This window comes from Phyllobates terribilis, unplaced genomic scaffold (genome assembly GCF_046119375.1).
Source record: "Phyllobates terribilis strain yellow unplaced genomic scaffold, ASM4611937v1 Scaffold_1__5_contigs__length_1240528914, whole genome shotgun sequence".
Taxonomy (NCBI): Eukaryota; Metazoa; Chordata; class Amphibia; order Anura; family Dendrobatidae; genus Phyllobates; species Phyllobates terribilis.
In genome coordinates this window covers 498,155,259-498,299,437 of record NW_027362761.1, presented here as the reverse complement: position 1 = coordinate 498,299,437, position 144,179 = coordinate 498,155,259, and the positions used below count along the sequence as shown (strand labels likewise).

The 144,179-nt window shown below is 46.2% G+C and overlaps 1 protein-coding gene across 1 annotated transcript; it reads right to left on the bottom strand.

Annotated features, from left to right (window-relative positions):
- Positions 1-49,555: 49,555 nt before the first annotated feature.
- JMY (junction mediating and regulatory protein, p53 cofactor) lies at positions 49,556-115,220 on the bottom strand. The gene is made up of 11 exons (XM_073680180.1): positions 114,162-115,220; positions 91,153-91,326; positions 76,425-76,575; positions 73,892-74,061; positions 69,138-69,303; positions 67,299-67,486; positions 65,260-65,346; positions 58,019-58,114; positions 54,796-55,342; positions 52,525-52,835; positions 49,556-52,116 (listed from the first exon to the last, which is right to left on the bottom strand). The coding sequence occupies exons 1-10, from the start codon at positions 114,795-114,797 to the stop codon at positions 52,528-52,530; spliced, it is 2,523 nt and encodes an 840-aa protein (XP_073536281.1). The 5' UTR covers positions 114,798-115,220; the 3' UTR covers positions 49,556-52,116; positions 52,525-52,527.
- Between the last annotated feature and the right edge of the window lie 28,959 nt (positions 115,221-144,179).

Below are 144,179 nucleotides of genomic sequence, written 5' to 3'. Positions count from 1 at the left end.
GTAATGGTCCATTCACCAATTTGAAACTGAAGAGTACTAAAATGCCACCCCCACAGAGTGATTTGAGCCCTATTGATGTATTTTTGAACATGGTGACTAAAGACTTAAGGGACCTGGAAAATGATTCCAGACGCTTCAGACACAATTTCACTCGTTGTGAGATGCAGGCATTGAGGTCACTAGAAAATGATGAACATATCACCATAAAACCTTCAGATAAAGGGGGTAACGTGGTGATCATGGATACCAGTCAGTACTATTTGATGTGCAGTGTTATACTAAATGTTAAGGAGTGTTATAGCACATTAAAGGCGGATCCCACGAAGAGATTCTCTCAAGATTTGGAGGAACTGGCAAATGAGGCTATGAGGGATGGTACCCTAAATAAACAGGAGAGAGACTTTATCTGTCCAACCTATCCAGTTATGTCCACCTTCTATAGTCTCCCAAAGGTACATAAGGGCCTGAATCCACTGAAAGGACGACCCATAATATCAGGAATCAACAACCTAACCCAAAATTTGGGAATATATTTGGAGAAGGTACTTAAACCCTTCGTTTTAAGCTTGAACTCATTTGTCGGTGACACCAATGACCTGCTTCGCAAACTAGAAGGTTTGACAGTTGACAAAGATGTGACTCTAGCTAGCATTGATGTCGAGTCACTATATTCCTCAATTCCCCATGATAGGGGTCTGGAGGCGATACGTTTTTTTCTCATGGGGAGAGGCAAACAATTTGAGCGACATAATCACTTTGTGATGAAGGCCCTTCAGTTTTGCTTGACAAAAAATGTATTTCTCTTCGGTGGGAAGTACTTCCACCAGCTCAGGGGTACCGCGATGGGGAGCCCTTGTGCCCCATCGTATGCCAATTTATACCTGGGCTGGTGGGAGGAAACCGTGGTGTTTGGAGACATCCCCATTGAAGGTGGTGAAAACATTTTGCTATGGGTTCGATATATCGACGACGTCCTAGTTCTGTGGAAAGGGGACAAAACATCCTTTGGAAACCTCGTAGAAAGGCTTAATCATAATAACCTTAACTTACATTTCACTTTTGAGTTCGGCCCCCATGAGTTGCCCTTCCTTGACATTTTGATACGGATAGGAAAGGATGGGGAGATAGAGACTAGTACATACAGGAAAACAACTGCCTCGAATTCTCTCCTTAGGTGGGAAAGCAACCATCCAGCCCCCCTTAAGAGGGGCATACCGAAGGGGCAATTCATGAGGATCCGGAGGAACTGTTCGGACGATGCCATTTTTAGAGCCCAGGCCACCGATCTTTGTCAAAGATTTCATGAGAGGGGCTATCCCAAGAAGGTGATAGCTGAGGCTTATGGGGGGGTTTTGGCCAGGGACCGCTCCTCCTTTTTACACCCATCCCCAATTTCGGATAAGGACAACACTTTCTGCAGACTCATCACTACTTTCACTAATCAGTCACATACAGTCCGTAGGATACTACAAAAACATTGGCCGATTTTACTAATGGACGAGGATATTGGTAATATGGTCGACTCAAGACCTATGATTACATATAAAAAGGGCAGATCCCTTAGGGACAGATTGGTCCACAGCCACTATATGGGCCATATGGGGAACAAAAGGCTGAAAAGTTCCATAACTGGCTGTTTTAGATGCAGTGGATGCGTATCATGTAAAGTCATCACGCAAGGGAAAGACTTTATAAGTAACGTCACCGGAAAAACATTTGTTGTCAAACATTTTATTAACTGCAGATCTAAAGGAATTATCTATATGGCTAAATGTGTCTGCGGAATGGAATATGTGGGGAAGACAAGGAGAGAATTGAGAAGAAGAGTAGGAGAGCACCAAAGAGATATTGCCCTGAAAAGAGATACCCCCCTGGCAAAACACGTGAATAACGCACACCCAAACAGTAGGGACATAATACGTTACATGGGAATTGACAAAGTTACGGCCCCACCAAGAGGGGGCGACTGGGACAAACTGATCCTGCAAAGAGAGACGAAGTGGATCTTTAGAATGCGGACAATGGCTCCCTACGGCCTTAATGAGCAGCTGTCCTACAGGTCGTTCCTATAAATGTAGGGTGAATTAGGGAGAGGAGTGTAGGGACAGCCGTCGAGGAGTGGGGGCGCCATTTGCGCAGGTTCATAGGGTGCCAACCTCCACTGCCAGGTAGAGATATTACTCTAGGTGCTGAATAGGGCTATTTATAGGTCCCCTGGCCCCCCACATGCATCTCTCTCTCTCCCCCCCCCCCTTTTTTGTTTTGGTGAGGTGCGGTCCCTCTCCATTCTCCCCTCATGCTCCTTCGCATCCCTTCAACACCCCTTCCCCCCCCCTTTTATATCTCTGTTCTTGTTTTTTGTCACTTATCCATTTTCCTTTATATTTGTATTAGCACAATTTTCTATTTTGGGTTTAAAGTGCGCTTTTTGGGGCTGGGCCGTAGCTTCACTGTGCGATTCTGGACCTATGAAGCATCTCCAGCTTTATAACCACTGGGATAGAATGGACGCGTGTTATATATACCGCGGTACATATGGTATGTTGCCAGGATGAGTGCCAGCTATCACATGTTCTGGACACTCACCCTGGCTTGGGGTATTCATGGATGAGACTTCTCTATGGTGCCATCCAAAGCAGGATGTCAACTGGCGACCCTGCGTGCCCCATAGTCGTCGCTCCGTTATGTGCGATTTTCCCTTGTCTATGACGCGCACACCGGAAGTGACGCTTGCGTGTCACGGCCGGCATCTGCGTTCCACATACCGGATGTCAGGTGACCGGAACCGGAAATGACACGATCACGAACAGAGCGCGATCAGGATTCAAAAGAGGATCTACTAGAGTGTGAAGTAGCGCTGTCTGGTGAATGAGCTGCACGACTTTGGGCAGCATGCATACCGCATGTCCTCTTCCCTTTTCCCCTGATGAATAGCTAAGGCTAAGAAACGCGTCGGGAGCGGCATCTGGGGAGCGGTATTTGGTTGGTGACCTCATGATATTTCGGTTCACCTCCACCACATGGAGCCCCCTCTGAAATCTGAGAGCATGGACAGTCATCAAAATTGGTGAGGATGTTCCATTTCCATATATAACTAAGTCAAATGGTCATCATTGGTAGGGTGAGTGTTTTCATGTTTCCATATCTCAGGGCGAGTGTTTTCATGTTCCCATATATTGGGGCACAATAAGTTGATAGTGTACTGTGGGCTCCATTATTTTCCTATTGCCATTTCTTCCTTGGTCTGTGTTAGAGATACAGTATGCTTTTATGACATATATTTATATCTCTGGAAGTAACAATATATGGAAGTTCTTTTGGCTATTGTATATCACAGACAGTCTAACTGTGTGTTTTTAGGTCCTTGCATTTTGCACATATTTTATCTAATGGTAATAAATGTTAAGTTTTAAGTTCCTATAGCACTACACCTGCTGGCATCTAATGTCACAGCTGGAAGTATTTTTTCGGCCCTTGGAAATCACATGCTCACTGCCTTTCGCAGTGACTCGGCCTGGTGGAACGCTTTTATTAGAAGAAGGACTGTAAAACAGCTCTATGTGGTCTACTGGGTATTAAAGCTGTGGCCATTCGTTCACCTATCACAGTTTCGTGTCTTACTTGTTGGTTCAGTTACACCAATCAGGTCATCCATAGGTTTCAATGCCGAATAAAAACAGTCTGTGTAGTGTCTGTGTGTAGAGTTTGTGTAGTGTATCTAGTAATTATGGTAGTGTAAAGGGGGCTTAACGACCGCGGTCGCAGAGGTCAGGACCATGATGCGGCAGCTCACCCCAGAAGAAGTACCGCACAGAAGAACCGGACACCGGAGTCCGAGGCTGTGGGGCACTGAAGGCCCAGCCGCAGAAACCGGAGGGCAGGAGATTGCGGGTCTCCTGGTCCCATCAGACTCCCGGAGGCTCAGCAGCACCGCAGGGTCCAGCACCGCCACGAGGGAGCGACGCACTAGCAAGGCACGAGCTGCCTGCCATACGAGTGAGCACAGAAACGTTGCACTCAGGGACGAGGGCCACCGCACAGCTACAAGTAGCAGGGCCAAAGAGTTTAGTGGAAAGGGAAGGCCTCCAACTTCACCTGGCAGGGAGGATTCTTTACTTGCTTCCAGGCTGCCCGGACTTCCACTTCTAGCCAGTACCCTAGTCCCGGCTTGTCTAAACAGCACCAGTAAAGACCCTGGGACTGCACTTCCTTGTCTCTGTGTTTCTTGCTGCGCCATCAACCCCTGCACTACAACGCCCAGCACAACCTGCAACATCATCTACACTGACCTGGAGCTAGCTCTTCCTGCAGTAACATCAGCTCCAGAGGACTGCTCCGCAGTGGCGGCTCCCTTTAGCCGCATTCTACAGGTGGCGTCACGAACTCTATAAAAACTCTATAAATCCCCTATACATAACCCCTTTTATTGACCGCCCTGGGTCACGCACCGGGTCACCGCCACTGTGACATTTTTCCAGCATCCACCGGCCCGGCACCGGGTACCCCACGGCCCAGGGGGTGCGTCAACTTGGCGTTACGAGCAGGATATGTAACCCACCCATTATCACCGGGTATTGTGCGCCTAGAGACTGTGTTTAAATACTGAATGTGGCGCCCGCCCCAGAAGAACGGGCGCCATTATGTGCGAGCCAAACAACAACAAGAGATCACCTCCCACCGTGGGCCGGGTCCCAGAATGGCGCCAAAAGCGCGGCCCACCCACTGCAACTGTGGCCATAACCCTGGACCTGTCCATCGGTCTGGAGGAGACGCCCCCAGGTGTGACCGACAGCAAGCAGACATGGGACCGCCCCAGAAAGGGGAGAGGGAAGAATAAAACTGAGAGACGGGGTGTGGTCTGGGCCCATCTAGACAGATCACACCCAACAGGGAAGGAGGCTAGACCGGTATCCCTGCCAGCGACCTGCTACAACAGGAGGCGCCCCTCACCCTGGAGGGGTTAGTTGCTAGGCTGTCCTGGGAGGATTCAGAGTTCCTCTACGCCGGGATGGAGGACCTGAACCGGAGGATGGAGAGGGCCCAGCAAGATGCTATTACAAGCTGGAAGAAGGAAATGGTGGAAAGGTTGGCGAGCCGGCAGCAAACACCGCTACCAAGTACAGGCAGCGCCCCAGCCTTGGCGGATCCGGACCAGTGCCAGGAGGCAGAGTGCAGCGCAAGAGTGGGAGCAGGTAAGAGGAGTCTCCCTGTCCCGGGCGCTAGAGCCGCTGACCTGCTCCTGGGCCCCCTGGTGGAACCGCCGGTCCCGGGCGCTACTGACACCGGCCCGCTCCTAACACTCCAAGGCCCTCTGCCCCCGGGCGCGGAAGACCCGGACCCACTCCGGACCCTCCTCCCAGGACATCTGTCCCCGGGCGCGCCCACCCTAGACGTCCTTCAGGCCCTGGAACCGTCACCTCCGGGCACCAGCAACACCAGCCCGCTCCTGGGCCCCTTTCAGGAACCTCCTCCGACACTCGAATGGGTTTGCAGACACCATCCCTGGGATTGGTCCGCGGAGGTGGAGGACCAGCGGCTCCCACTCCTGCCAGCACCCCTGCCCCCTGCCATCTCCGGAGGTGAGGAGGATCAATTTGAGTGGGATAACCCTGGGGGAGACCTCATGGGGTTTCCCCAAGAAACAAGAGCGGAGGCAGCCCACAGAAAAGAGCACTGCAGGAGGGAGCTGGAGCAGCTCGAGAGGGAGCGACACATCCGGCGGGTGCGTTGGGAGAAGCTGGAGGCCCGCAACATGGAGGAGAAGGCCCGGGCCCACAAAGACAAGAGAGCAGCGTACGGTCCCCGTGCCGAAGGGACCGTAGTGAAGTTCAACCTGGAGGGAGGTTGGGGCTTCACCTGGGACCCGCAGTCTGAGACAGATCTTTTTGTGAACCGGTAGGACGTGGAGTCCCACCTAAAAGAAGGTCACCCGGACCGGAATCTGTACCCGGGTGATTACGTCACCTACACCAAACACAGAGGCGAGAGGGGCTGGTATGCCCTGAATGTCAACCGGGTGGGGAAAGGGAGCAGTTCCTCACCATACAGCGCTGAAGACCCGGCTGGGCCAGCCTACAGTGGACAAGAGCTTCCCCGGAGGGAGCACCACTACTAAGTATAGTAGATGGAACTTTGATATGTCTATAGTTGCCCGGAAGGGTATAGAGACACTGCAAGTTTAGAAAAGGAAAAGTTAAAAAAAAAAAAATGTGTTCCCATAATTACCTGGTAAGGGTACCAAAGACTGACAGGCTGAGGACTGTGAGCAGCCAAGAACTGATCTTGTAAATAGTTGCACTTCCTAAAGTGCCCCTTATTGGTTTTATAAATATACAATGAATGACCTCAGAACAAAAACTCGTTTGGCGTGGCCGAAGACATGGTCCAACGACCGGATCACCTATGCCCTGCAGCCACGCCCAGGGCCTACGTTGAGGGTTTTTGGACGGGTCCCTCATACTCCAGTTTGCTAGTTTGCACCTTATTAAATAAGATGGACACCTGGTTGCAGATCATGCTGTAACCTGTTAAGGAACAGTTTATATGAAAAATGTTTTATCTGAAAAAAAAAAATGTTTTATATGACAAATGTTGATTATATATGAAGAGAGTTTTATTGGAAAGAGAAGTCTTATAATGCTTTTGATATAGTGACCAGTAAGGTTCAAGAAAAAGTGCCTCCCATAAAGGGAAGAAAATATGTTATGTTTATGATCTTATACAGTATGTGATGCATCTAAAATTTTGCATGTCTTTAAAATTGTTTTTACTCTGTTCCAGCCCACGGACGTGCTGTGTTTTACCAGGGGGGTATATGGCGCCCCTGAGGGTTTGGTCGCCACAGATGTGTTGCATCTCAGCCAGAGATGTGGCATCTCACTCTCAGGTAAGGAAGGAGTAACACCTGCATCCAACACACCACTCCAGGCCAGCAGGAGGGGCAAGATGTCTCTGGTGCTTGCTGAGTCCTTCCCTTGGCTGGAGTGGGGGGAACCCAGAGAGGGGGGGACCATGTAGTAGGTGTGGGTGAGGAAGTAGCTTAGGGGAGCACATGAGAGGAAGGTATAAAATGGGAAGCCATCTTAGAAAGACAGTTCAGTCAGGATCAGTCAGAGGAGGAGAAGTGGAGGAGCAGAGGCTCTGCAGGAGCTCTGCTCCAGAGGCAGGCCTAGCCAGTGAGGCCCAAGTCTAAAGAGAAGAAGAGAGGAGAGGGAGCAGGAGAAAGGCTCGAGGACCAGAAAGGACCCCAGGGGTACAGGTCATGCAGAAGGCCACCCATAAGCCTGCATCTGCCAGGCGGTGGAGGGGTCAGGCCACCAAAAGGGAACCGGTCCCTCAACTAGCAGAAGACTGCACGTCTCAACTAGAAACAGGAGGCTGCAGTACTTTAAGTCCTGTAGCTACAAGTCCACGCCAGTCTCACCGAGAAGGTAGGCACATAGGACCCAGGGGACGGAACAGACGTCGCCCGCCAAGGCCCGTGGGTACCGGATTGGAGCTACTAGGTGTGAGGTGCAGGGAAAAGGCCAGAGAGAGGACACAGAAGGGGGTCCTGCTAAGTACTCCGGAGCTACCTGGGGGTAGACCGAGCCCCTCCCTGAGTAAACACAGTACGACGAGGGCAGTTACATGGATCCCTGTAATCTGGACTGCAACAACTGTGAGTAAAGACCTTGGGACTGCACTTCCTTGTCTCTGAGTTTCTTGCTGCGCCATCAACCCCTGCACTACAACGCCCAGCTTAACCTTCAACACCCACACTGCCCTGGAGCTAGCTCTTCCTGTGGAGAGCCACACCATCCCTGCTGCAGTAACATCAGCTTCAGAGGACTGCTCCGCAGCGGCGTCTCCCTTAAGCCGCATTCCACAGCTGGTGTCACAAATTCTTTATAAACTATAATCCCCTGTAAATATAACCCCCTTTTATTGACCACCCTGGATCACGGACCGGGTCACCACCACTGTGACATTCCCCCAGCATCTACCGGCCCGGCACCGGGTACCCCACAGCCCAGTGGGCGAGTCAGGATGGGGAGCATACATGCCAGGATGGGGCCCAGGATAAGGGCCATATATACCAGGATGGGGGATATATTTACCAGGATTAGGCCCATGATAAGGGACATATATACTAGGATGGGGGATATATATGCCAGGATGGGGCACAGGATACGGCGCATATATAACAGTATGGGGCCAGGAAGGAGAACATATATACCAGGATGGAGGACATACAGTTGAAACCAGGAGTTTACATACACTATATAAAAAGACACATATGCATGTTTTTCTCAATATCTGATATAAAATCAGAATAAATCTTTCCCGTTTTAGGTCAATTAGGATTACCATAATTTTTAATAGTTGCCAAATGCCAGAATAATGAGAGAGAATGTGTTAAGGCATTTTTATTACTTACTGCAAAGTCAAAAGTTTATATACATTTCATTAGTATTTGGTACCATTGCCCTTAAACTGAATGACTTGGGTCAAACATTTGGGATATCCTTCCACAAGCTTCTCACAATAGTTGGTAGGAATTTGGGCCCATTCCTCCTGACAAAACTGGTGTAACTGATCCAGGTTTGTAGGTCGCCTTTCTCGCACCTGCCTTTTCAGCTTTGCCCATAAATTTTCAATAGGATTGAGATCAGGGCTTTGTGATGGCCACTCCAAAACATTGACTTTGTTATCCTTAAACCACTTTGTTACCATTTTGGCAGTATGCTTCGGGTCATTGTGCATTTGGAAGACCCATTTCCGCCCAAGCTTTAACTTCCCGGCTGATGTCTTGAGATGTTGCTTCAGCATTGCCACATAATCTTTTTTCATGATGCAATCTATTTTGTGAAGTGCACCAGTCCCTCCTGTAGCAAAACAACCCCACAACATGATGCTGCAACCCCCGTGTTTCACAGTTGGAATGGTGTTCTTAGGCTTCCAAGCTTCTCCCTTTTTCCTCCAAAGGTAACGATGGTCATTATCCCAAAAGTTCAAGTTTAGTTTCATCAGACCACAGGACATGTCTCCAAAAATTAAGGTCTGTGTTCCTTTGTGCATTTGCAAACCTTAATCTGGGTTCTTATGTTTCTTTTGGAGTAATGGCTTCTTCCTGGCAGAGTGGCTTTTCAGGCCATGTTGAAACAGTACTCGTTTCACTGTGGATATTGACACAATCTTACCAGCTTCCGTCATCATCTTCACAAGGTCTTTTGCTTTTATCCTTGGATTGATATTGTGGCGCCCCTGCGGGTTCAGTCGCCACAGAGGTACTGCCTCTCACCCAGGGGTGTGGTACCCAACTCTCAGGTAAGGAGAGAGTACTGCCCGGGACCCACCCACCTGCATCCAACACCACACCATTCCAGACCAGAAGGGGGGCAAGATGCATGTGTACAATGCTGAGCCCAGTCCCTGGTTGGAAGGGGGGGAACCATTAGAGGGGGAACCATGTAGTGGGCGTGGGTGGAGGAAGTAGTTCAGGGGAGCACCGTCAGGAAGAGTATAAGAAGAGGGGGAACCATCTAGAAGGAGTTGAGTTCAGTCAGAGCGAGTCCTGCTCAGGAGAGCAGTGGAGGAGGTCAAGGCTTCTGGCTCCAGTGCTTGGAGCTGGAGATGGAAGAAGAAAGGAGAGCGGGCCCAGTCTGAGAGGCCCAGGAGAGAGAGTGAGAGAGGATGGGAGCAGAGAGAAGGCTCCAGAGACAGAGTGGATCCCAGGGGCACAGGGAGTGCAGGAAGCAACCCGTGCGCCCGAATCTACACGGACGTGGAGGGATCGGGCTGCAGAGGGGACCAGCCCCTAAACTAGTGGAGAACAACCAGGCTTAGCTAGATAACCGGAGGCTACTGTACTTTCAAGGTGCAGCTGCCCACTACTACAATTACATCGCCGACAAGGTGGCCGCATAGGGTCCAGGGGACTGCACGTCGCCCGACAAGATCCGAGGCTACTGGCTTAGGACACTGATTGTGAGGTGCAGGGCAGGAGGGTGAGAGCCAGCTCAGGAAGACGACCGAGGAAGGAACATAGAACGGGGTCCCGTTTAAGTACTCCTGAAATACTTGAGAGCTGCTGAACCCCTTCCTTGGTGAACGCAGGACGACGTGGGTGGTTATAATCTGGCAGTTGTAACCAGGAGCAGCGTGATAACTGTGAGTAAAACCTTGAAGATTGCACTCCACTGTGTCCTAGAATTATTGCTGCGCCATCACCAGCCCTGCATTACACAGCATCAGCAACATCTACCTCATAAAACCCCTATATCCTGCCCTGGAGCTAAGCTCTGCCTGTGGAGAGCTGAACCAACTCTGCTGCGTCACCATCAGCTCCAGAGGATCTTCACCGCAGCGGCGGCCCCATATAGCCGCATACCAGAGGTGGCGTCACAATCATTATCTTTAAAAACTTTATTTCCCTTTACTTTCCCTTTAATTGACCACCGTGGGTCACTGCCACCGTGACATCCCCCAGCACTGACCGGCCCGGCCACAGAGTACCCCACGGACCAGGGGGCGCGTCAATATACACATGTCGAACCAAAGCACATTCATCTCTGGGACACAGAACCCGTCTCCTTCCTGAGTGGTATGATGGCTGGACATTCCCGTCTTGTTTGTACTTGCGTATAATTGTTTGTACAGATGAACGAGGCACATTCAGGTATCTTGAAATTGTACCCAAGGATGAGGCAGACTTGTGCAAGTCCACAATTCTATTCCTGATATCTTGGTTGATTCCTTTAGACTTTTCCATGATGCTACACAAAGAAGCAGTGTGTTTCAGGTGTGCATTAAAATACATTGACAGGTGTGTCTCTAATTAACTCAGATGTTGCCAAAAAAGCTTCCAAACACATTACATCATCATATGGGCAGTACAGAATTGTTTAGAGGCATATTAATCTTAGTGTATGTAAACTTTTGACTTTGCAGTAAGTAATAAAAATGCCTTAAAACATTCTCTCTCTCTCATTATTCTGGCATTTGGCAAATATTAAAAAATATGGTAATCCTAACTGACCTAACACAGGAAAGGTTTATTCTGCTTTCATGTCAGATATTGAGAAAAACATGCACATGTGTCTTTTTATATAGTGTATGTAAACTTCTGGTTTCAACTGTACATGTGTGTAACATTCCTGGCGGCGTGCTTGCATGGTGCACCACCTCCCACCATGCAAGACCGCAATCTTACCTGTCAGTCCATGCTGCACTCTTTGTTTCAGTTCCTGCTGTGTCCATGTCTCTTGTCTGATTGCTTAGGGCGTCGGCGCGGCTTTCTGCTTATAGCTACCGTGTGCACAGTCCTAATGCGTCCCCAGCCTATTGCTGTGAGTCACTGGATACTTAAACCAGTAGGAGGTGCCTGGGCAACACTTTCACTCAGTTTGTCTTTTTCAACTGAGGTGCCAGGTCCTGTCCTAACTCTAGTCTGTCCGCCACCCTGGGGGCTGAGTACCCAGGGCCTTTTCCTGTACCTGTGACTTCTAGTCTGTTTCCGCCACCCTGAGGGCCGAGTACCCAGGGCCGCTACCTGTATCTCTGACTTCTAGTCTGTTTCTGCCACCCTGGGGGCTGAGTTCCCAGGCTCGTTCCTGTATCTTGTTCCCGGTTCAGTTCCTGTCTGAACAGTGTCCTAGCTCGTTACTTGTTTCTCTCTATGTCCATACCTTCCCCTTGCCTGCAGTGTCTGAACCTGCACCTAACTGCAACTCGTTGTCTCTGTACTTCTGTTTGTGAGTTTTGTGTCCACTCGCTACTTCATTGTATGTACCTTGTGTGTATCTGGTTCTGCTTGTCCCCTTTCATTGCCTCCATATCTACCTCCTGTGTTCTAACCATTTTCCTGTATTTTCCAGTCTGTTCCATGTGAACAGAGCCCTGTCCTGTCTGCCTTCATCTTCTGCTCTGTTCTGCTCTACTTGTTCACCGCTCCGGCGGTTCCGCTCTGCTCCGCTTGTTTACCGCACCTGTGGTTCTGTTCTGCTCTCTTGTTCTCCGCATCTGCGGGTTTTGCTCTGCTTTGCTTGTATACCGCATCTGCGGGTTTTGCTCTGCTTTACTTGTTCACCGCATCTGTGGTTTCGCTCTGCTTTGCTTGTTTACCGCATCTGCAGGTTTTGCTCTGCTTTGCTTGTCTACCGCATCTGCGGGTTTAGCTCTGCTTTGCTTGTTCACCGCATCTGTGGGTTTTGCTCTGCTTTGCTTGTTCACCGCATCTGTGGGTTTTGCTCTGCTTTACTTGTCTACCGCATCTGCAGTTTTGCTCTGCTTTGCTTGTTCACCGCATCTGCGGTTTTGCTCTGCTTTACTTGTTCACCGCATCTGTGGGTTTTGCTCTGCTTTGCTTGTCTTCCACATCTGCGGTTTTGCTCTGCTTTGCTTGTTCACCGCATCTGCGGGTTTTGCTCCGCTCTGCTTGTTTACCGCACCTGCAGCTTCGTCCCTGAATCCCAGTCTGTACTGGTCCCTATCCTGCCTGCGTTTCTATCTGCCAGTACCCGCCTCTCTGCATGTCAGCCGTGCCTGCCTGTGCCCACCTGTCTGCACGCTAGCCGTGCCTGCCAGTGCCCACCTGTCTGCATACCAGCTGTGCCTGTCAATATCCACCCGTCTGCATACCAGCCGTGTTTGCCAGTACTCACCTGTCTACATGCCAGTCTAACCTGCCTGTTCCTGCATTCCCCGGTGTGGGTCAACAGCTGTGACCGGGGTCTGACCTGGAGTAGCACCTGGTCCCTCTGCTCGGTTCCTCCCTGGTTCACGGAGTCGACTGAGCCACCGTGCGACCTTGGTCGGATCGGGTTGATACTTAGTTACGCCCCTCCAGGCACTCCTCGGTTCATGGTACAGTGGGATCACTAATCACGCTCACGCCAGTCAGTCCGTGCGCGAGAGTAACAATGTGTAGTTATTATGTGTAGCGTATGTAGTGTGTGCAGGGTTTATGTGTAGTATACGTAGTAATTATGTACAGTGTATAAAGGGTATGTGTTTCTGTGTGTAGTGAGTGATAAATAGAAGAGAAGTCTGGAGTCTGATTTGTTTTCTTCTTTTGGGTATGATCCAAAGCCTGAATTAATATACTCCTCTGGTCCATTTTATGGACCAGAATAATGCATGCAATCTAAAGGTAGTCCCAAGTCCCGCCCTCAATGCAGACAGGCACATGAAACCGGGTGCATCCACAATCTGTGGATGCGATTGCTCTATTTCCCCATATGGCCACCCGAACCAAAACTTACTGCACTTCCACAGTGAGATGGCGTTTCAATGGAGCAGCTGCCAAGCACGTGTCCTGCATTTGGCTGTTTGTCCCATAGACTTTGACTAGAGAGGAACCATGAATGCTGGACAGAAGCACATTTCAGGCTCTTCCTTGCTGCAGTTGTGTATTTAGGGACAGGACTCTCAATCTAAGGCCACAGCCCCACTATCAGTATTCGGTCATTATTTTTTCTCAGAAGTGGGAGCCAAAACCAGGAGTGGGTGATAAGTGCACTTGTTTCTATCATCCACTGTCACGGGTGTGTCAGAGGTGACAGACAGTCGCCCTGCAGTGGTTTTCAGGAGATCTCCATGTTTGGCAATGCAGACAGCTGCCTAGATAGGAGGCTGTGTTTAGGACCCAGCGACTACCTCCCTTTAGTCTGGGTGTATATATACCTGGTGTGTCTAGGTGGGCATCGCCGGTTATACTCATTTCTACTTGGAACTTGACTGAAGCAGCATCACGTCCTCTCTGGAGTCTTGAGGCCGTGTGCCCTGTTGGAGTTCTTCTAAAGCTAAGTTATTATTCCCCTGTGTTGTCTTCCCCTTTTGTCTTTAGAGTGCTAGCGGAAGTTGACTAGTGCTCATTTCCTTCCACCCCCAGCTATAGCCTTACACCATGGATCGTAGGGCGAGGCACGTGATCGGCGACTGCTGCGGAGGCTGTATAGGGACGTTAGGGGGAGACAGAGTGACGCTAGTCCAGATTAGGAGGTCATCTCTTCCGCTAGTGTCTGGGCTCCCTTTCCTTTTCCCCTCTCTGTTGCACTCACACCTGGCGTGACTCTCTGTGTTGCACTCACACCTGGCGTGACATTATAACCGGCCGAGCACGTTTTAGAAAAAAAAAAAAAACGACACAAGATTGACATTTTTTTTTCTTTGTGTGTTTTTGGGCGTGCACCTTTTTTTCCTTACACCCTTTAGTATGGGATCAGTTGCAGAACTCACAGAGCAGTTCCGCTGTCTCTGGAGGTGAATGACCTCCGCTGTGAGGTTCAGCAGCAGTATCACCCTTTACAGGCCGCCAATGTAGGGGTTTCTGCTGGTAGACCTCTCCAGTCTGAACCCAAGGTTGCCCTCCCAGACAAGTTTTCAGGAGGTAGGGACAAGTTTTTTGTGTTTAAGGAGGCATGCAAATTGTATTTCAAACTTCGTCCCTACTCCTCCAGTAATGAGGAGCAACGAGTTGGTATTGTGATCTCTCTACGGCAGGGCGATCCTCAGTCATGGGCGTTTTCATACCGCAGGACTCAGTTTGTCTCCAGTCTGTGGAGGTTTTTTTTTTGAGCTATTGCCCTCATCTATGATGACCCTGACTGAGTCTTGGCTGAGTCTAAGCTACGTCACCTTCAGCAGGAGATTCGGTCAGTGGAAACGTACAGTTTGGAATTCCATAGATGGGCAACAGATTCCAAATGGAATGACTCAGCCCTTAAAATTCAATTTTGTGAGGGGCTTACTGAAAGGTTGAAAGATGCCTTGGCAGTATATGATACCCCTCAGTCCTTGGAGGCTGCCATGTCTTTGGCCATACGTTTGGATAGGTGCCTTCGGGATAGACGGGTGCAACCTTCTTCTCCATGGCAGACAGCTGCCTAGATAGGAAGCAGTGTTTATGACCCAGGGACTACCTCCCTTTAGTCCTGGTGTGTCTAGGTGGGCGTCGCCGGTTATACTCATTTCTATTTGGAACTTGGCTGAAGCAGCATCACATCCTCTCTGGAGTCTTGAGGCAGTGTGTCATGTTGGAGTTTTTCTAAAGCTAAGTTATTATTCCCCTGTGTTGTCTTCCCCTTCTGTCTATAGAGTGCTAGCAGAGGTTGACTAGTGTTCATCTCCTTCCATCCACAGCTATAGCCTTACGCCAGGGATATTAGGGCGAGGCACGTGATCGGCAACAGCTGCGGAGGCTGTATAGGGACGTTAGAGGAAGACAGGGTGACGCTAGTCCAGATTAGGAGGTCACCTCTTCCCCTTTTCCGTAGTGTCTGGTCTCCCTTTCCCCTCTGTGTTGCACTCACACCTGACGTGACACCCACTCCTGGTTTTGGTTCCCACTCCTGAGAAAAAATACTGACCGAATACTGATAGTGGGGCCGTGGCCTTATAGTCAGTGAGGCCCCATTGATCAGACATTTATAACCTATGCAGTAGAGAACCAATTTTTTATTGTATCCCTAAGGCTATGTTCCTACGATGAATATTTGGTGAGTTTTTGATGTTGAAGATTTTCTGCACCTATTAAGTAAATTAAGTTACTTGCGTATTCTTTGTAGCATTTTTAATGCTGCGTTTTTTTTGGCCTTTTGGTTTGTCGTGTTTTAAATAAAGCTGCTCTGTTTTGATACTTCCTGGTATTTGACTTTCACAAAACTTTATTGATACAGTTATATGTGGATTACATGCATTTTTAGCACATGTGCGTTTTTTACCTGTGGATTTTCTGTATTTAATGCAATTCTATGGGGAGAATCTATAATATAATCGGCCAAGCGTCCCTCTGTCTGAAGCCTCTATAGACTGCGCATGCGCGACGTGCAGTCTGGCTCCAGACAGAAGAATGCATGGAACCGTTACAGGTAAGAGGAGTGTATGGTGCCGGGGATGGCGGTATGAGTAGACACTGAACGCATACCGCAATCTCCGGAGCCATACTTACATACTTACCTGACCGGGAGGAGCGTTGCCGCGGCGCCTCTCTTCTGGCCGGAGACCGGGGGCGGAGTGAAGGCGTCGGAATCTCCGCATGCTCATAGCGCTATCCGGCGCCATTTTACTGAAGACACATTTACAGTGTGTTTTCAGCAAAATGGCACCGGACAGCGCGGTGCTCCAGCGCCACACTCCTCCCCCGGCCTCCAGCAGAACAGGACACAGCAGCGCTGGAGCACAGGGAAGAAAGGTGAGTATAAGTGTTTATTTTTTGCATGTCTGCAGCGTGAAATGGATGAGGGGTGCCATACATACCAGGTTTGGGGGTTGAGGGGTCCACACATACCAGGATTGGGGGATGAGGGGTCCACGCATACCAGAATTGGGGGATGAGGGTGCCACACATACCAGGATTGGGGGGACGAGGGGACCATGCATACCAGGATTGGGGGTGAGGGGACCATGTATACCAGGATTGGGGGATGAGGGGACCATGCATACCAGGATTGGGGGATGAGGGGTACCATGCATACCAGGATTGGGGGATGAGGGGTACCATGCATACCAGGATTCGATGATGAGGGGTACCATGCATACCAGGATTGGGGGATGAGGGGTACCATGCATACCAGGATTGGAGGATGAGGAGTGCCATGCATACCAGGATAGGGATGAGGGGTGCCATACATAACAGGATTGGGGATGAGAAAGTCATGCATACCAGGATGAGGGGTTGGGTACCATACATACCAGGATTGGGGGATGGGGGGTGCCATGCATACCAGGATTGGGGGATGAGGGGTGCCATACATACCAGGATTGGGATGAGGGGTGCCATGTATATCAAATTTGGGATGAGCGGTGCCATGCATACCAGGATGAGAGATGGGGTGCCATGTATACCAGGATTGGGATGAGGGGTGTCATGTATACCAGATTTGAAATGAGGGGTGCCATGCATACCAGGATTGGGGATGGGGGTGCCATGCATACCAGGATTGGGGATGGTGGGGTGCCATGCATACCAGGGGTGAGGGGTACCATGCATACCAGGATTGGGGGATGAGGGGTACCATGCATACCAGGATTGGGGGATGAGGGGTACCATGCATACCAGGATAGGGATCTGGGGGGCCATGCATACCAGGATTCGGATAAGGGGCCATGCATACCAGGATAGGGATGAGGGGTACCATATATACCAAGATAGGGATGAGGGGTACCATGCATACCAGGATTGAGGGTGAGGGGTGGCATGAGTACCAGGATTGGGGGTGAGGGGTGCCATGCGTACCAGTATTGAGGGTGAGGGGTGCCATACATACCAGGTTTGGGGGGGTGAGGGGTCCACACATACAAGGATTGGGGGATGAGGGGTCCACGCATACCAGAATTGGGGGATGAGGGTGCCACACATACCAGGATTGGGGGATGAGGGGGCCACACATACTAGGATTGGGGGATGAGGGGGCCACACATACCAGGATTGGGGGATGAGGGGTACCATGCATACCAGGATTGAGGAATGAGGGGGTCACACATACTAGGTTTGGGGGGTGAGGGGGCCACACATACCAGGATTGGAGGATGAGGGGTGCCACACATACCAGGATTGGGGGGATGAGGGGACCATGCATACCAGGATTGGGGGTGAGGGGACCATGTATACCAGGATTGGGGGATGAGGGGACCATGCATACCAGGATTGGGGGATGAGGGGTACCATGCATACCAGGATTGGGGGATGAGGGGTACCATGCATACCAGGATTCGGGGATGAGGGGTACCATGCATACCAGGATTCGGGGATGAGGGGTACCATGCATACCAGGATTGGGGGATGAGGGGTACCATGCATACCAGGATTGGGGGATGAGGAGTGCCATGCATACCAGGATAGGGATGAGGGGGGGCCATACATAACAGGATTGGGGGATGGGGGGTGCCATGCATACCAGGGTTGGGGGATGAGGGGTGCCATACATACCAGGATTGGGATGAGGGGTGCCATGTATATCAAATTTAGGATGAGGGGTGCCATGCATACCAGGATGAGAGATGGGGTGCCATGCATACCAGGATTGGGATGAGGGGTGCCATGTATACCAGATTTGAAATGAGGGGTACCATGCATACCAGGATTGGGGATGGGAGTGCCATGCATACCAGGATTGGGGGTGGTGGGGTGCCATGCATACCAGGGGTGAGGGGTACCATGCATACCAGGATTGGGGGATGAGGGGTACCATGCATACCAGGATTGGGGGATGAAGGGTACCATGCAATCCAGGATAGGGATCTGGGGGGGCCATGCATACAAGAATTCAGATGAGGGGCCATGCATACCAGCATAGGGATGAGGGGTACCATATATACCAGGATAGGGATGAGGGGTACCATGCATACCAGGATTGAGGGTGAGGGGTTGCATGAGTACCAGGATTGGGGGTGAGGGGTGCCATGCGTACCAGTATTGAGGGTGAGGAGTGCCATGCGTACCAGGATTGAGGGTGAGGGGTGCCATGCGTACCAGGATTGAGGGTGAGGGGTGCCATGCATACTAAAATTGGAGGTGAGGGGTGCCATGCATACCAGGATAGTGATGAGGCGTGCCATGCATACCAGGATAGGGATGAGGCGTGCCATACATACCTGGATAGTGATGAGGCGTGCCATGCATACCAGGATAGGGATGAGGGCAGCACATAACAGGATGGGGGAACAGGATTGGGGAGCACAAATACCAGGATGGGGGCAGCACAAATACCAGGATGGGAGACCATATACCAATAAAACTGCTCGCCACCCGGGCGTAGAACGGGCTCAATAGCTAGTAATCATATAAAACTGTGCGTACCTGCAAGAGAAATTGACATGTTGTAGATAATAAAAACACCGCAGGTCATTTTACGCTGAGTAAAAAAAAAAACACAGTGGACGTGAGATTTCTATTAATCCATCCACTTTGCTGGAACTGTAAGGCTCTGTGTTTTTTGAGCAATGAAAATAGTCTGAAACACCATAAACTCATTGTGGTTTGCTTAAAGGGGTTTTCCCACGAACAAAAGTTGATTTTAACCCTAGAACGCATGACCATAAAAATCTACTTTTTCACATACCTGGGGCCTTTTAGTCCCGTGTGCAAATAACATGGAATAACTCAAACAAAAATGACAAACAACTATATACCTGAGGAATACCTAGAGTTTCAAAATTCTAACTAAAGTAATCTTGCAGAAAATAGAAAACAATTAACAGGGCGGGCCTGCGAGGCCCCAGGTATGCGTTCTAGGGTTAATCAATAGTAATAATAAGTTTCACAATTGGATGTGTTTAAATAAAATGTTCATGTGCTGAGATAATCTTATAAATGTGCCCCTGTTGTATAATGGCTGTGTCTGACCCTGTACAGAAATCGGTTTGATCATACCACATCTCCTGGGCAGGGGGGGGGGAGCAAAAGAGTATACAGACAGGACAGCACGGGATCACAGCTTAGAGGTGTTTTTGAGAGGTAAAAAAATTTCCCTGCCTGTTTTTAAACAATGTTTTACTTCAAAGAAAGAATCAGCTGTGATCCCATGCTGTCATGTCTGTATACTCTTTTGCTCCCCCCCCCTGCCCAGGAGATGTGGTATGATCAGACCATGTTCCTGCACGGCCAGACACAGCCATTGATTAAAATTAACTTTTGTTTGTGGGAAAACCCCTTTAACCTTAAATGTTTATTTCCACAATCAGGGACGGACTGGGACTGAAATTCAGCCCTGGCATTTAAAAGCACACAGGTCCATGGTGTCCTTGCCCCTGATGGGGATATCTATTACTAGTATTAGCCTGCCTGTAAGTAATCAAGATGTTCTTCAATACCGATATTTCTAATAATACCGCTACATAAGACTGAATAATAATAATACCCCAATAATAATATTGCAGTATAACAAATGCAAATAAACTATAACCAAATATTACAAACATATACAGTAGTGATAATACCACCATACTGATCAACAAAGGGGTTGTCCAGGCTTGAGGTCAAAGTCTATGTGACGTCAGACTTCTGAATCCTCACAGCGCGGACTGTCAGGATTCTTCAGTGCTGGCATTTTGAGTGGGCCGTCATGTGACCGCAAGTATGTGATTTCTACATCTCCGGTCACATTCCAACTAGACATGCTGGGCCTTGCTGAATTGACTTGTATTGAACGAGGCTGCGCATGTCTAGTCAGCATGTGACTGCATGTATGCAAATTGCATACTTCTAGTCATAGGGTCACCCACTCCCGATGCCGAGGAATTCCCACAGCATGCTATGTGCAGCACTGTGAAGATTCACAAGTCTGCAGTCACATAGAATGACTGCAGACTTAAACATCAAACCTTGAAAAAACATTTTAACCAAAACCACTGTACTAAGACTGATTTTATCACCATACAGTGACTATATAATGGTAATATCAGTTTTACCCCAGTGTTAAACAAAATTTCACATGGTTTTAATCATTTATTTACAAATAAAAAACACTGTTATACTCACAAAACGCACATTCCGCAGAAGCTATTGTCACCTGTAAAAAAACAAAAATAAAAAACAACCATATCCCTCACCTGTCCACCGTGATGACATAATTCAGTGTCTCACGACAATCCGGGTCACTTCTAGTGCAGTCACACCAGCAATCACTGATGTGACTGCTCTAGAGGACAGCACTCTGTACACTGACACGAGTGTAATTATAATCATTCCTGTCAGTGTATAGCACAGTGCTACTGGGAGTGAGGTCACCGGAGTTCAATCAGCTGATGATCAACTCCGGCGCCCTCACTTACTGCAGCAGTGTTGCGTGAGAAAATTCTCACACAGCTCCGGTGCCGCGAGGTCAATGAAGTTCTCAGCTGATCATCAGCGCTCCTGTCAGTGCATTGCTCGCTGCCGGGTGATCGGATCGCCATGTGACACTCGTGCTGACAGCAGTAAGCGAGTATAAAGTGTTTTTTTATTTTAATATCGATTTATGTTGACCTTTTTTTTTTACACTGCACACAAACGCCGGCAGAGGAGACTACTTCTCCCCTCAGCTGCGGCCGTAGGATGATGGGAGGAGTAGTTTCCCACGTGCAATTCTTTGTGCGTTTTTGCCTCGTTTTTGACTGATTGACTTGAATTGACTTGAATTGTGTCAGTCAAATATGCAGCAAACATCCACAGCAAATCTGCAAATATTTTTACACGTGCGTCTTTGGTGCGGATTTGTCTGACTCAATTGAAGTCAATGGGTAAAAAATGCTGCAAAAACACTCAAAGAATTAACATGCTGCAGATTTAAACGCAATGACAATCCTGACAGGAAGATCATGTGCACAGCACTTCAGGATTGTCATTGCATTAGCTAGCACACGGATTACCTAGCGTTTTTGGCCCATTTGTGCACGGAAAAAACGCTGCGAAAACGCACAGTGTGCACATAGCCTAATAATTACCCTGCACCTCATTTAATAATAATCCCCTAATAATAATCAATGAGTGGAACAGGCTACCATGAGAGGTGGTGAGTTCTCCTTCAATGGAAGTCTTTAAACAGAGGTTGGATAGACATCTGTTTGATATGGGTTAGTGAATCCTGCATTGAGCAGGGGGTTGGACCAGATGACCTTGGAGGTTCCTTCCAGCTCTACCATTCTATAATTGTATGACCCCTGTAAGGTTGCAGCTGGACCAGTTGTAGACAGGAGGTATGTGTCCCCGAGTTGCCAAGCTTTGGTGATGTAGGACCCGGAGAAGCAGGCTCCAGCACACATAGTGCTGAGAGGTAGTTAATGGACCCGGATTAAAGGGCCGGGTTTTACAAGCAGCCGAAAGAGCTGGGGAGATCAGCTGCTCACTTACCTCAAGTCCATGTCTTGGAAGCCTTGATTTAAGACAGCTGTGCCGGTCTCAATGTGGCTGTGTGTTGTGAAAGGTGAGCAAACCTTGCATGTGCTGCTCAGACTCTGCTGGAGGCAGAGAAAAGCACTTAATTTAAATGACTGAGGCCGTGCTGCATGGACTTGTTATTTTGAGTTTTGTTCTGTTATACCTTTTTGTGCCAGAAAGAGGCTGTTATGTTTTGCTTTCCTGGCTGGTTTATGGACATTTAATAAACCACCAGTTTTGTTTTGGAACCTGCGGACTGTATTCCTGTGTGAACCTGCGTCTACCCGAGAGCTGATCCTTCACACCCCTTATAATAATGACCCTGTACCTCCTTATAATAAAACACCCCCTGTGTTTTCTTACAATAATAATACCTCCTTGCTTCCCCTATAATGATAACAATCCCCTATTGTGGCTCCTTTATAATAATAACCCTCAGTGCCTCTTTATTGTAATAATGCTCCGGAGCAGAGGCGTAGATAGAAATAACAGGCGCCCAGCAAAAGTCCTATCACGTCACAGATGCCACAGAACCCAGAAGGGTGCATGGATGGACTTCTCCACAAGAGGCCCTCACACATTCACACACCTCCACCCTACCACCTCAGACCAGCAGAGGGAGCCCGTTAGGGATATATATAGGGAGGGTGGAGCCAGGCAGCTCAGTTGGAGTAGAAGTTGTTGTTGTTCAGACAGAGTCAGAGTGCAGTGTTTAGTCTGAGAGAGAGCGCGCTGACGCTCAGAGAGCAGCGAAGAGGCAGCACGCTGGCTGCTGTGCTTAAGCGAGCCAAGGCCTACAGCACGTGTGAGGGCCCTGAGTGTGGCCAAAGGCGAGAGGAGAAGGAAGAAGTAGCGAGGGGGCAGAGGAGCATACCAGGCTCACCCTGAGATATATACCGGACACCAGGTCCGCGCCTACAGGGACCTTTCATACCCAGTAGGGACCACCGGAACCCCTGGAGGACTACTGGTCCCAGGTTTTCCAAATGCTGACTACAGTACCAGGGATAGGAGCTCTTATTTCTTGCATGTGTACCATCTTAGACCTCAGTTCACATTGCTTGTTTTTTTTTTACCCTTCATACCCAGTAGGGACCACCGGAACACCTGGAGGACTACAGGTCCCAGGTTTGCCAAACGCTGACTACAGTACCAGGGATAGGAGTCACGGAGGCCCCAGCATCCAGGGAGAGTGATCTCCAAGAAAAAGCCCTACCACCAGGTCAGCAGGTGCAAGGGAGAGAGAGACAGTAACCAAGCTAGGCCTAGTTCCAGGCAGGACAGAAGCTTACCGAGTAAAGCCACAGATCAGGAGGCCCTATACCCGCTCACTGGGGAGAGTCCAGAAGTGCGACCTTCGTCCGGTGTACCCTCGACCGTGCCTCCATCATCACCAGTAAAGGTACTGAAGCTTACCCCCGTGTGAGTGTTCGTCTTTCCGCCGGGTCCACCCTTCCATCTCTCATCGGCATCCACCATCTACCCCTATACTGCCCTGGAGCTAGAACTACGTGTGGAGAGCCACACCATCCCTGCTGCCATAACACCAGCTTCAGAGGACTGCTCCGCAGCGGCGGCACCCTTTAGCCGCAATCCACAGGTGGCGTCACAAATACTTTCCCAAATCCCCTATAAACTATTCCCCCTTTTACAGACCGCCCTGGGTCACGGACCGGGGCAAGCCACCGTGATATCCCCCATACCGGCATCCCTAGGCCCGGCTGCCGAGTACCCCACGGCCCTGGGGGCGCGTCAAACTTGGCGTCACGAACAGGATTCTGTGCCCATTGCCACCGGGTACTGTGTGCCTTAAAAGACTGCAATACTCACTGTGGTGAAGGTTTCCCGCCATTCCCGAGATTTCCCGCCATTGTCCGCCATCTTCCTGTCGCCGCGCGGGAAGAAGAGGGGCGTAACCGCGGGAACCCGAGAGGCGTAACCGCTGGAAGCGCGCTAAGCCTAGGACACGCCTCGCCCTGACGTCGAACCAGAAAGCGTCAGGTCCTGGAAGGAGCCCAGAGGGCGCTCTGACATCAGCCGCGAGCAACGCAAGGTCCTGAAAGAAGACCATCGCCCTCGGAGCTGCGGCCTACCTGATAAGAAAGTGAAGAAAGTAGGCTCCGGTTCACTAGGGGGGCGCAACCATGGCCGACGACCAGCAAGCCGCCGGAGCACCGGTTAACGCTCCAGATGCCCAACCTGCGCCCGGTGCTGCACAGGCCGGAGCGGCCGCTCCACCAGCAGGGGTCGTGACCCCGTTGATACCCATGGCCCTGCCATATATCCCTGGAGCGAAATTGCTTCCCCAGCATAATGGCAAACCAGACACCCTGTCTGGATTCAAGAGGAAAATATGCGGTGTGCTAGACATGTATTCTCTGACTGGTAAACAGAGAGCTACTGTTGTGCTGGGACAATTGACTGGTGCCGCAGAGCGGGAAGTTGAAACCTGGCCAGCCGCAGACCAGGAATCAGTATCCATCATCTTTAAGAGACTGCAAACTATGTTTGAAAATCGCACTGAGACAGATCTCCGGATGAGGTTCTACCACTGTGTCCAGAAACCTGAGGACTGTGTCCGGGACTACGCCTGGCGCTTACAAGAAGCCCTGCGGGCCCTAAAACAGGTTGGTCCAGCCAGCATACAAAGTGAAAATAAAATGCTGACGGAACAGTTCATCCGGGGGTTGAGGTCCCAGGAGGAGAGCAGAACTGTACGGTGGTGGGCCTTAGACCATCCAGACGCCACCTTTGACACCCTTAAGGACATGGCTATAAAGGGGCTGCAGCCCCTGGAAACAACAGATACTGCTATCCAGCGTTACCAGGGTGGGGCCACCCCAGTGCCCGCAGCACCCACTGCTCCTTCATTAACGGCGGAAACAAAGATGCAAACAGTGCCTCCTAGCGAGCTGGACAGCCTACGCTCTGAAGTGCGCCAGTTAAGTAAAACCCTGGCCACTGTCCTGAGCACCCTGCAGCTACAGGAGGAGCCCGAGCCGGAAGGAAGCATACTACTCACCGACAGCCCTGAGGATGTCCCCTGGATGAGAAGAAGAAGGAGGACAACGCCACCCCGTAGGAGGACAACGCCACCCCGTAGGAGGACAACTCCACCCCTTGGGAGGACCAACGACCAACGTCACCCTCCAGGAGAATTCATCTGCTACCGCTGCCAGAAGGCAGGCCACACAGCGCGGAAGTGTCCTTTAAACGAGCAAACCCTGGGGCCGAGGGCCGACACCCAGGAGTAAATCAAGCAGGCCCATCAAGCTGGTACCATCGGTTCGTGGGAGGAAGACCTTTCCTGTCCATTGTGCTGAATGGCATCGCGACACCTGCCCTGCTGGACACTGGATCACAGGTAACCATCATACCTGATGTCCTCTACAAAAGGTACTGGTGCGTAGATGAACTCCAGCCGCCAGCCCCGAACCTCTCCGTGTATGCCTCTAACGGGTTAAGGATGTGACAGTGAAGGTGGGGAGAGCGTAACTAAAGGACCAAGGGCTGATTGTAGTGGAGTCTAATCCTGGTGATACAGACTTGTATATGATACTCGGTACAAATATTGTCGGTAACTGTTTGGGAGAAGTGTTTTTGCTCCAACAGATTGCCGACACCGCCAAACCATGGCAGAGGAAGGTGCTCCAGAGAGAGATACGAGCCCTCCTGTACTAGCAACAGGTAAAGCTAACAGGTGGTGAAATTGGTAATGTATGGGTGACAGACCCGATACCCATTGGGATTCCCCCGATGAGTGAAATGCTGATTTGGTGTAGGGCAGCAATAGGTCTCAAAGGACAGAACTACCAGGTGGTAGTGGAGCCCATTAGCTCAGAGCACAGACCTACACTCTTAACTGCTAGAGGGGTAGTTGATGTACGCAATGGGAGGGTACCCAAACGTCTCCTAAATTATGGGGAGGATGAAGTTAAATTACCAAGATACGCCACTGTTGCCAGGTTGTATACTGTGAATGATGAGGCCGTACACACAGTGGAATCCTTGACCCCATCAGACACAGTGGAGGACAATGACTCCGAAGCTCAGTTGGAGGATTGGTGTCAACAGCTCCATGTTGGGACTGACACCACTCCTGTCCATCAAAAACAAGGTGTATACAGGGTGGTCCAGGAATACGAACAGGTATTCAGCAAACACCCACTTGATTTTGGGAGGATTAAAGGGGTACAACACCATATACCCACAGGCGACCATCCATCCATCAAAGAACGTTACAGGCCAATCCCACCAGCACACTACCAGAAAGCGAAGGAAATGTTGCACGACATGAAGGAAGCAGGGGTAATAAGAGATAGCTGTAGACCCTGGGCAGCTCCCCTGGTCCTGGTCAGGAAAAAGGATGGAAGCATGAGGATGTGTGTAGATTACAGACAGGTAAATCGCATAACACATAAAGATGCATACCCTTTGCCCCGTATAGAGGAATCCCTGGCTGCACTAAAGTCTGCAAATTACTTCTCTACTCTTGACCTCACTAGTGGGTACTGGCAAGTAGCAGTTGCTGAGGAGGACCGGGAGAAGACGGCCTTCACTACCCCGATGCGACTCTGCGAGTTCAACAGTATGCCGTTTGGATTCTGCAATGCCCCTGGAACGTTCCAGAGATTGATGGAGTGCTGTTTGGGACACCGTAACTTTGAGACCGTGCTGCTGTACCTGGATGACGTGATAGTGTACTCCAAGACGTATGAAGCCCCAGGTTTGCCAAACGCTGACTACAGTACCAGGGCTAGGAGTCACGGAGGCCCCAGCGTCCAGGAAGAGTGATCTCCAAGAAAAAGCCCTACCACCAGGTCAGCAGGTGCAAGGGAGAGAGAGACAGTAACCAAGCTAGGCCTAGTTCCAGGCAGGCCAAAAGCTTAGCGAGTAAAGCCACGGATCAGGAGGCCCTATACCCGCTCACTGGGGAGAGTCCAGAAGAGCAACCTTCGTCCGGAGTACCCTCGACCGTGCCTGCATCATCACCAGTAAAGGTACTGAAGCTTACCCCCGTGTGAGTGTCCGTCTTTCCTGCGGGTCCGCCCTGCCGTCTCTCACCGGCATCCACCATCTACCCCTATACTGCCCTGGAGCTAGCTCTACCTGTGGAGAGCCACACCATCCCTGCTGCCGTAACACCAGCTCCAGAGGACTGCTCTGCAGCGGCGGCACCCTTTAGCCGCAATCCACAGGTGGCGTCACGAACACTTTCCCAAATCCCCTATAAACTATTCCCCCTTTTACTGACCGCCCTGGGTCACGGACCGGGCCAGCCACCGTGATATCCCCCATACCGGCATCCCTAGGCCCGGCTGCCGAGTACCCCATGGCCCTGGGGGCGCGTCAAAAAAGCAATCACTTTTTCACACAGGGCCCTGTAGGTTTGGATTTCTTTTTCTCTTGATAATAAAGACCTTCATTTAAAAACTGCTTTTTGTGATTACTTGTGTTATCTTTGTCTAATATTTAAATTTGTTTTGTGATCTGAAACATTTAAGTGTGCCAAAACATGCAAAAGAATAAGAAATCAGGAAGGGAGCAAACCCTTTTTCACACCACTGTATCTCCCAACTTTCAAGAAACGGAGAAGGATATGTATTGCAACACTTACAGTTATTTTGCCCCCACTAAAGACCCTTAGTGGCCTCAACCACTATGATTCCCCTTTCATAATTCCCATAGACTATTATGCCCCCACATGGTATGATGACCCCACACAGTATGATTGCCTCACAAACTCAACACAGAGTATGATGCCTCACCGCACCCCACACAGTAAGGTGGTCACCACAGCCTTCCATAGAGTATGCTATTCACCACAGCCCCCAATATACAGTATGAGGTGAATCACATACCTCACACAGTATGATGTCCACCACAGGCCCCTATATAAAGTATGATGTCCACCAAAGCCCCTTGTACATTATGAAGGCCTCCACAGGCCCCATACAGTATGATGTCTCCCATAAACACCCCGTACAGTATGATGATCAGCACAGACCTCTACACAGTATGATGCCCCCCCCCAACAGCCCCCTAAATGATATGATGGTGCACTCAACAGTCCCCTCTATAGTATGATGACCACCCATATAGTAGAATGGTCTCCAACAACACCCTATATAGGTCCCCCACAGCCTCCTATAAAGTATGATGGTCCACCTCATAGCACCCTATATAGCATGATGGTCCCTCACATCCCCTATATAGAATGATGGTCTCCCATAGCCCCTAAATAGCATCATGGTCCACCACAGCCCCCCTATATAGTATGATGATCTCCCAGAGCATCCCCAAAATAAAAATTCTTATAATTACCTAATCTTGTCCTCTATAGCTTCCATCCGTCTAGTTTTCTACCCGGTCTCACAGAGGACGCTGGTGGCACACTGCAGTGACATCATCTCGCTGCCGATGTCCCCTGCGTGGCGCCGGACTCCGGAAGGCCGCAAGCAGAAGGGAAGCCCATGGCCTGCCTGAGTAAATGATGGAGTTTGTGACTCTGTGCTCCTTCACAAATGCTATCTGTATCAGCATCCTGAGAACGTTGATACTGTTAACAGTTTAGCACATAAAGCGGCCCTCGGCCAGACTGGCCCTTCTGGAATTTGCCAGAATTGCCAATCCAGACCTGCCCACAATCAGCTCAATGGCTTGATATCCTAAAATAAACCTGTCAAATGCAGTTTCCAAGAGTTGTCTCTGCTCCAAATATCATCGTCCGAAATCCAACATGTGAGATCTTTGCCTACCTGGTTGGCCACAGATACTTCCTGCAGTTCCTTCATGACAGGTTGCACATGCTCAGTAGATTCCTGCGATTTTTCTATATTGGGTATCCTCTACTTACTTTGCATTGAGACGGCACAAGAGATTGCACCGTCCTCACTGCACAGTTAATGTCATCTGTGCCTGGGGGAGACTAGGGAGCACAGAAAAGCAGGTGCTTGTGATAAATGTAATTTACATGTAGATCACATGGGCAGCACTGAAGGACCGCCCACATCACACAATTATGGAGTCAGAAAAATGTAAGAAATTAGCCAGTATCTGAAGGCCCAACTGGGTTACTTTAGACGCTATAATAGGCTTCATGGGAAAGAAAAATTAGATTCTGGAATAAATACTCTAAATATTGGTGAAGGTTTTCTAATAAGAGTTACTTCCTTTTTCGTAGCTACCTAGCCTGTGCACCCCCTTTTGTCCTAGTAGTCAGTAGAAGTAGTACCGGCTACAGCAAAAATATACATACAGTAGGTACAGTGCAGTATTTGGCACTTTAAGTGGTCACACCCCCTACAGATCAGTCAGACTAAGGCTCTGTGCCCACGATGCAGAAATGCTCCGGATTTTTTCCTGACCGTTTCTGCATCTCCCTGGCAGAAAAAAACGCATGCGAATTGTACATGTGGATTGTACATGCTTTTTTCCTGCCAGGGACAAGCGGATGTGAAGCGTTCTTCACATGCATTTCCGCATGCGGGTTGTCAAGCGCTTTCCAAGCGATTTTAGCATCACTTGGAAAGTGCTTGACAACTTGGTCACACTATATAAATCCATGCAACCAGCATGGATTTATATACTGTGACCGAAAGAATGGTAAAAAATAAAAAAATAAATATATACTTACCCTCTGATGGCCTCCGGAGTCTTGCTTCCCTCTGTCCTGGCTGCCGGCAGCTTGCGGTACACTGAAGGACCTGCCGACGTCAGCGTCGCGTGACCCGTCACATGACTATGACGTCAGCGCAGGTCCTTCAGTCCATCGCGATCTGCCGGCATGAAAGGACAAGTGCAGCGGGGGCCGTCAGAAGGTAAGTATAATCTTTATTTTTTATTTTATTCTTTTTTTCACAGGTTCTATGGTACCCGGGTCTGGAGGAGAGTCTCCTGTCCTCCACACCCGGGTACCATCCGCACATTGAAACGCATGTTATCCGCATGTCCTTATCTAGTAAAGCGGAATTGGCACGTTCTAATGCAAGTCAATGGCGGCGAAAACGCAGCACTTCCGCAAAATAATTGGTAGTGCTGCGTTTTTTTCCGCAATGATAATCCGCAGCGGAAATTTCCACAGCATGTGCACAGCACATGCGGATTATCATTGGGGAACATGGCAGACCTTCTACCAAGCGTTTTTTAAGCGTTTCTGCAGTATTTTTGCCGCTGCGGAAACGCTTAAAAAACGCATCGTGGGCACACAGCCTAAGAGTATGTGCACACAGTGTTTTTTTCTGGCAGATCTGCTCTGTAATCCGCCTGAAAAAGTGCTAAATATATGCTAAAAAGAATGAACTCATACACTGCACTGTAAAAATGACTCGCTGTTCATATCTTCAGTCTTGAGGTTTTTTTTTACCAATTCAGGTTTCCTAAGATATGATGCAGCTAAAATAAGTGACTGCTCCATTTAAAAAAAAAAAAAAAAATTGATGGCTAAAAAATGTCGGAAAAGACCACCAAAAAGAGGCAAAATGACAATTGTGTCCTGAAGCGTCTTCCGTCTCAAACTCCACTGATTCGCAGAAGTCTAAAAGAAGTCGTGTACCCATACCCTTCAGATAGTAGTTAAGACTCCCATACACATTAGACTAAATTTGGCCAAACCCGCTGATATCAACGGGTTATGCTGACAGTCCAATGTGTATGGGTGGCTCTGACTGATGATTGTCAGGGGAGATAAGAATCCAGCATGTCGGACTGTAGATCCTTTTGTTCTTTAAGTGATAAGCTGCAGCCAGAGATGTCTAACAACGGCTGTCATAGAGAACACGAGAACGCTCGGCAGAGGGAGTGATCCTGTATATGGGAGGGCCGGGGAAAGATACCTGCAGGCCGAAGGATCGGACAGCTGTCTATAGAGTATGGGGGATTTAGTCAATTTCTTGTTCAGCTGACAGACATTCAGACAGTTGTATTTTTAGTCCAGCACACACTGACCTTATAAATGTTTTAGTATCAAGGCTCATAAAAGAAAGATTACAACATTTACATGACTACATCACCAGAACCACCGTCAGTACAGTAAAACCGCCATGCAGTCGCCCCAGGACAGAAGGTGAACCAGCGCACCCCACAACTGACCCTGTATGGACCGCGCCCTCCAAAAATTATGAGCCACTGATTCCTGATTTCGCAGCGGAATCAAGAATCAAGTTTAACACCATCGGCCTCACAAAAATAGACTTTTTCAAAGTCTTTTTCTGTGAGGATTTTGTAAACCTCATGGTGAGCCAAACTAATTTGTACGCTCATCAATTTTTGGCAGAAAACCGCACTTCATCATTATCAAACTGGTCTCCTGTAGACGCAGTAGAAATTATGAAGTTTTGGGGCCTGGTCCTTCATATGGGGATCCTGAAGAAGCCAGAAGTTCGGCAATACTGGAGTGTTGACGTTTTGTATAACACTCCAGTGTTCCGAATGGTCATGACCCAGACACGTTTTGAGGCCATCCACAAGTTCTTGCATTACAACGATAATGCAAGGTGTCCTGCACGCGATGACCAGAACTTTGATAGTCTTTTCAAAGTTTGGCCGGTCATCGAGCACTTCAACAACAAGTTTCCTGAAGTGTACGTGCCCCAAAGGGACATCTGCAAGGATGAGTCCCTAATTCATTTTAAGGGGCGACTTGGATTCCGGCAGTACCTGCCCAGTAAAAGGGCCACATACGGAATCAAGCTGTATAAACTGTGTGAGAGTACCTCATGGTACACTCACAAGTTTAGAGTTTACGATGGGATGGACTCCCGGATTGAACCCCCTGAATGCCCCCCTGTTCTGGGAGTTGGTAGGAAAATTGTGTGGGATTTGGTGTACCCACTGCTGGATAAAGTTTATCACCTCTACGTGGATAACTTTTATACCAGTGTGTATCTCTTAAAGTCCCTCTCTGCGTGAGGTAACGCAGCCTGCGGTACTGTCCACAAAAATCAGAGAGGCCTCCCGAAGACGCTAATTGGGCAGATGCTCAGAAGGGGTGACAGCAGAGCCCAATGTAGCCACCACCTGCTGGTGATCAAGTACAAGGACAAGAGGGATGTCCTTTTCTTGACCACCATACATGGTGATGGCAGCACCCTCAGCACTGTACGAGGTTCCACTACACAGGTTGTCAAACCAGACTGTGTAGTGGGGTACAGCAAGTACATGGGGGGAATTGACCTCTCTGATCAAGTCCTCCAGTCGTACAGTGCTTTGAAAAAGGCCAAGATATGGTATAAGAAGCTGGCAGTGCACATTGTACAGATGGCAATGCACAACGCTTTCCTTCTATCACAATGTGCAGGTCAAACTTCTACTTCGTACCTTCAGTTCCAAGAGATAGTGATTAAGGCCCTGATATTTGGCAGTGGTGATGGAGCGGGCGCAAGTACTTCCGGAACTGAAGGACCTCGAATCGTACCAGGCCAGCATTTCCCGAGAGAGGTCCTTCAAAGTGGAAAAAAAGGTAAGTCACAAAAGAAGCGCCAAGTGTGTTACTGAAGGGGAATACGCAAGGACACCATTTAACAATGTGACACCAGCCCCAACAAACCTGGCCTGTGCATGAAAGAATGCTTCAGAAGGTACCATACTTCCATGCACTACTAAATTAATTTCTGATGTATGACAACCTGACGAACACTACACAACTGATGTAGTGTTTGTCTAGTTGTCCTACACAACTGACGTATGACACTACATTATAAAATTCACATATCAGGAATCAGTTCCAAAAAGGGGGCACTTGTTGGGCATTTCCACTGTTTAGGCATATCAGGGGCTCTGAAAACGTGACATGATGCCCACAGACCATTCCATCAAAGTCTGCATTCCAGAGTCACTCCTTCCCTTCCGAGCCCTGACATGCTCCCAAACAGTAGTTTTCTCCAACACATAGGATATTAGCGTACTCAGGAGAAATTGCACAACAGATTTTTATGTCCACCTTTTCCTGTTACCCTTGTGAAAATATTTTTTTTTAACATTTTTGTGGAAAAAATGTGATTTTTTTTTATTTTCACAAGTCAACGTTCTAATTTTCTGTGAAGCACCTGGGTGTTCAAGGTGCTCACCACACATCTAGATAAATTCATTGGGGGGTCTAGTTTAAAAAAGGGGGCACTTCTTGGGCATTTCCATTGTTTAGGCACATCAGGGGCTCTGAAAACGTGACATGACGCCCACAGACATTCCATCAAAGTCGGCATTCCAAAGTGTCACTCCTTCCCTTCCGAGCCCTGACATGCGCCCAAACAGTAGTTTTCTCCAACACATGGGGTATCAGCGTACTCAGAAGAAATTGCACAACAACTTTTGGGGTCCAATTTCTCCTGTTACCCTCGCGAAAATTAAAAAATTGTGTTTAAAAGATAACTTTTTTTCCCACAAAAAATTGTTTTTTTCACGGCTCTACGTTATAAACTTTTGCGAAACACTTGGGGGATCAAAGTATTCACCTCACATCTAAATAAGTTCCTTAAGGGGTCTAGTTTCCAAAATGGGGTCACTTGTGGGGGGTTTCCACTGTTTAGGCACATCAGGGGCTCTCCAAACGCGACATGGCTTCCGCTGTCAATTCTAGCGGGTTTTGTGTTGAAAGAGTGCTACTTCCCTTCCGAGCCCTGCCGTGCGCCCAAACAATGGCTTTCTTCCACATATGAGGAATCAGCATACTCAAGAGAAATTGTACAACTTTTGGGGTCCAATTTCTCCTGTTACCTTTGTGAATATAAAGAAATTTATCGTCTAAAGTAAAATTTTAGTGAAAAAAAATTAAATGTTCGTTTTTTCCTTTCACATTCGATTAATTCCTGTGAAGCACGTGAAGGGTTAATAAACTACTTGAATGTGGTTTTGAGCACCTTGAGGGGTGCAGTTTTTAGAATGGAGTCACTTTTGGGTATTTTCTGTCATATAGACACTTCAAAGTGACTTCAAATGTGATGCGGTCCCTAAAAAAATGGTTTTGTAAATTTTGTTGTAAAAATGAGAAATCGCTGGTCAACTTTTATCTCAGAATCGGGGATCCGTTGAAGCGTTCCAGAGTTATTACCTCATAAAGTGATAGTGGTCAGAATTGTAAAAATTGGCCTGGTCATTAACGTGCAAACCACCTTCGGGGTTAAGGGGTTAAAGCCAGTCCTTGGTCTTGATAGTGATCCGTTGGTAAGAGCGAGCACAGTCCAACATCAGTTCACCTGTTTGCGCTTGTGTACGGCCACTGGAGGAGTGCGGGTGTGCACATAATGTGGCTGTGGGCGCGTTCTGACCCCTGGATCCTGTCTGTACCTGCCACGCGGTGCACCTAGAAGTAGTGAGCGGATTCAGTGAGGAGGGGGACAACATGTTGTGATGTGCTGTCTGTTGACCTCAACGCCCTTCCTCCTCAGCCAGAAGCGGGCAGCAACCAGGAATCAGAACGCGCCTGCAGACTCATTGTGTGCATGTTCACACTGACACTCCGAGCGCTAGTTATTTCAGACAGCACTTACTCTCACCAAAGGCCCTCTGTGAATTATAACAAGGAATATGCAAATAGGAGGTTGTGACGGTGCACCAAGGCATACGCTGCACCAAGAGGGCACAGAAACTCCCTAATTTGCACATAAAAATTAAAATAATAAATTAAGTTAAAACTGTATATGCCTGGGCTATGTCCCCTATATAAATGTGTCTGCCGAATAATTGGCATTTTGGGAGTGAAAGACTCCTTATATATCATTGTTCTCAGCAACACATTGTCCTGTGTACACATGTACTGCTCAGAACAATGCTTTTCTATATGCACAGGACGATCATGTTAACGATCGTTCTGTGCACATGAAAGTGAGGCCACATCCAGTCTAAACAGGTTATTAAGAGGCTACTAATCGGCTTCATATAGCAAATCAGCGGTCGTTAAAAGGCTGCAACTGATCATTGTCCATACACCTTAGATCTAAGTACCTCACATCCACAGCTCATCTCTGCAGGCTTCCATCTTCTCTGGTCTTCTGAAGTACTTCCCAACACAGTACCCTTAAAAATAAGAGTGTCATTATAATGTTCCTGAATAAGAATAACCACCCACGCTGTGTCCTAAATAGGGCCTATGCTGTGTCCCTGAATAAATAAATGCCCCTCACTGTGCTCCCTATACAAAAAAAATTACCCCACATTGTCTCACTTATGGTACACGGCCTCCACACTGTTCTCTCCTATAAAATTTTCCCACCACACTGTCTGCCCCAGTGATATATGACAGTCACAGCACCCCCTCAAACAAAAACCACCACACCGTCCTCTCCATTCTCCACACAGAGCCCCCCGCCCATGTTCTCCATATATCTTCTCCCCCCTCCCCAGGTTCTCCATACAGTTTCTCCCCTCTCTCCCCAGGTTCTCCGTACAGCTTCTTCATATAAGTCCCCACCCTCCCCAGGTTCTCCAAATAGCTTCTCCCCCCACTCCAGGTACTCTATATAGCTTCTCCCCCCTCCCCAGGTTATCCATATTGCTTCTCCTGCCCCAGTTTCTCCATATAGCTTCTCTCCTACCCTCCCCACTTTCTCTATATAGCTTGCCTCCCCAGGTTCTCAATACAGCTTCTCTCCCCCCTCCCCAGTTTCTCCATATAGCTTCTTCCCTCCCTCCCCAGGTTCTTCATATAGCTTCTTCCCTCCCTCCCCAGGTTCTTCATACAGCTTCTCCCCCACCCCTCCCCAGGTTCATCATGCAGCTTCTCCCCCCTCCCCACGTTCTTCATGCAGCTTCCCTCCCTCCCCAAGTTCTCAATACAACTTCCCCCCCCTCCCCAGGTCCTTCATCCAGGTTCTCAATACAGCTTCCTCCCCCCTCCCCAGGTTCTTCATCCAGGTTCTCAATACAGCTTCCTCCCCCCTCCCCAGGTTCTCCATATAGCTCCTCTCCTCCCCAGGTTCTCCAGACAGTTTCTTCCCCCTCTCCCCAGGTTCTCCATACAGGTCCCCCCCATCCCCTGGTTCTTCATCCAGGTTCTCAATACAGCTTCCTCCCCCTCTCCCCAGGTTCTCCATATAGCTTCCGCCCCTTCCCAGGTTCTCCATATAGCTTCTCCCCCTCCTCCCTATGTTCTCCATATAGTTTCTCCCCCCTCTCCAGATTCTCCATATAGCTTCTCCCCCACTCCTCCATATAGCTTTCCCCCCCCCCCAGGTTCTCCATGTAGCTTCTCCCCCCTCTCCAGGTTCTCCATATAGCTTCCCTACCCCTCACCAAGTTCTCCATATAGCTTCATAGCTCCCTCGGTTCTCCATATAGCTTCTCCCCCTCCTCCCTATGTTCTCCATATAGTTTCTCCCCCCTCTCCAGATTCTCCATATAGCTTCTCCCCCACTCCTCCATATAGCTTTTCTCCCCCCCAGGTTCTCCATGTAGCTTCTCCCCCCTCTCCAGGTTCTCCGTATAGCTTCCATTCCCCTCACCAGGTTCTCCGCATAGCTTCTCCCCCACTCCATCGGTTCTCCATATAGCTGCTCCTTCCCCCCCAGTTTCTCCATATAGCTTCTCTCACCCCTCCCCAGGTTCTCCATATAGCTTTCCCCCCTCCCCTGGTTCTCAATATAGCTTCTTCCAACCGTCCCCCAGGTTCTCCATATAGCTCCCCCCCCCAGGCTCTCCATATAGCTTCTTTCTCCCTCCCCAGGTTCTCCATATAGCTTCTTCCCCCCCTCCCCAGGTTTTCCATATAGCTTCTCTCCCCCTCCCCAGGTTCTCCATATAGCTTCTCTCCCCCCTCCCCATGTTCTCCATATAGCTTCTCTCCCCCTCCCCAGGTTCTCCATATAGCTTCATAGCTCCCTCGGTTCTCCATATAGCTTCCCCCCCATAGTTTCTCCATATAGCTTCTCTGTCCCCCCCCCCAGGTTCTCCATATAGCTTCCCCCCCCCCCAGGTTCTTCATATAGCTTCTCTTCCCCCCTCCCCAGGTTCTCCATAGAGCTTCTCCCCCCCTCCCCAGGTTCTCCATATATCCCCCCCCCTCACCTCCCCCGAGTTCTCCATATATCTTCTTCCGCCCTCCCCAGGTTCTCCATATAGCTTCTCCCCTCCACCTTAGGTTCTTCATGCAGCTTTCCTCCCTGGTTTTGGCATACAAATATTGATGAAATACTGATGTGTGAATGAGGCCTTAGATAAATTTATACACCCAAATAAACTAAATACAGTTGCATTCTTTAGGTAACCATAAGTATGTAAAAAAAAATAAAACACAAATGATTTTGGTTCAAATAAATAACCTTTATTGAATAAAACAAATTAATAGTTTAAAAGCACCAAAACTGTGAGTATTGAGTTACACGTAATATGAGAAAAGTGATTGAAAAACAAAATATCAAATGGTAAAAATAAGGGAAGGGTGGAATAAAATGATGGAATAACCGGACTATAATAGAAGAAAAATAAAAAGCAAAAGGAGAAACACAGAATTAAATATTTTCATCTCATAGTATTGCTATATATAGAGGTTGTTTTTTTTTTAATGATACTTTCATCACTTAATAAATACTTTTGAATAATGGATCATTTGTTGAAAACTGGATATTTCTGCATCACCATTTACAATACACTGAAAATAGCCATTTATTAAAGTGATATTGTCTCAGACGTTGCTTCTGTTTTAGTATATTGCACAAAGCTATCAATTGAGCAGTCTACGTTTCCTACACGTAAAAAAAACAAAACTCAGCTGAACGCAAAATGGATACAGGCAGCTTATGGTATACGAGAGCCGATCTATAGGCAGATGTGCTGTAGGCAGGAGCATTCACACAATGCAATGCTGGGTGCACAACACCTGGATGAAGTGGTGCCTTTCATGGTTTAGCAGAAATAACGTACACGGGAGGGCACAGCAGACACATGCTGGATGCACAGCCAACTGTGACCACACATTTTTTTTTACTTAAATGCAAGTATTTGGTGCTAAAATCATTTTTGAACTTTGGTTTGATTAATAATTTTGCACTGTTTTTGCTATTACCACTTAATTTTTTTCCCCAGGATATTCAACTTTGATGTGGTTTATGGTTATAAATCAGCAGAGAGGAGCTCAACAGATAAGAGTTATCAACTGTCCCATTGGATCGCCAGAAAGAGCTCACTGACATGTTCTCAGTTAACTCATTCTGCAGCCAGCAATAGACAATGCAACAGAAGCTATAAAATGTCAACGGTGCAAGATTTTTAATGAAATTCCAAAAATGAATTTTAGCCAAAAAAATATAAAGATAAGAAACCAGGAAAATGACGCTTCCACCACAGAAGGATATCTCTGTCTTACAGTGCTCCCCCCCCATATCCCTAAGGAAATACTTCAATTTCTAGCCGAAAATATATGTATTTTATGTAAGAAAAAAAAAAATTGTCCCCAAAGGAGGTCAACACCTTTAATAATGGTAATCACTCTAAAAACTGCAGTCAAAATGATGGGGGGTGGGAACATAAAAGGCTCGGGGGGGGGCTTTACTTTGTGAGATTGAGGTTTTTTTTTATTATTTTTCTCATATTTTCTTCATATTTTTCACCACATCAATAACTTAATACATCCCTCCCCCACAGATATGCAGGCTCGGCACAACGGACCATGCATGTTCACTACAAGAAAAAAAAAAAGTGAATATTACGGTAACAGATACTTAAAGGGCTATTCCCATCTCCAAGATCCTATCCCAATATGTAGTAGGTGTAATAATAATAATAATAATATTAGCAAATGCCTCCAATTAGAAATGTAGTATAGTATTTTTGATTCGCTATCTCTCTTACCTCATGTGCAGGCATTGCAGGACCTTAGGTATCCATGGTTACGATCACTGATATAGTGACAGTTAGCTAGCTGCTAGTGGTCATAACCATGGATACCTTAGGTCCTGCAATGCCTGCACATGAGGTAAGAGACACAGCGAATCAAAAATACTATACTACATTTCTAATTGGAGGTATTTACTAATATTATTATTATTACACCTAGTACATATTGTGATAGGATCTTGGAGATGGGAATACCCCTTTAAGGCAGCAGCTTATTGACAGGAGGAACTAATGAAATCTCTCCTTACCCCTTAGCCAAGAATAAATATGGTTCCTGTCAGTATGTCAGTGCTGTCCATGCGTCTGGATAATGTCAGAAGTTGCCGAACTTTCACACTGCTGCAACAAAAAGGGACATTTCTAAAAGTACATAAAGGGGAGAATTCATGTTTTTGTAGGTCAGTCTTGATCGAATACCAGCGTGGGCGTGGGGAGGGGTGAATATTCATGCCCTTTAATAGCAGGCACACGCGAACGCCCGGCAGCAGCAGGAGCCGCGCTGCGGCTACGCTGTGTGCCGGCTATTAAGGAGCATGAAGTCACTGCTCCCCGCGCACACAGTCCCGGTGCGGGGAGCAGTGACTTCCGGTAGCTGATCTCTCCTTGTGAGCCGCGCATGGCAGTGACGCCATGCGCGGCTCACATGACGAGATCAGTGCGGGCAGGACGCAGCGCTGGAGGAGAGAAAAGAGAGGTGAGTAGGAGTGTTTATTTTTTTTATGTGCAGAATGATGGGGATTAGTGGGACCATGCATACCAGGATAAGGATGAGGGGGCCATACATACGAGGATAAGGATGAGGGGGCCATACATACCAGGGCAGGGATGAGGGGTGCCATGCATACCAGGACAGGGATGAGGGGTGCCATGCATACCAGGACATGGATGAGGGGTGCCATGCATACCAGGACAGGGATGAGGGGTGCCATGCATACCAGGACAGGGATGAGGGGTGCCATGCATACCAGGACAGGGATGAGGGGTGCCATGCATAGCAGGACAGGGATGAGGGGTGCCATGCATACCAGGATGGGGATTGCTGTGCCATGCATACCAGGATAGGGATGAGGGGTGCCATGACTACCAGGACAGGGATGAGGGGTGCCATGACTACCAGGACAGGGATGAGGGGTGCCATGACTACCAGGACAGGGATGAGGGGTGCCATGACTACCAGGACAGGGACGAGGGGTGCCATGCATACCAGGATGGGGATTGCTGTGCCATGCATACCAGGATAGGGATGAGTGGTGCCATGACTACCAGGACAGGGATGAGGGGTGCCATGCATACCAGGACAGGGATGAGGGGTGCCATGCATACCAGGATGGGGATGGGGGCCATGTATAAAAGGAAGGGGGGGGGCATATATACCAGGATGGGGGATATTGTCAGAATTGGGGGACATTACCCCTATAAAAATGTCAGCAGAAGACCCCCTACCCCTTAACAGGGCATCGTGAACACATTTTTGGCTTACTTTTTTTTTTCTATTTTCCTCCTCTAGGTGCGTCTTATAGTCCGAAAAAATACGGTATATTTTTTTTTATTTAAAGAACAATAGTAAAAACACAAAACATTGGTAGCCTTACAAAACTGCAGCTTTTGCAAAAATTTGTAACACAGAAAACATGCATAAAACATTTCATGAATTATCCCTCTTCCCTGTAGTAGTGTCAGTAATAGAAATAAAAACAGAGGTCCTCCGCCTTATCCACAATGTAATAACAATTCTGGAGCATCTTCTCTTAGAACGCAGTGTTGTGCCCTTCCTTTTTCCATCCTTTTTGTAATGGTTTCCCTGCACGGTCCGAAACTGAAGGCACTGATGAACAGGGTCAAACTATGTAGTACAACATCCCAATGACAAATAGGAAAAAAATAAATAAATTGACAAATGGATGTTACCGTTCCAACATTTCCAGGAGGAATAAGTGAGGAACAATCCAGAGTGCCAAGTAAAGGTGATCCAGAAGTGATTGACATGTTCGAAGTGCTGCCGGGTCCTCCTCAGGACACACGCACACAGGTCTGGTATTGTCTATCCTTCAGCACCATTCGATTGTAAGTTACCCAGAAACTTCTACATTTTATTTTATAGTGCGTTACTTATTTTAAAGTGCTGAGGCTCATTTTCCACCAAAGGGGTTAAAAATAACATTCAGAATATTGTCACAAAAGTGTTACGTTATGAAAATAATTAGTTGAATCCATACAAACTATATATGATAATTCTAGGCGTTTAGGGCCTCTTACAACGTTTCGGCACCTCTGCGCTGAATGTCCTCCACCTTCATAGTAGAACGTATATGGAAATTCAGAGCAAGTGCGCCAACGGCAGGGACCACATACTGGGACCACCTACTGGGACCTGAGTGTATAGTCACCAGCGCACGACCACATAGCAGCCTCCAGAAGACCCGTTCACATGCAGATGTGTGCGGAGCATCCAAATAACCCATTGTCAAAATCTACTAGAGAAAGTGCATCATAGGATGGAGGCTGGAGCGGCCAGGAGACAAAACATGGAAAGGACTGAATGGACACATGTTATTGTACAAGGTATTGTGGGACAATCAGCCACAGAGCGCTGATGACATTAATGACGGAGTGAGAAAGTGTGTGGCTACAGCTGTCCGTTACATTTAGCAAAAGTCCTGGTGTTTCTTACCCCAGAAATGCTCCTTCATGCCTGGCTGGTAGAGCGAGGGGCACAACACTGAAAAGGTAGCAAATTCATTAAGGGGTGCACGCAACGCTGGTCTTGATGGATCAGCCCCTATGACTGCATTCACATTACTCTTCTGTTTCTCCATAAGAGGAGCTCCAGAAACACGCAAGGATCATTACAGTGGAAAGGAGCAGTAATATCAGCAAGTCTGCCTTCTTCCAGACATGGCATCACTCTTGTCTATGGGCTGTTTCCAGCATTACTGCTCATGAGCATTCAACGTAATGGGAATGTGTCATCAGAAAAATACACTGTTTAAATCAGGTCTTTATGTCAAGTTTTGCTTTTAATTAAATTTTCTTCATATTTTCATCTATATTATTAAAAAAAAGAAAAAAAAAACAAAAAAACCCCCACAAATCTTATACATTTTCCCAATGGCCGTTAGGCCTTATACTAAACTCTACTTCCTTTGCTGAAAGGTCTCTGTATAGCAATCTCATTATCATTACAGACAGGGTTACAATTAAGGAGAACACCCCAATGTACAGAAGATAACAAGAGATTCACCATTTTTAAAAGATGATGTTACAGATCACCTCCTCCCTCTTCCTACAGAATCTTTGCCCAGATTAGAGCTTGCTCAGGTTAATGCTTCTATATGAAAGATAGTGCATCAGTCAGTCTATTGCGGCTTATGTCCATGTGACCAATATTTCTGATGACACATTCCCTTTAAAGTACATTTCCCAGGACTATTTTTTTTTCTTTTTCTGTTCTAAAAATCTGTATAATACAGATATCATAATAGCGGACATGAGAACTGGCACTACCTTAATGGCATTGTCATTTATGCTCTTTGCCCTTTTCATGCACTAGGAATCAGCAGCTCTCTGCGCCATCGTCATATCATCCTGCTGCGATCATGTTGGCCGCTGCTGGAAAAGTAGATGTGCGCAGTTCTGAGATCACAAGTCACATGACCTTTGTTTAGCGATCACACACCATACATTTGCCACGTGGTTCAATCCAATGTCCCGCCATCATCTGTAATGTCCAGTACAAACCATGTGACAGTGGTACAGCTTAAGGACAAGTGTGGGCGGGGCTACCTGGCCAACTGACTCTGCAATGTTGCGTTCTGGGAAATGTATTTTTTTTTTTATATATCATCATAATAGGATGAAGATCATAAAAACAACAGAGCAGTGCATTAAAAAAAAACCTGAAAGTTTTGCAAGAAGAAACAGTATCAAGTTAATGAGTTAAATATATCAATTAAAAAAAAACAAAAAACACCTCTTTAAATAGGACTGAACTCCAATACTGGATGGGGGGAGGGGGTGTAACACTACACCTTGACATCATATTAGTAATATCATAAATCAGTCTCCATTGATAGAAAGCCTCAGTTTGTGTGGGCGCCTGATGTAACATAAAATACTTGTGTCTCGATAGAACAGATCCTCCGTGTTCACGAATAGATGAGCAGGGAGGGAGCTCCTGATTAAGGAAAACTCTTTCATGTGCGGCTGGAAAAGTGGGTGACAAGTTAATCACCTTTTTTTTCTGTTATATTGAGACATGAATTAAAGAACAGCTCGGCATCATCAAAAGACCAACTTTTCTTTTGAACCGATCATTTATTCCCAAAGCAGAAGTCTGACCTAGCTATTCTGTGTTACAGGATCAGGGTGGGGCAGGCCGGCTCGGGGTGGGGCAGGCCGGCTCGGGGTGGGGCAGGCCGGCTCGGGGTGGGGCAGGCCGGCTCGGGGTGGGGCAGGCCGGCTCGGCAACAAAACCCACTGGGACTAGCGTGATCCCTGGTACAATTAGGAACCATTGTACAAGGGGCTGCAATCTTATAAATTAAATGTACAAACACTATAAGGCTAAGTGCCCACGATGCTGAATTGATGCAGATTTTTCCTGAGCGTTTCTGCCTCTCCCTCGCAGAAAAAAACGCATGCGGATTTTACATGCGTTTTTCCTGCCACGGAGAAGCGTTTTTGCATGCATTTTCGCATTCCTTTTTTCAAGCGATTTTGAGCATCACTTGGAAAAGTGCTTGACAAGTTGGTCACACAATATAAATCCATGCAACTGGCATGGATTTATATTGTGTGACCAACTTATGCTGCTTTAAATGCAGCATCAATAGTAAAAAAAAAAAAAAAAAGAATTAAAATGTAAAAAACAAAAAAAAAAAAACATTATACTTACCTCTTCGGTGGCGTGCTCTGTCCTTGGCGTCCCGCGGTGTTCAGAAAGGACCTGTGGTGACATCATTTAGTCAGCTGACAGGTCACTCGACTGGCGTGACCATCACATGACTAAATGATGGGGGCCGCCGGAGAAGTATAATGTTTTTTTTATATTTTTTACGTTTTAATTCTTTTTTAACTAATGGTTCCCGGGTCTGGAGGAGAGTCTCTTCTTCTCCAGACCTGGGTACCATCTGTGCATTGAACCGCATAACATCCGCATGCATACATGTATACATGCGGATGTTATGCGGTTCAATGCAAGTCAATGGCGGCAAATTCGCCGTGATTACGCACAATAAATGGTTGTGCTGCGGATTTTTCGCAATGATAATCCGTAGAGGAAATTTCCGCAGCATGTGCACAGCACATGCGGATTATCATTGGGGAACATGGCAGGCCTTCTATCAAGCGTTTTCGCTGCCGAAATGCCGCCGCTGAAACGCATTAAATCCACATCGTGGGCACGCAGCCTTACACATATCCATTAGAAACAATTAATTGTGGGCATGAGAATAAACCCATGGAGAGCACGATCTGGAAATTCTGTGTTGGCAAATGCAACTGAACCTGACGGCCGTGTTCACACATCACGTAAAAAAAAGTGTGCCCAAAGAGACACAGATCAACATCATCTTTAAATGCAGAGTGGGCTGGAGTATTCATGAAATCACATTCACTTTGGACTGTTAGGGTAGGTGCCCATGATGCATGCGTTTCTGCATGTTTTGGGCAGTAAAAACGCTTGCGGATTTTACACGCGTTTTTACATGCGGATTTGACTTGCGTTTTTCAAATGCGTTGGGACCTCAAATCCGCATGCAGAAAAGCACAAATAATGGACATGCAAGGAAAATCCGCTGCGGAAAATTCCTCAGCATGGGCACAGAACATGCAGATTTTCATTGGGGATCATGGGGCACGGATTACCAAGCGTTTTGCAAGCGTTTACGCTGCGGAAATTCCGCATCAAAAACGCTTGAAAACCGCATAGTGGGCACACAGCCTCAAACGCAGCAAATTTTCAGCACAAAAAAACAGCGTTTATACTACGTGGGAACATGGCCTAAAGGTTAAAAATGCTGCATAAAAAAGGAAAATTCAATGAATAAGTTTTATCTAAAGGAATGTACATTTTGCAGTTATTTATGATTATACATGCTTTGTATCAACTGATCTATTCTTGCTGGTAGTTATAATTTAAAGGGAAGGTCTCACATTAACAAATGTGTCTTGTTAGGGCATTTGGTCTTCATGGAGGGGCATTCTCCACTAGGTTGCACATCCCACCCAAACTGAGCTTTGGCAGACAGAACCATATGTTAGCTACTCATTCATTTTGCTACACAAAGCTTGTCCCGTAGATGACAGCTGATCACTGGGGGTTAATAAGCCACAATGTAGCTTGAAGAAACGGAAGCATATGAATAAAAAATAGTCTGGAACTATTACATTAAGTAACATGGGTTACTTGCATTTTTTAGAAAATGTGCAACATCAAAATCTCACCAAAAAGCTCATTGTGGGAACGAAGCGTTATACAGTCAGTCTGGTAAGAAGTGGAGGCATTTCTCTTACTGGGCGCTTCATGGCTGTGTTCACAGCTGCAGTAACACACTGACTGTCTGAAGTCAGCCTTGCTATGCCCCCTAAAAGAGCCTTGCTGGGAGTCACATAGGAATCCACAGAATAAGAGGCGGACATCCGGTCCACACAGGAGACCCTGTAGGAGTCAGGAAGTCTAGTGAGGGCCATGTAACAGAACAATGGCTGCGAATGGAGCAGATAACTTGCCAATAAAGTGCCCTGTAAGACAATTACCTGCACCACAGCTACCTGATGGAATATACCAATAGAAGCAAAGATTAAGAGAGTGTTTTATTTAGAATTAAAATGTCATTTGGGCACGAGAACATCTGACTGACAGCGAAGACGGGTAATTACCCCAGTAACTTACATCTGACTGACAGCGAAGACGGGTAATTACCCCAGTAACTTATTCAGTCACTGATGCAGGAATAATCAGTGGCTGTCACATATCTCTGAAGTTGCTTGTCTAGGGCATTTTAGCTAGTGAAATCTATTTTGATAATATTTAAAAGATCACCCATAAAACTCCCCCCAAAAGAATGATTATGTGATAACAACAAAAACGTACAATTCAATGGTGCTAAAGAGGAAAATAATAAGATTTTGCCTTTCTGATGATCCATTTTAGTAGCTCAGTTACAAATTACAGCTCGTCTGTCTATGACTATATCTTTTTTTTTTGCTTGTTAGACATTGGTACATTTTGTATAAATAAGAAAAAAAATAAGGAAACAACCATTTGGCGGGGTATTCGTTTTTCATCTCCTGATAATACACAGAAAGCCATATATTGTACACTACATTTTAGAGTACAAATAATAGGATAAAAGTGGTCACCTCTTCTACAAAGCAGAGGTAAGAGATTATATCATTGGGGAACACACATATGGGAATCTGCAGGTATTTAAAAAAGGCACAAATATTCCAAAAATGTACTCCTAAACATACATTATGTGCAAAATGCTAAATATTAAATAAGAAAGGAAAGTAAATCCCACCAAGACTTTTTATTCTGGTGCTGTGCCGTCTTTCCTAGCAAAGGTGGAGCACTTGTTTCTAATATTTTATTCAGAGCTGGTAAGAACTATTGTTAATATGGTGGCCATGGTTTAAAGAATAAGCAAATCTCTGTTATGGTACACGACGTTTAAATTAATCTATGAACAGATTACCATTTCACTTACATTAAATTTTAGAGCTTGCATTTTCTGACATGACCATTTGTAAAACTTCAAGCTTTGAGCTCAGTGGGTGTTCCCTGTAATCTACACAGCCTCCCTCTAGCACTTCCTGTTCTCAGTGTCTCTAGTCAATGTCCCCCTCTTCCTCACGAATATGGTGATGATATCAGCCGTATGTGCTGCACACTAATACGTTCCATGCACAAAGGTAAAGACAGCAGGATTAGGCTTTACACACCACCATTCATGAATATGGTCCCTTCTGCTTAACTAGAGAACAGAGAATTCGTATTTTCATATATTTAATGTACAGAAAGTGGCCAATATCTTAAAAAAGTATTCCCATCTTAGTAAGTGATGGCACACCGTCATCTTTTAAAGGGGTTGTCTCATGTTAACCTTCACGGGTTTCCTGCTTGCTGGGGGGGCACTCTTGATTGACAGATTGGATCAGCAGCATCATCTTGCCACTGGCCCAAACTCTGAACTCTCTGATGCTGCTATATCATACACCTTTTTCTCTGCAGCATCGGACAAGCACAAGGGAAGTGATGCTGGCCACATGTAGCCAACTTCAAAGCAGTACTGCGCTGATTGCCTAGGAGACCAGCCACTGTGGAGACTGCAGAAATGGCCAGTAACCTTGGCAACAAGCAGTAAACAAAATTTGTTAAATTCCTCCATTCTTCGGAACAGAGAAGATTTTTAATGAGAAGTAAATTACAAAAGTTTCTGGTCTTTGCAACTTAACCCAGTGAAGAATTTAATAAAAAAAAAAACCCCTTTAAATGACCCCTATCAATCTTGAAAATGAAGGCGCTGCAGCAGATCCCTTCCACATGCACTGAGCAGCGCTGTAGCAGATTGGGATCGCTCCTGTGCAGAGGGAAGAAAAATCCTTCATCCTTAGGATCGGTGGAGGACACAGGCATTGTTAAGTGACGGCATATCCTACTAGTGCGCCATCAATTACTGAGACAGGAATAACCTTTCAGATGGTACAAACAAGTGCCGTATTTACTTGAACCAAAAAAGTGCAAAATGATCGAATCCATATTAGTACTGAAGAACACTGGACCCTCGGTTCCCCATCATACACAGTGCTACGTTAGCGTTAGGAGTTTGTAAAATAATCTCTTGCATAGTTTAGATTTTACGATCTATCATGTTAGAAAAAGCTGAGTGACAAAAAAAATTCATCTATACACGTTCAGCATGAAAATACAGAAAGGGTATGTGCACACGATGCAGAAATGAAGCAGAAAATTTCTGCATCATTTCTGCATCTCCCTGGCAGAAAAAACGCATGCAGATTGTGCATGCGTTTTTCCTGCAGAATACATGCGGATCCATATGCAGATTCACATGCGTTTCCGCATGCAGATTGACAAGCGCTTTCCAGGCGATTTTAGCATCACCTGGAAAGTGCTTGACAACTAGGTCACACTATATAAATCCATGCAAACAGCATGGATTTATACAGTGTGAACCGAGAGAGTGTATATACTTACCTCCGATGGCCCGCGCTGTCCTGCTTTTACACTCCATTCTCCCGGCTGCCGGCAACTTTGAATTGAAAGACCTGCCGACGTCAGCGTCACGTGACCCGTCACATGACTCTGACGTCAGCGCAGGTCCTACAACTCACTGCAAGTGCCGGGAACCAAGCGGGAGCGCTGCGCGGGCCGACAGATGGTAAGAATACATTTATTTTTTATTTTATTCTTTTTTTTACAGCTTTTTTAATGGTACCTGGGTGTGGATGAGACTCTCCTCTCCTCCACACTCGGGTACCATCCGCATATTAGAACGTGCCAATAGCGCAAGTACAGATGCAGTCTTGCGGAATTGGCGGGTTCTAATGCAAGTCAATGGCGGCGAAATCGCCGCGTTTCCGCAAAATTAATTGACATGCTGCGGATTTTTGACCGCAGCGTTCACGCTGCGGAAAAATCCGCATCATGGGCACAGCACATGCGGATTTCCATTGGGTAACATTGCTGCCCTTCTACCATGCGTTTTTCATGCGTTTCCGCGGCGTTTACGCAACTGCAAAAACGCCGCGGAAACGCATGAAATACGCATCGTGTGAACTCAGCCTTTGTCAATTAATTTTGCGGAAACGCGGCGATTTCGCCGCCATTGACTTGCATTACAACGCGCCAATTCCGCAAGACAGCATCTGTACTTGCGCTATTGGCGCGTTCTAATATGCGGATGGTACCCGAGTGTGGAGGAGAGGAGAGTCTCATCCACACCCAGGTACCATTAAAAAAGCTGTAAAAAAAAGAATAAAATAAAAAATAAATGTATACTTACCATCTGTCGGCCCGCGCAGCGCTCCCGCTTGGTTCCCGGCACTTGCAGTGAGTTGTAGGACCTGCGCTGACGTCAGAGTCATGTGACGGGTCACGTGACGCTGACGTCGGCAGGTCTTTCAATTCAAAGTTGCCGGCAGCCGAGAGAATGGAGTGTAAAAGCAGGACAGCGCGGGCCATCGGAGGTAAGTATATACACTCTCTCGGGTCACACTATATAAATCCATGCTGTTTGCATGGATTTATATAGTGTGACCTAGTTGTCAAGCACTTTCCAGGTGATGCTAAAATCGCCTGGAAAGCGCTTGTCAATCTGCATGCGGAAACGCATGTGAATCTGCATGTGGATCCGCATGTATTCTGCAGGAAAAACGCATGCACAATCTGCATGCGTTTTTTCTGCCAGGGAGATGCAGAAATGATGCAGAAATTTTCTGCTTCATTTCTGCATCGTGTGCACATACCCAAAAGCCATCATGATTGCACTGTTTTCTACCTAGTAAACGACATAACATTACCGGGAGACTAACAACCCAAAAGTTTTTTTACGTGTTTCAGGGTATAGCTTTACAACAGCAATTCAATGTTTAAAGGGCACTAACCCATCATTGCATCATGGCTTAGCTTTCTTGGCCTTCCTTATAGACCGAACAGTAAGGGAAGGTTTCTGCTGCAGCAATCTGCCTCCTAGCCAGAGACACCGCTGCACCTAAGCTCCACTTTAAATATATTATTTCCAATGCTGTAGCCGGGACAGGGGGTCAAAATTAACATTTTCTGGACATCTTTATATATGTTTTCTAACTTTAGTGCCTCTTTAAGCTTAGCAGATAAGTATACAGCTAGAGCAGGGATGTCAAACTCAAACACACAGAGGGCCAAAATGAAAAACTTGAACAAAGCTGCGGGCCAACCAGTATACAGTATAATGGGCCCTACATAGTCCTCCATACAGATTAATGGGCCCCACATAGTCCTCCATACAGAATAATGGCCCCACATAGTCCTCCATACAGAATAATGGGCCCCACATAGTCCTCCATACAGAATAATGGGCCCCACATAGTCCTCCATACAGAATAATGGGCCCCACATAGTCCTCCATACAGAATAATGGGTCCTACATAGTCCTCTATATAGAATAATGGGCCCCACATAGTCCTCCATACAGAATAATGGCCCCACATAGTCCTCCATACATAATAATGGCCCCACATAGTCCTCCATACAGAATAATGGCCTCACATAGTCCTCCATACAGAATAGTGGGCCCCACATAGTCCTCCAAACATAATAATGACCCACCATAGTCCTCCATACAGAATAATGGGTCCTACATAGTCCTCCATACAGAATAATGGGCCCTACATAGTCCTCCATACAGTATAATGGGCCCCAAATAGTCCTCCATACAGAATAATGGCCCCACATAGTCCTCCATACAGAATAATGGCCCCACATAGTCCTCCATACAGTATAATGGGCCCCAAATAGTCCTCCATACAGAATAATGGCCCCACATAGTCCTCCATACAGTATAATGGGCCCCACATAGGCCTCCATACAGAATAATGGGCCCCACATAGGCCTCCATACAGAATAATGGGCCCCACATAGGCCTCCATACAGAATAATGGCCCCACATAGTCCTCCATACAGAATAATGGGCCCCACATAGGCCTCCATACAGAATAATGGCCCCACATAGTCCTCCATACAGAATAATGGCCCTCACATGGTCCTCCATACAGAATAATGGGCCCCACATAGTCCTCCATACAGAGTAATGGGCCCCACATAGTCCTCCATACAGAGTAATGGGCCCCACATAGGGGGGTGGTTCTAGTGTCGCGGGCCAAATATAATCACCCTGCGGGCCAGATTTGGCCCACGGGCCAGAATTTGACATGTATGATCTAGAGGGAGGCGACATTGACGTACCTAGACCAATCCCTGGTATCATACAATAAGCCACCTTTGCTGATGAAAGTGACATTACATCTCTGCAGCACTCCACAACCAAGGGAATCTCAAACACTTTATCACAGTAATGCAAAAACCACCCCTTGTCGTGCAGAGTGGAATTTACGGAATGATCTCTAAAATATCAGGAATCGCTAAAAAATAAAATGTCATCTCCTATTCCTTGACATATGTAGAAAAGTACATTACTGATTGAAAACGGTGCATGCTATGTACTACCAGAAAACTTGGATGCTAAAACTTCACATGAGCATCATCATGCCGGAACCATCTGAAATTCTGCTTCTTTATAAAGAAAATAGCTATATCTACCAAGCCAAGTTAACTTTTTTGGTTTTATCAAAACTAAGCAAAATATATTTATGTGTGACACCTAGAAGTAAGCAGAGCAGCCGAGCATGGACTTTACCTAAACCCTTTAATACACTGGACAGTACTGAATTTAGGTAGATTGTTGTTCAGAAACAATTGGTTTTATCGGGAACCGAACCATGGCCGTCACACGCTAAATGCCGTACAACATTATCAAAGGAAATATGCACAGGAAATAATACTAGATTTTTGTTGTGTGTTTTTTTTTTTGTTTTTTAAGATTGATGTATAAATATAAATTTTGCATTTTCCTTAGGAAACCCGTTAAGGAACTCAAAAACAATGTTGCATAAAATAATTAAGACAAAATGAAAAGCCATCAAATAATTAAAAATGCAAAAAATTATAAGAATTAGTAAAATGACTAACTGCTCCTTACATACAGTATGTCATCCGCTGCAGCTATATGCATTTGTTGACCAGCATGGAAAAAAAGCGCTTTGTCTGCGGCCATACAATAAGTCTTGAAGAGAAAGAGCTCATGAGACGTCAGACCAAAGTCTCAGGTGTACCTTACCCGGCTTCTAAGAGACCCAAGATGAGATTCTGTAATGGTAAGTAATGGCAAGCACCTCATCATCATGGTCGCCTCTTCAAAAACCAAAATAATTATTGTTCCACTGTAATGTTTCTGCAATCCATTGGATCCTTGATTGGAGTAAACAGCACACAATCTACTTCTGATTAATACAGTGTCCGATACTGTCGAGTTATCATTACTCTCCATCGCATGGATTGGGGTCAGTGCATCCAGAGATATGGATTATAAAGATGTCCTTCGTAGACTCCAAATTCACAAATAAATGAATAGTGTTTTGCCAAGAAATACCAAACCTCTGAACCAGCAAATGAGCGATAAGAAGAGAAAAATTGCATTGGGAAGCTGAGAAAGGCTCATACAGTCCAACATGCCTGAAAGTATCACAAGACGTATGAAGTGGATTCATCATCGATCAATAGGTGAGGCTTCCCAATTGCTGGATGTACCTGACGCACCTGTCTCCACATTCTTTTCTTCATGCAGCAGAAGCAATTCAGTTTGGCTGTGGATGTCTCAATGGTCCATGAGATCCACCTGTGCACAGAAAAGATGCCGTAACAGGATTATTAATGCACCTTATAAATTACCTGCAGCAATAAACCCGCCTGCACAATGTTGAGTTGGTCGTTCCTGTTTTACCAAAAGAGTGTGCTGCCTTCTACTACCACTAGGGGGAGATTACTGCATGAATTGATTTCAATGTATATAATGAATGCAGTAAGCTCCCGAGCTCCCCCTAATGGCCAGAAAAGGAATTTGGAGCAGTGAAGCCATAAAAATAAAAGGTCTGACTGCTATAAAAGACATTAAGAAAGCAATTGGCACAAATATGTCCTGGTGAGAAGGGGTAACTGGACATGATAATGTGCATGCAAGTGCTCTACAAGTAATATTACATTCATCACAGATTTCTAACTTCAATATGTAGATAAGATTGAATACCAGTTAGTTTTCCCAGTCTGTGCAAGGCAAACTCTCCTCCTCATCTTCTGATTCGGGTGAGGCCTCCTTGATCCGTCTCAGTGCTTCGTGAATGCTGCGTGTCAGTGGGTCAGCGTCAGGCAGGAGAGTAAAGGATTCTTTTAATACATCTGTTTGTACTTTCTTCAATTTGACTCCTTTTCTGATTTGTGCTAATATGTTATTACTGTCGTCCTCATCTGGGAAAGGAGCCAACATCCGCTGTTCCACCTTCTTCAGATGAAAACTACCACGTTTTAGGGATGCCAGCACTTCATCCATTGGCGAGCTCACTGTAAAAGACAAGAAGGTATAAGAAGTTACTACAAATACCAAGGTTTATTTCACTAAAAGAAGGCCTCTATCTACAGAAATGGCTGCCATAAAGATCTACATGAGTCAAAGAGTCCCACATTCAGGACCTCAACCTGTGAAGAGCTGCTACAGACGGCATCTTTCCCTGGAGGACGCGGCATTACATCGATAGTCCAGAGATTTCAATTTGTGCCGCGCAAGACTTTATGCGTAAACTTGCAGCAAGTTCTCAGTTTTCCATAGGGATACTAAAGTACAGTTGCTCTCTGGGGTCCCAGAAATGGGACATCATCTTATCAGCCTATCTTTGGGGTCTTTTCTAACTAATGGGAATAAGTCCAAGGTAGAAATTCCCTTTATTTTTTGTAAATTATCATTCTGTAAAGTGGCCAGTTTTTAAAGGGAACAGTTTTTGCTATTACTAAAACTAAAATAGTGAAATATATATTTTTTGTTCGATTTTTTTTACTTCCGTTTTCTGTATTTGATGGGAGTGGAATATTGTCTGAGCTGCTAATTAACAGAACCCAGACAAATGCTTGAAAGCAGCGGCATTAACATGTATATAGGAGAGTCTCATAGGCATGTTCAGTGCAGGTCCACAACCAGTCATTGTAATCCTGCCTCTGAAGATAATGAGACTACTGAAATCTACCTTTTCAGAAAAGCAAATGTCAGCTTATTACCAAGCACAGAGTGAAAATGGCAAAATTCCAAAATTATTTTAAAATGTAGATTGTGACATTAGAAATAAAAAACACCAAAATATGTTTAACATAAAACTTAATCTAAATGTCATTCTCCAAAGAAAAAATATGTTTTGTCATTTACTCTGCACTTCTGCCAATCCCACCACCAGTAGAGGACGGAGCCTCTGGACATGTTTTGAGCACTGTGCGGTATCGTCTACCAATGCAGTGATATCTGAAAAGTATGCGGTCACGTTTTTGTAAATCATCATTAAAAGTTTGGCGAACATCACACTGATGAAGGATATTTTATACATTTTTATAAAGTTTATTTAATACTTGTATTGTAACTGTAATAAAATAGCAATGGTACTTCCAATTATACTTCAAATCTGCGTGATCTACACCTAGGGACCTGAGTGATAGGCTGTATAGGTGGCCATTTAGTAGCCTAGGAGCCCCTTGACAAGTGCCACACAAATTTTGTCAATCTGAATCAAAAGGTAATAATAGAATAGAGGGCAGCAGATGAGAAGATTGTCATTCTTCTCTCTAGTAACACAAAAGGGTTCCTTGTAAAATAAATAATATCTACATTCAGAAACTGCTGTAAATAAAATTCCCTACTGAAACTGAACTACAAAAAAATATATATATATTCCTTGAGAGAACAAAAATGCTAGTACATGCCCTCATCATCTCCCACCTGGACTACTGCAACATGCTTCTCCGTGGCCTCCCGTCTAGCTGTCCACCCTCACTTCTGCCATCTACCTCTCTGTTAATAATGCCAGTGCCGCTTTCTTCTGCTGATCCCTTTAGATGCCCAGAGCTTACAATATGAAGACGATACAAAGTCGCCCAAGACCTGTCTCCTCTACACGTGGATTCCCTAATTTGCCAATATCTCCTCATAAAGGCTTCCTTCTTTGTGCTCTGCTTCTCACATCAATGTCTCCAGCATTTTTCCTATGCCTCCCAAAATATTTGGGAACCCCAATACATCACATTCTCCCAGCAAAAGCAATTTGAGAATCCCCCTTTTTTAAATAGCCTACAATAACCCCGCTGCCATATTAGCAGCTCCTCACCAGCCGTCGCCATCCCCAATCCTCGTGGGCAGGGTTTTCTCTTCTTATTTACTACTCAGTCACTAATTAAGCTCATGTTTTATCGTTCTTTCACATGTACATCGCCATGCCATAAACACTGCTTTAAAGTAACAATAAATGAAAAATGGGCTTCATACCTCTTCTTCTTTCTATGCCGTCCAGAGCTCCGGTTTTCTTCAGTTTTTTTCTGGCACTGACGAGCTGACTGCTATCAAATAATTGGGACAGGGGGCCGCCGGAAGGTGCCTGGGATGCAGACTCTTCGGATTCCTTCTTAACGTGAATAACTCTGACTTCTAGAGGACTTGCTTCTTTCTGCAGAGGTGGAGGAGGAGGTGGTGGTGGTGGCGGCGGCGGTGGAGAGGACAGTGGAAGTGACAGGGGCTGCACAGCATTAGGTTCAAGTGTACTATGAGTGAGCGTAGGGAGTGACGTTGTTTCCTGCAGTCCAGAGGTATTTACATCAGGAGGTAATAAATTCTCTTCAAGTTTTAGGTTTTCGAGCGTAACCTCCAAAGGCTGTACAATTTCTGGTGACTCCATGTCAAGTATCCCCTGTGTCTGAATACTGACAGAGAGGGACTGTGGCTCATCAACACTGGGGGTAATTCTCCCTGCGGTTTTTCTTCTACTGTGAGTAAGACGCAGTCTTGTCGACTTGAGGATCACTTGCCCAGGATGTCGCTGAACAAAGAAAAAAAAAATAGCCTCAGCCAATAAATGCATTGTAAATGGTAAAAAAAAAAGGTCACTACGGCAAAACATGGTGCCCCCACAAGTCCTCTAAGTTCTATCATGTGACCTAGACATGCGGAGTATAATATCAATAATCGAGCACATGACGTGAATTATACTATCAGATCTCCAAAGCAGCCAAGACATCAGGATGCATACCAGCTGGTGGTCGCTTCTAAAACGCTTCCCAAACATGTCTTGGAATGCATTTTCAAGGGAAAGAATCATCAGAAAATGAGTTAGTATAAGAGGTTTTCTAGGCTAAACCTAAAATTTCCTGTCTGTGATAATAATGAGACTGCTGAAAAGTCTTCTGTTTAGAATAGGAAGCGCAAGTCTAGTATTAAAGGGAATCTGTCACTCCCCTGGAACTTTTCAGACCTCTAATATGGGAATACAGGGTATAGTCACTCTGCTTTCCCGGCACCTGTGCACAAGTTCCCTGCTGCAAATCACTACACTGACGGCAGGGAGAAGAGCGCCGTCCTATATAGAGGAAACAGCGAGGGGGCGGGATCCGTCCGAGAACTGCATGTCACAGGGCCCTGTGACGTGGGTGAGTATGGAAATAGGGCTACTAGGCTGGCATTTCTTGGCGTCCGGCGGACGCGAAGCTTAGCAGAAATAATTTAATAAAAAAAAGCTATTATACAGCAACCAGACCGCTAATATGGGCCATACAGGTAAGAATAGATTCACATTTCTATAACCTGTATGCCCATAGTAGCAGTCTGAAAAGTCCCAAGTGGGTGACAGATTCCCTTTAAACACAGTGGTTAGTGTGATAATTGCAAGATTTATTTGTTAGAGGACTTTTAGATCACATCATTTTTTCATATATGGTCACCAAAGAAAATGCAAAATAAAAACCCGCAAACATTATCAAAATGCATTTAACATAATAATTTACTACAATTGGTCATTTTCTGATGACACTTCGATTCATCTAGTTTAAGGGACCTTCCTATCAAACTTTAACCTGCTCAAAGATATTATAAAGGCCCTGAAAACACTATGAAGGATTTTTCTTGACGCATCATGGAAATTAATACTCCTCTGTTACAATCTCCACAGCTTCAGTCAGTCTGTGCTTACTTGGCCAGGTTTTCATGGCACAAATCAGACTTTAAATGACGGCCGATCGGCTACAGTCTTTATTAGACAGTCTGACCACAAATCTATGTGCACAGATTAATCGTTATTAAAATCGCTCTGTACACGTAAAATATGTAAAAAAAAAATAAATAAATAAATAAATTAAAAAAAAATCACACCTGACAAATGAGCATTTTATCCGTTTATCGAATTCTTGCTGGCCTGATAATCAGGAAATTGTTTCTACCGAAGCCCGTTCCTTTATTATCTGGTTTCATCTAAATGGGCTCTAATGATGCGATTCTCATGTGAGTGATCAACGTGGACAACCACTAAACTGAGTGGTACTGTGTTATACATGCAGCCATCATTTGTTTAAGTCTTAGGCTATGTTCACACATTGCATTTTTTCTGCAGGCAAAACCTGCTCAGTAAAGAAGCTGCTTACAAAAAGCAGGTTTTGGTGTGTGTTTCAGGATCCCAAAGGTTTGCTTCCAACACAGAAGCATGGTCACCAATGCAAGACATATGTGAAACCATAAAACCATTTTGGGGAAAAAAAGATTTTTATGTCTGAAAAAATAGTGACTATTCTGAACAAAAAAGTTCATATCAGATCATGAAAAAATGCACAATTACAAATTAACCACGGAGGGAGGGGAATTGGTCGGAAATAGTTTACCTAAGACATTGACAGAGGATTGAGTTTGTAGGACACAGTTTACTTTCACACTTTAGTTGGCCCTTGAGCTGATCAGGTATTGTTCAATTTCACACCTTAGTCAGCCAAGGTTTAATTTGCACACATCACAAATTTAATTAAACTGTACTAATCCTAACTGCCATCTCAACTGCCATTCTAAGGAGACCAAGAGATTATGGTTTAAACCTGGGAAAATCACAAAAATACATATATTTCCCATACTGCTGTATCTGTATTTTTTCACTAAAAACACAGCAAAACCGGATAAGCTTTTGCTGCGTTGTGGCAATTACTCTTTGCTTTCTATGGGTGCAAAAATGCTGAAAGAAGTGACACGATGCAGTTTTCCAATTCAGTCATGAAAAAAAACCAATGTGTGTGCATGAGATTTCTGAAATCTCATAGCTTTTGCTGTTACTGTAAAAGGCAGATTTTAATTTGCATAAAAAACGCAGCAAAAACGCAACATGTGAACATAGCCTTAGACAACTTCTTTAACCTCTGAAGCTTTTTAACCTGTCTGGCTAAGTTACTATATGCTTGGGATTGTAATAGGACAAAAGTAAGACTGAACAATCTATGTGTAGGTATGAGAATAAAACATTCAATTACGAAAAACAATTATATAATTGCATTACAAGGAGCATGTTAAAAAACTTTCTAGAAAGGAGATAAAGCCACCTTGCCATCTTGTCCAGCACAGAACATGCCAATTTTATTGGTTTCACTGTAGTAAGGTCTTTTCAGGTTTAAATATTAATAAATATCATATCATACACCTTTGGGACCATTGCTAAACCAAGCATATCTGCATCACCCCAGCTAACCTGCTTAAATGTGCGAAGCCTGTCCAAAGTCTTCTGTCGCTCCTGAGTAACCCAAATGCTTTTACGATCTTCTTCATCTTGATGTTTGTCTTGTGCCTGAAGAGAAGACATAATACATACCAAAATAATGTTTTACAAGAAATAAAACTGCACACGCAATAGTAATGTCAATTAAATAATTGTAGCCCATATCCCAACATACTCATCCCCATTACATAATTAATCTTGTTTTTTGGAAAAGGCTTAGGGCATGTGAATATGTCCTCTTTTTCAGCCGGATTCCACCAAAAATGCTGCAAAAGGTAAACATAATGCACAGCAATGTATAAATGCCATTGCTGTGCATGTTTATATTTTTTGTTACTTCTTTTAACCACTTCAGTGTTTGGAAAGCATGAAGCGGTTCAGAGATCTAGCATTTTCATTCTTCAGCCTGCTTCTGCTAAGAAGGTGCTTGCTAGTTATAGTTTAAATAGAAAAATGAGAGCAAAACTGCCAGAGAAGCCGATTCAGGAAATAGACTGCTGGCTTTTACTGAAGGGACTTCACCAAGGAGAACTTTGGCGGATGCGCCGGAGTCTTGAAGACGTTGTGTGCACATACCCTTATTGTGAGCTATTAACCAGAAGACCTTCAATATGTATAATAGCCATTCCTTACCTACAGCCAGCTATGGTGCTATCATAACTCCTGGCTACGAAGGGAATATGCCTTTAACATACTTTATATTAACACAAAATCTGCCCAACAGTCAAGACTGTGATTCACACTTTTCAGCTAACATCAATGAAAAAATGTAAAGACAACACTCAGCATGCTTCTTACAGTACATGTGGCGCAGTTTAAAGATATATTTCCAACACTGACCTGCACTTTGGGAGAGTAAGTGCAATTGCATCCTTTTTACACTAAGCACAAAGCATTTAATTATTAAAGAAAGGGCATAAAGCTACAACCACATTTGTCCACTCATTAGCCCTTTAGCCTTTAAAGGTGTTCTCTAGGAATAGAAAAAAATAAATAACAAAATAAATTATACGTACATTTAATTAGTAAATCACACTTGTCTACTGAACTAACAACTACAGTACATCAACATGGCCGCTATCATGTTACACTGGCAGAAACCGGTCCTAGAATGTTAATAGGACAGGTGCCTGTGAGCATGTGCAGCAGAAGCGCCGCATTCTCCCTTGTGGAAAAATGTACTCCGAGTGGATATTCTGATCTAATACTGGAGACAGCAGGAGTGCCGAAGTAAGAAGAGGCTGCTCACACTGCTGTCCACCCTGTGTATCTGATCTAATACTGGAGATACCAAAGATGCTGAGGTAAGAAGAGGCTGCTCACACTGCTGTCCACCCTAGCTATTGGATCTAATACTCGAGATACCAGAGGTGCTGAGGTAAAGAGGCTGCTCACACTGCTGTCCACCCTAGCTATATAATCTAATACTGGAGATACCAGAGGTGCTGAGGTAAAGAGGCTGCTCACACTGCTGTTCACCCGGTCAATCTGATCTAATACTAGAGATACTAGGGGTGCTGAAGTAAGAAGAGGCCACTGATACTGCTGTCCACTATATCTATCTGATCTAATACTGGAGATATCAGGAGCGTGGCGATGAGAAGAGGCTGCTCAAACTGCTGTAGACTCGGTCTATCTGATATAATGCTGGAGATACCAGAGGTACTAGGGTGAGAAGAGGCTGCTCAAACTGCTGTCCACTCTGTCTTTCTAAATGATGAGCAGCTGCTGTGACCTGACAATAGCTTGACAGTATGTAGTATAAACTATCTCCAGGTCACAGCAGCAGAGCTCCCTACTGCACATGCTCACAGGCATCTGTCCTAATAATATTTTAATTCTTTAGCAATAACTACACTAAACTAAATAAGTGTGATTGGCTAACTAAAAAGTATTTAAGAATTTATTTATAATGCGTTTATTTTTTATTCCCAGAAAACGCCTGTAAGGACAAGTTAATTTTATTCAATAGCAGCTTTCTGGGATCAGGAGCATAATGGTGGTACACACTGTCACAGTTCACAATCAAATACAGGCACACAGAGATAGAACAAGGAGTTAAGCATAAGGCTGTGTGCCCACGATGCGTTTTTGGTACGTATTTGAAGCGCGTAAACGCTCCAGAAACGCATTGCATACCTTATCCCATGACTTCCTATGACATTCTGCAAGTTCTGTGCACATGGTCAGGATTTTTTCTGCACAGATTTTACTGATTTTAATATGGACATGACCAATTCGTGTGCGTTTCTGCATGCGTATTTGCCTATACAATGCATTGGAAAAACGCATGGCAAATACGCGTCAAAAACGACATGTAAAAACCGCATGTGTTTTTCTGCCAAGGAGATGCAGAAATGCTCAGGAAAATTTCTGCTTCATTTCTGCATCGTGAGCACTAAGCCTAATGGTGTAGGCGACCTCCAGGTCTCAATAGCTATCACTCCTATCAGTTTGATAAATGACTCCAATTTGAAAAACCTCACTGTCCATTATCTTGTCGACTTTGGAGATCTAAATACAACCTACATTACTTTGCATCACTCAAATTGTGTGCTGCCTTTTGGGAGCCCACTGATAGGGTCATTTAAGGGGGTATTCCCATCTCCAATATCCTATCCCAATATGTATCAGGTGTAGTAATAATAATAATAATAATAATAATAATAATAATAGCAAATAGAGAATCAGAAGAACTATACTACATTTCTATTTGGAGCTATGTCTCTTTTCTCATGTGCAGACATTGCAGGACCTAAGGTATCCAAGGTTACGACCACCATGGATACCTAAGGTCCTGCAATGCCTGCACATGAAGAAAGCGAATCAGAAAAACTAAATCCTTTAAGGGTTTAAATGGAAAGGCTCATAGGTTTCTCTGATCCCAGCTGTTAGTGAGTGAGCCCAGAAGTCAATCACCGCTGGGCTCATGCAGCACAATAGAAGTGCTTGTACGATCACAATGTTGTACAGTATGGCATGATGCCATGACAGTGCGCTAAAGAGGTTAAATTAAAAAAATTATCCAGGATAAGACAAAGGGGTCTTTTTTTCCCCAAAGAAACAGCCACACTTTTGTCAAAGGACCTCACTTTAAAAACATTAAAAACATATGTATTTACTAATACCCAAAAAGACACCACAAATATACAAGAGTGAAAAAAATTCCATGATCAAAGCAGCAGCATATAATGTTTAGCGAATAGCACACTGTTTACCAATTAGTGGCCCTAGTTCAAATATGGAAATATAACATACAGTTGTGCTCAAAAGTTTACATATCCCAGCAGAATTTTTCCTTTCTTGGCCTTGTTTCAGAGAATATGAATGATAACAAAGAAACTTTTTCTCCACTCATGGTTATTGGTTGGGTGAAGCCATTTATTGTCAAATAATGACGAATGGGCAGCTTTACCATCTGAGAAATTAAACACCTCGTCCACAACTACCATAAAAGACTTCAAGCTGTCATTGATGTTGGAGGGGGCAATACACGGTATTAAGAACTGGGGTATGTGAACTTTTGATCAGGGTCATTTGGATGTTTTTGGTTGTCATTAAGATTTAAAAAGAGAAAACACAGTAGTTTGACAATAAATGGCTTCACCCAACCAATAACCATGAGTGGAGAAAAGTTTTTTTGTTATCATTCATATTCTCTGAAACAAGGCCAAGAAAGGAAAAATTCTGCCGGGGTATGTAAACTTTTGCGCACAACTGTATAAACCCACATCCAACTATATATAAATAAAGGGAGAAAGGGGAGGGGGCGGGGGATTTTGTTGGAGTGGTTCTCCCAACAAAATCAATAATTGATGGCACATAGGATATGGTCTGCAAAACCAACCCACTCACAAATCAGTATCATAGACAATCTGTCATAAAGCATCAATAGCTAGGTGGTAAGCATGACAACTCCTATACCAAGCAGGCCACTAAAATGACCATATCATAATACATATAAGGCTGCCTAAATGATCCAATGTATCAAGCCATATCACCCATGAGGTAGGATAAGGGATCAGTGCAAGGACTGCACTAAGTGCCATACAATTATTGATTTTGTTGGGAGAACCACTCCAACAAAAAGCCCCCCCCCCCCTTCTCCCTTTCTTTATACATAGTTGGAAGTGGGCTTATATGTTATATTTCCATATGTGAACTAGGGACACTAATTTTTAAACACAGTGTGCATTGCTATTTCGCTAAACATTGATTACTTGCACTTGATACATTATGTCGCACCTTTATTATATAGGTTGTGCATCCTTTTCCCTTAGTTTTCCTATGTGTAGTATTACAGCACACCGAAGGGAGAGTTGCTGGTGAAGAATTCACAGGAATCAGAGGAATAGAAATATGCTGCAGTTTATTCCCAATGCGTTTCCAGGTCAAACAGACCTCTTCCTCAGGGGAACCTCAATAGTTCTTTATTGTGGTTCCCCTGAGGAAGAGGTCCATTCAACCAGGAAATGAGCTGGGAATAAACGGCAACATTTCTATTCATCTGATTCCTGCGAGTTCTTCCCCGGCAGCGCAGCACACCCGAATCTCTCCTTTGAGTACATATCGACGTTGGTTTATCCAACCAGCGGAGCGGGTGTTACTATCTATGGCTATTTAAGTGCTGTGGTCGCACATCCTCATAAAGGTGAGCACAAATAATGTGCAAACACCGCATATTATCTGGTTAATGGCCTATGTGTGCTTTTTGTCACTCCTAGTCATCCATAGTACTGTAGCACATCACTATTTAGGTGAATAGGGCAGAGCAGTAATACCAGACGAAGCACATGCTCTGGAGTGATACGGGGTCTGAGAAGGGTATAAAAAAGAAATACATTTCTATACAGGATAAATCAGGGTTGGGCAATTAAGAGACGGTTGTAGAGGGCCGGACCAATGAGCAGAAATTAATTATGCTCAATACCAATATTAACAGTTTATATTAATATTCATTTTATCACTTAATATTGAACAGAATTGAGACTGCTGACTTACTGCTATTATTTATCACAATAAGGCTTATTGTAACATCTATTCTTACCAGCAACAGCTAATCTAACATATCATTTACGGCTTTTTATTAGGTTTATAAATCATATCCTCCTGTTATTCAGCCTTTGTACCTTAATTAATAGCTCACAACACACAGTTTGATGCAGCCACCATGAGCCCCCCAAAACGTATTATGCGGCCCACACAAAGTATGATAGATCCCACACACAGTATGATGGACCCACTGACCCCCAAACAGTATGATGCCCCCACATGCAGTATGTGACAAGTGACGGACAATAAAAAACAAAAAATAACAAATACTACTCCACTCGCCCCAGTTCCCTTACCTCCAGAGTGTGCACAGAGGCTCCGTACAGCATGCCTGATCTAGTGATGTATCAGATGCAAAGGTTGAATGGTGGAAGAGGGAGCCAACGAATCCACCATTGTATTCAACAATACCTGTATTCTGAAGATGCAGATACCATTAAAATAGTGACAACGGCTGGGAGTGAGGGGAGTTGCGGTGGCTGTCCCCCAACTCACAGGCAGTACACCACTACTTCCAGCCCTTTCGCCGTCCCTCAACTGATGGGCGGAAACCACTAATTCCAGCCCCTTGCCATCCAACTCATGGGTGGTACACCACTACTTCCAGGCCCTTGCCATACCCCAACTCATGGGTGGTACACCACTACTTCCAGCCCCTTGCCATACCCCAACTCATGGGTGGTACACCACTACTTCCAGGCCCTTGGATGTCCCCCAACTCATGGGTGGCACACCTCTACTTCCAGCCCCTTAGCTGTCCCCCAACTCATGGGCGGCACACCACTACATCCAGCCCCTTAGCTGTCCTCCAACTCATGGGAGGCACATCACTACTTCCAGCCCATTAGCTGTCCCCCAACTCATGGGAGGCACACCTCTACTTCCAGCCCCTTAGCTGTCCCCCAACTCATGGGCGGCACACCACTACATCCAGCCCCTTAGCTGTCCTCCAACTCATGGGAGGCACATCACTACTTCCAGCCCATTAGCTGTCCCCCAACTCATGGCTGGTACACCACTACTTCCAGCCCCTTGCCATACCCCAACTCATGGGTGGTACACCACTACTTCCAGCCCCTTAGCTGTCCCCCAACTCATGGGTGGTACACCACTACTTCCAGCCCTTCAGCTGTCCCCCAACTCATGGGCGACACATGACTACTTCCAGCCCCTTGGCTGTCCCCCAACTCATGAGCGGCACACCACTACTTCCAGCCCCTTGGCTGTCCCCCAACTCATGAGTGGCACACCACTACTTCCAGCCCTTTGGCTGTCCCCCAACTCATGGGCGGTACACCACTACTTCCAGCCTTTCAGGTGTCCCCAAAATCATGGGCGGCACACCACTACTTCCAGCCCCTTAGCTGTCCCCCAACTCATGGGCTGCACACCACTACTTCCAGCCCCTTGCCATACCCCAACGCATGGGTGGTACACCACTACTTCCAGCCCCTTGGCTGTCCCCCAACTCATGGGTGGTACATCACTACTTCCAGCCCCTTAGCTGTCCCTCAACTCATGGGTGGTACACCACTACTTCCAGCCCCTTGGCTGTCCCCAAACTGATGGGCGGCACACCACTACTTCCAGCCCTTTGACTGTTCCCCAACTCATGGGCGGCACACCACTACTTCCAGCCTCTTGCCATCCCCTAACTCATGGGTGGTACACCACTACTTCCAGCCCCCTTGGGTATCTCCCCATCTCACGGGCAATACCCCACTATTTCCAGTCCTGCTTGGGCATCTTCCAACTCACGGACGGTACACCACTACTTTCAGTCCCTTTACTGTCCCTCAATTCACTGGCTGTACACCACTATCCCCAGCTCCTTGGCTGTCCTGATCCATGAGCCAGGCAGAAACAGCCAAAAACATAGATATGGCCTGCAGACCACAGTTTGCCCAGGTCGGTCATAAATCATAAAGACATGCGCCACTGCCTGCTTGCTTATAGTATTTTTAAGAACTATGAGCAAGGGTGTAGTGTACGCCAGAAAGGAGTAAGGTTTTACCTCCATTATGGATCCTCCGGTTTTTAAATGAATTTCTAATAAAAAATATTTTTTTTGTATGCAAGTGCCGGAAAATCCATTTTTCTTATTCGGTTCTATATTAAAGAACAGTAAATGTAAATTTCCAGAACATAAAGCATAAACTCACTGTTTGTGTGGCATGATGAATTCTATACTGCTCGTCAGTCTGAAGACGCTGCTGCAGCTTTTCACTGTTCTTAGCAATGCAAATCTCCTAAAAAGCCCAAACCACAGGACAGAATGTTAGTAAAACACAATAAAATATGAGAGGAAGATTAGCCACTTAAAGTGTACACCAAAGAGAATTTGGGAATAATTACTGCTTTTGACAATTCCCTTGAACAAAAAAAAAAATTGATAAAAGCTGAACACAACAATCTCTGAAATCGGGATAGGAAGCCTGTCATTCACAGAGCTGAGTAAACAGAAACTGGTCTGGTAATTTTCAGGCTCTGAATGTAAATGATGTTTCCATTCCCTGACAGCAAGCATAATGCTGGATACACAATGAAATAAAATCTAACGTTGCCTACTGCTCTTTTAGCCAGTTTTTTTTTTACATGATTTCTAATAAGCAATCAAAATTTGTGACAAATATGCAACACATCTATAACAGGAGATATACTGAAAATGTAAAGGGTTAAGACAGAACAACAAAACTATAGTTATGTGGTGAAGTGCCAGGCTAAAGTGACCCCACGCCCCTCGCCTGGTCCTGTAGTGTCCCAGCCCCTGTTGTGCTGTGGAGGAATGTATGGCTCCTCAGCCCCTGGCAGCTTATAGATAGGACGCTCCAAGTGGGGTCTCATATGAACCCCTTAACAACCTATGACGTATATTCTCATTATAGGACGCTAAGAGCAGTATGTTAATCGATCCTGCTTCTTACTAGGCAGGTGTCGGTTGTGTTACATCGCAGCCATCTGCCTGTAATGGCAGCGACTGGAACTTGCTCCGATTGCTAAAGCTTAAAGGGGTATTCCCGTCTCCAACATCCCATTCCAACATGTAGTAGGGGTAATAATAATATTAATAAATACCTTCAATTAGAAATGTAGTATAGTTCTTCTGATTCACTACGTCGCTTACCAAGTACAGGGCATTGTAGTTGCTTAGGTATCCATGGTTATGACCACTCATATTGTGACCGTTCGTTAGTGATTTGTGGTTGTAACCATGGATACCTAAGCTACTGCAACGCACTTCACATGGGGTAAGCGACATAGCTTATCAGAAGAACTATACTACATTTCTAATTGGAGGCATTTGCTAATATTATTACTACACCTACTACATATTGGGATAGGATCTTGGCAATGGGACTACTCCTTTAACCATTTAAATGCTGCAGTCAATGTCTATCAGCAACATTTGAATGATGTCATTGCCAATGCACATGCACTGACTCCTCTTGGCCCTCCCGCGATCATCTCAAAACGATGGATTACCAATGTTGCCAGGGGCCAGTTGAAGGCTCCTGTGGCTGCCATCTTAGTCCTCTTATGAAGCCTAAGCACAGGATACTGCAATACTTTTGCATTAAACAATCGGTAGATTAAATTAAAAAATAAAGTAAAAAAATTTTTTTAAATGATAAAAAACACACACACTTTGTTTTGTCTTTTCCAAAAAAGTACAATCTATCGAAATATAAAATTAATCCGTACACTAAATGCCAAAAAGAAAAGAAAAAAAAATACCGAAACTCTAGAATTGCCGTTTTTTGGTTGCTGCCCTTTCCCAAAAAGCAAAAAAAATGACAGGGCCCTTACAGGGTTAAAAGGACTTTATGGATAAACAGACTTAACCTAAGTTCAGAGGAGCAATAAACTTATTGGACCAGTGAAGTCCATAAATTGAGGATGCGAGTGGCTCTGTGCGCTCATCGGCACAGCAGACTGATGGGTGAAGGAGCTGCCTGTTACTTACATGCACTAGTCTGGCCTGTAAATCTGAGGGCTATATAAGAAAAAAAAAATCACAAACTAGCCCAAAGGTTTCAACCGTTCCGTGTGCACAAATGTCCGAGTATTCTGCTGTTTTGGTGGGATTCAACAACAGTCTAATGTGTATATGTTCTCTCAACTTCTGTTAGTCTCATGTCAGCCATCCTATATAACCTACTTATATAAAGAGGAGTCCCTTACAAATTAGAGTAATCCATACCTTTTTGTTTCTGAGGTAGGCTTTTTTTGCTGAAATTCGGCCTCGTTTTGCCTCCAGCTGCCGAACTTTTAGCTGAAGTTTGTGGAATTCTTCTCTCTGTAAATGTATGGACGATACCATGTCTTCTGTTGCAGGCATTGCATCCATACTTTCATACGTATCATAGTACACCACTTCTTCTCTTTTCTCTGCGGATAATGGAAAATTAAAAAAACGTCAGTGGACAAAAAATGTATTTGGGCATCTCTTAAAGGGGTTGCCTGGCCTTAGAGCGATTGCAAACTTGTAGCCTATGTAACTACAGACTTGTGAATCCTCACATAATGCGCACTGTGCGCATTTTCTGGTGCCGGGAGAGTGACCAAAACTATGTGATTTCCATACATCAGGTCACGTGCCAATTAGACGTGTGTAGCCTCGCTTGATGCAAGCATATTGAGCGAGGCCGGACAAGTCTAGTTAGAATATAGCCGGAATCGCTTACATGTGGTCACATGACCACCCACTCCCGAAGCAGCCTCACAGTGCGCGATGTGAGGATTCACAAGTCTGCAGTCGCAGAATGGCGGCAGAGTTGTACCCTAAGGCCAGACAACCCCTTTAAGTATGTCTGATTCAGTGTCAAGCAACAGACAGTGCAGATAAGAAGACCCCTGGATTGTCCAGTACTTTTTCTGGATTTTATCAAGTGACCCCACTGCCCATGCTGTGCACCAATGTTCTCCAACTAGTGGCTTTTCAGCCATTAGGTGAAGCCCACAGCTGTACACACATCTGTACCAGAGCCCATACATAATAGGTGTCATGGCGGTATCTCGTATGCGTTCCCGCTGCAGTGCTACTCACTGCGTCCAGCGCTCTGCTTATCCTCATGTCTAGCAGCCGTGCTGAGTTCACGCAGCACTTCCACCTCTGCTGAATATCTCTGTTGTCTCCAAATGGCTATAGGGAGGCGCAGCCAGATCCTGCAGGAATTTAACCCTTCAGTGTCCTGAAGGTGTAGATTCCCCAGCCAATCACCAACTAGCAGGTGCTATATTAGGCCGCTGCTCCCTCCACTCCTCACCTCACCTGGTCTACGGCTCAAGTTCAGCCTCTGTCTAGATTCCTGTAAGGTGCACTCTAGTATTGTCTCTTCTGTTTCCTAACCCGGCTTACCTACCTGTTTATCCTGACCTCGGCTATGTACATTGAACCTGTGCTGACCATGTCTTTGCCTTCACCCTTCTGTACCTCATACCCATGTCTCTGACCCTCCGGTCAGCTGCTGCAGACCCGGGAACTGCCCCGGAGTGGTACCTGGTGATTACCGGCAGCAACGTCTATCCTCACCATCAAAGGCTCTAGAGAAGACCCGGCAGTAACTTCGTTACGCCCCTCCAGGGTAAGTCCAGCCCTTGGCGCAGTGGGTCCACACCCACCAGTTACAATGGGTGTCCAAGCAATGTTACAAGGTTAAGCCTGAAAGGCCCCGCCGCTATCAATCACATCTTCTGTATCTTCGGAGCACCAGTAACAGAACTATATTAAGTGTTTTGTATTTTCACATAATTTCTGAAGATAAATAAAGCCAGATTTTCTTATATGGCCTTTGAAACCTCTTTAGAAATTACTTAGATTTGAGTTTGCTCCAAAAGTTTCCAATTCACTAAAAGAATTGAGAGTGAAGTTGCCGTCATGTGCGATCGGGCAAAAGATAAAATCACCTAATGCCAAGTGTGTAATGTAGAACAGAATGATATAGTGGTGTTCAAGGACACAAGTTCTGTATTCATGGGAAAGGTCAGGTTTCTCCTCTCGTGTATACATTAGGTGCTTCCATTTCCGCACGTTTCTAACCTGAGATCTGCCGCTTGATGCTTTCCAGTTGAGCAGTCAGCAGCAGCTCCTCACACTTGAGAATCTCAAACTGTACTTCATATAGCTGGAGCTGATGATCGTAGTAATCTGCCTCCAATTGGTCTAATACGGCGATTGCTTCTGTTCCACCATGTAAACTCTGCATCTAAATGGTAAAAAAAGAAATCTTGATTAGCTCATAGGAGTATATATGCGAGATCCTTACCTAATAAGGAGATCAGTCTCATGTTAGCTTGTTTGTCTCGTGTGTTCCTTGGCTTTCAAATTCAAACAAACAACAGGCTGGAATAAGAAAGGCTAAAAGCCCCGGCTCCTGTGATTGTGAGCAGACGTAGAAGATGGTGCCAGCACTTAGTGCCACATCTAAGCACCAAGTCTCCATTTTTATGCCTGTGTGAGGAGGTGGACACTAAAGAGAAGCACAAAGTTTCATAGTAGGAATCCTTTAGCCTTATTTATTTCCATGGCTCCATCAGGGGCAAGTCTTAGGCTATGTGCCCACGATGCAGAAATGAAGCAGAAAATTTCTGCAGCATTTCTGCATCTCCCTGGCAGAAAAAACGCATGCAGATTGTGCATGCGTTTTTCCTGCAGAATACATGTGGATTCACATGCATATCCACATGCGTTAACGCATGTGTTTCCGCATGCAGACTGACAAGCACTTTCCAGGCGATAGCATCACTTGGAAAGTGCTTGACAACTAGGTCACACTATATAAATCCATACAAACAGCATGGATTTATACAGTGTGACCGTAAAAATTAAAACAAATAAAGCTATACTCACCCCCAAGGCCCCGGTGTGTGCAGCAGCGCTCGTTCCTGTCTGGTTCCCGGCTGCCGGCATATCGCGAGACAGAGCGGTGAAGGGCCTGTGGTCACATGACTGTGACGTCACCGCAGGTCCTCAAGCGATGCCGGCATTCAGAGAGAAGCCGCCGGACAGATGAATATAAACTTTATTTGTTATTTTATTCTTTTTTTCACAGGTACAATGGTACCCAGGTCTGGATGAGAGTCTCCTCTCCTCCAGAACTGGGTACCATCCGCACATAGAGACGCATAGAAGCCGCTTGTAGAAATGTACAGTCGCGGTTTCTATGCGTTTCAATGCAAGTCAATGGCGGGAGTTCCGCTGCGCTTCCGCAAAATTAAATGACATGCTGCGGATTTTTGTACGCAGCATAAACGCTGCGGAAAAATCCGCAGCATGTGCATAGAACATGCGGAATCCCCTTGGGGACCATGGGGTGCGGATTACCTAGCGTTTCACAAGCGTTTCCGCTGCGGAAATTCCGCAGCATAAATGCTTGAAAAACGCTACGTGGGCACCCAGCCTTAATCCCCGTTTTTGGGGGATTCAGATGGAAGCCCTGGATGGAGACATGAGCGCACTGCAAATCAGTGGGAACAGGTCATAAAGCAGTGAGAGGGACCAGAAATCAGAGACCTGCAAGGATCCAGGAGGATCAAAACAGTGAGGAGGAGAGTATCTCTACTCTGAACATTTTTTTTGGAGGTTGGTTCTCAAGATCAATCTTCATAAGCCCACTGCACACCTGCCTCCAGCCTACCTGCTTGCCAGGGCCGATGATCAACTCTGCCCTCATCACTGCAATTACTAGAAGCATCTTTGCTCCTGAATCATCAGAGGAGCGTAGGGACGACCACGCTGGCCAGATCCAATCTCAGAGCAGCGCTTGTAAGCGCTGTGCTCATTGCCTAGAAGACCAGCCACCACTGATAATCTGCAGCAGTGGCTGGTAACCTAGACAAGGAGCAGTATACTAGAAAATTAAATTTCCCTTTGTTCTTGAGGTCAGAAAGGATTTTTTAATAATACATAAAATTACAAAGTTGCTTGTTTTTACCAGCATTCTGTAATTTTACCAATTTATCATGTTGAGACAACCCCTTTAATTGATCTGTCAGACACTTCTTATCTTTTATGCCCTAATATACAAATAAAAGTGAAGCAGGAAAACTAAAGTAGCAGCACACAGCAAGCAATCAGAGGTGAAATCTAACCCTGAAGTCAGGAAAATCTGGCAAAACAAGACTGAAGGGGCACAGTAATATCTGACTATTGCTGTGGTCAAAAGCTGATGAAGAGTAGCATCTACAGCTTCAAATAAAAATAGAAATGTTCATCAGCAAATAGCAGATTGAAGTAGAGCAGAGACAGTAGGAGGACAACGAGATCTCATACAGAACAGAATGTCAGCTCTCAAGACAAGCAACACAATACACAGCTACCGGCCAAAACATGGGAGCTCAACAAATACATGGGGAGGTGGTTAGACACGAGCATTATTACACAGGATCCAGCTGTCAAAACCTAAACACCCCAACTGGTCCTTTGGATGGGTGACAATGGTTATTTGTGAGATAACCTAAGTAATACCCTCTCCTTAAAGGGAACCTATCAAGGTTATAATGGCATCTGATCTGCACACAGCACATTATAAAGCTGGAGGAGCGGATTAGATTGATTTACATTTTTGTGGGAAAAGTTTCAGGCAAACTTGCATTTTATTCATTGAAATCCCTGGTGTTTGTATGGTTAAGTCCAGCGGGAGATCCGACTAGTGATTGACAGTATTCCATGTATATCTGTGCATGCAGAGAGAGCTGTCAATCACTAGTAGGACCGCCCATTGGACTTATTCATATAAACAGCAAGAATGTCAATGAATAAAATGGAAGTTTACATGAAACATTTCCCAACAAACCCATATATCATTCAGCTCAGCTTCTCCTTCTCTATAACATGCTGTCCACAGATCGGCCTGCAAATACAACATGACAGGTTTGTTTCAAGGTTAAATTCAGAACTTATGACATAAAACATAAGTGTACATCCCAAGTCAGGTCCCAGTGTTGTGGAACCAGCGGATGCCATCTGTGGTACACAACCAGTATCTCCCTAGAACAGCAGCGTCTGGAGCTTTCTCCACTCGCTGCCGTGTAACCATTTACACGCCACCGTCAATCACTGACCGCGGCATTTAAATAACGCTATTAATGGTGCCTCCATCGGCTGCCCATGCCTCACAGTCCCAGGGTGCTGATGGGATTACAGTGTCTGCTCAAGGTCCTCATGGCCACCATCTTCATCCTCCTGCAAAGCCCAACCTGTGGCTGGGCTTTCTACAAGAGCGTAATTCCCTTTATATACTACAATACTTTTGCCGGTCATTTTTTTCTGCACAATGAACATCACAAAAACAAAACCCCTCAAAATTGCAGTGTTTTTTTTTTTTCATCATACTTGTACTTTTTTTTCCATTTTTCAGTATATTATATGGTAATCTGAATGATGTCATTCAAAATGAAAACTCGTCCTGCAAAAAACAAGACCTCATATAATTGTATTGACGGGAAAAAAAATTATGGTCCTTGGAAGTAGGGAAAGAAAAAACGAAAGTGCAAAAATGAAAATTGCTCAAGGCAGAAGAGTGCTACAAACAGGAGGCTCACTTCATGAACACGTTTCCAATTCTGATGTGTACCCTAAGGCTATATGCACATGGCGACATTTACACACCAGGACAGCCACTGGGTTTTCCCAAACGAAGCTGCTTCAGGAAAATGAAGGCGGTCATATAGGCGGCTGCGCCGGTGCCATTGCTGTTGTTCTTGCGGCAGCTCTGCCGCTGGCGGCTTTCACTCTATACTCAAGTATAGACAGCATGCGGCTTTTCAGGAGAAAATGCCCCAAAAATGAGCATGTCAGTTCTTTTAACCGCTTCAAGGTTTCTGGAACCCTGAAGCAGTAAAAGAAGTGAAATCAGGTGGAACATGTGCACAGCAAAGTCAGTTTTGACATTGCTGCACACCATGTTCAGTTTATGAAGCGATGCTGTGGTGTATTTTCAGGCAGATTCCAGGTGGAATTCACCAGAGAAAGATGTATGCACGAACCCCATCAATGCTAAACAAGTACAGTAACTAATGGCTAAGCATAAAGCTAACTGAATCTCAGTCAACCCTGCAGGCCGGCGTCAATGGTCGACATGGCACTCCACACTGCCCCTATGACTACTAGGACTACTCCCACAGTGAATGGTACTAACTACAAGTGATCTTAGGATGTGGATGCACAGCAGAAAACCTCTGGAAAGCAGAGACCAAAATATACAGATTGTAGACAGAAAACAGCCAGTATACATGAAAAACAAACTTAAAGGGGTATTCCCATCTCCAAATTCCTATCCCAATATGTAGTAGGTTTAATAATAATAATAATATTAGCAAATACCTACAATTACAAATGTAGTATAGTTTTTCTGATTCGCTATCTCTCTTACCTCATGTGCAGGCATTGCAGGACCTTAGGTATCCATGGTTACGACCACTAGCAACTAGCTAACTAACTGTGACTTTATCAGTGGTCGTAACCATGGATACCCAAGGTCCTGTGATGCCTGCACATGAGGAAAGAGACATAGCGAATCAGAAAAAATATACTACATTTCTAATTGGAAGTATTTGCTAATATTACTATTATTACACCTACTACATACTGGGATAGGATCTTTGAGATGGGAACACTCCTTTAATCTTTAATATTAATGTGTTCTGACTTTTACCCCTCACCCCACATTCCCGCTTCCACCGTACGGACACTGCAGGGAAACTGAAAACTAGTTGTTAGGTCCTCATGGATTACAGCTGCATTGACCAGGCCAGGTGCCCCCCATCCCTCTTTGAAGTGCAGTTTTCACTTACCTCCTCCTTTAGTGCATGCTTCTTTTGTTCCAGACAGATTTCTTTTGCTCTCATTAACTGCAATGTCTCTTTAGATACCCCGTACTGAAGTTTCTCCATGCGCTCCACTGCTGCTGTCCAGGATGTCTTTCCAAACTTTTTCTGGTCTGCTCGCATCCGATCAAAAACCGCTTCATATACAAAAATATATAATTTTTATTGTTAAAAAAGTGAAAGGAGAATCAAGACAGTAAGAAACAAATAAGCTTTTCTTAGAAATTGTAGCTAAGCATAAACCACTAATTACGGTGCTCACTATGGAGGCTCTTTAGCATGAAAAACCCTTATGAAGTGTAGCCGCCTTTTTGAAAAGAGAGGAAAAAAAAGCACATGTAGACAAGTAGTAATAAGTGCAGCTAACAGAAGACTAAGCTCATCTAAACTGGTGAACTGGATACACTAAGTTTCCATATTACAGGAAAAATAAACCTAGTTATTTTCCCGATTGAGCTTACATTAAAAGGCATTCCCTCATGGGAACCACCCTTGTCCATATGACCCATTAGGGCAGACGTGGGCAAAGTGCGGCCTGTGGGCCACATCCGGCCCTCTGGCTGTTACTGTCTGGCCAGCGGACCTAGACAGCCTCGGGATGCAGACAGTGGTGGATACAATCGGTGAGTACATTGGTGGAGGAGGGGCCGGCAGCCCCTTCTTCCACCAATCAGCGAGTGAGACAGCAGACGCAATGACATCATTTCATTGTGACATTTTTTTATTATTTGTATGTATATAGGAGGCTATGTGGGTCTCATACTGTATATAGGGGGGACTCAAGCTGTATATACAAGGTTATGTGGGTCTCACTGTATATAGAGGGGCTCAAGCTGTATACAGGAAGCTATGTGGGTCTCATACTGTATATAGGGAGCTCATGCTTTATATGGGAGGCTATGTGGGGGCTCATACTGCATATAGGAGGCTATGTGGGGGCTCTTATGGTATATAGGAGGCTATGTGGGGGCTCACACTGTATATAGGGGACTGTGTGCAGGCTCATACGGTATATAGGGTGAGGTTAGCATACTTAATTCTGCTCAATATTAACTGATACAATAAAAATAAATATAATTAATATGTTAATATTAATATTGAGCAGAATTAATTTTAACCTATTGGTTCGGCCTCCACAACAGTCACGGTCTCTCATGTGGACCCTCAGGAAAATGAATTGCCCACCCCTGCATTAGGGCATATGAATGTCATGGAAAAAGGGGGAAAAGGTGGAATCACCCTTTCAGCACCCATCTTCTGAAACAGAATTAAAGGTGTTGTCCAGCTTTGACATGAAAGACTACAGTCACTTTTTGTGACTGCAGACTTGTGAATCCTCACAGCATGCACTGTCAGGATTCTCTGGAGCTGGGAGCAGACGGTCACGTGACCGCAAGTATGCGATATACAGACTCCTTGCCACATCCAGACTAGACGTGCATGACCACGCTCATTGCAAGTGAAATATGATATATTAGTCATGCCAAAAGGTCAGGTACTGCCTCTGCACCCATAAATAAGTAGTTAGACCAAAGGAGCTCCCTTTGCCAGCCAATTGCTTGCTCCAGTAACCCTATTACAGGGGTGCCAATGTGTTGTAATAGCTATTGCCCTGATGGCTGCCATTTTGGTGATCCTATTTTTGCCCAGTGAGATGACAGTTCTTATCAGGGCTGTGGAGTCGGAGTCCATTTTGGTGGAGTTGGTATAAAATGGACTCCTAACATATATAATAAATTGGGTTCAGTAATACAATGCAGGTTGTGTTGTAAATGTTTTCACAAGAATTTGAAATGTCCTATAAATGTCTGTTCTGTTCCTGATCTAAGGATCTCGGCTGTTAGTTGAGATGAATCTGTGCAGCACTTTATGTACACGCTCATACATCTTGTATGTAACCCCTTCTCATGTACAGCACCATGGAATCAATGGTGCGCTAAAAATAAATAATAACTATAAAAATCTCACAATATGTAACCCATTTGGTGAAAAATGAATTGCTGTTTTTAATTTATCAGTCTCACCAAAAAATTAAATAAAAAGATACAGTTATAGCTCTCAGAATACAGAGCCACAAACAAAATTATTGAAAAAAATAGTAGATTATATTGCACAAATACAGGAGAAAAAAATAAGTTATAAATACATACATCTGGTTTGCTCATAATATTACTGAGCCATAAAATAAAGCTAACATATAACTTATATCGCACAGTGAACAGTGTAAATAAAATACATATTGTCCCACAAAATCCAGATTGTCACACGATCACTCCCTCATGTATTTATTGTCCGAGTGCCTATGATGTGACATCCACCGCAGCTCTATAATGGGGGCATCAGAAGAGTCAGTAATAATAGTGCTGTCCTAGGAAATTGTTACTTGTGCAGCTCCCCAATACATTTTCTAAGGTTGATGAAGCAGAGAATATGGGGCATACGATACAACCCTGGTCAGATATGAGTGCAGATGAAATATATACAGAATATCATCAGTTACCTTTCTGAGCTTTCGCCGTGATTTCAAAGTATTTCACGGTTAAGTCTTGGATAGACAGCACGGCCATGTGGGCTTTTTTCTGCCAGTCGGCATCTTCCTTCTTCAAACTTTCGATTCGTCGGGGTCCCAAGTAATCATTCTCTATAGAGATCTGTAAATAAAACAAAAATAAATCCTGATTGTATAAAAAGTTAATAATCACAGCAGAATATACTGGTATATCCTCCCACATTTGTTGAGCATGCACACTACAGTTGCAAAGAGTCCATAAAGATACAAGTGAATGGGCCCCATGTGGGCTCAGACAAACGTATACGAGATAGTAAGTAGTGATGTATTTAGAGGCAATCAGTCACCAGGTTTTTCCTGCCCCATCTGAAAGCTGCGTGATGTAGGGGCAGAGACCCTGATTCCAGCGATGTGTCACTTACTGAACTACTTGCTGCAGTTTTTATAAAATCACTGATCTGCTGCAGATCTACCAGTTCTCTGAATGCTGAGCTCTGTATATCCTCGTTCACAACACAGACTGGCTGCTTTCTGTGTACATTGTGCATAGGCAAAAAGCTGCCAATCAGTGGTGTGGGGCAGGCTTATGTAGAGAAGGAGGACTGCACGGCACAAGATAACTAGTCCTATAGTGATACAAATCACAGTTTTATCAGGAGATTATCAAAGCAGTGATACATCGCTGGAATCAGGGTCTGTCTCTACATTACGCTGTTGTCAGATTAGGTGGCAAAACCTAGTGACAGATTGACCTATTGATTAAATCAGGTTTTGGGTGATCAATGTATTTTTTTTTTTTAATTTTGGCAATTTATTTTTAACCTAGCACATTGTGTATTAAAGATAAAAAATAGAGTGGGTTCCCGTGAGGACTGAGGACCGTTTGGGGTTATATGCAGAAGATTTAATCTGGTTTATAGTCCAAGAGTTACACTGCCTTTGATAATGGATCTGATTGATGAATTTGGCTGGTTCTCCACAGTAAAATTAAACTGGCAGAAATCCATGTTGTTACCTGTAAGCACTATGGGATAGAAAGTAGGGGATGAATTCTGCAGGCTACGAATAGTATCCCACTTTAAGTATCAAGGTATAAACATTGCAAGAAATCACATGCAACTCTGTAATTTAAATATATCCCCTTTTATTATGCCTGTGGGAGAAAATTTAAATATGGGGAACCCTCCCTCCGTCAGTAGCCTCCATAGCTTAGGTTTCTCAGTGTAGGAGATGTAATGATCCAGCCCTGATCTCTTGGTCTAACCTCCTGCATGAGTCAGTGTGGGGGGAGGGCAGTGCAGCTGAGTTTAGCTGTGTGACATTACAAACCCTTATATCAACTTCTTCCACTCTTAGCAAGGTCACCTCTGCTGTACAGGTGTCTTCCCTGGTTCCCAGCACCGCTGCAATCCTCTTCTTTAGCTTCATTGACTCAAATGGTCTGGGACAATGTGGCTTTCCCAACGCAAGTCTGAGACTCAGAGCCAAGCTCCATAAACTTACATTGAGAAAGCAACTTCTGGTTTACACATAACCTCTGTCTGAGCCACTAGTATGATTTCGGATCACACTGCCTGAAAGAGGACCAAAGCAGCGCTGGAAACTGGAAACGATGGCAAGAGGTAAGTACCTCCCTCTATACACTCCCTCTACATTACAAACATAATTAGAAGGGATTACAAAAAAAAATGCTGAAACATCTTTAAAAACACCAAGCACCATAAAAAACTGAAATCAGCAGCTAACCAGTATATAGAAGTCTAGTGTGATGAAGTCAGAGGCATTGGATCCACAGACTATCCATCCACTCCCATGCTCCAACGGACATTACCAGCTGCGCACACAATGCTCACACATTTGCAAATCGAATCTATCTTTAACCTTCAATATTTGCATGAACATGAACATGCTTACCATAGACCTAGACAAGACAATCATAAAACATAAAGCCTTAACATGAATAGAACAGTGTACAGCAGGACGTCATAAGGGAAAGGCATCACAAGACACATGAAAGAAGAGGAAGAAAAAGGAAACAGAAAATTACAGATCTATAAATGTGGTAGAAACAAACATTTCATCTCACAGACTGAACAGCAGAATAAATACTTTGTGCTTCAAACTTTGCTGCATGTTGCCAAATGTGCGTGGTAATTCATGTGAAGAAGGGATGGGCAGAGGCAGGCAGGCGGAGGTGATGGGCAGAGGCAGGCGGGCAGAGGTGATGGGCAGAGGCAAGCGGGCGGAGGTGATGGGCAGAGGCAGGCGAGCGGAGGTGATGGGCAGAGGCAGGCGGGCGGAGGTGATGGGCAGAGGCAGGCGGGCGGAGGTGATGGGCAGAGGCTGGCAGGCAGAGGTGATGGGCAGGGGCTGGCAGGCGGAGGTGATGGGCAGAGGCTGGCAGGCGGAGGTGATGGGCAGAGGCTGGCAGGCGGAGGTGATGGGCAGAGGCTGGCAGGCGGAGATGATGGGCAGAAGCTGGCAGGCGGAGGTGATGGGCAGAGGCGACTGGCAGCTCCCTAGTTGGTCACCACTACTTACATTAATCTAGTCGTCCAGACGAGTGTAAGCAAACTAGTCTGTTCATAGTCCTGAAAAAATCCCGACGTTTTTACATTCATATTGAGTTCCGCGTGTCTGTTTTTCATATCCGTATGTCCGTCTCTTATGCCGGTGTGCCATCCGTGCGTCCGTCTCTTATGCCGGTGTGCCATCCGTGCGTCCGTCTCTTATGCCGGTGTGCCATCCGTGCGTCCGTCTCTTATGCCGGTGTGCCATCCGTGCGTCCGTCTCTTATGCCGGTGTGCCATCCGTGCGTCCGTCTCTTATGCCGGTGTGCCATCCGTGCGTCCGTCTCTTATGCCGGTGTGCCATCCGTGCGTCCATCTCTTATGCCGGTGTGCCATCCGTGCGTCCGTCTCTTATGCCGGTGTGCCATCCGTGCGTCCGTCTCTTATGCCGGTGTGCCATCCGTGCGTCCGTCTCTTATGCCGGTGTGCCATCCGTGCGTCCGTCTCTTATGCCGGTGTGCCATCCATGCGTCCGTCTCTTATGCCGGTGTGCCATCCATGTGTCCATCTATTATGCCGGTGTGAAATCTGTATGTCCGTCTCTTATGCCAGTGTGCCATATGTGTGTCCATTTTGTCCATGCGTGTGGAATCCGGTTTTTAAATTAACAATTTAATAAATAGGGTCAAACACAGTTTCCCATCTTGATAATTGTATTGTATTGACTTCTGAATCCTTACAGCGCTAGCATTGCATACTGTTAGACTGTTAGGATTCTTCAATTTTGACGGTGAGAGCTGGCGGACACGTGACCACAAGTAAAGTAAGCGATCTGCATACTTCCAGCCACATTCCAACTAGACGTGCTCAGCCTCGCTTAATTCCTGTATTGAGTGAGGCAGAGTACGTCTAGTCAACACGTGACTTTATGCATGCAAATTGCATACTTGAGGTGACATGACCACCCACTCAGAGAATCCTGACAGCGTGTGTTGCACGCTCAGTAAGGATTCAGAAGTCTGCAGGCACATAGTGACTGCAGACTATCATTCCAACCCTGGACAACCCTTTTAATTGCAGCTGTCAGTGACTGACAGCTATATTTTAGAAGCTAAACACCAGCCCTGGAGCTAGCTCTGATCGCTACTAGCTGTCCAACACAGCCAGCAACTGCCCTGTGTGGAGTAGGCTCAGCCTCTAGGCCTACTCCATTCACCCCAACCTGCTCCATGGCAGATATATACATCATGTAGTGTGAAGTTCACTTTATACATGTCCAATTAAAGGGAATCTATCACCAGTTTTTTGCCACCTAATCTGAGAGCAGCATAATGCAGGGACAGAGACCCCGACTCCAGCAATGTGTCACTTACTGGGCTGCTTACTGTAGTATTGATAGTTGATACTTAATGGAGTTATACAGAGCTCAGCATTTAGAGAACATCTAGATTTGCAACAGATAAAAGAGTGATTTTATCAATATGACAGCCAGTTACATCACTGGAATCAGGGTCTCTACCCCTACATCAGGGGTGGAGAACTTCAGGCCCGAGATAAACGGCCCTTGATGACCTTTTATCTGGTCTCCAAGCAGATTTCTGGGGACTGCAGTGCTTGGGCTGGCAGCTGTATCTTGACGGCTCCCAGCCCATTAATTTCTTCTTGCACACAGCAGTCACTACTGAACGTTGAGGCGCATGCAATGAAAGATTACGTCCTGACACCAGTGCCAGCGTCTGGAAGTATTTTGTGTGTTAGCGCTCAATCTGTTTGGCCCCTGAAGAATGGTATAAATATCCAAATGGCCTTTGGCAGGAAAAAAAAAAAAAAGATTCCCCGCCCCTGCTCTACATCATGCTGCACTCCGATGGGGCAGCAAAAACCTGCTGACAGATTCCCTTCAAAGACAGCATTGCACAGCTGAAGGTGCATGCTACTAGTAGCCCAAATGACACAAGAAAAGTTTCCTATTAGGCGCGGACAGAATACATGGGACACAGGTTCAATGAGCATCCAATATATTTATTAAAAAAAAGTACAGGGTGCTCTCTCTCTTTCTGGGGCGGTGGGAATGATCTCCACATGAATACACCAGTGTGTGTAGTGTTTTCTATCAGTGCTCCTAGTAGCCAAACGGCACAATGTATTTTTGAGCCTTTACAGCTATTAATAACACGATCTTACAAAGAGCAACATATTAAAGGGAATCTGTCACCAGGTTTTTGCCATGGAATGTGAGAGCCGCATGACGTAGAGACAGAGACCCTGATTCCAGCAATGTGTCCTTTACTGGGCTGCTTGGTGCAGTTCTGACAAAATACCTGAATTCTCAGCTGTAAATCTAGCAGAGCTCATATTGATGGAGCGGTGTATATCGCCACCCACACTCCTGATTGGCTGCTTCCTGTGTAAACTGTATGTTGTCAGCAAGCTGCCAATCAGTGGTGGGGGCAGGGTTACACAAATTAGCCCGACACATGACACCTAGTACTGCAGTGATAATCTCCTGCTGATAAAACAATGATTGTATTGAAACTACAGCAAACTGATACTGCCCCTACATTATGCTATAATAATAATCATCATCATCTTTTTATGTATACAGCGCCAACATATTCCGCAGCGCTTTACAATTCAGACAGTTTTACAGTCATCATCATCCCTGTCCCCACTGGGGCTCACAATCTACATTCCCTATCAGTATGTCTGTGGAGTGTGGGAGGAAACCGAAGAACTCAGAGGAAACCCACGCAAACACGGGGAGAACATACAAACTCCTTGCAGATGTTGTCCTTGGTGGGAATTGAACCTAGGACCCCAGTGCTGCAAGGCTGCTATGCTAACCACTGAGCCACCGTGCTATCAGATTAAATAGCATCAATTTGCTAACAGATCCCCTTTAAGCCTAATCTTCTGCGTCCAAACCACTGTTGATAATACAAGTCAAGACTCTGAACTCCATGTGCCATCCAAGAAGCCCCCAATAATGTAACAGCACTCAATAATATAAAGCCATGAAGGGGGAAACACAATAATATTAGCTACTGCTAGATGCTGTCCATCACAGAAAACCACTGAAGTCAAAGCATCAGGCAGGTCCGGCAGCGCTGAAGGTTTTCCATTCTGCATATCTGATTTACGTAGGGTTCACATCATTTTGTGTATATTGTGCAAATGCATACACATATTTTGTCTCAATCTATAAATTTCCATCAATTATAAAACAGATTAATACATAGATGTCAGTGTTGTGGTCAGGCAATTTATTCTCCATTATTTGATGAAAAGGAGAAGATATAAATAAGGGAATGTTTCCACTTCACATAATGTCCAGATCGGAAACTTAGACATATATAAATGTACAGATCTCCTAAAAGTCATAAGGAAAGGACCTAAACTACCACTAAACCTACAGTACTCCAGCTAGAAGTGCACTTTGTAAAAAGAACGCCATCATTTGCTATGTTATATGACAGATGAGAGGGGCCGCTACGGATGGGAGGATGGGATCCATACAAAGCCTGAGAAACAGGGGTCCTGCTCCACCCCGAGAGAATTGGACAGGTGTCCAGTCAGTAGGAGTCAGTGCAGGTACTAACAATTCAGAGGGTGCCAGGGTCACGTTCAGAGCTCAATATTAGCTGTGAGGCACAAAGCTCTACCATTAGCTTGTGAAAAAAAGCAGCAAGACGTGTCAATTTTCCTGCCAGCTATGCAAATGTCATGGATAGGTCTCACTGGGATTTAGAAGGAAAAAAAAAAGCAACAAAAAAAAAAAAAAAAAAAAAGCACACTGGTCTGCAGGAATTATTAGTACTTCCTTCACCATTATATTGTCAGGCTGCCTCAGTAATATAGTGGGAACTGGACCTTAGGGAACGCAAAGGCAAGTAATATTACATAGTGCTGAATCTCTGCAGAATTGCACACAAAGGGAATCTGTCACCAGGTTTTTGCTACCCCATCTGAGCGCAGCCTGATATAGGGGCAGAGACCCCGATTCCAGAGATGTGTCACTTACTGGGCTGCTTGGAATAGTTTTGATAAAATCACTTTTCTTATCTGCTGCAGATCTAGCAGTTCTCTGAATGCTGAGCTCAGTATAACCCCACCCACACCACTGATTGGCAGCTTTCTGTGTACACAGTGCATAGGCAGAAAGCTTCCAATCAGTGGTAGGGGCGGGGTTACACAGAGCTCATGCGTATGGAAGACTACCTGACAGCAGGTTTGCCAAGTCCTCTAGTGATAATTTCCTACAGATAAAAAGTGATTTGATCAAAACTACAACAAGCATCCCAGTAAGTGACACATCGCTGGAGTAAGGGTCTCTGTCTCTACACCATACTGCTCTCAGATCAGGTGGCAAAGATTTGGTGACCCCTCTCCTTTAGAGGGGTTGTTTATAAAATGGACACCCCCTTCTTATTATTCCCCAGTGTAAAATAAAAATATATTGCCCACACCAGCCTTTCCAGAGTTGTCGACGTCAGGGTCTCTAGGGGCACGCGTGACATGGTTATTCCATACAAAACCCCAAGTGCAGACATCGCTTAAGGTTTTCTTTTTTTATTTTACAAGGGGGGCTACCTCACTTAAGGGGTTGTCTTAGTGGACAACACCTTTAAAAGGAAACTTCTTTTCAGAAGAGTGATTGAAAATAGCCTTTGCTTCATTCATCTCCTCCTGCCAAAATAGAGAAAGTGGGCATAGTAATCCCAGAACAATTCAGCAGAGTGCAGTACAACGGTACCCACGCTATAGTCAGGGAAAATGAAGGAAACCTACATAGTTGATAAGTGTGAGTGCCCCTTATATGAGCTCTGTCTGCCCACCACCAAGGAGGGTCCTGCTGAGCTCATCAATCTCGGCTGTGAGAAAGCTTTAGCATACATACTAAGTTACAGCAGTATACATATTTGTGATGCTGTCTGTGGAGTTCGGGGTTTACCACTGTAAATGATAGACACTTTTCTATTTTCCCATATATTTTATTTTTAGTTTATCATTAAAAAATGGGAACTAGCAAATTGCTTGCACATAAAATGCTTACTCACAATCTTCCCTTAGTTACATCATTACATCACGCCCTCCTTCATTACAGGAAGTTGAGTCATTGATCACCGGTCTCCCATCCAGTAGATGGGAGACCTGACCAGTAGACAGGAAGTCAGTCTCTAACCTCCTGTGAACTACGAGTAGACAGGAAGTCAGTCTCTAACCTCCTGTGAACTACGAGTAGACAGGAAGTCAGTCTCTAACCTCCTGTGAACTACGAGTAGACAGGAAGTCAGTCTCTAACCTCCTGTGAACTACGAGTAGACAGGAAGTCAGTCTCTAACCTCCTGTGAACTACGAGTAGACAGGAAGTCAGTCTCTAACCTCCTGTGAACTACGAGTAGACAGGAAGTCAGTCTCTAACCTCCTGTGAACTACGAGTAGACAGGAAGTCAGTCTCTAACCTCCTGTGAACTACAGGATGACATCATCACCTATCAGATCCCTCCTGGCAGCTCTCAGACTCCTCCCCTCCACCAAGCTCCACCCTCCTCATTCCTCTGCATTTCTTACCAATGAGCTAAAGATATGGATGAAGACACTGTATAAATAAAAAGCTGTCTCTGCTGCCAATTGCTAACATTTATATAGCAGCTTTCACTGTTCAAGAAGATAAACTTTATTCTGCATTATGATTGATTCTACGGAAAATAAGACCGTATCTTTTAGCTTTATAAATGTGACACGATAATTTATATGTATGTAGGTACTTTATATAAAAGAGCAGTGCTATAGTAAGGGAGACTCTGCTGTATACATCGCATAGGAGGAGACACTGAGGCTGCTGTATACATCACATAGAAGACACTGAGGCTGCTGTATACATCACATAGAAGGCACTGAGGCTGCTGAATACATCACATAGAAGACACTGAGGCTGCTGTATACATCACATAGAAGACACTGAGGCTGCTGTATACATCACATAGGAGGAGACACTGAGGCTGCTGTATACATCGCATAGGAGGAGACACTGAGGCTGCTGTATACATCACATAGAAGACACTGAGGCTGCTATATACATCACATAGAAGACACTGAGGCTGCTGTATACATCACATAGAAGACACTGAGGCTGCGGTATACATCACATAGAAGACACTGAGGCTGCTGTATACATCACATAGAAGACACAGAGGCTGCTGTATACATCACATAAAAGACAGACTGCTATATGCATCATACTGGAGACACAGATTGCTGTGTACATCACATAGGAGACACTGAGGCTGCTCTATACATCACATAGGAGAAACAAAGGCTGCTGTATACATCACATAGCAGACACAGGGTGCTGAATAAATCACAAAGGAGATACTGAGGCGGCAGTATACATCATATAGGAGATACCGAGGCTGATGTATAGAGCAGTAAGTGTCTACTTTGTGATGCATACATCACAGGACACAAAGACTGTGCAGTTTTTTTGCATAGGTCACAAATATCAGATCAGTAGGGGTTAGGGCTCTGACACCTGGTAGCAGGTGAATGTTCATGTATAGAGCAAAATCCCACAGCTATGTAAAACGGTTTTGTGGACTCTGCTGGGTAATGCAGATCAATTCATAGTCAAATGAATAGGAGCAGATCTGCACTATTCGAGAGCAGCCACTAAACAGAGCGACAAAGCAGTGGTAACAAAGAAAAACAACAACTACCCCGATTTTGCATCTACTGTGGGCTGTACAGAGTTCAGTGGTAAAGTAAAAGATGGCTATGTGATAAAACCTTAATTTTGGAATACCACTTTAAGGAACATGAAACGATGATCCGACTGCATTGCGTCTATTATATCTTTTGCACGGAGGTTTCTTTCTGATACGCGTATTTCTATAATGACATAGTTGTTTGTCTGCTTTCTTCTCCAAAGATGTAAAAGAATTTTAATTGAATATGCTATTCTGAAATCAAGCCCACGTTGTCAACTTCCATCGAAAGGAAAGGAGACATCAAAGGCTATAACTACTTGACACAACTGGGACAATCTAAGCAAGACCCATATTTCTTATATAATGAGATCACAATATGTATCTAAAGGGAAAAGACAAAAAGTTACGGATAGACAAGAAGTAAACAAAATCATTCTTGGTTTGTTAGTCTCCAGAAACATCACTGTTATCAGATACAACCGGATAATGGAAAGCTACGGCAATTATTTTTTTCAAAATAATTTGTGCTGTTTTCTCCTCCCCCATGTCACTAGGTATACTGATGATGGCGGGTCTCTAATCAGACACAACCCCATTCAGCATGCAGGTCCTGAACCAGAGTCCTGTTCCTCTGTCTGAGAAAGAGGAGGCCAGCTGGATTGTATGCATAGGGAGCAGTTAAGGAGAGTGAATGGTCACTGCTCCCCACGCACACAGTCCCGGCGTGGGGAGCAGTGACTATTCCGGCACAGCATCTCACAGGGTGAGGGCGCATGGCAGTTACGCCATGTGTGGCTCACAGTGAGATCCCTGTCGGCAGCAGAGCAGGACGCAGCGCTGGAGGAGAGAGGAGGTGAGTATAATTGTTTATTTTTTTGTGTGCAGCTAGACGGGGATCAGGAGGTGCCAAGCATACCAGGATGGAGGGGTGCCAAGCATACCAGGAAGAGGAATAAGGGGTGTCATACATACCAAGAAGAGGGGTGCCAAGCATACCAGGAAGAGGGATGAGGGGGGCCATACATACCAAGAAGAGGGGTGCCAAGCATACCAGGAAGAGGAATAAGGGATGCCATACATACCAGGAAGAGGGGTGCCAAGCATACCAGGAAGAGGGATGAGGGGGGCCATACATACCAAGAAGAGGGGTGCCAAGCATACCAGGAAGAGGAATAAGGGGTGCCATACATACCAGGAAGAGGGGTGCCAAGCATACCAGGAAGAGGGATGAAGGGTCCCATACATATCAGGAAGAGGGATGAGGGGAGCCATACATACCAGGAAGAGGGATGATGGGTGCCATACATACCAGGAAGAGGGATGATGGGTGCCATACATACCAGGATGAGGGATGAAGGGTGCTATACATACCAGGATAGGGATGAGGGGTGCCATGCATATCAGCATTTCAGGATTGGGATGAGGGCCATGTATAACAGGATGGAGGGGACCATATATACCAGGATGGGGGATATTAATAGAATTGGGGGACATTATCCCTATAACAGTGTCAGCAGCAGACCCCCTCCCCCTTAACAGCACATCATGAGCACATTTTTTGCTTACATTTTTTTTTCCTCCTCTAAAACCTAGGTGCATATTATGGTCTGGTGCGTCTTGTAGTTCGAAAAATACGTTACTTCATTTTCTGGAACAATTTCAAGGGTGCCAACACTTTCGGCCATGACTAATACAAATGAACATTAAAAGCACACTTAAAGGAAATCTGTCAACAGGCTTTTGCTACCCCATCTGAGAGCAGCATGATGTAGGGGCAGAGACCCTGATTTCAGTGATATATCACTTACTAAACTGCTTTCTGCAGTTTTGAGTTCTATCAGGTCTCTGAATGCTGAGTACTGTATAACCCCACCGACATCACTGATTGGCAACTTTCTGTGTACACTGTGCATAGGCAAAAAGCTGCTAATCAGTGGTGTGGGCGAGGTTATACAGAGTTCAGCTGACTCTTGAGTACCAGGATAGGGAATTAATGGGAACCTGTCACCAGGAAAATGCAGTCTAAGCTGCTGGCAGCATGTTATATAGATCAGGAGGAGCAGAGTAGATTGATATATAGTTCTGTGAGAAAAGACTCAGTATAACCTGCGCATTAATCATTTAATCCTTTGCTCTTTCTGGGATTTTCTGTCCAGCTATCTCTCCATTCACAATGGAATAAAGAAAGCTGTCAGCTAGTGATGGGTCTGCCCACTGGACCAAAAATCAGAGCGTGGAGGTATAAATGATTAAAACAAGTTATACCGAATCTTTTCTCACAAAACTATATATTAATCTGCTCAGCTCCTCCTGCTCTAAACATGCTGCCAGCAGTCCTGGTGACAGGTTCCCATTAATGTTGGGAAGGTGCACTGGACAATGGGAAAGTGAGGAACCCAAGAAAAGTCATGGCTGGAAACAGTAATCACAGTGTATTATGTCCTACAGTAAAATGTGCCAAAAATCATCGAAAAGCATGCGACTCGTTCAGCCATCGTGTATAAGAAATATGCTTCAATTAGTGGCAAAATTCAGATGAATTTGTAGCGACATGCTGATCCCACGCACCCTCTCGCTAACCTCCACCAACTTTCTGACAAGTAAAAATGGCAAAAAGTTGCACAACTATGAATTTCACATACATTTTATGGCATTGCAAACAGTTTTACACTGGACATCTGCTGCAAACTGATGAATTTGCCCCAGTATCCGGTCAATTGGTGCCAAGTAGATCTCCACCTCTCCAAGACCGCGTAGCCCTGAGCTAGAATAATACATCTCATCAGGCTTCCTCCATAGTAACGATTCTGCGCTGATCGCACAGGGTTTTTAGCCAGCTGTTATTACCCAATCACTTGTCCTCTTAGGGCAGGTACACACTGCCATATTTCACATCCGAGGATCGCATGGTAAACTTTGTACTGGCCGGCACATCTCCTGACCTGAGCTTGACAGCTGCATAGAATTCCATCACGCTGTCATGCTCAGGTCAGGAGAGGTGCCGGCCAGTCTGTTCAGTGTGATGCGATCCACGAGTTATAAGGCCGTGTGTCCCTGCCCTTAAGCTTCTATACATTATTTCCAGATTACTTTTTAAAGGGAATCTGTGACCCCCCCTGGGAGATATGAGACCTCTAATATGGGCATACAGGTTATAGAAATGTAAATCTATACATACCTGAATGGCCAATAGTAGAGGTCTGCTTGCAGAGAAATCTGTTTTTATAAAATCTGTTTTCACATGCTTGCCGTCTGGGGGATGCCAAGAAATCCCTGCCTATCTGATTAGGAAGTCAAGAAATCCCTACCTATCAGTTTATTTAGCATATTCCCCCCTCCCCTGCTCGTCCCAGGGCCCTGTGACATGCACTCGTCTCACTCACTTCCCGCGCATGCGCACATTGCCGCTATCATCAGGAGCGCTTTTTTTTTCCTCCAGGCCCAGGTTTTCTCTGCAGTATTCTAGTGCGCAGGCGCCGGGGAGTCACTGTGACTTCTGCTCCAGTGACTCCCCGGCGCCTGCGCACTAGAATACTGCAGAGAAAACCTGGGCCTGGAGGAAAAAAAAAGCGCTCCTGATGATAGCCGCAATGTGCGCATGCGCGGGAAGTGAGTGAGACGAGTGAATGTCACAGGGCCCTGGGACGAGCAGGGGAGGGGGGAATATGCTAAATAAACTGATAGGCCGGGATTTCTTGGCGTCCCCCAGACGGCAAGCATGTGAAAACAGATTTCATAAAAACAGATTTCTCTGCAAGCAGACCTCTACTATGGGCCATGCAGGTATGTATAGATTTACTTTTCTATACCCTGTATGGCCATAGTAGAGGTCTCATATCTCCCAGGGGGTGACAGATTCCCTTTAAGCCAACGAAGATAATTTTTAGAACATCCATTAGAGAATATCAGTAGTATTGGAGTATGTTTTTTTTAATGTATCTTTTGTTATAATTTGTAAAGTTATTATTAAAGGGATCCTGTCGCCACCAGAAACTCGACCTAATCTACTTAAAACAATCCTAAAAGGACTTAGCCCCGATAAAATGCATAAGTGCAATATAATTGTTTTTTTGTACAATGAAAAAAAGGAAAAGTTTTATTGTGTATGCCCTGCATGTTCCGCACTGACACTGCAGGAGCAGAGTTCACACAGTGTCATGTGGGGGCGCTCTCATCCCTCTCTCCTGTCTGCGGAGCTCGCTTGCACACAGGATCCCACAGTAGTGACCAGTCAATGCAGGCAGGAGTTGGATATGTACACACCTGCACAGACTTGGTTTATGCGTGGCGGTTTGACACCTATAGTGTCAGTGCAGTGGGGGATTCAATTCAGGCAGCATTTGCCCTGGGCAACCGAAAACTGTCAATCAAGCTAAGGGGAGGTGAGCATCATCTCGACTGAGTGGGTAGAACGATGCAGAGCCCCTGGCCATGCCACGTATGCACCGAGGAGCCCTTTAATGCATATACTATATAATTGTTCTCTGAGCAATTAAAGAAAGGAAATCCATACTGCACGTATGAGTATTATAGGGGGCCAAGTCCCTTACAGGACTGTATAAGTAGTTTAAATCAGGTTTTAAGGGTGACAGACTCCATTTAAGTGTTTTTATCATTTATGTAAGGAGATTCAACGTTTTCAATAATAATAGTTGCTCGCTTGTCAGGGATATTAACAAAAAAACTTTCAGGAAAGCATCACATGAGGTTAGCTGCTTATCATGGAGTGGGGGGGCTGGGACCAAATTCACAGGTCAATTCCATCAGTCTGGACAGCGGTGGATAGCTCCACTTTATTATATATGTGTGGACTTATGCAGCAATCTATAGAAGCCACATTGTTTAAGGGAGTTGTCCAGATTTGGTATGAAAGTCTGCACTCTATGTAACAGGAGACTTCGGAGTCCACACAGCGCATACTGTCAGGCCTCTATGGTGCCAATGGTCACATGACCGACTAGACGTACATACAGTCACATGCCAACTAGACTTGCTTGGCCTGGCTCAGTTCACTTGTATTTGATGAGGCCGCGCACTTCAAGTCAGAGTGTTGCAGAAATTATGTGAATATATAAAAACACAAAGCGCATTAGGGTCTTACCCAAGTAATATAGTGAGGGTGTAATAGAATTTTGCTCACCTGATGGGGTTGTGTATGACACAACCATTAATGGGAAGATGTCAGCTGCTGCAATATCCATGAGTGTTTTGGGAGAGATGCAAAAGGTAGGGTGGATTTTGATTTGCACTGCTGATTTACAACACGTTGACAAATAAACCATTTACCTTGAGATCCTTATTGTTGGATTGCATTGTAAATCAGCAGTGCAGATCAAAATCCACCCTACCTTGGGATCTCTCCCAAAACACTCGTGGATATTTTTTCACATAATTTCAGCAACACTCCTACAACTCTACAGATTTTCATTCCTCACTTGGATAAGCCCTTTAAGTCTTTTAAAATTTGTTAGAAAAAAAAATCCAAGAACACACAAGAATTACCTTAATCTGCTGCCTCCTTAACATTGCAAGCTCCCTCATATCTCGAAAGGGCTGTAACAAGTACTGATAGAATTCTGTAGTGGCTTCTACAACACCATTGTAAGCTTCATCCTCCATCTGATACAGCTCCAGGAGATCAATCATGTTTTCTGTGGCTTTGTGTTTTTCCAAAAGCTATGAAAAGGGAAAAAAATAAATTTAGGGCAGAAGATAAAGACACATATTTTTCTGCTACAGACAGTTTCCTACATTGCTTTATTAAAAAGGCTGGTGCCCAGTTTTAAAAAATATAATTAAATACAGCATCATATATACAGCATAATTTCAGATTTGTCAAAATCAATATTCTTTGTAGCAAATGGCAACCAATCACACAATCACAGCTTTCATTTTTCCAAACCAGCTTTAGAAATAAAAACAGCACTATAAGCTACATTCCCACAATGAGTTTTTGGTGTGTTTTTTTCATTCTGTGTTTTTGTGGTGTCAAAAACAAAGTGTCTTACAATTCCAGCAAAGTGGATGGGATTTATAGGAGTCTCCCGCCCACTGTAATTCTTTTTAACGCTGCATAAATAACCTGCGGTGCGTGTTTCAAATCCACAACATGTCAATTTCTCTTGCCAGTACGCTGAGTTTTCTGTGTGGATATCCACAATAGACTTACATTAGATGCGGAAAATCTGCAGCAAAAAAAACGCACATGTTTTTAGTGCATTTCCACATCAGAAACACATAAAAAATGCACATAATCCACACCTAACTATATCAATAACTTTGTCAAAGCAAAAAAACAGGAAGTATCAGACACAAAGCAGCTTTATTAAACACACACCAAAAAACGCAGCGACAAAAAGGCAAAAAAATTAATGTTAAAAAAACGCAAGTAACCCAATTTAAATAATAGAGATAGACGCTGGGAAAGGAAGTTGTTTCTGCGCTCTCTGGAGTCACGACAAACCATTAGTATGGATAAAAATGTAAGATTATTGTCTACGCGTTTCAGAGTCCACCGACTCCTTCCTCAGGACAACCATACAGTGGTGGCCAAAAGTATTGACACCCCTGCAATTCTGTCAGATAATACTCAGTTTCTTCCTGAAAATGATTGCAATCACAAATTCTTTGGTCTTATTATCTTCATTTAATTTGCTTGCAAGGAAAAAACACAAAAGAGAATGAAGCAAAAATCAAATCATTGATCATTTCACACAAAACTCCATAAATGGGCCAGACAAAAGTATTGGCACCCCTGCAATTCTGTCAGATAATACTCAGTTTCTTCCTGAAAATGATTGCAATCACAAATTCTTTGGTATTATTATCTTCATTTAATTTGTCTTCAATGAAAAAACACAAAAAGAATTGTCCTAAAGCCAAATTGGATATAATTCCACAACAAACCTAAAAAAGGGGGTGGACAAAAGTATTGGCACTGTTTGAAAAATCATGTGATGCTTCTCGAATTCGTGTAATTAACAGCACCTGTAACTTACCTGTGGCACCTAACAGGTGTTGTCAATAACTAAATCACACTTGCAGCCAGTTAACATGGATTAAAGTTGACTCAACCTCTGTCCTGTGTCCTTGTGTGTACCACATTGAGCATGGAGAAAAGAAAGAAGACCAAAGAACTGTCTGAGGACTTGAGAAACCAAATTGTGAGGAAGCATGAGCAATCTCAAGGCTACAAGTCCTTCTCCAAAGACCTGAATGTTCCTGTGTCTTCCGTGCGCAGTGTCAAGAAGTTTAAAGCCCATGGCACTGTGGCTAACCTCCCTAGATGTGGACGGAAAAGAAAAATTGACGAGAGATTTCAACGCAAGATTGTGCGGATGGTGGATAAAGAACCTCGACTAACATCCAAACAAGTTCAAGCTGCCCTGCAGTCCGAGGGTACAACAGTGTCAACCCGTACTATCCGTCGACGTCTGAATGAAAAGGGAATGTATGGTAGGATACCCAGGAAGACCCCACTTCTTACCCCGAGACATAAAAAAGCCAGGCTGGAGTTTGCCAAAACTTACCTGAGAAAGCCTAAAACGTTTTGGAAGAATGTTCTCTGGTCAGATGAGACAAAAGTAGAGCTTTTTGGGAAAAAGCATCAACATAGAGTGTACAGGAAAAAAAAAAGAGGCATTGAAAGAAAAGAACACAGTCCCTACAGTCAAACATGGCAGAGGTTCCCTGATGTTTTGGGGTTACTTTGCTGCCTCTGGCACTGGACTGCTTGACCGTGTGCATGGCATTATGAAGTCTGAAGACTACCAACAAATTTTGCAGCAAAATGTAGGGCCCAGTGTGAGAAAGCTGGGTCTCCCAGCAGGACAATGACCCAAAACACACTTCCAAAAGCACTATAAAATGGTTTGAGAGAAAGCACTGGAGACTTCTAAGGTGGCCAGCAATGAGTCCAGACCTGAATCCCATAGAACACCTGTGGAGAGATCTCAAAATGGCATTTTGGAGAAGGCACCCTTCAAATATCAGGGACCTGGAGCAGTTTGCCAAAGAAGAATGGTCTACAATTCCAGCAGAGCATTGTAAGAAACTCATTGATGGTTACCGGAAGCGGTTGTTCGCAGTTATTTTGGCTAAAGGTTGTGCAACCAAGTATTTGGCTGAGGGTGCCAATACTTTTGTCTGGCCCATTTTTGGAGTTTTCTGTGAAATGATCAATGATTTGATTTTTGCTTCATTCTCTTTTGTGTTTTTTCCTTGCAAGCAAATTAAATGAAGATAATAAGACCAAAGAATTTGTGATTGCAATCATTTTCAGGAAGAAACTGAGTATTATCTGACAGAATTGCAGGGGTGCCAATACTTTTGATCACCACTGTACATAAAAGTTTGCCAATGATCATCTGTATGAGCCAGAGGAGGCATGGGAGAAGGTCATGTGGTCAGATGAAATGAAAATAGAACTGTTTCGTATCAACTTCACTAGCCGTGTTTGGAGGAAGAAGGATGAGTATAACCCCAAGAACACCGTCCCAACCGTGAAGCATGGTAGGGAAAACATCATACTCTGGGGGTACTTTTCAGCAAAGGAGCCAGGATAACTGCACCGTTTTGAAGGGAAGATGGATGGGGTTATATATCACGAGATTTTGGCCAACAACCTCCTTCCCTCAGTAAGCTCATTGAAGATGGGTTGTGGCTGGGTCCCTACTACACTGAAGCTCAGCTGCTACCCGACAGTGCTCTGCCTCTACTACACTAATGCTCAGCGGCTCCCTGAAGGTGCTCTGCCCCTACTACACTAATGCTCAGCGGCTCCCCGACAGTGCTCTGCCTCTACTACACTAATGCAAAGCGGCTCCCCGACAGTGCTCTGCCTCTACTACACTAATGCAAAGCGGCTCCCCGACAGTGCTCTGCCTCTACTACACTAATGCAAAGCGGCTCCCCGACAGTGCTCTGCCTCTACTACACTAATGCAAAGCGGCTCCCCGACAGTGCTCTGCCTCTACTACACTAATGCAAAGCGGCTCCCCGACAGTGCTCTGCCTCTACACTAATGCAAAGCGGCTCCCCGACAGTGCTCTGCCTCTACTACACTAATGCTCAGCGGCTCCCCGACAGTGCTCTGCCTCTACTACACTAATGCAAAGCGGCTCCCCGACAGTGCTCTGCCTCTACTACACTAATGCTCAGCGGCTCCCCGACAGTGCTCTGCCTCTACTACACTAATGCAAAGCGGCTCCCCGACAGTGCTCTGCCTCTACTACACTAATGCAAAGCGGCTCCCCGACAGTGCTCTGCCTCTACACTAATGCAAAGCGGCTCCCCGACAGTGCTCTGCCTCTACTACACTAATGCTCAGCGGCTCCCCGACAGTGCTCTGCCTCTACTACACTAATGCAAAGCGGCTCCCCGACAGTGGTCTGCCTCTACTACACTAATGCTCAGCGGCTCCCCGACAGTGCTCTGCCTCTACTACACTAATGCAAAGCGGCTCCCCGACAGTGCTCTGCCTCTACTACACTAATGCAAAGTGGCTCCCCGACAGTGCTCTGCCTGTACACTAATGCAAAGCGGCTCCCCGACAGTGCTCTGCCTCTACTACACTAATGATCAGCGGCTCCCCGACAGTGCTCTGCCTCTACTACACTAATGCAAAGCGGCTCCCCGACAGTGCTCTGCCTCTACTACACTAATGCAAAGTGGCTCCCCGACAGTGCTCTGCCTCTACTACACTAATGCAAAGCGGCTCCCCGACAGTGCTCTGCCTCTACACTAATGCAAAGCGGCTCCCCGACAGTGCTCTGCCTCTACTACACTAATGCAAAGCGGCTCCCCGACAGTGCTCTGCCTCTACTACACTAATGCAAAGCGGCTCCCCGACTGTGCTCTGCCTCTACTACACTAATGCTCAGCGGCTCCCTGAAGGTGCTCTGCCTCTACTACACTAATGCTCAGCGGCTCCCTGAAGGTGCTCTGCCCCTACTACACTAATGCTCAGCGGCTCCCTGAAGGTGCTCTGCCCCTACTACACTAATGCTCAGCGGCTCCCCGACAGTGCTCTGCCTCTACTACACTAATGCTCAGCGGCTCCCCGACAGTGGTCTGCCTCTACTACACTAATGCTCAGCGGCTCCCCGACAGTGCTCTGCCTCTACTACACTAATGCAAAGCGGCTCCCCGACAGTGCTCTGCCTCTACTACACTAATGCAAAGCGGCTCCCCGACAGTGCTCTGCCTCTACACTAATGCAAAGCGGCTCCCCGACAGTGCTCTGCCTCTACTACACTAATGCAAAGTGGCTCCCCGACAGTGCTCTGCCTCTACTACACTAATGCAAAGTGGCTCCCCGACAGTGCTCTGCCTCTACTACACTAATGCAAAGCGGCTCCCCGACAGTGCTCTGCCTCTACACTAATGCAAAGCGGCTCCCCGACAGTGCTCTGCCTCTACTACACTAATGCAAAGCGGCTCCCCGACTGTGCTCTGCCTCTACTACACTAATGCAAAGCGGCTCCCCGACAGTGCTCTGCCTTTACTACACTAATGCAAAGTGGCTCCCCGACAGTGCTCTGCCTCTACTACACTAATGCAAAGCGGCTCCCCGACAGTGCTCTGCCTCTACTACACTAATGCTCAGCGGCTCCCCGACAGTGCTCTGCCTCTACTACACCTCTACTACACTGATGCTCAGCTGCTCCCCTACAGTGATCTGCCTCTACTACACCTCTATTACATGGATGCTCAGCCTCTAATAACCGGCTGGCTCGGCTGCCGCCCCTGACAGTGCTCTGCCTCTACTACACAGTTGTTTTGGCAGTGCTTCTTCATTCACCCTCTCTAGAGCCATGCACAGTAATCAGAGCCGCACAGTAAAACTTACTAGTTTACTAATTTTTTAGTAAGTTAGTGTTCGCTGTGATTTTATAACAGATCTTTATCAGTGGAGTGGTTAATACTGATGCAACATGTGAGCAGTGTGCCAATACCGCTCCTCTATGCAGCATATCACAGATTTAATAGCAGGGTGCACACCCTGTTGATGAATCTAGCTTAGGCTAAAAACATTGGGTCAGACCTTTTACAAAACTTTTCTATGTAGAACAACTCTGAAGCCAGGCCAATTTTACTTGACTCGTATGCTGCAGAAAGCAGAGGAGGTATTTTATTAATACGATTCTCAGCTAGAACAGCATATTTTTCAATGCAGTTACAACAGATATCTGGCATGAATATATTCTTGAGGCTTCCCAGAATATATGCTCCCTTTCACACAGTACGTGAAACTGGCTGTTTGCAGTCACCACTAGGGGGAAATCAGTGCATGTGAATTTGTATAGCTACTATGCAAATTGCCTCTTCAGAGAAAAAGAGGACTTGTACTCTATAGCGCCACCTATTGGAAGCAGCAGTCCTACAAGTCACAATCAACCCTTTAACGAGTCGTGCAATATGACTTAGGATAAAAGCCAAATCAGAATCTCAATTTGCAGACACGGTGTTTCGGGCTGTTGGCCCTCGTCAGTGCAAAGTATGAGAACTGATTTGGCTAGTGAGAGGCTCTGGACTGAGGTCAAATAGGTGGTGCTATAGAGTACAAGTCCTCTTTTTCTCTGAAGAGGCAATTTGCATATTAAATTTCCCAGAGGAGCATTGCACGGCGAATAAGCCTCCTTACCTTGACATGCCAGAGTCGGTATGTCACTCTCCACAAGGAGAAACGTTACCCCTTATACCTACTATTAAACTGAATGGAAACTGTAAACATCACGATGCACTAAGCTCCCCCATTGGGGTCTTCAGAAAAATACAAGGGCTGTCAGAAAGTAGCTGTAGTTCAGCACCAGCTGAATACTCTAACTCACCAGCAGCCAGCGCCACAGCTCCCCTAACATCTTAGCACAAGACCTCAAGCCTCCAGCTTCCACCGGTCTCCTGATGCAGACAGCAGCGGTGTGCAAAAAAGTAACCCAACTATCATAACCTTGTCTGAACAGGGCTCTTCTGTACTGATTTAAAGTATATCCATCTACATTACAACCCACATACAATATTAAATAGATGTTTTAGCCCTCATGAGACTGCTGCACATAGGTACATAATGTCTGTGTAATTAAAAAGAGGCCAGCTATAGAGCGACAGAGCCCCTGAGTCCAAGTAATTCATTCTTCACCCACCCAGCCTGACATCTCAGCAGCAGCAAGGAGAGGGTCACTGAGGAGCTGTCAGATTAAGTAATGGAGAAACGAGTGTAAGGAGGACCTGTCACCAAGTCAAGTATCGCCAGAAGAGTTTTTTGTTTTTTTAAATAAAATGCTAGCCTCATCAGATCTGAGAGATCTCTATAATGTATACAGTTTGAAAGGTAAAATCTGGTCACACATCCACTCTAAGGCCACAGCCCCAATATCAGTATTTGATCAGTATTTTTTCTCAGGAGTGGGAGCCAAAATCAGGAGTGGAGCAATCAGAGAAAAGGTATAATAGAAACAAGTCACCAATTCTGCATTTATCACCCACTCCTGGTTTTGGCTCCCACTCCTGAGAAACAATACTGAACGAATACTGACCAAATACTGATAGTGGGGCTGTGGCCTAAGGCTATGTGCCCACGATGCAGAAATGAAGCAGAAAATTTCTGCATCTCCCTGGCAGAAAAAACGCATGCAGATTGTGCATGCGTTTTTCCTGCAGAATACATGCGGATTCACATGCATATCCACATGCGTTAACGCATGTGTTTCCGCATGCGGACTGACAAGCACTTTCCAGGCGATAGCATCACTTGGAAACTGCTTGACAACTAGGTCACACTATATAAATCCATGCAAATGGCATGGATTTATACAGTGTGACCGTAAAAATAAAAAAAATAAAGCTATACTTACCCCCGATCCCCCGCCGCGTGTGCTGTCGCGCTCGTCCTGGCTTCTTCCGGGTTGCCAGCATCTCGCGAGACAGGCTGCGGTCACATGACCACGACGTCATCTCAGGTCCTGGAAGGTAAGCGCTGCAGGGGCCGCCGGACAGGTGAATATAAACTTTTTTATTATTTTTTTTTTTTTACAGGTACAATGGTACCCAGGTCTGGATGAGAGTCTTCTCTCCTCCAGAACTGGGTACCATCCGCACATTGAACCGCATATTATCCGCTTGTACAAATGTACAGACACGGATTCTATGCGTCTATTATTATTATTATTATTATTATAGCGCCATTTATTCCATGGCGCTTTACATGTGAAAAAGGGGGTATAATACAAGAACAATTTCAATAATCTTGAACACAATGTGACAGCGACTGGTACAGGCGGAGCGAGGACCCTGCCCGCGAGGGCTCACAATCTACGAGGGATGGGTGAGGATACAGTAGGTGAGGGTAGAGCTGGTCGTGCAGCGGTATGGTGGAGCGGTGGTTACTGCAGGTTGTAGGCTTGTCGGAAGAGGTGGGTCTTCAGGTTCCTTTTGAAGGTTTCCACGGTAGGCGAGAGTCTGATACGTTGGAGTAGAGAGTTCCAGAGTAGGGCGGAAGCACGGGAGAAATCTTGTATACGGTTGTGGGAGGAGGAGATAAGAGGGGAGTAGAGCAGGAGATCTTGTGAGGATCGGAGGTTGCGTGCAGGTATGTAACGGGAGACTAGGTCGGAGATATATGGAGGAGACAGGTTGTGAATGGCTTTGTATGTCATGGTTAGGGTTTTGAACTGGAGTCTCTGAGCAATGGGGAGCCAGTGAAGAGATTGACAGAGAGGAGAGGCCGGGGAATAGCGGGGGGACAGGTTGATTAGTCGAGCAGCAGAGTTTATGATAGATTGGAGGGGTGCGAGAGTGTTAGAGGGGAGGCCACAGAGCAGGAGGTTGCAGTAGTCAAGGCGGGAGATGATGAGGGCGTGCACTAGTGTTTTTGCAGATTCATGGTTTAGGAATGTGCGGATCCGGGAGATATTTTTAAGTTGGAGTCGGCAGGAAGTGGAAAGGGCTTGGATATGTGGTTTGAAGGAGAGTTCAGAGTCCAGGGTTACCCCGAGGCAGCGAGCTTGAGGGACTGGGGAGAGTGGGCAGCCATTGACTATGATGGATAGGTCAGTTGGGAGGGTTGAATGAGATGGCGGAAAGATGATGAATTCTGTTTTGTCCATGTTAAGTTTTAGAAATCTAGCAGAGAAGAAGGATGAAATAGCAGACAGACATTGTGGGATTTTGGTTAATACGGAGGTGATATCGGGTCCAGAGAGGTAGATCTGTGTGTCATCAGCATAGAGGTGATAATGAAAGCCATGAGACTCTATGAGCTGTCCCAGGCCTAAGGTGTAGATGGAGAAGAGCAGGGGTCCTAGAACTGAACCTTGGTGGACACCGACAGATAGGGGGCGAGATGAAGAGGTGGTGTGTGAGTGGGAGACACTGAATGTCCGGTCTGTTAGGTATGAGGAGATCCAGGATAGGGCCAAGTCTGTGATGCCGAGAGATGAGAGAGTCTGTAGTAAGAGGGAATGGTCCACTGTGTCAAAGGCAGATGACAGGTCTAGGAGGAGGAGGACAGAGTAGTGTCGCTTAGATTTGGCGGTTAGTAGGTCGTTTGTGACTTTAGTCAGTGCAGTTTCAGTAGAATGGTGCGGTCGGAAACCAGATTGTAGGCGGTCAAAGAGGGAGCAGGAGGAGAGGTGGGAGGACAGTTCAGAATGGACATGTTGTTCCAGTAGTTTTGAGGCATAGGGGAGAAGTGATATGGGGCGATAGCTAGACACAGAGGATGGGTCAAGGGAGGGCTTTTTGAGGATGGGTGTGATTGAGGCATGTTTGAAACATGAGGGGAAGACACCAGTTGTTAGTGACAGGTTGAAGAGGTGGGCTAGGGCTGGGATGAAGATAGTGGTAAGGTTTGGGATGAGGTGGGACGGGATTGGGTCAAGTTTACAGGTGGTGAGGTGTGATTTGGAGAGTAAGGAGGAAAGTTGATCTTCAGAAATGGTGGAGAATGTAGTTTTGGAGGAGGAGGGTTGAGTAGGTGTGGGGAGGGGCTGTGGGGGCTTTAGGCAAAAGCTTTGTCTGATGGTGTCAATCTTCTGCTTGAAGAATGAGGCAAAGTCTTCGGCTGAAATAAGAGGAGAGGGAGGAGGCACTGGGGGACGGAGGAGAGAATTGAAGGTGTTGAATAGTTGTTTGGGGTTGTGGGACAGGGAGGATATGAGAGATGTGAAGTATGTTTGTTTTGCTGCAGTGAGTGTGGACTTGAAGGTAGTGAGGGACTGTTTGAATGCGATGAAGTGCTCATGGGAGTGGGACCTTTTCCATCTACGTTCAGCAGCCCTGGAGGCCCGTCGCAGTTCTTTAGTTAGGCTGGTGTGCCAGGGTTGTCTGTTGATTGTGCGAGTCTTGGTATGCATGAGGGGGGCGACCTAATCGAGAGCTGCAGCTGTTGTGGTGTTGTATAAAGTGGCAGCAGCATCTGCATCATGTAAGGAACTAATGTCTGTAAGAGGGAGGAGGGATTCAGAGAGAGAGTGTAGGTCAAGGTGTTTGAGATTTCTACGAGGGTATTCAAGTTTGTGGAGTGGGGATTGTTGCCCCGGGGAGGAGAGAGACGAGAATGTGAGTAGGTTGTGGTCAGAGAGAGGGAGAGGTGAGTTAGAGAGGTTAGATAGGGAACAGAGGCGGGTGAAGATGAGGTCCAGCGTGTGGCCGTCTTTGCGGGTGGGTGTGGAAGACCACTGGGTAAGACCAAAGGAGGAAGTGAGGGATAGAAGCTTAGAGGCAGCTGAGAGGGAAATATCAATGGGGATGTTAAAGTCGCCCATGAGGATAGTGGGGATGTCAACAGAGAGGAAATGAAGTAGCCAGGTGGTGAAGTGGTCAAAGAAAGTGGTGGCTGATCCTGGGGGGCGGTAGATGACAGCCAGTTGGAGGTTGGAGGGGGAGTAGATGCGCACACAGTGCACTTCAAAAGACGGGAGAGTAATTGCGGGCGGCAGTGGGATCTGGGTGAAGGAGCAGTTTTCTGAGAGGAGGAAACCTATTCCTCCACCGTGCTTGCCGTTGGGGTGGGGGGTATGGGAGAGGTGGAATCCGCCATACGAAAGTGCAGCAGGAGAGGTTGTGTCGGAGGGGGTGAGCCAGGTTTCAGTGATTCCGAGGAAGGAAAGCTTGTTAGTGATGAAGAGATCGTGAATGTAGGAAAGTTTATTGCAGACAGAGCGAGCGTTCCATAGAGCTCCTGTTAGTGGAACTGGGGAAGCGGGGGCTGGGCGGATGGGTGTAAGGTTAGAAGGGTTACGAGAGTTTGGGATAGATCGGGGGTAGGAGGTGGAAGTGAATGTAGGGATGTGGTGAGGAGGGCCAGGATTTGGAGAGATGTCGCCGGCAGTAAGGAGGAGCAGAGAAAGCGTTATTAGGTGGGAGCAGGAGAGGGCATGAGGTGGCTGTCTGTGTTTGGAGACAAAGGATTGTATGTTGTGGAATAGCTCTGAGGAAGAGGTGAGATGGGTGGGGAGAATGGAGGGAGAGATGAAGAGTTCCTTTCCAGGTGTAGGGATTAGGGGTGGTTGAAAGAAGTGAAGGATTAAGGGGGTGAGAGTGAAAACAAAAACAAACATTGTTTACGGTGACTTAGTATCCAGGTACCTTCAGTTCACTTCAGGTTCAATTCAGGATTAATTCAAATTTCAGACACTTCAGCTCATGGACACTTGAACCTGAGGGACACAGACTTCAGTCTGACACAGACTCCTAGTTCTCAATATATGGCCTACAGAATGCATTCAGCTGTGAACCAGAGGGGAGTGGTCTGTGCTCATCTTGATCAGCTGATTAAGGCTGAACCAGATGTAGGATACTCAAAGGTTCAGTAAACAAGGTCATAAATGAAAGTGGGGGGTGGGTAGTGTAACTTGGGTCACGTACCATTAGTATATAGTAGGAGCAGAGAGATATAGGGAAGGCTGCATGGAAATCAGGATGGAAAAGTTGGGTCACGTACCACGTCTCAATGCAAGTCAATGGCGGCGCTTCCGCAAAATTAATGAACATGCTGCGGATTTATGAGCGCTGCAGAAACTCTGCAGAAAAATCCGCAGCATGTGCATTGACATTGCGGAATGCCATTGGGGACCATGGGGGACGGATTACCATGCGTTTTTGATGCGTTTCCGCCGCGGAAACGCATCAAAAACGCATCGTGTGCACACAGCCTTAGGCTATGTGCCCACGATGCAGAAATGCTCTGGATTTTTCCTGAGCGTTTCTGCATCTCCCTGGCAGAAAAAACGCATGTGGATTGTACATGAAGATTGTACATGCGTTTCTCCTGCCAGGGACATGCGGATGTGAAACGTTCTTCACATGCATTTTCGCATGCAGGTTGTCAAGCGCTTTCCAAGAGATTTTAGCATCACTTGGAAAGTGCTTGTCAACTTGGTCACACTATATAAATCCATGCAGCCGGCATGGATTTATATAGTGTGACCGAAAGAATGGTAAAACATAAATATATACTCACCTTCTGATGGCCCCCGGTGTCCTTGTCTTGGCTTGCCAGTAGCTTGCGGTAGACTAAAGGACGTCGCATGACCCGTCACATGACTAAATGACGTCGGCAGGTCCATCAGAAGGTAAGTATAATGTATATTTTTTATTTCATTCTATTTTTTTTACAGGTACTATGGTACCCAGGTCCGGAGGAGAGTCTCGTCTCCAGACCCAGGTACCATCCGCACATTGAAAAGCATGTTATCTGCATGTACAGATGCAGTGATGCGGATTCCATGCGTTCCAATGCAAGTCAATGGTGGTGAAAACGCAGCGTTTCGGCAAAATAATTGGTAGTGCTGCGAATTTTTCCGCAATGATAACCAGCAGCGGAAATTTCCGCAGCAAGTGCACAGCACATGCGGATTATCATTGGAGAACATGGAAGACCTTCTACCAAGCGTTTCTGCAGCGGAATTGCTTAAAAAATGCATAGTGGGCACACAGCCTAACAGAGAACTTCTCATTTTTAACGGTCTCCTTGTCAATAATATATGTAAGCACCATGTTGGAGAACATAGCATAATAAGTCAAAAGAAATGCAAGTCATATATACAGCGTGAGAGTATTTTATTGGCTTTGACTATTGAATATGTAACTAAAACCACTTAGGTATAAGGCCTCAAAAATAGATTCGATAGACGTCCATAGGTCTTAAATCTGTTCCACCAATATGGCCTATTACAGAAATAAATTTAACAAAAAGGAAAAAACGTCAGTACTCCAGCTTCACCCCGGGCGTGCCTGGTGAATAAAATAGTTGGGATGGAGTTGGAGTCCTCTGGGGTTTTTTTTTCCTTCTGTTGAATTTTCAATGTCTTTGGACCATGATACTTTACTGCCTGTACCCAATCTGAAGACATGTGGTCGGGGAGTGGACTGCTCTATTTTTTCTGATTACTATAGTACGGAAGTAGTGCTCATAAGAAGCATTGCTTTCAGCATGTGAATACATTTTGTAAAATATATTATATTATATATACACACAAACAGTTTTGCACCCTGAAAATAAGTCTCAGGAAGTGTAAGACTATGCAGAAACTTATTAGAACACAGTCCAAAGCAATATATTACAATGCATGCAACCTGGTGGACTCCAGCCCTCAATTCATCAATCAGTAACACCACAGAAGTGCAGGACTATACATGGATGGCCTCTCCTTGGGATCAGACATAACAGTTGGTGTGTACATGCGGCTGTGCTGGTTATGATGCTCATTACAGTGCACAGGGCTGAGCTGCAGGACTCTGATCAAGGGTTGGACTCGGATCAACACACTTGGATGTTGTATCATAAACATTGGTCATCCAAGTATATTCCCAATAAATACCCTAAGGGTATGTGCACACGATGCAGAAATGCTCAGGATTTTTTCCTGAGCGTTTCTGCATCTCTCTGGCAGGAAAAAACGCATGCGGATTGTACATGCGGTTTCCTGCCAGGGACATGCGGAAATGAAGCGTTCTTCACTTTCATTTCCGCATGAGGGTTGACAAGCGCTTCCCAAGCGATTTTAGCATCACTTGGAAAGTGCTTGTCAACTTCACACTATATAAATCCATGCAACCGGCATGGATTTATATAGTGTGTGAATGTCAAAAAATAAAAAATAAATATATACTTTACCCTCTGATGGCCCCCGGTGTCCGGCTTCGCTCGGTCCCGGCTGCCGGCAGTGAAGACTTTAGGACCTTCCGACGTCAGCGTCACGTGACCCGTCACATGACTCTGACGTCAGCGAAGGTCCTTCTTCATTCAACCGCGAAGTGCGGGGAATCAAGCAGGAGCGCTGCGCGGGCCGTTAGAAGGTGAGAATATATATATATATTTTTAATTTTATTCTTTTTTTTTTAATGGTACCTGGGTCTGGATGAGAGTCCTCTCATCCACACCCGGGTACCATCCGCACATTAGAACGCATGGAATGCGCATCTACATATACAGTGATGCGTATTCCATGCGTTCTAATGCAAGTCAATGGCGGCAAAAGAGCAGCGTTTCCGCAAAATTAATTGACATGCTGCGGATCATGGGCACAGCACATGCGGATTTCAATTGGGGAACATTGCTGCCCTTCTACCATGCGTTTTCGCAACTGCAAAAACGCCGCGGAAACGCATGAAAAACGCATCGTGTGAACTCAGCCTTAATGTTTTTTGATGGCTCTCAGAACATGACTATGTGAGATAGCAAATAGAAATGCCGCTGGCTTGTATTCTAGGAAAACCCCTCCTAAGCACAGTCTGTCAGCTGCTTATCAAGTCCATTAAAGAATATACACTGCTCAAAAAAATAAAGGAACACTTAAACAACAGAATATAACTCCAAATGAATCAAACTTCTGTGAAATCAAGCTGTCCACTTAGGAAGCAACACTGATTGACAATCAATTTCACATGCTGTTGTGCAAATGGAATAGACAATAGATGGAAATTATTGGCAATTATCAAGACCCACTCAATAAAGGAGTGGTTCCCAGGTGGGGACCACAGACCACATCTCAGTAGCAATGCTTTCTGGCTGATGTTTTGGTCACTTGAATGTTGGTTGCGCTTTCACCTTTCACACTCGTGGTAGCATGAGACGGACTCTACAACCCACAGAAGTTGCTCAGGTAGCGCAGCTCATCCAGGATGGCACATCAATGCGAGCTGTAGCAAGGTTTGCTGTGTCTGTCAGCGTAGTGTCCAGAGGCTGGAGGCGCTACCAGGAGACAGGCCAGTACACCAGGAGATGTGGAGGGGGCGGTAGGAGAGCAACAACCCAGCAGCAGGACCACTACCTCCGCCTTTGTGCAAGGAGGAACACTGCCAGAGCCCTGCAAAATGACCTCCAGCAGGCCACAAATGTGAATGTGTCTGTACAAACGGTTAGAAACCGACTCCATGATGAGGGTGGTATGAGGGCCCGACGTCCACAGATGGGGGTTGTACTCACAGCTCAACACCGTGCAGGACGCTTGGCATTTGCCACAGAACACCAGGATTGGCAAAGTCGCCACTGGCGCCCGGTGCTCTTCACAGATGAAAGCAGGTTCACACTGAGCACATGTGACAGACGTGACACTGTCTGGAGAAGTCGTGGAGAGCAATCTGCTGCCTGCAACATCCTTCAGCATGACCGGTTTGTCAGTGGGTCAGTAATGGTGTGGGGTGGCATTTCTTTGGAGAGCCGCACAGCTCTCCATGTGCTCGTCAGAGGAAGCCTGACTGCCATTAGGTACAGAGATGAGATCCTCAGACCCCTTGTGAGACCATATGCTGATGCGGTTGGCCCTGGGTTCCTCCTAATGCAGGACAATGCCAGACCTCATGTGGCTGGAGTGTGTCAGCAGTTCCTGCAAGATGAAGGCATTGAAGCTATGGACTGGCCCGCCCGTTCCCCAGACCTGAATCCGATTGAGCACATCTCAGACATCATGTCTTGCTCCATCCACCAACGTCACGTTGCACCACATACTGTCCAGATGTTGGCGGATGCTTTAGTCCAGGTCTGGGAGGAGATCCCACAGGAGACCATCCGCAACCTCATCAGAAGCATGCCCAGGGGTTGTAGGGAGATCATACAGGCATGTGGAGGCCACACACAATACTGAGCCTCATTTTGACTTGTTTTAAAGGACATTACATCAAAGTTGGATCAGCCTGTAGTGTGTTTTTCCACTTTAATTTTGGGGGTGACTCCAAATCCAGGCCTCCATTGGTTAATAAATTTGATTTCCATTGATGATTTTTGTGTGATTTTGTTGGCAGCACATTCAACTTTGTACAGAACAAAGTATTCAATGAGAATCTTTAATTCATTCAGATCTAGGATGTGTTATTTGAGTGTTCCCTTTTTTTTTGAGCAGTGTATATCAGAGCTGAACTGAATGTGAAAGCTGCATTTATACCGGCCGATCCTTGTGAACAAGCGTACTTCCATTTCCCTGTCAATGGAAACAAGCTGCCGATCACCTGAAGAACAAACAATATGCTCGGTCATCAGGCTTGTGTAAAGATCAATGTTCTCGGTAGCACATCCTCCGATGTAACCAGGACATGTGCTGCTGACAACAATGTCAGCCTATCCATAAAAACCGATCTACTAATTATCATTCTGTGTCAATTGGAAGCACGGTGGCCGGTCTAAACCAACTATTAAACAGGTAAATAGGCACCAATCGGCAGTCAATTAGTGATCACAGGTCGTCTTATGTAAATGTACCCTAAAACACAAGATGGAAAAGTTTAAAATTGCAGTTAAGTGAATATCTGATCAGACAACATCTCCTGATTGAAGTGACTATAGAGGAAATCTGATCACACAGCATGTACAGACTGAAATGAAGAGACAACATGGGATAAGCGTGTGAGATCAGCACATTAATGAAGGGAAGGCCGAGCATAAGTGTGCCATTCATATAAACTGAGAGACATGCCAACTCACTAACAGAAAATGCAAATGGAGAACAATTGTGGTACAGTCATTGCAGCGTGCAGTAATTAGTGACAGTGCTCGCTCTGTTCTGAGGGCACCACATTAACCCTCACACAACAAGCAACATACTAGATGAAATACCCGATGTTGGGGGCGTACTGGCACACACCTGCGGCAGCTGCACACAAGCTTCCTCACAGATAGTTTGGGATGAACTTTGGACAGTTCTTTCTCAAAAACTGGAAAGTGACATTCATTCTTGGGACTGTGGGACAAAATGCCTGTGGCGTACTCGTCAATCATGAGCAGGGGGCTGGAGGTTTTCATCAAAAGGTTCCACAAGTACTCAGGGGTCTCAAAACATCTAGTTTTACTTGGATTTTAGCAATGGTGGTGTCTGATCAAAGAATATTAAGCTGCGGAATAAGAGTTATTGTGACAGGCTCAGATGACTTTTCTTGGAAATCTCCCTATGTCCTAATTGATTTATTGAGCAGCATTATCAGAGCCTTGGATATCAGAGGAGGATGAGAGCGGATACACTGGAATTACAGGACACCGCACACTGATGGCACCGCATTGTTCAAGCTGCTGGAGGCTCAGTCCTACCCTGCAGAGCACACGAGAAAGTGTAATAACCAAACGTAAGCTTTCAGTAGGTTTCATTCAGACTTTTGGGTTGTTATTTTTTATTTAAAAAAGTGGATCCAGCAGAAAGGAGAATTACAATCCCTTCTGTATATTGCCCATTACTTTTGGATCCACTTCTGGCTTTGGCACCAAAAACGGAAGTGATGTTTTTCAAAAATACTGCGCGGAAAACCGGCCAAACTCTTACACAATTTTATCTATACATTAATTCACGCATTCCCAATATTACATTTACATACAGGTGTATCTCACTAAATTAGCATATCATCAAAAAGTTAATTTATTTCAGTTCTTCAAGACAAAAAGTGAAACTCATTATATAGAGTCATTACAAACAGAGTGATCTATATCAAGTGTTTATTTCTGTTAATGTTGATGATTATGGCTTACAGCCAATAAAAAGTCACTATCTCAGCAAATTAAAATAATTAACAAAAAACACCTGCAAAGGCTTCCTATGCGTTTAAAAAGGTTCCTTAGTCTGTTTCAGTAGGCTCCACAATCATGGGGAAGACTGCTGACTTCACAGATGTCCAGAAGGCAGTCATTGACACACTTCACAAGGTCCCAGAGTTCCAATTTTCATTTGGAAATCAAGGTCCCAGAGTTTGGAGGAAGAGTGGAGAGGCCACAATCCAAACTGCTTGAGGTCTAGAGTGAAGTTTCCACAATCAGTGATGGTTTGGGGAGCCATGTCATCTGCTGTTATAGGTCCACTGTGTTTTATCAAGGCCAAAGTCAGCACAGCCGTCTACCAGGAAATTTTAGAGCACTTCATGCTTCCCTCTGCCGACAAGCTTTTTGGAGATGGAAATTTCATTCTCCAGCAGGACTTGGCCCCTGTCCACACTGTCAAAAGTACCAGTACCTGGTTTACACACAACAGTATCACTGAGCTTGATTGGCAGCAAACTCACCTGACCTTAACCCCATAGAGAATCTATGGGGTATTGTCAAGAGGAAGATGAGAGACACCAGACCCAACAATGCAGACGAGCTGAAGGCTGCTATCAAAGCAACCTGGGCTTCCAAAACGCCTCAGCAGTGCCGCAGGCTGATCGCCTCCATGCCACGCCTCATTGATGCAGTAACTGATGCAAAAGGAGCCCCGACCAAGTATTGAGTGCATTTACTGAACATACATTTCAGTAGGCCAACATTTCGGATTTTAAAATCATTTTTCAAGCTGTTGTTATAAAGTATTCTAATTTACTGAGATAATGACTTTTGTGTTTTCATTGGCTGTAAGCCATAATCATCAACATTAACAGAAATAAACACTTGAAATACAGTACAGACCAAAAGTTTGGACACACTTCTCATTTAAAGATTTTTCTGTATTTTCATGACTATGAAAATTGTACATTCACACTGAAGGCATCAAAACTATGAATTAACACATGTGGAATTATATACTTAACAAAAAAGTGTGAAACAACTGAAAATTTAGTGAGATGCACCTGTACATCACAATGAACAGGTTATTAACTTCCTTGACATCCTCATTAAAACTTGAGAAAGCCGGCTCACTTACTACAGAATGTGCACCCAACCAACCGATCGTAACTGCCTCTTACATTTTTCTAGTTTTCAGCCACAGCACATCAAAAAAATCGCTTCCACTGTGACAGCATCATAGATCCGTTATATTTATTGAGGCTTTATATATTCTAGTTTGTCCCTTTTCAATATAACATTTTGTTTGTCGTTTTCTCTTTCTTTTGTCTATGTTGCATATTTAATTCCTTTTAATCCTCTCTTTTCAGATCCAATAGTGGTTATCACGTAGTGACTTTACATACACTTCATGGCATGATTGTCTGCTTCTCCATTTCTTTTCTTTCTATTCTCTCATTTCTCTTGTTCTTTTCCCCCCTTCCATTTTTCCTTTCCAACCCCTTTTCCCACCTCGTTTTTTCACTTTCACTCCACTCTTCTTTATTCACTCATCTTTTTTCCACTTTCTTTTTATTTACTCTTTTCATTTCTTTCTCTTTTCCTTCTTTTACCCCATTTTCCATCTTACTTATCTCACTTTTTTCGCTGTTACTCCTATGTCCCTGCAATTCTCGTCTCTTCCTCACTGTTCTTTCTATGTTTCTGCTATTCTCCTCTCCTCCGCACCGTGATCTACCATCTACCTTGACATGGAGAAGGACCTGGGCGTCTTGGTTAACAGCAAATTAAATTGGAGTGCCCAGTGTCAGGCAGCAGCTGCGAAGGCAAATAGAGTCATGGCATGCATCTTCCTCTGTATAAAGCGCTGGTAAGGCCACACTTAGAATAGTTCTGGGCTCCGGTGCTCAGGAAAGACATATTGGAGCTAGAGAGGGTACAAAGGAGGGCGACTAAGGTAATAAAGGGAATGGAGGGACTAGAATACCCAGATAGGTTGTCAAAATTAGGCCTATTTACGTTGGAAAAGAGAAGGCTTAGGGGAGACCTCATAAACATGTATAAAATACATCAGGGGGCAGTACAGAGATCTCTCCCATGACCTGTTTATACCAAGGATGGTGACAAAGACGAGGGGGCACACTATGCGTCTGGAGGAAAGGAGGTTCCTGCACCAGCATAAAAGGGGATTCTTTACGGTCAGAGCCGTGAGACTCTGGAACTCTCTGGGAGAGGAAGTGGCGATGTCCAACTCACTTAATGAGTTCAAGAGAGGCCTGGACGCCTTTCTTGAGAGCAATAAAATTACATCTTATGCTTAGTGATAGTTAATTAATCCAGGGATTTAATCTGACTGCCAGATTGGCGTCGGGAAGTGAACTTTTCCTCAATGATGTAAATTGGCCTATACCGCATGGTTTTTTTTTTGCCTTCCCCTGGATCAACGCTGCGGAATAGCTGCAGTGCACAAGAAATAGGCTGAACTGGATGGACGCTTGTCTTTTTTCGGCCTTATAAACTATGTAACCATCCCTCGGCTCTTTCGCTGTCTCGCTTGGCGCGCATGTGCAGATCACTACAGTGGACCTAAATCCTTCCATCGCGTCATTATCACGCATGTCCTAGTTCTTCCCGTTCACCATATACAGCCCCACTTCTGGACCAGCCTTTCTTCCTCAGCGAGATAAGTTCCACAACGCCAATATTCCTTCAGACAATCCACGTGCAGGCACTGGTTCACTGCCTCTCACGGGTGTTATGCCAGCCTCCTTACTATTTGTACTCGCCTTGTCTCGACTTTACATCCTCTTTATGCTGCAGACTATCTCATCTTCCTCACACGTATTCTCTCCGCGTACCAACTTGCCATTTTAGAAATTACCTCCACTGGATACTTCTATTTCATTTCTTATTTCACTTTTTTTTTCCTATTTGGCCGATACCTTCATCTTGCCATGACATCATATTCTCTCTTTTTACAGGTAATTAGGGTGACATTCTGAATTGGTTCCCTACCCTCCTTATCCATTTGTGATATGACCACATAATGCTCTTATATATTCATTGATATAAATCCACATTGGGAATCTCCTATTGAACTCACTGCTCCACCTGCAAACTAATTGAATAGACTTGTTTTGAACTGTTGATTTTCTTATGTTTTGATGTTCATTTCTTCGCATTCATTATGTTGAAATACTCCTTGTTTTCTGTTCTGTGTTATCACCATGCAGATAATACTTGAAAAAGGCCATAAACCTTGGAAATTTCTGCGACTGAGAAACAAACCATTACGTTTAGCATTACTTTCTTCTAGCATGCCGAAGAATTTTTTCATGACCGAAACCGGCCAAAAGCTCAGACGTTTTCAAAGTTTTCCTATTGAAGTCTATTGACCACTTAGCCTGACCGTGATTCTACTGATCCTAATTAATGTCAATCCTGGCGACACTGCTGGTTACCTTCCCTGACAGAACCCCTGACACTCCGTACCATCAACACTCCCATGTAGCTCAAGGTGGCCACAGAGGACAGTCAGCCGAACCTGCAAGTAAAGAATATAGCCAGCCATATCTGATCAGCATGACCCTCTTTACGCTATTTTCATCACCTTAAGCCTACTTCAGATGGCCAAAAACATGTAGGTTCTGTGCACATTTTAGCAGATGTTTTTCTGATAACACGCTGTTCAAAGTCACTTGATCGCTGCAGCCGATCACAGGCTTCAGAGGCTAGTGGAACAGTGAGGTTCCACTTCCTGTGCAAGCATAGGTGAAGGAGCAGCCTGTGATGGATCCAGGTGGCTGCCAGTAGGTGAGTAATAATGAGTTCATAATTATTTTGTTTTAAAAAAAATCCAGTCCCCTGGGGAACGTTTCATTTCAGACAACCCATCAGCACATCATTACTGGAGACCTGGATACAGGGACAGACAGTGGATTAAGGAAGTGGTGCCACAGGGGCAGCATGGGGTTGCTGAGTACACAGATTTCCACATTGTTTGGTACAGATTTGCCTGTATACATTTTCCTTAGGGCGCCTATGGAAATTATGTGAGGACATCTCTTCAGCCTCCTCGCCTGGATAAATGTCCCCCTCACTATCTACCAGCCACTCATACTCCTCAACCGAAAAAGTGTCCCCCTTATTACCTGCCAGCCAATTACCTGCCTCAAGCCTGTAACAACAGATCTGACCTCATTAAGATAAACGCCCCCACTACTTGGCAGCCCCTCATAGGAGATCTGACCACCTTGTCCTCCTCACCCCAATAGCAGAAGATCTGACCTCCTCGCCCCCCTCACTATCTGGCAGCCCTTTATCTAGCTCTCAGTCCTGTAGCAGAAGATCTGACCTCCTCGCCTCCACCTCCCGTTGCTACCTAGCAGCCCCTTATCCTGCTCCCCCCAGTAGCAGATCTACCCACCTCACCCCCTGGCAGGCCTTTATCCTGCTCCGCCCTGTAGCAGCAGATCTGCCCACCTCACCCCCTGGCAGCCCCTTATCCTGCTCACCCCTGTAGCAGCAGATCTACCCTCCTCACCCCCTGGCAGCCCTTTATCCTGCTCACACATGTAGCAGCAGATCTACCCACCTCACCCCCTGGCAGCCCCTTATCCTGCTCACACATGTAGCAGCAGATCTACCCTCCTCACCCCCTGGCAGCCCCTTATCCTGCTCACTCCTGTAGCAGCAGATCTACCCTCCTCACCCCCTGGCAGCCCCTTATCCTGCTCACACATGTAGCAGCAGATCTACCCTCCTCACCCCCTGGCAGCCCTTTATCCTGCTCACACATGTAGCAGCAGATCTACCCTCCTCACCCCCTGGCAGCCCTTTATCCTGCTCACACATGTAGCAGCAGATCTACCCTCCTCACCCCCTGGCAGCCCTTTATCCTGCTCACACATGTAGCAGCAGATCTACCCTCCTCACCCCCTGGCAGCCCTTTATCCTGCTCACACATGTAGCAGCAGATCTACCCTCCTCACCCCCTGGCAGCCCTTTATCCTGCTCACACATGTAGCAGCAGATCTACCCTCCTCACCCCCTGGCAGCCCTTTATCCTGCTCACACATGTAGCAGCAGATCTACCCTCCTCACCCTCTGGCAGCCCTTTTTCCTGCTCACCCCTGTAGCAGATCTACCCACCTCACCCCCTGGCAGTCCCTTATCCTGCTCCCCCCCACCCACCCTGTAGCAGCATATCTACCCTCCTCACCCCCATAACAGATTTGCCCTCCTTGCACACTGGCAATAGATCAGCCCTCCTAACCCCCTGGCAGCCCCTTATCCTGCTCCTCGCCCACCCTACAGCAGTAGATCAGCCCTACTCACCCCCTGGCAGCCCCTTATCCTGCTCCTCGCCCCCTACAGCAGTAGATCAGCCCTACTCACCCCCTGGCACCCCCTTATTCTGCTCCTCGCCCCCTACAGCAGTAGATCAGCCCTCCTCAACCCCTTTATTCCGCTCCTCGCCCCCTGGCAGCAGCTCTCCTCACACAACACCCGGGCCCGCTGTTGCCGCTGCCCGGTTTCCATGGTGACCGTATACCTCGTGCAGGCTCCGCCGGGCCCGCTGCAGCGCCTCCTCGTAGCCCTTGTGCCGCAGCTCGCTCAGGCTCTCGTAGTATTCCTCCGGGTCGTCGCTCTCGGTGAACAGCACCTGGGACAGGATCTTCCAGCCGCAGGTGTCCAGGCCGTGGCCCAGGTAGAGCTGCAGGCGGCCGCACAGCTCCTCCACCAGCTCCTCGCTCAGCTCCGGGGGCCCGAACAGCACGGACCACATGCCGGACGGCTCCTCCGGGAAGGCGGGCAGGCAGGGCTCCAGCTCGGCGCTGACGGAGCACAGCTGCTGGTGCACGGCCCGCAGGTCCTGGAAGGAGAAGAGCCCGGCCCAGCTGCAGTCCTCGTCCTCCGGCTCCCGGGCCGGGCTCCCTCCCGGGGTCGTGTCCCTTCTGGCCGGGCTGCCCTCCGGCTCGTCCCTCCTGCAGGGGCTGCGGCTGCCGCCTTTGTCCGCGCTCCGCTGCCGCTGCGCAGTCCGGTTGTGACAGGTGATGGCGAACCTGCCTTCTACTTCATTCCAGGCCACGATGAACACGAACTTGTGTCGCTCCTTCTCCTCGAACACATTGGGCCGCACGGCCACCCAGTCCGCCTCCAGCGTGTCCTCCAGCGAGAACGACGACATCTCCGGCCCTCACCGAGCCTCCGACCGGCTGTATACTTGCGCGGCGGATGGATCCCTGCGAGTGTCTGCGGCCGGATCTCGCTACACTTGTGCCCCTATTGTTGTTATCAGCGGCCGCCGGTCATGTGACTAGGCGCCTTGCTGACAGTCACCGGGCAGCGGCCCCGTTCTTCTTCCGCCGTCGCCCGTCTTATCTCCGGCATGACCTCCTCGCCTGTCACCCGCATCACGTAGTCTCCCCCAGACCGGACCGCTCGTTGTTGTCGCCGCTGCCTCCTCCTCTCTCCCCTCAGCGACCTCCCCTTCTCAGGACGATGGAGACGACAACAAAGCTGTCAGGCCGGTGCTGACGTCACGATCTGCGAAGAAGGAACGTAAACATGCGCACGTGTCCCGTGTCCTGCCGCGCATGCTCACAGTGGGCGCCTGAGGGTCACTTGACTAAATAAGCGCCTCCCCCTCTTCTCTGCTGCGGCTTGGGTTAGCTGTGGGGTGTCTCACAGTGGTGATGGGCGAGTACTATAATGCTCGGGTCGAGCACATTGGAATACTTGGGTGCTCGACTCTAGCAAGGTGCCCACTGTAAGTCTATGGGAAACTAGAGTATTTTTCAGGCGGCTCCCCCCGGCGGTCTGCAGAGGGCCTAAAAATTGCCCAAATCGATGGGAACAGCATGGGGAAGACCCCTGGAAGCATTTCTGACCTCCAGGTCACTGCTGTCAACAACGTGGTCAGAGGTATTACGCCACTTTAACGGACTCTCAATAAAACATACAAAAACAGAACCAAAATGGATTTTCCTGTGAAATATCTTAAGGAACATCCTTTCTAGGGTAATGACTTGTATATAAGGCAACATAAATAACCAAAAACAAAAATGTTTCTCCACAACTTGGGCTATGTTTACACGTAGCTTTCTTGGTGCGTTTTTGCACTTTTGCATTGCTTTCAACAAAGACAAATGCATTCACCGGGAAATGTCACTTTAACATTTTACAACCTTATCTGGCCATGTGTGAGATATCATCAGACACATCCTGTTTCATTTATGAAGGAGGGACTATGAAAGTCACAAAGCCTACTTTTATAGGGCCATCAGGAGGCCTTTACTATTCTAAAAGGGCCAGCAGTCGGCTCTCACTATTCTCAGCCATCAGCCGGCTATGCTTTATTGTTCCCATTACTAAAGAGTGAGTCTCCTATACTGGTATTGCGTATGCAGTGAGTGGCAGGGCTGCCCAAAATTTGGACGCTCCAAAATACCCCTTTGAAAATTTGAACGCACCCCAATACCCCTTTGAAGAGACTTAGAGAAGGGCCTCCTGAAAACAATGTTCCCATTATTAGGATGTGGGTCTCCCATTATGTTTGCCTATGCAGTGAGTGCAAGGGCTGCCAAAAATTTGGACCTACTCCAGTGTCCCTTGGAAGAGACGTAGAGGAGGGCCTCCTGAAAAAAAATGTTCCCATTATTAGGAAGTGGGTCTCCCATAGTGTTGGCCTATGCAGTGAATGCAAGGGCTGCCAACAATTGGGAGGCACTCCAATGCCCCTTAGAAGAGACGTGGAGGAGGGCCTCATAAAAAAATGTTCCCATTAGAAAGGAGCAGGCCTCCTATACTTGTAATGCCCATGCACTAAGTGTATAGGCTGACAAACATTTACCCCTGGAGGGTATACATGAACATACTTTATAAAAAAAAAATTTTACGGTCATCATAAACACCCTTTAAAAAAATTATGTGGGTGTTGCCTCACGGACCACGGTCACCCTGGTGATATGGTGGTGGAGGATAAGGAGGAGGACAAGAGCAAATAGCCAAAATCAGGAAGCATATACCCATGTGTGGGTGTGAAGAGGTGCATGGGAATACACCTCCCAAAGAAAGACACTGGATTTGAGTTTATGTTACACTGCTATCATTCGATGGTGTTGAGAAGTCTGGCCCAATCGAGCCCTTGTTCATTTTTATAAGAGTCAGCCTGTCAGCATTTTCAGTTGACAGGCGGATGCGCTTATCAGTTATAATTCCACCAGCGGCACTAAAAACCCACTCTGATAAAACGCTGGCGGCAGGACAGGACCTCCAAGGCATAGAGAGCCAGTTCATTCCACGTATCAACCTTGGATATCCAATAATTATAAGGCACAGAGGAATCACGGAGGACGTTGTAACGGTCGGCAAGGTACTCCCTCAGCATCTTCTGAAATTTTGCACTCCTTGTGAGGGTACCCCGCGCCTCAGGGCCTGTGCGATGGGAGGGGCTTAGAAAACTCCTAGAACTTTGACAGTTTTCCCCTGCCTCTGCGAGATTGGAGTTGTGTCTCTCTCTGCTGTACTCCTTGGTTGTCCAACGAACTGTGACCTCTGCCGCCAGCAATTTCACATGGGAATTTTTTTAATAGTTCCGCAACAAGGGCCTTCTGGTACAGCCCCATTTTTGTAGACCTGTCTGCCTCAGGAATAAGAGATATAAAGTTCTCCTTGTAGCGGGGTCTAGAAGTGTCACTAACCAGCAATGACTCTCACCCAAAATTTTGAGAACGCGAGGGTCACGGGAAAGGCAGCGTAGCATAAACTCAGCCATGCGTGCCAGACTGCTAACAGGCAAGACTACCGTGTCCTCACCAAGAGGACGACTGACCATGCTCTCCTCCTCCTCCCTGTCCTCAGGCCATCCACGTTGAACAGACGGTATGACAGTTGTGCAGGTAGTACCGTACTAGCTCCTGTTCTTCCTCATTGTCACCCAATCCACATTGGGATGAGATGAGGCTGGGCTGTGTGTAATCACCCTGTATGGTTCCTTGCTCCATCTCATCGTGCTCCGCCTGCAATGCATCCTCTTTGATTGTGAGCAGAGAGCATTTCAGAAGACAAAGAAGTGGGATGGTGACACTAATTATGGCGTCATCGCCGCTCACCATCTTGGTGGAGTCCTAAAAGTTTAGGAGGATGGTAAAGAAGTCTGACATCCATGTTCACTGCTGAGCCCTTATGTGTGGAGTCTGAACTGAATACCGATGGCCTTGTTGATGCTGGTAGTCAACAACTTCCCTCTTCTGCTCACAAATCCTTCCCATCATCTGCAGTGTAGAGTTCCAACGCGTGGGGATATCACACACCAGTCGGTGAGCTGGAAGCTGCAAACGGTGCTGAAGCACGGCAAGGGTGGCGGGAGCTGTAGCTGACTTTCTAAAATGGGTACACAGGCGGCGTACTTTGACAAGCAGATCCGGGTAGCTTTTGAGAAACCGCTGAAGCACGAGGTTAAGCACATGGGCCTGGCATGGTACATGTGTGAGCTCGCCTCAATGCCGCCACCAGGTTCCGGCCATTGTCACACACGACCATGCCTGGCTGTAGGTTCAGCGGTGTGAGCCACAGATCTGCCTGCTCTTTCAGAGCTGTCCACAACTCTTCAGCATTGTGCGGTTTGTAACCTAAGCATATTAGCTTCAGCACAGCATGTTGCCGCTTGGCCAAGGCAGTGCTTCCAGCTTGTGACTGATGTGGTCATTTCGGAGATGGAGGCTGAAGAGGAGGATGAAGTGCAGGAGCTGTAGACTGTGGGGGCAACCCTGATTGACCTAGGGCCCACAATCCTCAACGTCGGGAGGATGTGTTCCGTCCCAAGGTCCCGGCTTCCACTATGTTAACCCAGTATACCGTCAGCGATATGTACCATCCCGGCCCACAAGCACTTGTCCATGTGTCCGTGGTTAGGTGGACTTTCCCGGTAACTGCGTTGTTGAGGGCACGGCTAATGTTGTGGGACACGTGCTTGTGTAATGCAGGGACGGCACACCAGGAGAAATAGTGGCGGCTGGGGACCGAGTACCGAGGGACGGCTGCTGCCATCAGGTTGCAGAAAGCTTCCATCTCCACGAGCCTAAAAGGCAACATTTCGAGTGCAAGCTGTCGCGAAATGTGGGAATTTAGTAGTGTGGCCTGTGGGGCATTGGCTGCATATTTGCGCTTGCGTTCCAAGGACTGGGGTATGGACAACTGAATGCTGCGCTGGGACAAGGACGTTCTTGCTGATGGTGCTAGTTGAGAGTGTGCAACGACAGGTGCAGGGCAGGAGGCATCTTTGCATGCACTATGGACAGGGGATTGGTTTGCACACATAACAGCGGAAGAAGCAGTGGTGTCACCCGCAGACACTGTTCCTGGTCCCTGGGGTTCGGCCCACAAAGTCGGGTGCTTTGCTGCCATGTGCCTGATCATGCTGGTGGTGGTCAGGCTGGTAGTTTTGCTACCCCTGCTGATGCGGGCCTGGCAGGTGGTGCAAATGGCCTTTTTGAGGTTATCGACTGTCTTTAAAAAACAACCAGACTCGGGAAGACCTAACAGTTGTACTGGCAACGTCCGTCATGTTGGTGTTACGGGGAACGGTTGCGGGGAACAGGCTTCTTCCTGCCTGTTGAGGTGCTCTGCCTCCCTCCCCCTGTGTGCTGCTGTCCTCTCTTTGTATGTCCCCCTGTCAGGTTGTGTCAGTTACTATATCTTCCACTTCCATACCCTGGTCCTCCTCCTGACTTTCTGACAATTGTGTCTCATCATCGTCCACCTCTTGTGACACTTTCCCACCGTTTCCTTCTTGTGACCGTGGCTGCTCAAATATTTGGGCATTGCTACACGCAATCTCCTCTTGCCCCACTTCAAGTGGACCAGGCGAGAGGCCTGAATCTATAAATGGAAAAGTGAACAGCACTTCGGAGTGTCCAAGTGTGGGATCAGTTGTCTCTGGGCACTCAGCATGGTGGGAGGATCAGGCTCAGGAATATGCGGTCCAGACAAACGGCTACTGAGACTTAGCCGTGTGGAAGACAGGGTGGTGGTGGTGGTGGCTAAGTGACTGGAAGCATTATCTGCTATCCAACCAATAACCTTTTCATACTGCTCTGTGTTCAATAGTGGTGTTCTGCGGTCCCCTACTAATTGGGACAAGAAGGTCGAGCGAGAAGATGTGGGTGTTTGTTGTGGCACAATTTCAGCTTGCCCACGACCTCTGCCTCTGCATGCACCATCACCATCACGTCCAGTTCCCCGTCCCTTGCCATGTGCCTTGCCCATTTTAAATGGAGGACAATATCTTCGACGCTGACTACAAATGACTGAATTTAAAGCGAACTTATATGTGATCCGTGTGACGGACAAGCCACAGTTTTAAATAGCTGGCCTGTAGGTAACTATTTTTACCAGCGCCGACCTCGTGTCAATCAGTTCACTGACACACTGCAACAAAATTTAAATGAAGTCCAGAAATGGCAATATTTTCAGCACAATTATATATGATCCGTGTGACGGACAAACCAGAGTTTTAAATAGCTGGCCTGTAGGTAACTATTTTTAACAGCAAACCGGTGTCAATAACTTTCCTGACACACTGAAACAAAATTTTAATGAAGGCCAGAAATGCCAATATTTTCAGCGCAATTATATATGATCCGTGTGACGGACAAACCACAGTTTTAAATAGCTGGATTTTTAGCGCTGTAATATGGAAAGGACCTGGCTATATTCTGCAGTGCCAACAAGCAAATGGCACAGATAAACGGTGTTCTCTGGTTTGGTTTTTAAGCAAATAATGAGGATTACGATAAAAAAAATATTCCTGGCCCCTGATACCTGGGGCTATTTCTACAAATATCTGTTAAAGCACCAGCAGACAGATCTGGAATGGACTTTCTTGCTATGTGCACTGCAGTCTGCTATATACCCTGCCTGCCTGCCTAGCACTGATATCTCTGCAGCTGGATTAGTCCTCAGAAGGACAGTTAGTTGAGATGGATATGTGTAGAATATGTTGTGGTACACCTACACTAACTAGAAACAAGCAAATCTCTCCCTAGCTCCTGCACCTCTCCCTACACTGTCTGATTCTGGAGTGACTGTGACAAGCATGGCGGCGCCACGTCTGATATAGACCTGATGACGCTGTGTGGCCAGCCAATCACTGTAATGCCACAACCAACATGGCTGCGGCATTACAATGAGTGGCAGGCAATCCCTGCATGTTCATTGGCTCTCTAAAGAGCACCAAATATGCAGGGAGGGGACCCGAGCTCCCGCCGAGCAACCCCGGAAATACTCAGCGAGCGCCCACCATCTCAAGCAGTGAGATGCCCGGGCGAGCACCGAGCAGTAGTGAGCATGCTCGCTCATCACTACTGAACAGTGTTAGGCCACGGCCCCACTATCAGTATTTGGTCAATATTTTTTCTCAGGAGTGGGAGCCAAAAACAGGTGTGGGTGATAAATGTAGAATTGGTGACTTGTTTCTATTATACCTTTTCTCTGATTGTTCCTCATCTGGTTTTGTCTCCCACTCCTGAGAAAAAATACTGAATGAATACTGACCAAATACTGATAGTGGGGCCGTGGCCTTATAGTGGAGTCGTCATATCTTCTTCTATGGTCTCTGCTTTATCCCTGTGCTTATTACTGGTATCTACAGATGTGAGAACCACCAGATACAGTGACATCATGCAGTGACTATAAGGCCTCGTTCACACGTACGAGCAAAACAGGCAAATTATTTTGATCAGTGTGTCGTCGGAGTACATGGAGTCCAAGGGTGGTCCGATTTTTTCACAGAACCGTGGACCTACATTGCTGATTTTGATCCAACGCTCTGATCACTATCGAACTTTTCTCAAAAAAAATCACAGATTTCTGAACAGCCCCATAGACTCGTCACAGATACTGTGCTGTCCGTGAAAACCATGAATAGCACTCGTACGAGAACATCGGTAGTGTGAACGAGGCCTTAAAAAGACAGAACTGCCGCTTCCCATTTCCTGCACACAATATCCTTCATGGCTGACCACAGGGGAGCCTGCCAGCCATGACTTACCCTCATACACCGCGTCCAGTGCATTTTTATCTAGTGTTATTGGGGGCGTCTTTTGTATTAGCAGTTTCCAAACTTTTTTTTTTTATCTCTATTCAACAATGAAGAAAACACTGTGTTTTACAAGCAAAAATGCTGTCAAAATGATCAAAAAGGGTCTTTTGAACCTTCCCTTAGAGTTGCGTTTTAAAGTATAGAGCGTTTTCAGAGTGGACGCCGCCGGACAAATGGTCAGGTCTAGTGTTGAGTTCAAGTGCTCGTTACTCGAGTTTGTCTAGGTGCTCGGGTATGTACCAAGTGACATGTTCCAAGTCGCCGCACCTTCATGTTTCACCACTGTTAGCCACAAAACATACAGTGATTGCCTGACATACACAGGCAATCCTCGTATGTTTTGTGACTGTCTAACAGCAGCGAAACATGCGGTGCGGGGACTCAAACATGTCACTAGAGCACCTGCGATACTGCGTGCATATCCGAGCACCCTAGGCAGACTCCAGTAACGAGCACTTGTGCTCATCACTAGTCAGGTCACTTCTTTTGGAAACTTGAAGATGCTGAGAAGTCTGACCATATAAATAGCAAGGATTCTTTACATAGAAATGCATATGTTCAATATTTTGAACATTTTCTGGGCGCTTTTTGGCGCAGATTTCGAAGCTTAACTTCCTGAAAAAGACATTATGTGCACATACCCTAAAGGTGATTGCCAATGGGACAAGGGTTGGGGTAATAAAATGACTTCTACTCACCTCACAGACCGGCGTTACTCCTCTGCACTCATTACTGTGTCTTGGGGCATCTGCATCTATAGGGGGTGTCATGTAGCGGCTGTTGGACTGCAGCCTTCACAATCTTTCTGAGCTTTGTGTGAACAAACCACTGTGTGTTTCAAGACTGTAGTATCCTGATCACTTAGCTCTCTTCTGGGTCATGGGGCTGACTGGATTTCATTACCAGTCCCACAGACGGCCAAACACTTCTACCATGATAACTCCAGGTTTTCTGTATCCTGTGGAAGATGCTATAGGCAGCATCCACATCAATAAACCTGCCAACGGCAGTCGATAGGGGATAACTTACTGATCACTGGTGGTCTCAGCAATCACAAGAACCTGTTCATCTGTGCTACATTCACTAAGGGCTCGTGCACACAACAGATTTTCTCGGATAAGTGCTATCCTTGGTTTTCCTATGATATTCTATGGGGCCGTGCACTTGTCCCATTTTTTTCTCGGACCGCGTAGTCAGAGGAAAAAATTAGTAACGTCCAATTTTGATCCGAGTATCAGATCCAAATCGGCAATGTAAGTCTATGAGTCAGTGAAAAAAAAATCAGACCGCACTCGTATGATCAAAGTCTCATCAGAGTAATCGTACTGTTTTTTTCGGATGTGGAGAAAACGGTTGTGTGACCCTACTCTGAGGCTGCGTTCCCACGTCAAGCTTTTCGTGAGTTTTTGATGTTGCAGATTTTCTGCACCATTTCTACACTCATTAAGTAAAATAGGCTACTTGCATTTTTTTCTAAACTACGCAACGTAAAAAACTCACCAAGAACTCATCGTTGGAACTTGGCCTAAGGGTTCGTGCTCATGACCATTGTGGCAAAGTCACTGTCAGAGTGCAGGAGGGGAGATATGATTGACTGAGGCTATTAGCTTCACTGATGTGAAACCTGGAAGTATTCTCCTGCATGATATGTGCTGAGAGGGTTAATCAGCCATATCAGCTTGCTTTTTTGTGAATGGCCATAGTGCGGGTGGGAGGCCTTTCACCATATCTCCACCCCAGGGTGTGGTCTGGGGTTTAAATGCTCGGCCTGTAGAGGCATTGGGTGTTCAGTGTCTGGAGAAGCTGCACTCGGATGACATCCAAGTGCAGTGCAGCTTTTACTGACTAACAGAATGGGAAGAAGATGGAAAAAAAATGTAACTATCATCTACTCATACAAGAAAATTGGATAACACTCTGATCAGAGTGTGATTAGCATAATTGGCCCGATTCTCTCAGACCAGAGAAAATACGGTGGTGAGACCCTAGGCTAATACTGCAGAATATAGCAGAGGTCTATTCTTTGCTGCCTCCAGCAGTTCCACACAGAATGAATGGAGCAGAGGTGTGTGCTTGTGCGACCTCCGCTCCGCCATGCAGAATGAGGCTCCGCAGAGCTCTGTTCTCAGGATCGCTAGGGATCCCAGCAGTTCGTCCCCCAGCAATCAGTAAATGATTCCCTATCCTATCAATACTGGATAACATAATTGAAAACTAAAAAGAATAGGGAGCAGCACAACACAGAATTCCAAGAAGTATGGAGGCTACAAGTATTCACTAACAGACATTTCAAGAGAAGTAACAGGTCCTCTTTAGATAAACATGCACGCTCTGGCAATGCAAGCATGCATGTTTATGCGGTAGGGTAATTAAACTTTCGGCTGACAACTATCTTAGTTGATATATTTGAGTGGTATAAGCTACAGAACAAGCATAGTCATCCATCTCTGCAGGCGCTAACAATTGACGTTTTGTGCATTCAGATATTATAAAGAAAACCTTGCACAGAGAGATTATTATTGGGGATGCTGACTGCTGATTTTTTCTCATTACTTTCACTCATTAAAATTTAAATCATTACATTTAGATAATTAAAATCAGTAACTAATGTAATAGGAAGCATGCTAATTGTTTTAATTAGAATTACCATGGCAGGTATCAGTGAAATGACAGATCTGCTTCTGTTAATCTTCAGATTACACGTGTCCATCCCGAGAAGTAATAAATTAAGGTCACCTCGCCCATTAACATTATGATGATCAGTATAAGAGGCATCTGTCATTACATTATCTTGGAAGATACTGACAAGTTTATTGCAGGATCTCGCATTGGCTTCTTTCTCTGTGGTGTGAACAGAATACCTTTTGGAGCTTTGTTCATACTGTGTTTGATCTTTTAATTTTTGGACCAATTCATCATTTGTGGTTTTTTTGGAAATCACTTCTCTTTTATTTTGTTTTTTTGTTATGTGGCATTTGTTGATGTTTTTGTGCCAATTTTTTCAAAATGTTGGAAAAGGCTGTGAGGACAATTCAAGCGCAATAGGATTTTATCCAAGTAAGAATATACAGGTGCTTCTCACAAAATTAGCATATCATCAAAAAGTTAATTTATTTCAGTTCTTCAAGACAAAAAGTGAAACTCATATATTATATAGAGTCATTACAAACAGAGTGATCTATTTCAAGTGTTTATTTCTGTTAATGTTGAAGATTATGGCTTACAGCCAATGAAAACACAAAAGTCATTATCTCAGTAAAATTAGAATAATTAACAAAAAACACCAGCAAAGGCTTCCTAAGCGTTTAAAAAGGTCCCTTAGTCTGTTTCAGTAGGCTCCACAATCATGGGGAAGACTGCTGACTTGACAGGTGTCCAGAAGGCAGTCACTGACACACGCCACAAGGAGGGTAAGCCACAAAAGGTCATTGCTAAAGAAGCTAGCTGTTCCGAGAGTGCTGTATCCAAGCATATTAGTGGAAAGTTGAGTGGAAGGAAAAAATGTGGTAGAAAAAGGTGCACAAGCAACCGGGATAACCGCAGCCTTGAAAGGATTCTTAAGAAAAGGCCATTCAAAAATTTGGGGGAGTTTCACAAGGAGTGGACTGCTGCTGGAGTCATTGCTTCAAGAGCCACCACACACAGACGTATCCAGGACATGGGCTGCAAACAGCGCCGGACTGGAATACCTGGGGCCCACCAGGAAAAAATCAATCTTGGGGCCCACCAGCACCATGCAGTTACCGTATATAGGAGTAACATAAATCCACAAACTCTTTCAAAATGAATCAACTTTATTAACCAATAAATAACCAATATAATGAATAAATAACAAACTAAAGAAACACTCCTGGCAAAAGAGGAACACTGTTATCTTATTCACATCAGTGTGTGATAAAGTGCCATAACAGAACAATAACAATAAATACTTTCAAGGTACATTCTTTTAAAGTACTGTATAAGTGCCACAAATTGAACCTGCATCTATCTAGCATCCCAGCAGCCAGCATCATTAAAGCAGCACCAAACTTGGCCCACTGGGAAAACTTAAAGAATTCTGTAAGCATTTTGGAAGTATGTATTGCACGTTTTCCTCTCCTCTATAATACATTTAATTGTTAGTGAAAGGCCAAAAACAACAAATAAACACACACTAACAGTCATTCAGCAGCAAAATTACAAAAGTTTTTTTTTTCAGAACAGAAGATGACATTGCATACGTATTAATAATGTCATCATAGTCTAAGTTCCTTGAAATGTCATACTCAATGTTCAACAGAAGGACTGACTCTAAAAGCTCCTGTCCAATCGAAGACCTCAGACGATTTTTACAATTTTCAGCTTTGAGAACACTCTTTCACATGAAACCTGGGTGCAAGCTAGTGTAAGAAGTGTCTTGTAAACTGCAAAAATGTTTGTGTAAGCAGCAGAATGTAAATTGTAGTCATATGAAAGTCTGTAGCAGCAGGAAAGACAGTTTTTTTGTGGGACGAGTTGTACTTTCAGATGCAATCATTTATTTTACCATAAAGTGTACAGGGAAATGGCAACAAAAATTTCAATTGCAGTAAAATTGCAAAAAAAAGTTCAATTACACGTTTGTTTATTGGGTTTTTTAGTCACCATGTTCACTGTATGGTAAAACTGACATGACAGGGTGATGCCTCGAGTCAGTATGAGTTTGTAGATACCAAACATGTATACCTTTACTGGTATCTAAGTGGTGAAAACAAATTCACAAGTTTGAAAAAAAACTTTTCGCGCCATGTTCTACGCACCATAGTGTTCTCATTTTTTTGGATCTGGGGCTGTGTGACGGCTTATTTTTTGCGTCTTGAGCTGACGTGCATCTCTGTTGCTGTGTATTAGTCACAACACAGGGAGAGGTTAAACATCCAAGTATTTAATATGTATTGCAAATAAAGAATGTTCCCATTCTTAATATCCAAAAAAACAAATGACTGACGACAATCCACTATACGTAGACTAATAATACCATATAGAAGAGAGAAATACCGCCACACCATGACCAGAACACATACCACCACATAGTAATCAAATACTACCAAGTACAAGGTATATATACTGCCACACCATGAGAAGACCACATATTACCACCACATAGTGACTGTTCGAATAATACCACATACAAGGGACAAATACCGCCACGCCATGACCATGGCACATAATGGCTCCAGATAGTGACTGATAATGAAAATGGAAAAAAGCTCTGTATATAGAGTCAGTGTACAGATAATGTAGAGATTATCAGTGACATTATACACAGGAGCTCTGTGTATAGTGTCAGTGTACAGGTAATACAGGGATCACCAGTGACATTATGCACAGGAGCTCTGTATATAGTGTCAGTGTACAGGTAATACAGTGATCACCAGTGACATTATGCACAGGAGCTCTGTATATAGTGTCAGTGTACAGGTAATACAGGGATCACCAGTGACATTATGCACAGGAGCTGTGTATATAGTGTCAGTGTGTGTGTATAGATAATACAGGGATCACCAGTGACATTATGCACAGCAGCTGTTTATATAGTGTCAGTGTGTGTGTATAGGTAATACAGTGATCACCAGTGACATTATACACAGGAGCTCTGTATATAGTGTCAGTGTGTGTGTATAGGTAATACAGTGATCACCAGTGACATTATGCACAGGAGCTCTGTATATAGTGTCAGTGTGTGTGTATAGGTAATACAGTGATCACCAGTAGAGATGAGCGTTGTTCGACTCGAACTGTTCGCCAATCTCAAATTCGAGCTGTTTTGGGCGGTGTTCGAGCCGTTCGGCGAACACGAATGATTTGAGAAAAATTCGGCTGTTCGAGGTTATGTTCGATAACTGTTCGTGCACCAAAATCATAACTGGATTTTTTCTCAGTAATGATGAAAATTAATGTTAATACGCAGTTTGAGTGTACAGCGGGGTGGGGGGAGGGGCAGGGGATGGATCTCTGCAGGAACAATGAAGATCTCCATTTTTTTTTCTCTTTCCCGCATTTGCAGTGGGGAGGTGCAATCTGTCAGCCTATCAGCAGCGCACACACGGAGCGAAGTGCTTTTTTTCACACAAGCAAGGGCATGTGTCATTGGCAGTGTATGTCACATGTCCTTGCCCTATAAGACCAAGCCATTTTCCCCGTCGCCACCATTTTCTCACTGCTGCAGCTGCGTGTTAGACGGCACCGCTGTTGCTGTGTGCGCTATATCTTGTTAATTTCAAGCCAATTTTCGCACAAATCTACAGATAGCTTGGGAGTAGGGAATAGTTGTGATTGCAGTCCTTTTAAGGACTAGGTTACAGCATTTCCTACGACTTTTATCAGGCAGGTCTGTGCTCTTAAATAGATAGGTTGTGGGAGTAAAGACTAATTGTAATTGCAGTCCTTTTCAGGACTAGGTTACATCAGTTCCTATCAGTTTTTGCCAGGCAGGTCTGTGCCAGTGCTGTGCAAGTTTTTTTCACAGCATTTGGCTGAATCTAGCAAAGCTAATCCTTTTTGGCCTATTGCAGAGTGTGTTAGTCAGTGGAGTAGCCTATCTGTGTTGCAAGATATACCACCTGTGTATAGAATACCATTTTTTTTACTGCACCTAGTGAAGTAAAATCTTTTGGGCATAGCATCATTCTATTAGTCCATCTATACTGACCTCCATCAGGTTGCAAATTGAATATAATTTTTTTCTGCATCTAGCTCTGAAAAAATATTTGGGCTTCTAGCAGTGTGTGGGACTTGTTCTATTAGTCCATTTATACTGACCTCCATCAGGTTGCAAACTGAATATAATTTTTTTCTGCATCTAGCTCTGAAAAAATATTTGGGCTTCTAGCAGTGTGTGGGACTTGTTCTATTAGTCCATCTATACTGACCTCCATCAGGTTGCAAATTCAAAATAATTTTTTGTCTGCATCTAGCTCTGAAAAAATATTTGGCCTTCTAGCAGTGTGTGGGACTTTCTCTATTAGTCTATCTATACTGACCTCCATCACGTTGCAAATTCAAAATAATTTTTTGTCTGCATCTAGCTCTGAAAAAATATTTGGCCTTCTAGCAGTGTGTGGGACTTTCTCTATTAGTCCATCTATACTGACCTCCATCAGGTTGCAAACTGAATATATTTTTTTTCTGCATCTACCTCTGAAAAAATATTTGGGCTTCTAGCTGTGTGTGGGACTTGTTCTATTAGTCCATCTATACTGACCTCCATCAGGTTGCAAACTGAATATAATTTTTTTCTGCATCTACCTCTGAAAAAATATTTGGGCTTCTAGCTGTGTGTGGGACTTGTTCTATTAGTCCATCTATACTGACCTCCATCAGGTTGCAAACTGAATATAATTTTTTTCTGCATCTAGCTCTGAAAAAATATTTGGCCTTCTAGCAGTGTGTGGGACTTGTTCTATTAGTCCACCTATACTGACCTCCATCAGGTTGCAAATTCAAAATAATTTTTTGTCTGCATCTAGCTCTGAAAAAATATTTGGCCTTCTAGCAGTGTGTGGGACTTTCTCTATTAGTCCATCTATACTGACCTCCATCAGGTTGCAAATTGAATATAATTTTTTTCTGCATCTAGCTCTGAAAAAATATTTGGCCTTCTAGCAATGTGTGGGACTTGTTCTATTAGTCCATCTATACTGACTTCCATCAGGTTGCAAACTGAATATAATTTTTTTCTGCATCTAGCTCTGAAAAAATATTTGGCCTTCTAGCAGTGTGTGGGACTTTCTCTATTAGTCCATCTATACTGACCTCAATCAGGTTGCAAATTAAAAATAATTTTTATCTGCATCTACCTCTGAAAAAATATTTGGGCTTCTAGCTGTGTGTGGGACTTGTTCTATTAGTCCATCTATACTGACCTCCATCAGGTTGCAAACTGAATATAATTTTTTTCTGCATCTAGCTCTGAAAAAATATTTGGCCTTCTAGCAGTGTGTGGGACTTTCTCTATTACTCCATCTATACTGACCTCCATCAGGTTGCAAATTAAAAATAATTTTTATCTGCATCTAGCTCTGAAAAAATATTTGGCCTTCTAGCAGTGTGTGGGACTTGTTCTATTAGTCCATCTATACTGACCTCCATCAGGTTGCAAACTGAATATAATGTTTTTCTGCATCTAGCTCTGAAAAAATATTTGGCCTTCTAGCAATGTGTGGGACTTTCTCTATTAGTCCATCTATACTGACCTCCATCAGGTTGCAAATTAAAAATAATTTTTATCTGCATCTAGCTCTGAAAAAATATTTGGCCTTCTAGCTGTGTGTGGGACTTGTTCTATTAGTCCATCTATACTGACCTCCATCAGGTTGCAAATTAAAAATAATTTTTATCTGCATCTACCTCTGAAAAAATATTTGGGCTTCTAGCTGTGTGTGGGACTTGTTCTATTAGTCCATCTATACTGACCTCCATCAGGTTGCAAACTGAATATAATTTTTTTCTGCATCTAGCTCTGAAAAAATATTTGGCCTTCTAGCAGTGTGTGGAACTTTCTCTATTAGTCCATCTATACTGACCTCCATCAGGTTGCAAATTAAAAATAATTTTTATCTGCATCTAGCTCTGAAAAAATATTTGGCCTTCTAGCAGTGTGTGGGACTTTCTCTATTAGTCCATCTATACTGACCTCCATCAGGTTGCAAATTCAAAATAATTTTTATCTGCATCTAGCTCTGAAAAAATATTTGGCCTTCTAGCAGTGTGTGGGACTTTCTCTATTAGTCCATCTATAGTGACCTCCATCAGGTTGCAAATTAAAAATATTTTTTTGTCTGCATCTAGCTCTGAAAAAATATTTGGCCTTCTAGCAGTGTGTGGGACTTGTTCTATTAGTCCATCTATACTGATCTCCATCAGGTTGCAAACTGAATATATTTTTTTTCTGCATCTACCTCTGAAAAAATATTTGGGCTTCTAGCTGTGTGTGGGACTTGTTCTATTAGTCCATCTATACTGACCTCCATCAGGTTGCAAATTGAATATAATTTTTTTCTGCATCTAACCCAGCCAATAGTTTTGGCCTAATACCACAGTTTGGTCACTCAGCTCTGCTCGGTTTCCATCCATTGTTTTTTTGTGCAAACAACTCCAGAGTTGTGAATTAGTTAACCACCAAAATGAGTGGAAAAAGGCCTGCTGCTGGTGGAAAGGGGAATAGGCGTGTTGGGAAGGGGAAAAAAGGTTGTGTCCGTGGGGTAGGTGTTAAAGCAACAGTAACATCTGCAGAAGAAAGACCATCTTCCAGCCAAACTAAAATGTCTACTTCTTTTAGCGGACAATGTGATAAGATCCCTTTCTTACGGCCACGCCAATCGCTACAAATTCCAGATGAGGCACAAAAACAGCAGGTGCTTCAACGGATATCAAGTGTTCCTTTAAGTGGGCTCTCCTCCACATCAACTTCAACATCATAAATACTCCAGTCCTCAAAGGTGTCACCCCAATCGCACTTGCTTCCTCACAGCTGCCAAATCTCCAGCTGCCCGTCTGAGTATGAGGTAGAACAGATGGTTGAGTCTGCAGAGCTGTTTACTCATACTATAGCCTGGGAATCAGAGGTCGACTCCAGCGCTTCTGTGAATCCAGATGAGGAAATGATCTGCACTGATGCCCAGAATCTTTATGAGTCGGATCCAGGACCAGACGCAGAAGGTTCTGACCATAATGTAGACCCTCATTCCCAAACTGTAACTCCTGTTGGTGGAGACAATGAGGAAGACGATGATGAGACTCAAATACCTGATTGGAGCGACAACTTTAGTTTTTTGTCAGGGCAGGAACAGGTTGGCTCTGAGGACGACGGGTGTGATAACGCACAGGGTGATGATGATGAGGTTGGAGATCCCACTTACTGTCAACCCACAGTCAGCCAAGAGATGAGGTCAGCAGAGGAGGTGGAGGAGGATGCTAGTGATGACGAGGTCAGGTTGCGCCTTCCTGGACAGAGACGTAGTACTGGAAGCACGTCAACAACTGCATCCTCAAACACAACTCTGCCTCTCACCACAAGTCGTGGTGGCTCTTCAGGTCGCATGGGTGCTAAGCCTTGCATAGCCTGGGCATTTTTTCAGATCGATAAAGATGACCCAACTCGTGTTATCTGTAACATTTGTCAGCAAAAGCTAAGTAGAGGCCAAAAAATACATAGTTTGAGTACTTCATGCATGAACCGGCACATGGACATGAAGCATAAGTTGCAGTGGGAAGCTCACTGTGCTACAATGCGGCCTAGCCGGCCGGGCCAACCACCGTCTGCCATATCTTGTGCATCCGCGGCCTCTTCATCCTCTGTGACTGGGGGGACAGCAGTCACACCTGTTTTGGGGCGCAGACCTGCCACCTCTTTACCCGCAACAGCCAGCGTGATTGGCAGGTCATCATTTTCTTTGGAGGTGGTAACACCAGCTGGTGTTGAGCGCTGTCCGACATCGATAGCACCACCTTTGGATCAAGGCAACCTAATGTGACACCCCAGGGGTCTGGTTGCCACAGTGATAGAGATATTACGTCTGAGAGCAGGTGGGAGGTCTCTTGGTCAGGGATCCTATGCATGCCACACCTCCTGCCCAGTCCTGGGAGGGGAAGAACTTCCCCTATATAAACCTAGGGCTGAGGCAGGGTGGGTGAGTAGAGAAGAGGTAGAGACAGAGAAGCAGCATAGGAAGAAACTACAGGAGCTCTGTGGGAACAGTGCTACAAGGAGTCAGGGGCTGGCAGCTGCAGAGCTCGCCCTGACTGAGAAGTATCACTGGACCCGGAGTCCGAGGCTGTGGGGACTAATCTCTACCCAGCAGCAGAAACCGACCGGCAGGGGATTACAGGTCCTCTGGCCCAGAAACCCGAAGGCATGGTCACACGCGTGGGACCAGCACCGCCATCGTGGAGCGGAAGCCATTAGAAGGCCCCGAGTCACCGGCCATACGGGTGAGCACCACACGGTACACTCAGGGACGTGGGCTACTTTTACCCGCCTCTAGCAAGGTAGCCAGAAGAGTACAGTTAGTTGGGAAGGCCTACAACTCCGCCTGGCCAGGGGAGATCCCATCTGCTCAAGGACTGACCAGGCCCCGATTGCTAGCAAGTACTCCGGGAGGGTCTATCTTTGTCACCAGTAAAGACCCTGAACTACACCGCATCGTCTCTGAGTGGTTCCTGCTACCCCCATCATCCACGTCGGCTGCCCTGAGGCCATACCCCTCCCGTTGGGGGTTATACCATCCACGCTGCACCATCCTTCCACCGGCCTCAGCGGTCTGCCCTGCAGCGGCAGCTCCATAGCTGCATTCAACGGGTGGCGTAGTCATCCACCATCCACTGCTAATAGACTGCCACTTAGTCTGACTCCCTGGGCATGGACCGGGTCACCGCCACGAGACTACTACCCCCCATCTGATCCGGCTCCGGGTAGGCTCCCGCGTGCGCAACGCTGCGCGACTCAGGCCCAGGGGCGCGTCAACTTTTGGCGTAGTCGGCAGGATTTCGTGCCCGCAACCACCGGGTACTGCGTGCCTGAAAAAGAGACTTTTAAAACTTACCATCCGTGAAGTTTTCCCGCCATCCGGCGCCATCTTCAGCCTTCTTCCCGCCATCCGTGAAGATTCCCGCCATCCGGCGCCATCTTCAGCCTTCTTCCCGCCATCCGTGAGGTTTTCCCGCCATCCGGCGCCATCTTCAGCCTTCTTCCCGCCATCCGTGGAGATTTCCCGCCGTTGGCCGCCATCTTGAAGACGCCGCGCGGGAAGAAGAGGGGCGTGGACTCCGAAAGAGCGCGAGAACTGAAGCCCCGCCTCACGTCCGGACGTTGCGTAAGGTCCTGGAAGGAGCCCAGCAGACGCCGACGTCACAGGAGCGCGACGGAAGGTCCTCAACCCTGACGATCCACTGCGGAGCCGCGGCCTACGGAAGAGGATCATCGCAAGGTAGGCCACGGTCCACTAGGGGGGAGAAGGATGTCGGATACGGAGGAGAGCTTCACTGCTTCAACCCCCGCCAGCGCCACCGCTGTTGCGGTCATGCCTTTCACCATGCCCTATATCCCGGGGGCAGCCTGGCTACCCCAGTACTCAGGGGAGTCCCATACCCTGCATGACTTTAGAGAAAAGCTGGATAGCCTCTTCCAGGTGTACCCCCTCACAGAGGAGCAAAAAGTGAGCATCCTGGTGGCCCAACTAACCGGGGCAGCCCAAAGGGAGGTAAAGTCCTGGCCACCTGGGGGGAGGACTGTCGCGGGGATACTAACCCGGCTGAGGGACACCTTTGATACCCGCACCTCAGCCGAGATCAAGCTTAGATTCTACGGGTGCAAACAGCGGGCACATGAGAGTATAAGGGACTATGCCCTGAACCTACAAGAGGCCCTGAGAGCCATTAAGCAGACCGACCCTGACGGCGTGGGAGACGAGGACAGGCTGTTGACTGAACAATTTATAGAGGGTTTATATTGCAATGCCCACCGAACCCAGTTGCGGGCAATGGCCTTACAGGACCCTCATCTGGGATTTGCACAGTTCAAGGACAGAGCCATCCGGGTGCTTCGAGAACCGGCACCCGGTGGCGTTGTGACCCACAGACGCCCCACTACCACTTACCACCAGGAGGCGGCGCCCTTGTCGGCAGGGCCTGTGGGAGCTGATGCGCAGGCTTTGAACAATGACCCGGCTCCAGACCTGCACCATCAGGTCCAAGAGCTAGCTAAAAGCGTTGCTGCGCTAACCCGAACTGTGCAGTCTTTACAGGTTTCCACTCCAGGGAAGATCCAGCTGGCATCCGGACCGGAGGACATCCCGTGGCGTCGACCAAGGAGGACCCCACCGGCCAGAGGAAGACCCAGCGACCGATACAACGAGGACGGACGACCCATCTGCCGCCGCTGCAATCAACCCGGACATATGGCAAGGTACTGTCCTTTAAACTGGCACAACCTGGGGTAGAGGGCCAACCCCCTGGAAAAAGATCACCAGGCCCATCGAACTGGCGCGACAAATATGTGGGAGGACGTCCAGTCTTACCCGTGGTACTGGATGGCATTCCTATGAGTGCCCTGCTGGACACCGGGTCACAGGTCACCACCATCCCGTACGTGCTCTTCAAGCAGTACTGGAATGACTCGGATATCACCCGCTACCCTGACGACGACTTGAGTATCATCGCCAGCAATGGTCAGCCCGTGCCACAGATTGGATTTAAAGAGGTGACCATTAAAATCGGTAGAGTCGAATTGGCGGCACAGGGACTGATCATTGTAGACATTGACAAACACGAGAGTCACCCAAAGATAACTCTAGGAACTAATGTAATTGAAAATTGTCTTGCAGAGGTGATTTTCCTTTTACAGCAGGTTGCCAAGAACGCCAGCTCCGGCCAGCAGCGAGTGCTCCAGAAAGAGATCCGGGCACTGATGCGACGGCAACAGCTAGAACTCTCCGGTGGTGAGATTGGTAGCGTGCGAATGTGTGACCCTTTCCCTATTGCCATGCCCCCAAAAAGTGAAATGATGATTTGGTGCCGGGCAGCTATTGGTCTGAGAGGTAGAGATTACCAGGCAATGGTAGAACCAGTTTACTCAGACAGTAGGCCCACCATTTTGACAGCACGGGGGGTGGTCAATGTACGCCATGGGAGGGTGCCCGTTCGCATAATAAATATCGGGAAGAGGGAAGTGTACCTGCCCCGGTATGCCACGCTAGCCAAATTGTATACCATCAATCAAGATTCCATACAGTCCGTAGAACCCTTGCCTCCATCTTCCCCGGAGGAAGGTAACGGCTCTAAGAAAACGATGGAGGACTGGTGTCAGCAACTACATTTGGGTACTGACTCCACTCCCTCACACCAGAAACAGGGAGTCTATCGGGTGGTTCAAGAGTACGAGAGAGTGTTTAGTAAACACCCGTTAGACTTCGGGCAAGTCAAGGGGGTAGAACACCACATCCCCACGGGAGACCATCCTCCCATAAAAGAGAGGTATCGACCCGTACCCCCTGCACACTACCAACACGCCAAGGGGATGCTTAGAGACATGAAGGAGGCTGGGGTGATCAGGGATAGCTGTAGCCCCTGGGCAGCTCCACTAGTCTTAGTCAAAAAGAAAGACAACACCATGAGGATGTGTGTAGATTACCGGAAAATCAACCGTATCACACACAAGGATGCGTACCCCTTACCAAGGATAGAGGAGTCTTTGGCTGCTTTAAGATCTGCTAACTTCTTCTCTACCTTGGATCTCACTAGTGGGTACTGGCAGGTTCCTGTAGCAGAGGCGGACCGGGAGAAGACCGCATTCACCACCCCGATGGGACTTAGCGAGTTTACCTGCATGCTGTTCGGACTCTGCAACGCACCAGGAACCTTCCAACGATTAATGGAGTGCTGTCTGGGCCACAGAAACTTCGAGACGGTCTTGTTGTACCTGGACGATGTCATCGTATATTCCAAGACGTATGAGGACCACCTGAAACACCTGGCGGAAGTGTTCGAAGCTCTGGCAAGCTACGGCCTAAAGGTGAAACCCTCCAAGTGTCACCTCCTGAAACCAAAGGTGCAGTACCTGGGACACGTGGTGAGCGCTGACGGAGTGGCTCCCGACCCTGATAAGATCACCGCAATTAAGGAATGGCCAAGTCCCTCCAGTGTAAAAGAAGTGCGGCAGTTCCTCGGGTTGGTAGGCTATTACCGCAGATTCATCCCCGGTTTCACCAAAAAGGCAGCTCCTATGCAGGACCTCCTGATAGGCCAGTCCCGGAAGGCCAAGAACCAGAAGCCACCCTTCAGATGGGAGAAGTTAGAAGAAGAGTCCTTCCGCCAGCTGAAGATGGCCCTCACGGGGGATAAAATCCTGGCGTAGATTACAGCCAGCCCTTTATCCTCTACACCGACGCAAGTAACATCGGGCTAGGAGCCGTGCTGTCCCAGATCCAGCAGGGGAAAGAACGAGTAATCGCTTACGCCAGCCGAAAACTGCGACCCACCGAGAGAAACCCTGAGAATTACAGCTCATTTAAGCTAGAGTTCCTGGCAGTGGTGTGGGCAGTCACCGAACGCTTTAAGCACTACCTCGCTTCTTCCCGGTTCATCGTGTACACGGATAACAACCCGTTGACACACCTGGACACGGCAAGACTCGGTGCCCTAGAGCAGAGATGGATGGCCCGTCTGTCCAACTACAAGTTCACAATCAAATACCGGGCAGGACGCTCCAATACCAACGCGGACGCCCTGTCCAGGATGCCAAACCTACCGGACGTAGGAGAAGATCCAGAGGGACTGGAAGAAGTTGAACTCCCCGCGTTCCACCGTCATGGGACTATCCAGTATTCCCATCGGGTAAAGAGTAAGCAAGCCGCTACGTTTAACCCCTTGCCTCACTACAACTGGGAGGAAACGCAAGACAGTGACCCTGCCGTCCGACTGGTGAAGGAGATGCTGACTCGGCCAGAGGCTCGCCTTGACCCAGACGCTCCGGAGGAAGCCAAGCAACTATGGGCTGAGAAGAGTCGACTGTTCCTTTACAAGGGGAAGTTGTGCCGCAGAATGGTTAACTCCCGGACGCATGAACTAATCTGGCAAGTAGTGGTGCCACGAAGAGACGCAGCCATGGTGATGGAGGCATACCACGACGGGGCTGGACACTTCGGATGGAAGAAGCTGGAGTTCCTGCTGCGCGAGCGGTTTCACTGGGTAGGCATGAGGGGAACCATCGAGAGGTGGTGCAGAGACTGTGGCCCGTGCAACCTAAGAAGGAAGGACCGTGCCAGCCAGAAGACTCCCCTGCAGTCCATCGTCACCCGGCAGCCGTTGGAACTGGTAGCCTTGAATCATGTAAAACTGACCCCAAGCAGAAGTGGCTACGTCTACGCACTAACCATCGTGGACCACTACTCCCGGTTCTTGGTTGTCGTCCCCGTCAAGGACTTAACAGCTCGAACAGCAGCTAGAGCCTTCCAGCAGCATTTCTGCCGTCCACACGGGTACCCGGACCAAGTGTTGACAGACCAGGGACCTGCCTTTGAAGCGGAGGTCTTCCAAGAATTCTGCACTCTGTATGGCTGCCGGAAGATAAGGACAACACCCTATCATCCGCAAACTAATGGACTTTGTGAGAAAATGAACCAGGTGGTAATGGATCTTCTGAAAACGTTGCCCCTGGAAGAACGCAACCTGTGGCCTGAGAAGCTGCCCGATCTGGTGGACCTATACAACCACATCCCGGTAGGTTCCACCAACTGTACCCCGGCTTACCTAATGAGGGCGAGACCTGGTAAGTTACCTGTTGACCTGGAAATGGGAGTCCTGACACCCGAGGACACTTCACCAGAAGCAGACTGGGACACAGAGAGGCAGCAGCAGTACCGGAGAGTACAGAAGAGTGTGGAGCGAAGTCTCTGTCAGGCTAGGGAAAGACAAGAGAAAACTTACAACCAGTATGCTCCCGCTGTTCCCCTGGTACCCGGAGAGCAGGTCTTGAAGAGAAAAAGACGGCTCCACAAGTTGGACGACCAGTGGGAGAAGGACCCGTACACCGTACTGCCCTCAAGCCACGACAACCCAAAGGTCTGTACCATCAGTAAAGACGGAGGGGAAACCACGACCATTGTATCCCGGGATCACCTGAAGAAGTGTCCCGAACAGCTACGGAACCCTGAGGAGGAACAAGAAGACCCTCGACCCGTAGAGGAAAGGGAAGACATGGTTAGTACTGTGCTCGGAGACTTCCCTCGGTCTTGGACTCAAGTCAATGGTGCAGTTGTGGTACCCGTACTCACCTTCCTCCAACCAGCATCCCAAGCACCTACGGAGCGACAGGTAGAGCTGGAAGAGCAGCCGGTCCAGGAGGCAGAAGACTCCACACAAGCAGAACAGGAGGATCAACCCTCTGCTTATAGTGAGCCTGCCGTACCCCTAGTGAGCCAAGGAGCCGGTAGACAGCTGCCCAGTTTACACTTGACAGCTCCTACACCCTGTAGTTCAGGGCTAGACAGTCAGCTCCGTAGGTCCACTAGGGCCACTAGAGGCCAGTTACCCGCACGTTGGAGGATTTGAAGTGTATAAATTGTTTTATTTGTGGTTACCTGTTTTTCTTGTTGCTTGTGTATAATTATGTGTTTCTAGTTGTTTATAGGAGTCTTTGGTGGATTTACCGGGAATCCTGTGTACATAGTTGGAGCGTAACCCAGGACGGACTAAAGACTGTTAAGGACTCGGGGTAGGACAGACCCCTACCTGGTTACGTCTCCCTGTTTTGGTGAAATGGACACCTTGCTTTTCTTCAAAAACTGCACCCGGTTGCGGACACGCCGTGACCATCTTTATATGTATTTCTTATTGTACTATTATTGTTTATACCTTGTTATGTTTTTCCAAAAATATGTTTAGTCCCGGAGTACTAAATTTCACTAGGGGGGAATGTGACACCCCAGGGGTCTGGTTGCCACAGTGATAGAGATATTACGTCTGAGAGCAGGTGGGAGGTCTCTTGGTCAGGGATCCTATGCATGCCACACCTCCTGCCCAGTCCTGGGAGGGGAAGAACTTCCCCTATATAAACCTAGGGCTGAGGCAGGGTGGGTGAGTAGAGAAGAGGTAGAGACAGAGAAGCAGCATAGGAAGAAACTACAGGAGCTCTGTGGGAACAGTGCTACAAGGAGTCAGGGGCTGGCAGCTGCAGAGCTCGCCCTGACTGAGAAGTATCACCGGACCCGGAGTCCGAGGCTGTGGGGACTAATCTCTACCCAGCAGCAGAAACCGACCGGCAGGGGATTGCAGGTCCTCTGGCCCAGAAACCCGAAGGCACGGTCACACGCGTGGGACCAGCACCGCCATCGTGGAGCGGAAGCCATTAGAAGGCCCCGAGCACCACACGGTACACTCAGGGACGTGGGCTACTTTTACCCGCCTCTAGCAAGGTAGCCAGAAGAGTACAGTTAGTTGGGAAGGCCTACAACTCCGCCTGGCCAGGGGAGATCCCATCTGCTCAAGGACTGACCAGGCCCCGATTGCTAGCAAGTACTCCGGGAGGGTCTATCTTTGTCACCAGTAAAGACCCTGAACTACACCGCATCGTCTCTGAGTGGTTCCTGCTACCCCCATCATCCACGTCGGCTGCCCTGAGGCCATACCCCTCCCGTTGGGGGTTATACCATCCACGCTGCACCATCCTTCCACCGGCCTCAGCGGTCTGCCCTGCAGCGGCAGCTCCATAGCTGCATTCAACGGGTGGCGTAGTCATCCACCATCCACTGCTAATAGACTGCCACTTAGTCTGACTCCCTGGGCACGGACCGGGTCACCGCCACGAGACTACTACCCCCCATCTGATCCGGCTCCGGGTAGGCTCCCGCGTGCGCAACGCTGCGCGACTCAGGCCCAGGGGCGCGTCACTAACATGTCCGCCTGCATCTTCCTCACAGACCGGCAGTTTGCCGGGGACACCCTTATCAACCCCGTCTAAGCACAATAGCCAGCCCTCGGTCCCTCAGATGTGGACAAGTAAAAGACCATTTCCTCCTAGCCATGAGAAAGCTAAGAGGTTGAATTTCACCATCTGCAAGCTCTTGGCTACAGAAATGCTGCCTTTCCGCCTGGTGGACACAGAGGATTTTCGAGACCTTATGTCCGTCGCAGTGCCCCAGTACCAGATGCCCAGTCGGCACTACTTCTCAAAGAAAGGTGTGCCTGCACTCCACCAGCATGTCACACACAACATCACCGCTTCTTTGAGAAACTCTGTGTGTGACAGGGTGCATTTCACCACAGACACTTGGACGAGTAGGCATGGACAGGGGCGTTACATGTCGCTGACTGGGCACTGGGTAACTATGGTGACAGCAGGACAAGGGGCTGCTGTCCAAGTCTTGCCGTCCCCACGAGTTGTGCGTCAATCCTCTTTATCTCAAAGTTCCTCCACTGCTTCTGCCTCCTCAACCTCCTCTCGGTCCCCCACCTGCACCCAAAGCCTGTCTGGTCATGCCACAAGCTTTCTAACTGCGCAGAAGGGATCCTGCACACCTCCTTACTATGCTGGCAGTAGGGCTCAACGTCATCAGGCGGTTTTTACTTTGAAATGTCTGGAAAATATGAGTCACACAGCTGAGGAGTTGTGGTCAGCTTTGGAGAACCAATTTCATGAATGGTTGTCTCCACTGGACCTGAAACCAGGGAAGGCCATGTGCGACAATGCTGCAAACCTGGGTGCGGCCCTTCGCCGGGGCAATGTCACACACGTGCCTTGTATGGCTCACGTGTTGAACCTGGTTGTCCAGCAATTTTTAGCCCACTATCCCGGACTAGATGGCCTTCTGCAGAGGGCACGGTCGCTGTGTACTCACTTCCGCCGTTCGCATCCCGCAGCTCAGCGACTTACATCTCTACAGAAGTCGTTGGGCCTGCCACTTCACCGGCTAAAATGCGATGTGCCTACCCGGTGGAATTCAACTCTGCACATGTTGCAGCGACTGTGGCAGCACCGACAAGCCCTGGTGCAATACGTTCTGACGTATAGCCTGGGCCAACGAGATCCAGAGGTGGGGCAAATCACGCTGGAGGAGTGGTCTCAGATCAGGGACCTATGCACCCTTCTGCACAGTTTTGAAATGGCGACGAAGATGTTTAGTGCTGACGATGCCATTATCAGCATGACTATTCCGGTGATTTACATGCTGGAGCACATGTTAAACAGAATTCGGAGTCAGGTGGTGGCACAAGAGGAGGTGGAGGAAGTAGAGGAGGAGGAGTTGTATGCGGAAGGGCTAACATCTGCAAGGTCCAGACGGTCGGCAGCACCAAGGCGGCAGGCATGTGAGGGTGGGGGAGATGGTTTTACCAGGGTGCATGGTAGCAGCCAAACTAGTGAGGAAGGTGCAGGAGCCCAGGAAGAAGTGGAGGACGAACTGATGGAAGACTCATCAGATGAGGGAGACCTTGATCACATTTCTGTTGTGCGAGGTTGGGGGGAGAGGACAGAGGAAGGAAGCATGATTGTTACCTCGCCACCAACACAACAGGGACTTGGTGCTCCTGGATGTGCAACACACATGAGTGCCTTCTTGCTGCACTACCTGCAACATGACCCTCGAATTGTGAGAATTAGAAATAATCCTGACTACTGGGTTGCCACACTGTTAGATCCCCGGTACAAAAGTAAATTTGCAGAAATTATTCCTGCCATAGAAAGGGATGCACGCATGCAGGAGTATCAGCAGAGACTGTTGCAGAATCTTACATGTGCTTTTCCACAAAACACCAGTGGTGCACGTAGTGAATCTCACAGTTCCAACTTGCCAACCGTGGGACCGTTGAGTGTTCAGCACTCAAACCATAACAGAACCACAGTATCTGCTGGTAACATCAATTTTGCGGAATCATTTCACCACTTTTTTAGCCCATCCTTTGCAAGGCCACAGGAGACAAGAAGTCTGACACATAGTCAACTCCTAGAGACGATGGTACAGGAGTATCTCCAAGTAAACATTGAAGCCATGACTGTGTCACTGGACCCTTGCTCTTTTTGGGCTTCCAATCTGGATAAATGGCCGGAGCTAGCCACTTACGCCTTGGAGATCTTGTCATGCCCCGCAGCCAGCGTTCTGTCTGAACGTGTGTTCAGCGCTGCTGGTGGTGTGCTGACAGATAAGCGCACGCGGCTCTCCACTGATAATGTAGACAGACTCACGTTCATAAAGATGAATAAATCATGGATCCGAAATGACTTTTCTACCCCTGTGTCATCCTGGGGAGAGTAAAAGCTTGATGATTGGTTAAAATCACCTCACCAACTGTTTTAAGCTTTCAAATTACTAATCATGTTTATCTGTATCTTGGCTGGAAAATAATTTGGGCTTTGTAGCAGTGTGCAGCACTGATTCTATTAGGCCATCTATAATAAGCTCCACCAGATTTAAAATTACTAATCATGTTTATCTGTATCTTGGCTGGAAAATAATTTGGGCTTTGTAGCAGTGGGCAGTACTGATTCTATTAGGCCATCTATACTAAGCTCCACCAGATTTAAAATTACTAATTATGTTTATCTGTACCTTGGCTGGAAAATAATTTGGGCTTTGTAGCAGTGTGCAGCACTGATTCTATTAGGCCATCTATACTAAGCTCCACCAGATTTAAAATTAATAATAATTTTTAGCTGCATCTAGCCCGGAAAATAATTTTGGGGCTCCGAGATGCGCAAGACACATAAGTGCCTTCTTGCTGCACTACCTGCAACATGACCCTCATATTGTCAGAATTCGAAGTAATCCTGACTACTGGGTTGCCACACTCTTAGATCCCCCAAACTTTTCGATCAACCTTTTCATTTTAATAAAGACCAAAAAAAATGGTCATTTTTTAAATTATAAGCATTAGCAGGTTATTAGAAACTGAAATCAAACAGTTTTCAACTCAAAACTTTATTCTAGGTGATGTTACATTTTCGCATAGGACCCCTTGTTCGAAAGGAGCTTCTGAACTCTCTCGTCCATTGAATTTGTCAGGTTTTGGATGGTTTCTGCTTCAATTGTTTTGCATGAGGACAGAATACCCTCCCAGAGCTGTTGCTTAGATGTGAACTGCCTCCCGCCATCATAGACACTCCTTTTGATGATGCTCCAGAGGTTCTGAATGGGGTAGAGGTCAGGGGAGCATGGGGGTCACACCATAAGTTTGTCCCCTTTTATGCCCATATCAGCCAGAGATGCAGATGTTTTATGTGCAGCATGAGATGGTGCATTATCATGCAGAAAAATGATCTTGCTGTGGAATACACGGTTCTTCTTCTTGAACCATGGCAGGAAGTGCTGCTTGAGAAACTCCACATACATTATGGAGTTCATCTTTACCCCTTCAGGGATCCTAAAGGGGCCGACAATCTCTCTCCCCATGATTCCAGCCCAAAACATTACTCCACCTCCTCCTTGTTGGCGCTGTAGCCGTGTTTGCGTGGGGTGTCCATCAACCAGCCATCCTCCACTCCATCCATCTGGACCATCGAGCGTTGCACGGCACTCATCCGTGAACAAAACAGTTTTGAAATCAGTCTTCATGTAATGTTTGGCCCACTGGAGCCGTTTCTGCTTGTGTGAAGTGGATAGAGGAGGTCGACAGGATGGCGTATGCACAGCTGCAAACCTCTGAAGGACCCTGCATCTTGTTGTTCGGGGGACGTTGGAGGCACCAGCAGCTTCAAAAACTTGTCTGCTGCTATGACAAGGCTTTTTTGCCGCTGCTCTTTTAACCTGACGTAATTGCCTTTAGGAAAGAGTCCTCAATTTGCCCTTATCAGCACGCACACGTGTGTACTGTGAATCAGCTACATACTTCTTGATTGCCAAGACACTTCATCCTGATCATCACACAATGTTGATTGTAGTCATGCCTTGACCTAAACACTCCACAATTTGTTGCTTCTCAGCAGCCGACACATCCTTTTTCTTTCCTATTTTGGCAGAAAAT

What these genes read in the sequence shown, in the direction of transcription:
- JMY (XM_073680180.1), bottom strand. Translation starts at nt 114,797, where the DNA reads ATGTCGTCGTTCTCGCTGGAGGACACGCTGGAGGCGGACTGGGTGGCC. An exon ending in CACGGCGAAAGCTCAGAAAG is followed by an intron (nt 74,062 to 76,424) that starts GTAACTGATGAT and finishes TTGTATATGAAG; the next exon opens with CGGTTTTTGATCGGATGCGA. An exon ending in GGCTTCGCACATTTAAGCAG is followed by an intron (nt 55,343 to 58,018) that starts GTTAGCTGGGGT and finishes TTCTTTGTTCAG; the next exon opens with CGACATCCTGGGCAAGTGAT.